Source organism: Pezoporus occidentalis, unplaced genomic scaffold (genome assembly GCF_034315485.1).
Source record: "Pezoporus occidentalis ecotype Australia unplaced genomic scaffold, CSIRO_AGI_Poc_V1 ctg31, whole genome shotgun sequence".
Taxonomy (NCBI): domain Eukaryota; kingdom Metazoa; phylum Chordata; class Aves; order Psittaciformes; family Psittacidae; genus Pezoporus; species Pezoporus occidentalis.
Window position 1 is genome coordinate 3,847,649 of NW_026915052.1, and position 144,179 is coordinate 3,991,827.

At 41.5% G+C, this 144,179-nt stretch overlaps 1 protein-coding gene across 15 annotated transcripts; it reads right to left on the minus strand.

Moving 5' to 3' along the window:
• Nucleotides 1-1,223: 1,223 nt before the first annotated feature.
• CDC42BPB (CDC42 binding protein kinase beta) lies at nt 1,224-97,559 on the minus strand. 15 transcript variants are annotated; one of them, XM_062628018.1, is made up of 39 exons: nt 97,379-97,559; nt 69,926-70,017; nt 57,312-57,395; nt 53,715-53,810; nt 47,128-47,276; nt 43,291-43,384; nt 41,243-41,443; nt 39,384-39,632; nt 38,440-38,519; nt 37,521-37,687; nt 37,302-37,421; nt 35,328-35,461; nt 33,828-34,070; nt 32,115-32,225; nt 31,415-31,659; nt 31,139-31,244; nt 30,461-30,585; nt 29,563-29,668; nt 27,603-27,751; nt 26,830-26,924; nt 26,663-26,742; nt 25,224-25,274; nt 24,044-24,133; nt 23,529-23,603; nt 23,023-23,128; nt 20,501-20,637; nt 19,798-19,937; nt 18,149-18,230; nt 14,194-14,410; nt 13,725-13,787; nt 9,718-10,314; nt 7,004-7,101; nt 6,807-6,891; nt 6,541-6,661; nt 6,334-6,451; nt 5,392-5,430; nt 5,155-5,263; nt 4,992-5,062; nt 1,224-2,984 (listed from the first exon to the last, which is right to left on the minus strand). In XM_062628018.1, exons 1-39 carry the CDS (start codon nt 97,554-97,556, stop codon nt 2,853-2,855), a joined length of 5,235 nt encoding a protein of 1,744 aa, XP_062484002.1. In that variant the 5' UTR covers nt 97,557-97,559; the 3' UTR covers nt 1,224-2,852. The 15 variants fall into 15 exon arrangements, 14 of the variants coding, with proteins under 14 accessions (XP_062484002.1, XP_062484001.1, XP_062484000.1 ...); XM_062628017.1 differs by having other exon boundaries at nt 6,541-6,658; nt 23,529-23,618; XM_062628016.1 differs by having other exon boundaries at nt 23,529-23,618.
• Nucleotides 97,560-144,179: the final 46,620 nt, after the last annotated feature.

A 144,179-nucleotide genomic window follows, 5' to 3' on the forward strand; every position in this document is an offset into this window, starting at 1 on the left:
AAACTGCACTGCCAGAGGAACATTCACATCAAATCTTGAGTTTCTGCATTTCTAAAAGTTCTTCTGAGGGCTTAAGGAGGACTCTTTTAGGAAACCAGAATCAGAAGCCTTAAGGGAATAGAAGATTTGCAAAGGGCTGTGGTGAAGGACTTGAGGAATTCTGCTTGGCCAGAGTTGGTGAAAAAAAGAGAAAGGAATAATGTATTCATACTGAGCAATTATTTTTTCTAGAAACGTTCTCCTGCCTAAATGATAACCAAGCCCTGGCATTGCTGTGTGCTATGATTTAATACCCCCATAATTAAAGACCGTTGTCATCCAAAGTCCTCACTGTGCAGAGAAAAATCAGCTCAAGAGCAGCAGAAATGTTTTTTAGAAGTTGAAGGCTGATGAGCATGAATTCACCTGTGAGAAAGCTTCCGACACACAGTCCTCAAACCTCCTGTCAGCTCCCACCCTGTCCCCAGGGCAGAGTGCCGGTGCACTTTCCCCAGGGTACCCTGCCACAGCCTGCTGGCCTTGCCCAGGTAGGTTTGGTCAAGGGACAGCAGGGTCCGCAATACCCACTCCACGCCTTTCCCACTGAGATAACCTGAGGAACAATGGGCAAGACAAACCAAGAAATGATCCAGGAGCACTGAGGTGCTCCATAAGTGATGAGGTTATGGAGATGTAACCTCACATCTCACTAGAGATGTTGGCTCTGTTCTAGCTACAGTGAGCTCTGCAATGCTCACTGCATTGCATGAGGGGGGCTTAAAACAAACCCCTGTACTAGGGGTTGCACCATTCACACTCCAGCCCTTGAAAAGGTCCCAAGTGTTTCTTTGGAAATTACTGCTTTGACAAGTGAGAAGTCTTTATTATCACACTTAAGGTGCCTGAATAGATCCCCCAGCCTCCTCACTATGCTTCAGCCATGAGGAAACAGTCATATAAATAATTTAAAAATCAATTAATAGACTAGTGACTCAATAAAATGACAACTCTAACACAAACCAGGGGCACAAAACTTCAACACTGTATCCCACTGAAAGGACTTCCATCACTCCTGAACATGCTGTTTATGTGCAAAAACACCTTTCTTGTAGCATTGTGATACAGAGCTTCCACAAGTATCTTTTAGCTCACGTAAAGCATCCATGTGAGCAAAGTGAATTTACCATGAAACTAAAGTGAGTGTCAGTGTAGACTGTTTTCAGATGTCAAGACAGACGACTATGAACTTTAAAACCTCCCTCTTCTGCTTTATTGACAGGTAAATTGTTCAAAAATGTTCTCACAATTCAATAATTACAAAGACTTAGACTTACATTAAAAAAGTAAAAACCAGAAAACCCCCAAAGCAGTAGTGTCCAGCTCCATCTGAGCCCCTTTATAAAGAATCTGAGAAAAAGAGCAAGTACTGTCGAACACTTAACATAACAGGATTAAATGTTGACTAGAACACTCAGTTCAAACTAAAGATAAGTGCACGTCCTATACAGTGTTTCAGAAAAGAACATTAGCCATTGGTGTATCATTAGCCCATTTAAACCAAATTTTAAATAAGTGACATCCAACTGTCATAGAATTGGCACAGAAGGCACACTAGTGTGACAATGACAAACTGGATATGCCAGCCGCTGAATTAATTACAAGCTTTTAATGAAACATGGTCACAAATCTTTGATTACTAAATGTATAATACATGGAAGCATGAGATTAAATATACACACAAAACATCACCACTGCACGTGGGCCATAGCAAAATATACAGGAGTGTGTTGTGCATTTTTCTACATGATCAATACTTGATTAATAATCATGGGGTCTTCATGCAGGTGAGGATACAATGAATGAGAAAAGCAGCACCCCCAGTTACATGTCCTTCACGTTCCACTTTGGTAACCAAAAAACCAGACTGATGTTTTAGTGCGATATAGTCCCTTAGATCAAGCAGACTTTGAGGGCAATGTGTCCATGAGAAGGCTTCCAGCTAAACAATGTAGTGTGTCCTTACACCAAAAAACCCATGAGAAACAACTTCTCGGAAGGAGATAGGCAGGATCTAGGAGTAAAATTTTCTTTCCCAGCAGTAATTACAGATATTTTAAAAGCCCTGACTAATGCCTGATTGATGAGGACTAAAAAGCAGGGTATAGGTAAAAGATAACTGGGAGTAAGTCCTATGTACAAGACTAAGAAGTTGGTAGAAAGATAGAAAGACAGTTATGCAGCTGTATATGTAATGGCTAAATGAATTAAAAGGCCACAGAACTATAACCAACTTTTATTTGACTTCCTGGTGATTCTACTAATGTTGGAAACGACCTACAGCTTCCTAGCATTCTCCTTAAGATTTAGGAAAGAAATAGTTATGGGAAAAAGGGAAGAGAGTATTCATCTGAGGATGTAACCAGACCTGCCTGCATTTCCTATTTAGAGGTTCAAATTGTGTCTAAAAGGATTTCCTGCTAACGAGACATTACATCATTCTATAGAAAAATAATATTCCTGATATTGTAGCAACATTATCAGTATCTCTCTCTATTTCTTTTTCAGCATAAGAATAAGACTATTTACTGGTGGCCTTAAATGGTCCTATGCAATAAAACTGTGTCACAGCTGTGCAGAAAGGAATCAACCGTAACTGAGCAGTGAACAATTCTGCGTAAAAAGCTCGATCACTATTTAGTAAAGAATTTTCTTCATTTCAATAGTTTGTTATCTACAATCTGGACATATATTCTTGTACAACACTAGAGATTCAGTGTCAGTCTTGGCACTAGCATCCAAGAAAGCTTTGCCCTGCTCTTGAATACTCCACAGAGTAGTGGATGATTGAAGCCAGAGTAGTGAGAGCAGTAGTGTTATGCATCACAGGTTGACTGGTCCAGTCCGTCTAGCGTAAGCTGATTCCTATGAGGAGAGTTGGGGCTTGGGGGACCACTTGGATTTGAGCTGTTGGAGGGAGTAGAGTGTTTGGTGGAGTCTGAATCAGGCTGTTAACGAGAAACATGGAAAAAAAATATGCTTACTTAAAATCAATTCTTCACACTCCAAAGCTTTCAAAGGCACTCAAAAATTAGTGTGAGCAACACTTATGAAGCAGTGTGTATCAGATTTACTTCATTGCTAAACATTCATGCAAATACTTCCATTATCATCAACAGGCCCTAGTGCAGTCCTGAAGGTGACCTCCTGACATAACAGGAATTATGGCAAAGTAAGTGGAAATTGCTGCACCTCAGGCTCCCCTAGCCACTGCAAAGCTTTCCTGTCTGAAAGTGTCTCTTTGTTCACTGTTACCCTGGATTTACCAGCCTGTGTTTTTTAAACAGTTTTTATAGCCTAGGAGATTTATCTGTCCATATAAACATGTAAACAATTACATTCAAATCATCTTCAATTTGGTGAGAAGGAAGGAAGCAAGCATATGAACCCTTTACAAAACAGCAAAAGCATGTGAAGTGCCTGACAAGAGTGAAGCTTGCCAAGTATCAGCCTGGTGATCTGGAAACAGAATATACTTACTGGAGACACCCTGTGTCAATATCTAATAAAGACAGTCTATCCACAGTTACTTCCCCAGCGTTAGGTTGGTTGCTGAATATTTGCCTTCACAGACTGGTCTCACTTCAACAGGATGGCTGGCAAGTTTCCCACTATTTTGGTGAGTTACAACTCTGAACACTGCACACATTCACAGCTAGTGAAATACTGCACAGGAAAACCTGCTACTATCACAGCAAGTTATTTTCAAGAAAGGGAATGCATATTTAGCAAATAGATTGAAAGGTAATATCCTGCAAGAATGCTGTTCACAAGGTTTTGCATGGCTCAAACAATAATAAGATCATCCGTAACAAGATTATCCTAACACGTTCCAGTTCATGCTGTGATAAAGCCAAAATCCTAAATAAAGCCAAAGGGTGTTATTAGAGCCTCCCTTTTCAAGTTTCAAACTACTATTAAGAAGTCATAAGAAATTGTAGCATCTACTGAAAAAGAAAACATTGTAAAAACCACTACTTGTGCCTACAAACAGCAACTATCATTAGAGCATGGAACTTGGAATTCAGGAAGGATGCTGCAGAAAACCTAAGTCAACTGACACAGTCCATCATCTGGAAGATCAAGACACTTTAAAGAACATTTATATTTAGAAATTCCTATTCTCACACACTTTCAATGGCTTATTCAAGGCAACAAAGGAAGTTGGAGCATAGCTGTGATCAGAACTCTGGACAAGTGCTTTGACTTGGGGTGTACTACGGCATCCTGCAAACATCTGCCTTCAGGAAAACACCCTTCAAAAACCAGAACATTACACGGGCTCCGCATCTGGGTACCAGAAAGCACTAAAGATGCACAGATCCTGATCTAAGGGTTTGCCTCCCAGATTATTATTTGCCTAACACTTCCCTTGCACAGGCAGTGCTTGAGTAAAGCTTAGAAGAATCTACACCCATGATAAATCAAGGAAATAAAAATGACATCTTCTCTCTTGATTCAGCAATGCCAGTTTCGTACAGCCAGGACATTTCTGTTTAGTGGCTACTGGCACATACTTTTACTCTTGCTAAAAGCAGTCTTACTTATTTTAAAATATGGTTCCTACTCAAGTTACAAGACAAAAAGTCTTCCTTAAGGCAGCACAGAAAATTACTTAACTAGTCATATTACTTTGCTATTCTATGCTAATAACCCAGAGAACATTTTTAGGAGCTTTGAGGACACTTCATCAATTAGTCACATTTCCCTTGTCTACAAAGCTTAATCCAAGACATGATACTTCTTAAAATATCACTATAAAAAGATCTTTTCACAGCTTTACTTCTGGGCTGGCATCTCTAACTTCCAGGCTGGAGAAAATATTTGTGGAAGGAAAACATCTCCATAAAGAACAGTTTTTATGAAGTATTTCCTCAGAAATTTAATTTGTTGGAAGAAAAAAAATCTATGGCAACAGGATATCATCAGTTTCCATTTAATAAAAGCTACTTTACCTCTTTGTCAAACTCCTGGTCAGGATCAGACGTACTTCGGGAAGGCACAGCTCCTCCCACATCACTGCCACCTGTAGAGAAAGAAGGAAAAAAGACAGGTTTACACCTCTTGTTGAACCTGTAAATTACAGCTCAGAACTGACAAGCTTGCTTCCAGCCTTACTTGATGAGGGCCATGAAATATAGGTTTTGTTTCTCTGCTGCTGCTGTTGCCGTGAGAGGTTAGCTGTAGATGGACATGGTTTTTCATCCTGTGCAGCAGGTAGAACACTCTGCAGTTGAAATGAAACACCTTGTTAGTTAGCAGCAAAAGTGATCCAATTAGGAGCTGTTACTCATGAAAACTCTACTGTGCTTTTGAAGCTATTACAACCAGTGTTGGTAGAAAAACTGAACTTACTTGACCACATCCACATATTTTCAGTAACAGACACAAACCCTGAGAAAGACAGAGAAAGAACTAAGCCCCACAGCAGCCACCGGAACCTGTCAGCCAGCAAACTCTCTATGAAGGGGCAGGGACTGTACCAACAACTCTGCTTTCCTTCCTCCTCCTGCTGAAAGGACAAATGCATTACACTCTTCTGGGCTAGCTGAGAAAGACAAGAGAAAGCCCGACTAGCAGCTATAAAATGGAAGGTACAGAACATAAAAGTGTACCTTTTTGCCTTCCTCTCTTGGATTTAACACTAAAATAGCTTACAAAATGCTGTATTTGTTAAATACAATATAAAAAAAATGCTATAAAGCACTGCAACTTACATGCATGTTACCTTCACAGCATTAGTTTCCCTCTCCTTGTTTTTGCTCTAGATTTGGCAAAGTGCCACAAGCACACCACTCCAGTTCCTAACAGTTTGTAGCTACTCCTACCCTTGGATAGGGAAGCAGAGGAGGGACAGGAAGAGGAAGAAAGCAGAGGGGAGCCTTGCAGTGAGGAATGGTCACTCTTAAGAAAGGTTTCAGCAGAGACAGAGCTCATGTGATAGACATGCTCAAAGCCTGTTGGAGGTGACAGCAGAGCAGAATGCCATGAGGACGAGGGGGAAGGAAGTTCATTCTATTATTTTAAGAAGACAAGAAGAAGGAAGGAGGAGAGGCTGATTATTTACAAAATTACCAACAAGGTCCTGGCAGTGATACCTGTTTCTTTCAGTGTCTCATTCGTAAGTCAGCTAACAGTATTTCCTTGCATTGCACATTAGCAAGGTTTACCTTTCTCAAAATGACTAAAAGAATTTTGTACAGAGACAATACTTGAACCCCATACAGCTCATCTTCACAGTTTTTCTGAGCAAGAACAAAGGTACATATATCTCTCTCTCTTTAAAATGCATTTTACCAGCGGGAGGTCCATGAGAACCTGCATTCCATCTCCTGGTCCCATATGAGCCACGTGGTTGAAATTCGTTGGGTTAGAAATCATCTTTGACCTTAGCTCAGGGTCTCTAAGCATTTCCCTAGAAGAACAGAGGGATTTTTACTATCAGCATTCCCAGTCTCTGCACATCATCATATCTTAAGTTACATACCACGATTAAATTCTTACCGCCTTTGCTGTAATCGCTCTTCCTCAGGAACCTTAAATACAAATCTTCTTTTGCTCCTAGTTCGAAGCATTTGCTTCTTGCTGTTGTCAGATGTTTCTGGTACACTGAGGACAGCTCCTGCTGTAATATCACAATGCAATCTCATATACATAGTTGACCCAGACACATCCAATAAAAGTTTCATCTCATGCAAAGGCAACATTGCTTAAAATTGTCCTGTTAGCTTCGTATCATCTTCCCATTTCTCCCCTTGCTCAGTACTCACCTGCAAATGCGTTCTTGAAATATATTAGTCTTGGTGGCTCGCAGTTAAGGAGATTGAGCGTGCCATCCATGTTTAATGGTCTGATCTGTTTTGAGGAAGGAGGCAGAGAATTAACTCAAGCCTAGCATACACTGCGAAAAAATATCTCAATTCGGAATTAGTCCAATTAAGTTCTGTATCTAAAGAAAACTACTTACCCTTCGCAGGCCAATAGTCTGGACCCATTCCATAGTGTTAACATCAAATACGTCAACACCATACTCGCTGTACACTGTTACATACGAAGAATTGCAACCTGCATAGATTAAAAAGAAACATAAAACCCTAATGTGGTTTCAGTAGTCCAGAACTGACATACCTTTGGGCAAATTTCAATAGATACATGTTTTCCACTTCATGAAATATACATTTTAAACCACTTTCTCCCAGCCCTGCTTTCAAACAGATATTTTTGTGATAACAGTTTTGCTAACGACAACTCCAGCATCATGGAAAGATTTGAGTTTGACCCTTTCAAGTATTTTTAAACTTCAAATTATGATTTCATGAAATTGCAAAATGGCATCTGAAGTTTTCAGGCGCATACAAATTCGCTACTTGGCAGGAAGTGAGCAGCTAGCTTCTCTATAGATGCAGATTACTTCATTTCGGAAGCAGCAAACTAACTCTACATCTGCTGCAGGGGAAAAGAGAGGGCCACCATCTGTGAGGTGGGTCATGAAGTCATGATGTGGATCTGTTCTCAATTTCCTTCCTCTTTTGCTAACAATTATCTAGCTTTAGATATTCACGTACGGGCTGCTTTCATCAAGTTAACAGAAAAATGTCACAATGCTTAAAGCTCACAACCCATTTTCTCTTTTCAAACTTTTTTTTTTTTTTTAAAGCATAAAAGGCATCAGCAGACAAGTTTATTTTAGGTCCAATGAAAAGCAGAGATCCTCAGAGCTTCATACCAATACACCTTGCTCATGTAAAGACTAGAAATTTATGAGATTTAATGGAGAAAAGAGCTGCTTCAATAAACAAAAGGAAAATAACCCAGTAGGAAATCAAACACACCACAGAATCCTCTTAGAAGAACTGAAGTAAGGTTGTGGTGCTATTTTTGAAATTCATTCACAGAAAGCCTCAGACCTATCGTAAATATATATCCCAGAAATGATTTCTAGTCAAGTATTTATTATACAGGGTCATGGCTGGCTTGGAAGTCCAAATCAAAGGACACTACTGAGCATCAGACAGAAACACCAACTGCTTCTGCCTGGCCAGCTTGTAGCCAAGGTAGCACTTACCAGTCAGAGCTGATGAGCTTGATCAGACCTCAACTGGTTCGTAGAGAGACACGTATGTGTCTGTGCTGGGGCTGCCCACGCTACAGCATTGATACCTGCTGGCTCCACATCTTTGCATTGTGCTGTAATCAAGCCAAGCAGCCCCACAACACCTACACTGACTCTTCACAGAACCAGCACATTAAGCTGGTTTAGCTGCAACGTAGACAGGCCACCCAAGATAAGAGCTGACTGTGTTAGCACAGACCTCAGCCTTTCCTAGCGTGAATGGACTGAATGCCCTAGAAACATTTTCTGCATTGTACCCTAAAACCTCTCCTACAACGTGGTCCTTTACCACAGCAGAAATTGCAATGGGGCAGAACCATTTGCACTCTGATGATCTCCTGATGGAACATTTAAAAACAGCCACCATCACTAGTCACTAACACTAGGAATGAAGAGGGAGGACGAGGCTAATGAAAAGGAAAGCAATAGTTTCCTTTGGCAGCGGAAAAAATTGCTTTTTCTACAAAATCAGCCCTAGGCCAATGCCACTCAGGATTGCACATACAAGAATGCTGTGAAACAGTTTACAGTAAGAACAGCTTCTAGTAATAACAGACAAAACCATTGTCTAGCAAGCCTAGTTTGCTGAAATGCAAAAGAACTAAAGCTGATAAAGGAAAAGGAAACATTAGCTTTAGCTAATGGCGTTTTAAAGTAAATTTGCAGCTACATTGTTTCCTTGGGCCCTTGCTTCAGACTTCTGTACAGAACTAGGTCAGAATAAAGCAAGCAAACAATTACAGTTCAAGACAATTAAAATTAAACAAACTTCCATTAGAGCTACGGCCTGGCCTGATCAATGCGCACCTAACTGCTTACTGTACTATTTAAACAAAAAGCTATTTCTTGCCTTCCATCATTCAAAACATTTTAATTGCTGTTTGAGATCCAAATAGAAATCCCAGGTTTATCATTAACTTCCTTTAACTACTGAACACTTAAAAATGCTCTGCATGTACTTCTGTCCTAACTAGCTGATGAAACAATGCTCCTGAAACAAGCAGAGGGGTTGAAAAATTACCCTCCACCTGCCTATATTATTTTTGGAAACCCTTCCCCTAAAAACAGAACCAAAAGGATAACAAAAATCCCACTGTAAGTTCTGCCAAAAGTTGTATTTTTACCTCCCATTTTGTTATCTTTATGAAACTGGGTTTCGGTGACACTTCTTCAATTTTCTATTGTACTTTGAGTACAGGACACAGAAGACATCCAACAGACAACTAGACAGTTACACTTTCTAGGGGAGCAACAATCTTTACAGAATTTCACAGACCAGTAGCGTTGCACTGTCCTGCATTCAGGACTATTCTCTGCAGTTTTTGATTCCATTATTTGTTCTTCTGTATCCTGTAACAAGACAGAGCTTCTCTTCTTGCAGCATTCACTATCTCAGCCCAGGAGATGGCCAATTCCAAAACTACCATCATGAAGAACTGCGCATCCTGTTAACTCATCAAAACTTAGATGTCAAAAGACAAACCCAAGCAAAATAGAATACAATGCCGATTATTTTTTGACAAGTAAAGCAGCAACAGGGATATGACAACAGAAAAACATATACATACTACAGGCAACAGGAGTTGCAGGCCACATTAGTTCCTGCATGCGTGACCTTCGACCTTGCGAATCGACGTATACTCCCATATGGCTGAAGCAAAGCAGGTATTCCTCATTACTGAGCTCCACAGCACAAAGGGCATCAAAAGACTGCTGTGAGAGGAAGATAAGCGAGGGGTCATTAGGATTTACCAGGTTTATAGATTGTCCATCTCCCTGGATGGTCAACAGGGAGAACCCAGACTGGTAGCCAACACAGAGCTTGTCCTTGAACACTGTCATCCACTGTACAGTTCCTGGAGCCTGAATTTCACCAAATTTTTTGTGGAAAGGTTTAGTTCTGTGAATTTCATAGCAAAAAACCTGTCGCTTGACAGCCACAAACAAACACGTTGAGGAACTCTTCTTTAGCATTCCAGTTGTAATCAATTGGCAGCCTTTAGTTTCTGCAAGCTTAATGTCAAAGTTTCCTTCTGACCCATCCAGAGACGCCCAAGGGTAAAGGTGAACATGATGGTTCCGACCGCAGATGAGGATGATAATTTTCTCTTTGGGTGCAAGCTCTATCTGGTACACCTTCTTGCAGTCAGCAGCTCGGACTATCACTGCAAAGGAAACAAGAGGCGCTTAAGTTAAACAAGAAAACCACCAGGCCTGGAAACACTTCAGTGTTATATACTGATGTCTGAAAATGAATCTAAACAGTGACACAGATAAGAAAGAGTACGTATTATACATATTCAATCCTTTGTTATTAATTCTCAGAGCAAACAATGAAACAAAGCATTCCTGCAACTCATTCTTGTTGATACAAAGTCTCAGCAATGCTTTGCAGGAAAAGACTGCTTAACATCTGGGTGTTGTGGTTTAAACAGAAAATAAACAGAAAATTTTTTACATAACATCTGTACTATCTATACACTGCAAGATGCTGTATCTACTGAAATGGGTCCCACCTTCAGGAAAATATTTGCATCTTCAGTAGATTACAGAAGATGACCAAATTAGCAGAACACAAAGTGAAGAAATACAAAGTATTTAATGATGATAATTGAGTATAAAAAATGCTGTATTGATGGCAAATGTCTTAGCCAAACACAGAAGCAGAATAGTAAGCAGGTGTTAAACACCCATATGGAAAGGAAAAAAATGCTGTGTGATGGGGAAAGAATAAGGAGGAACCAATTTAAGCTGCAGTGAGAGAGGTTTAGGACAGGCGCCAGGAAAAGCCTTCTCACAGTTAAGGACTAGTTAGGCTACCATGGAAGCTGGGGAGTTTTACCTTCTTTAAAACAGGGTTAGAGGCAACTAAGAGGGTTAGGTACAGTATGCTCTGCTTTGGGGATTGTAGGTATACAGGCACTTTCAGGAAAGTACTGAATATTTCATGGGGAACAAACAGAAGACATGAGCCAATTCCAAACTAGGAAACATAATATGCATAAGCCAGTTATATTAAAATGTAACTTTCAGTTTTCTGTTAGTTGAATGTATTAAAAATATTTGTGAACAATAATTTTAAAAAGTAAACTAGAGATTTTATGCATTTTTTTCACCAATAGTTGAATAACCATGCCAAGTTACCAAATTCTGTAAACTTTGGAACAACCTTGGCTGTTCAGATTACAAATCCAAGTGCTTTTGTGGTGTCTCTCCCCCTTGCACAAATAGATGATATGTCTCAAGAAATGTTCTATGAAATAACCAGCTTGGAACTTTGCCACAGATTGTTTTTTTTCCCTAGCTCCAACTTCAGCTTACAGTTTAGTTTACTTGTCAAGAACTAAGTTATGTTCTGACCAAAGACCTTTGATATGAGCAACTAGCAGCTAATTAATACTGAAAATTACAACTGCCATAAAATAAGGGATTACAATTTATAAAAATTCTATTAATATACAGGAACTTGCCATAGAAACCCCCTGCAAAACATTTTATAATTTAAAACCAAAATTGGTAAATCCTTTTAACATTTCCATATGACATGGTGATGCAGATAATCATTCTTTCATGGAATGACCTTTTAAATTCAGTGCACAATTTTCTTTTACGCATGAAGCTGTACTGGAATCTCTGGAATTATTTACATCAGAAGTTATTTTTATACTTAAATACTTAAAGAATGGTGACCACTGGAAGCTTGCTCAAAGGAATGGCATTTATTACTGCTAAAAAGAATTTCAAATACCTGCTGTCTCACTCTGCAGTGCAGATTCTCCCAGAAATGGGCAATGCCTTATTCCAAGCAACAAGCAGCAGTAACATTTTGCTTTCTGGCCCCAAAAATCACACCCCTGACTTCATTTGTTTCTGAAAGTCAAGTAAGTCTTTAAAAACCTCTATTTGCTATTTTATTTTACACTGAAATACAACTTCTAGCATGACTGCAATCCAACTTTTAAATTGCAACAAACTAAATTGCATTGAAAAAGGAAATTCAAGTTCTTCCATTGAAATTGGAATGACAATGACTGAAAACAATCAAAGGGATATTTCAGGAGTGTCTCAGTGATTTTTCCAAATGTGGAAATGGCACTTCTTAATTTCACAAATCTGTATTACTGACCTCAACATCCTCAATTCCCACATAGTTAAAGACCCAGAAAAAAACAAGCTTAAAGGTTATAAATACAGGTGAAGAGAGCACTGGGTATTTTGTTAGAAACACTACTATCAGAAAGCCAAGGTTGTTACCTCTTATACCACAAAAAAAAAAATGGATTTAGAGTGTTGTCTAAATTTAGAGTGCCTCAGGAGTTATGAGAAATTTTAAAAGGTATGTTTGGTGCTTTTAAATTCAGAGAAAAAAAAAAACCCAACCCAACAAATATATCCTAAGGTAATTTGGAAAAGGATAAATGGTAGTAGATGAATGTATTTTAAATCTGCACTGCTTCTTAGAAATACATTACTTAACTTCTACAAATTCATTTTTTTGTTCATTTTTTTGTTCATTTGTTTGTTCAAAATAAAAATATCTTACATTGGAAACAGGCAGCAAAATTAACCAGACTTGTTCTTTGCTTTTCCATGCTTAAAACTGCATTTTGTATGGATTGACCCCAAATATCCCCGTACTCATGTGCTAGCAATCCTTCCGGCCTCCACGCTTTCCCCACCATACCAAGGCATGTCTCCCACTGTTACTTGCATTTGTGCTCAGTGTATCAGGGTAAAGGGAAAAATGCTTCCCTCACTCCCTAGCTGTGATGCCTAATAATACAATAGAGGGATAAGCCTGTGCTGCCCAGTGACTATGCAGCATATGCTTTGCTTTGGTATCTGGGGCACACTGTGAATTTATGGAATGTACATGGTAAGTCCTCTGGAAGACCACGCTAAATGGATTCCATTATTCCCAAAGCAGAGGGCAGAATTCATTAAGAGCAGGAAGGAAAAAGCAGGTTCAGAAGGAAGCATGGGGTCAGGGAGATTAAGAGATAATGGAAAGTGGGCAAGCAAGGCATTTGCTTTGGCCATCATCAGGAAACAGAATGCAAGTGGTTGCGAAATTTCTGGAAGAAACAGACAACAATATGTAGTTGTTTCAATGGGAAGTCTACGAACTCTTGCGTTGGTTGCCCTGGCTGCCTAACTTCTAATTCATGCCAGTGTCGATGATACAGGCTGGAGTAAGTCTGCTTTGATGTCAAGTTTTTCTTGCTCAATTCAAGTTCTATTTAGTAAGTGCCACTGTACATCAACTGCTGCTGCATGGGCTGTGCGTGCTCTGTGTGCTGAAGCATTTTGTTACCTGCTGTGGGAACACGGTTTAGGTGAGAATGTGTCAGAATATGCTCAGTAACTCATCCCTTTAATTTCAGCCAGTCAATTGAATGTAATGATAATGATGAAATTAGTGCTTGTATCTCACATTCATTTTTCCTTCTCATCAATTAACTGAGTACTTAACATACATGAAGGGCTGTTGTATAACCTGTATTATAACAGCATTAGAAGTGATGGAGCTCATTGTTCTCTGCGCAACTACTGCATGCATTATGGCCTAACTTACCATCGCGGGTCACCTCTATCACATATAGCCCTTCTTCTGATCCAATTGCTATTCTATCTTGATCTAAACCAGGAAGGGAAAATAACAACAACAAAACAAGGCTATTAATTCAGCTCCACTTAATCTTCTCTTTAAAACAGACTGTTTGCTTTCAACAGCTGGAAAAACTTCTGGACAAACAGATTTTCAACAGCAAATCAATTTTGCTTAACTTCATGCAGTCTGTCAAATGCATGCTATATATCATATTTCTGTAACAACCTGTTGAACAGCTGAATAGTATTATTTACTCTGAGTGGATGAAGAAATCTGAATATGAATGCAAGACTAGCATCTCCCCACGTTATTAAATTCCTACAAAGGAATTCAGGTGAGGAATTTATTTCAAGGTGTCAGTGCTCTCACTACAGAAACCCATCTAAAAGCTTCAACAACCCTCATGCACTTATGAAAGTTAAAGCAAACATACCTACAATAGCAGCAGCTAAGCTTGCTTTAATAAGAGGCAGTGTACTGTCATAAGCTTCTTGTGGAATATGCACAACCTGGTTTTTCAGTCTGTTTTTGTGGAGGATAGACTGCAACCCTTCTAGGATTCCAACCCACTTTCTCTTCTCATTCTCATTTTCCGTCAGGATGAGTAGAGAACAAGACTTTGAAGGCAAACCTAAGAGAGAAGCTGTCACCTTTTAACAGAGAGAGTTAAATTAATAAGAGTAATAAAAGCTTTTTTTTGTCAGTATTATATACATCACAGAAGTGTGAAAGTAAAATACACTTTTTTCATGACAACGCGATGATGTACCTGAGGGATAAGCAACGCAGCACACAGCTAATACGACCACAGTGCTTCAAAGAACCCCACACAAGCTACAGTGGCTTTGTTTAAAAATACTCAGTCTTGCTTAATTATTCTGAATCCTAACATATGGGCAATGTACGCTACATTCCTTTCCTACAATAATCGGCACATTGCAGTAAAAGGTTCATTCCTGCTCTGAACTGAAATTGCAGTAGCATGCCCTAATTTGTCCTAATTCCTTCCCCCCCCCCATTTTTTAATAACTTATTTTAAATGACTCACATGCTTTCTCAGTCAGATGCATTTAAACACAATGGCATTGCTAGGGTCAGTTCTGCATTTTGATTTTGCTACTTGATTTTCAAAGTATTTGTCCAGGAGGAAGAGCACATTATATGTGCATTAAAAGCTCTAAAGAAAAGCAATGTTTTGAGACTGAAATACTGCATTCTCCCACTTCCCCATTTTAAAAGGAAATCACTGTGGCTTCACCTAATTTTCAGTAAACTGTCCTAAGGATCTCAAATCAGAACATAGTCTGAATAGAAAAACTATCCAAAACCTTTCTGTTGTCCAAAGTATGCGCTTAGTAGTTCTTAACCTAAGTTTTGTGTCCTGTATGAAGAGACTGGAGTGTTTGTGAGATCATGGGAACTGTGCTTTCAGTCACAGACAAACAGGCCATTAGCCATTATCAGTCCTCAGAACAGACTTTTAGAAAAAACAGAAAAAGGCAGCAAAAGCTACAGAAGTGCAGAACTGAAGGCTGTAGCATGGAATAACACACCTTCAGCCTATATGCCTTGATAAGAAAAACACCGTAAAGGTGGATGATACAGTTAAGCAACACACTGTTCCCAGAAGAGTGAACTAAACAATTAACACTCATCTTAAAGATAAAATATATCTGAAAGTAAATTTGGGACGGTATAGTGTCAAAGACAGAACTTCAGAAGTAAAATGAAAGTGAAAAGCAGTAGGAAAAGAACTGAGTAGTTTCCAATTGCTCGTAGTTGTTATTACCCTGTACCAAGCTTTGTTCACCTCTAAGCTGTAACAAAGCATTAGTATTTTAAAGATGGGGGTGTAACGGATAATATTTCTAAATCTGAAAACAAAACCAAACCAAATCTGACTTCAGCTATGGTTTTGCTTCTGATCTACCACTAGACTCCTTGGTCTTTTGAGGGAGGCATCTTAATGCAGGCAAATGTGGAAAAAATAAAATAAAAAAAATCAGAGAAGTTGGTCATAATAGAAATAGCATTATTCATCATACAAGAAATCCAGTATTTGCTATTGAAACTCAAGGCTCCTTAGCTCAAACTGTTAAACTGTGTAAAGACTCCACTACAGATACTCTTGGCAGCCATGTATCAATGGCAGCACTTAAACTACAGTGTTCGATGGCCTAATATCCAGCTTTAAAATCTGGTTACCAAGGAGAGATAGGAGTCTGAGACAAGTTCTTCCTCTTCCTGGTTTCATGGGGGGTTAGAGGTGGCAATATTTTAGTGTTTGGCAGCATTCTCGTATTGCTTTCTGGTGATGGAAGATCAAAAAGAAATGAAAATCTGTCTTTGGTGGCCACCAATATCATAATTGTTACGTGAAATTATACATATGAAAGAAGGATCAGATTTTTACACAGATGATGTAAAGTAACAGTTTTAGCTGTTGTGTAGAAGTCGCTCTATGTCATTATGTTAGCAAGATGCAAAACTAGCAATAAATGAAATGCAGAAAATAAACTCTCTTCTATCAGGTATTACTGGTTTCCAGTTTTAGAAATTCCTTTTTTGAAGGAGAATATAAAACTGAGAAGAGAGGTGGACTTTGGCAGCTTTCTCTGGCCCCTTCAAAAGGTTATCTAAAGGGATACAATCACAAACCAGACTTACAGATAATTCATATCAGATCTCTTTAGTAGGGGATGACCTGATCAAACTGGAGACATTTTGTCATGTTTATCCATGCAAGTATTCTTACATGGGGTTATATTTGACTTTTTTCTTCGATACATTTTCAGTTAAAAACTGCAGGCAGAAATTAGAGCAGCAAGTCAGGCAGGTTATAATGTATGAATGCCTTGTTCTTAAACAAATCAACCACCATTCTGTAGAGCTCATTTTCTCTCCTCAGAAGTTGCTTCCCATAGTATTCTGTGTTTGCTAATTTGCGAAGAAAGCAGGCAGATGGGAATAAAATAACCCATCAAACAAACAAAACCCATTTAGAAAAAAAGTAAGAGGAAAACAAAACTAAAAGTAGCAGTAAACTAAAGGATAGAAATTCACTGCAGAAAATATTTCTACATAAAAGGAGAAAGGACATGGAACTGTTGAAACAAGTCCAGAGAAGGGCCACAAGGATGATCAGGGGACTGGAGCACCTCCCGTATGAAGACAGGCTGAGGAAGCTGGGGCTGTTCAGCCTGGAGAAGAGAAGGCTGCGTGGAGACCTCATAGCAGCCTTCCAGTATCTGAAGGGGGGCTATAGGGATGCTGGAGAGGGACTCTTCATTAGAGACTGCAGTGATAGGACAAGGGGTAACGGGTTAAAACTTAAACAGGGGAAGTTTAGATTGGATATAAGGAGGAAATTCTTTCCTGTTAGGGTGGTGAGGCACTGGAATGGGTTGCCCAGGGAGGTTGTGAATGCTCCATCCCTGGCAGTGTTCAAGACCAGGTTGGACGAGGCCTTGGGTTATATGATTTAGCGTAAGGTGTCCCTGCCCATGGCAGGGGGGTTGGATCTAGATGATCTTAAGGTCCTTTCCAGCCCTAACTATTCTATGATTCTATGAAAAACAAACCCACTGAAGCATTCAAGTAGCCGAGACATCTCCAATGCAAAACCCTAAAGGACCAAAAGATTTGGACTGCATGTGACTGTCAGCTCTTTGGCTTCCATGTTCCACTGACTTGATGACCGAGGATCAGAGACTATGAAAACAGTGAGTCTGTGTATTTAAATGCAAGACATTGTAGATAATGGTTACCGACCTACTCTTCTCTGTATTTTAAAATTTCAGATTAAATATAATCCACATAAAACCTAGAAAAGATGTTCATGTTATTAAAAACGAAAAACAGCATTCAGAGAGAAGATACACTCAAGAGGATATTGTACCTAAGCTAATTATTTTCTATTTTTTTTTTCTATTATACTTCAATATGGAATTAAGGAAACTGAAACTTCTTTTTTTTTTTTTTTTAATATACAAGACAACACATGACAAAACTAGAATCAGTGAGCACAACCCAGCTTCAGACTACTGTGTTACAGCATCAGTTCCTAAAGCAAGAGTCCTCCAAAGCCAAGAAAGAAAAGCCAGGATCTGGTAATATCAATGGAAGAGGAGACTAAAATATTATAATCAAGAAAATAAAAAAAGCCGAGCATTGTATATAAGGAAGTAACAAAAGAAGGAGAACTTTGTTCTTTACAATTCAGTTATAAGAGGAGTATCACATTGCTCCTCTACGCATTTCAGAACCCCATGTAAATTCTTATACTTCTGCGTAACTTAAACATTAAATATGGGTAATGTACTTTGCTGTCAAAGCAAAACACTCATAATTAGCTTGTATTTTCTTTAAAGGTAAATTGATAGCCTTACCCTGAATATGCAAGGGATGTCTTTACGAGTTGCATGTATTACATCCGATGCTAGGACAGAGCTCACACAAAAATCTTCATCTCTAGTAAGAAAGAGAGCAAGAGAATCACATATACGCCCACACTAACATTATTCAACAAAATCTAATTGATATTGCAACTGCTTCAATAGGCTGCAATCTCCTAGCACCGCACAGAGGTCACAACTGCCATCACTGCTTGTTATGCTCTAACAATCCTTGACCTAAACAACTCACAAGCTTTAGTTACATTTCTACAGCATTTAGGATGTGTCAGTTCGTCCACCTGAAGTTAAGCGGGGTGGCTTTATGTAGTTTTGGTTTACCAGCCACATCTAATCTACAATTAGCAGCAAGTATATTGCTCTTCCAGCCCAGCAGACACATTAGAAATGAATAATTCATACCTCAATGTGTAGCAAGAGAAGGGCCTTTGGAAAAAAAGAAAAATCACATAAAAAGCTCTTGGCAACATAATTATAGTTTGTGGGATTCAAATAAGGGTTTTCAAAACAGCTAGATTTTATTCTCTATTACAGTAAAATAAACAGACATCGGAACAACTTTTGCATTTCAGAGTGCTCCACCCCAGAGGGCTTGACTACACAAGCCTTTTTAAACTGAATGTGACCAAGCTGATCACTGTAACTGCCAATTTTAGTGTAAAGATGACACTAATGCCTGAAACCTGCTCATGCTAGAATTCATAGCTGCGGTGGTTAACATCTATTAAAACATCCAAGAATCCTCAGAAGACAGATTCAAAGAGGCAGCTACAATAAGCAGATAAAGCATTGGACAGTTGATACAGTATCTGGCTAAGTTGCTTCAAGCAATGCACTGATGTGAATGCTGCTATTTGCAACACTTCCACACTTCTGCTCCTGCTGTCAGCATGTCAGAGAGAGCTGACACTGACAGAGAATAAATGTGAGAACAGAACAGCACTGGTGCAAGCCCACAGTCCTACTGCCTGGAAAAAATTCAGATCAAGGTGCGTGTGCAAGCAAACTTTATATTTGACAGAGACAGAAGGTGCTGTAACATTAAAAGGTATTACACTTTCTTGATATTTCCATAAATGGAAACAAAAAAACTTATTGGTTACTCTGATCAATGTGAGTCTCAGATCTTTTTGCAGACAGTACTCAGTGGTTCAAGTGGTTCACCATGAAAAAGTAACTTCTGTCAGAAGGCAGTGCCAAAACTACTTTTACTGCCAATTAGTTGGTGTTTTTCTGAAGACTACTTCTGTTTTAATAATGTTCCTGAAATTACTGGGTATGGGATGATCTGTGACTTGAGGTTGAGGTCAGAGTGCGTGGCAGGGAAAAGCAATCTAACAAAGTCTATTTTTTTTTTTCTATGTGTGCATATGGAATTCAAGGAAGAACCATGCTAATAACATTGTAAATATTAGTGATTGTAGTATAAGTGACTATAAAGACACTTCAGTGACTTGCTATTGAGACAACCAATTTAGCCTAACTATTAGCTGCAGTCTGTATACAGAACACACAAGTCTTGTTGGACAGAGCTCTCATGATCTTAGTTTCTCATGTACTATAAATAAATATTTCTGATAGTAAAAAAATACAGAGGGTTTCTACTCTGTCATAATAATACGAACCTGAGATCCAAGACTTGACTTGCAACAACTCCAGGCTGGGTGGATTTTCCTTCAGGCACATCATATAAGAACAGCTTACAGTCACAGACAACTGCATAAGCTCTCTGCCACCCTTTCTTAACTCCTGTAGGCTTTGGGACCTGCGTATAAATAACTGATTGCTTATTAAATGTAAGCACATGTAGTAGGCACAGAAAGCAAGACATTTAGAAAAGCTTATACTTATATCAATGGAATTGAAAGATGTTCTACTTGCCCTTCAAAACAGAGTTAAAAATATCAAGTAATCAAACAATCTTTTTCCTTAAGTTCAACCATTCCCTGTTACAGTTTAATAAATATATTAGGTAGCACTAGGACAAACAATGGGGCTTGTATATTCCATAAATGCCAAAATGGTAGGACAGTTTATCTTTTATATTATGCTTACATCAACGATGACAGCAGTTCTTCCTCAAAACATGCTTCCCCCCCCCCACTTACGAACATTGTAGCTACTAATCTACTAACCTTTAGCTGTTCCAGTAAAACCAACCATTTCTCCCACATTTAAAGCAACGGAGGTTAAATAAGTTGACGGCACACAAAGCCCTAAGGCTTTAGCACAGTTTAGGAGATCTGTTTAAACATACTTAGAGGTTCCAACCTGCATAGCTCTAAGTGGAGTTTAGTATTCTCTTGTCCAAGAACAAAAGACTGTTACCTTTACATAACCTTTATAGGCGGTTCCTATTCCTCTTTGCACATCTACTCCAAGAGGCCTTTTGGCTTGCTCAGGGGGTATAGGACAGACCTGAGGCGCACTATCCTTGCAGGAAACATGGCATGCAAATGAACACACTAAGTACAAAAGAGAAAATGCACAGTGAAACGCCTGTATAAGTCATAACAGAAGATTAACATAGGTTAACCTTACGCTCAGCAAATCAATTAATCACACTGAAACTGGCAGTCAAATATTGCAATAGCCCACTATGCTAAACGACTGAACACACCTAGTCTGAGACTCTCCAAAGTGCTTTTATTGTCTCTTTTAAGCCTATTACTTCTACAAAGGGCAGGAAGTGAATCCAGATTTCAAGGCAACTTATGAAAGCATTTTCCAGAAGGAAAAGGAGTTGGTCAGCCTCACTGGTATTAAGCAGCAACTAACCCAGTCACTGAATTGAAAAACTATTAAAGAAGGAATAAAAATTACAGGGCAGTGATAGGAAAGAAATACAGTAGCTGTTTAATTTGATCCAAGTATGCAAGAATAATGCAAAGAAAAAGTAAAACTAAACTGACAAAAAAAAAGGGGTTAAACTATTAAACACAGGCAATAGAGTTGAAAGCGTTAATAAAGTAAAAACCAGGGGACAAAGACTGAAATACTGTGTGGTGAAAGGGACATAGAGTTTAACTATACTAATTGTTGCATCCTTTCTTACCATTTACACCACAGTGTACTTAGCAAGAGACAGGGGTTTCTAGGTCTCCTGTCTATAAACCGCTTCACACAGAAGCGCTACACAGCAAAAACTCAGCATATCCACCACTTCACATGAGATAGACTACAAGAACTGCAGAATGAATTAACACATGATATCAGGGCATTTGACCCACAGTTTATGGGCCAGATCTTTCCACGGAGACTTTGCTGGTTTGTCCCAGCTATCCTGTTTCTACCAGTAGGCTTGGGAAGGCAGTGCGAGTGGCACAGCGCTGTGCTCTATTCTCTGCTTTCTCCTAGCCATATTCTCAGAATTGGGCATTTGGCAGATACTCTATCCACATGCAGTCCCATAGTTACAAAGGGTCAAAGGATTCCAGTAAACCTGGGAACAGCCTGTTTCTCTGCTAGAGCTACAGACTGGCCTACAAACCCCCTCCTCATGATGCCTGAGGGAACAGCCAGGAGAGAGGGCAGTCCAGAGCAGCCTTTCCAGCTTGTTCTTTGAGCTGTGGTCTGCTCCCAGAAGGACAGGGGTTACCAAAAAGTCATGCATGGAAAGTGCTGCATGTGCTCTCCAAGACCAGATAATAAATTCAGCTCTTTCAGGAGGCATCGTAAGTATTTGTGACTGTGAATATCAAAGCACACAGGTTACCTAAATAGGGAAAATCCACAGGATACAGCCAGTTCCACAGGCCTCTAGAAGTGCAGCTGTATTTTACCATAGTCTCCAGCATTAAAAAGAGGGGGAACTGGGAAAAGCAAGCGTGTGGGAGTAGAACATTGCAAAATTTTGTTCTACTGGAGTCATCTGTATTCTTAGGTCAAAATGATTGTGGTTTCGTTGTGTTTTTTTTTTTCCTGTAGCTATCACTACATGGAGTAGAAGACGCAAACTGGAAAACTAATCATGCAGAGTTTCATCAAAATATGAGAAAAAAACCCCAAACCAAAGCTGACAGCTACACTAAGGGAAAAATGCCATTTCATACTTGCAGGAAGAGATGCAAAACAAGAGTTTAGAACTGTCATCAACAAGAGACAAAAGGAAGCCCCAGGGCAAGTGCTGGCAGAGCATAGGTGCTCCTGGGGAAGAGCTGACACCAGAAGATCTTCCAGGAAAAAAATCCTGAAGGGCAGATGAAGCAATCTGAATATGATATTGAAGGTGTCAGCGGAGAGGGTTTCACTAGCAAGAACTAAGCTGGGCACAGACATACATAAGGTTATTTACACTGTGCTGCCTTCAACAGATTTGTGTGCTCATGTGTCTAATCAAGGTACAGATAAATATTTTCAAATAAAATTCCTCCATATACTCAAACATGGAATTCAATAGTGACACATGCATCACAGAAAGCACCGTAAATAAAACCAATGGACAGTGAGACAGGCTACAGGTCAAAAGCCCCAGCAAATGGTCCTCCCAACATATGGGGTTTAGAATCAGGATAGCACAAAACAGACAGACTCAGATTTCTGCTACCAGAGCATTGCTGTAGTCTTCTCCACTATGGAAGCATAAAGCAGTCCTGCTTCCCCACTTCCAACTCCCAACTCACAATGTAACAACACTAAAGGTAGCAGAATTAATTAGCAATATGAAAGGGAACCATGAGGGCTTATATTCTTTGATTTTAGAAGTCTGATGATGATATAGGAGAAAGGAGAACCAGGTGGCAGCTACACCTCTCATTCTCTCTCCGTGGAAATGGTTGTGCTAGACTACTTTAGAGTTTTGGGACAATTTTTCAGGGACTTGCTGAAAACAAAAAGTTTAACTGACTCACCGTCACAGGCATAACCTTGTCGAACCAATCCCACCATAAGAGAAGTGCAGTGACTACACTGAGTGGGGCTTGTGAACGACTTGATATTGAGCTGATGAGCTTTAGGCTGAAAGATACATTCAGGATAAAAAAAACAATACAATTTTCACTTTCTGTACTTATGTAATAGAAGCAACTCCCTTCACCACCCTCCAGTGTATCAGAGTGTACATTATGAAACCTGGGCTTCTTTCAAGTAAGTGCAGCTTGTAAAAGATGTTGCAAGACAACAATTTTATTTCCAACTGCATAAGACACTTAAGCCCAAACCTACAACCATTTCTTATCATCCCTTCTGACAAATTAAAACCCACCAACTTGCATGTGGAAATGTTTGATTAAAAACACAGACCTAACAAACAAACACATGACAAACCCAAACAGGACAAGAACAAACACAGAGGGCTAATTTATAAATGGCATTTTTTCCTTTGTTCTTTATAATAAGGTTAGCACAGTCCCCCTACCTTTGGTACAGCTAGAGAAATGGATTGAATGGTGGGGGAAGGAGCAGCAGGCATCCTCTGAAGCCGAATTGGTTCCTGAATCACAAAAAACTGTAATTGAGCAAAATGAGGCTTCAAGAATTTGTTTCAAGATTGGGGTGGCAAAGCTTATTGTGGTCTGATTTTTTTCCTTTCTTTTTCTTCAAATTATTAACAATTTTATCATCATTTACATTGCCATTCTGATTTAAGAGAAACAGATTGTGTTTTAAAGCACTCACAGGAAAGCCTGCACACAAAAACACAAGCAGCAATACAGAAAACATACGTAAATGAGTTACACCAACATACACAGAGCCAGCAAAAAGGTTTCATTTGCAGATGTCCTCAAAGCAGTTGCAATTAACACTGACACGTTGTAAATAAGCAACATTCTATCCTTCTTCTTCATAATGAATGCTGCAGCATGTATTTATCATGAACAAGACAGAGACTTTCTAGTGAATTACTCTTCAGGGTAAAAAAACCGCTCTTACTTCTTGTTGTTGCTCTGCAGTTACAACCAAAGTAGATGGTGAAACTTCCGACTTGGGGCCCTGGGTTTCCTGCTCACTAATAGAACTGGTCTGCAAAAGTGACAGCAAGCATGTTTAGATACCACAGATCTGACGAAGTGTTCTCACATCAACAAGATGGAAGCAAAAACCAACACTGATTTCTATGTGCAGTACACATACTTCTAACAACTTTCCACTCTGGAAAAAAACAAATAAAATTTTTCCTCAAAATGAACCCTGCCACCTGATGGAAAAGCTGTAAAACCAGAAGTACTGAAATGCAAAACATAGGCAGCATAAATGCTGCAACAGCCACCTTCTCCCAGCAAGGCTGTGTCTAATCTCTTACACGCAGGTATGGAATGATGTCTGAGAAGCTTGGCAATCAGCCATGGAATAGCTTATTTCTCACGATAGCTTACTACAATAGGATTTTTATAGCACACAGCAGCCAGTAATTCTGCCAAAAGAAAAATTCTTAAAGTAGTGCTACACCATCTTTTAAATAATTGTTTAAAAAAGGTTGGCCTCTGTTATTAAAAAGAATCACATCTCCTTCATCACATTGACTTATATTTCACTAAAATTGATGAACAGCATCCATTACAAGCCTTCTATTAATTTCACACTTAAATTAGCAACTACTATTTGCCAGCACAAGGGGGAAGTATGCTACAATTCCAGAGCTAAAGCAGCTGGGTGTGGAAGTAGGACACTGTATTACTGTACTCTAAGGACATAATGAAAATCATGATTAACAAACATCTGATTAGACATCACATCAATGATGTAATTAGCACTAAAGGCACCAAGTAATGAATCACTCACTTCCCAGCCAGTTTAGACAAGAAGACAGCTCAAGTTCAGCTAGCTCACTAAATATATTCAGATATTTGTTATTTTTTGAGTTATGAATTGATTGGTAGAGCTAGGCCAATTAAGATCAAATTCTACCATTATGTAATATGAACTATTTGAAAATGCTAAGTGTGATTCAGCTTTAGCCATATAGATAATAAAAACATAAAAAAGTAAGCCTGTAAGAGGTTTAGTGGATTAAATTATAGAGAAGTCAAGAAAGCAAAATATCTAGTTTTAGAAGGCCTTTTTTACTACGACAGGTCACAACAAGGAGACAAAACTACTTGCAAAAACTTACTTCTTCCCAAAAGGCTAGCAGAGAAGATGTAGACGAAGAAGAAACAGAATCCTTTGTTGTAACGGATATGAGGGATAAAAATGATCACTTATCACCCACAACAAAACTTCAGACAGGATATTACTAGGCTAGCTAAATAAAATGTTTTGTATGGCCAAATGATATTTATCCAAACTAAATTAACCCAGAGGAGATGACACTGACTACAAGTACACATGAAAAAATATTGTTAACAGAAGTCATCTGGTATCAGCAATTTTAATGTAATTTGTCAGAAAATGTCACCTACATTTCCACGGCAACTATAATTTATTTCAGGATCTGTAAAATGGACTGTTGATTAGTTATGGGCTTGACAGTCAATATGTCACAGTTTTAAGTAGAACTGTCATTTTTTAAAGTAATGTTTTAAAGTAACAAGGGCAGTAGATAATAATTATTATTCAGATAGCAGCATGTATCATGTTTCTCTCTCTTCTCTCCATCTCATCCATACAGTACACCTCGCTGCTTAAGCAATGAAGCCAGCATGGACATTTTGTGACTGAGAAAGAGCACATACATGAAGTGTATGAAAATACCACAGTATGGACATAGTTTTCTTTTCAGCAACAGTGACAATATGAAAAAAGTACACATTTCAGATATAAAATCTAACCAGATCAATGAGGTTTTAACTCAGATCCATAAACATAACAGCTCTTGGTTTTATCCTAAGCTGTCTATACATTTTGCTGGGGGGGGGGGGGGCAAAAATTAAGGGAAAAAAAACCTCCTGGAAAATCTTCAGGGATCAAGAGTTCATGAAGTAAGGAAATGTGATTTCAATGTTGGATTTAACAGCTGCTTCCTCAGGCAATGCACAAACCCTCTAAAGTGAAACGCCCATCTGGACCTGTGATTTGTATTATTAGTTTTCTTAGGATCAGAGGGTGTGTCATGATAAACTTATACCAACATCTGTGGGTGCTCCGGTTCTCTTCCCTGTTCCTACTACTCTAACCACTGCATTAAGATCTGGAGCCAACTATTTTACATATCTGTTTAAACACTCTTTGAACTGTATGAGTACTTTTCTTTGTATTAACTGGCATCTTCCAACTGCAAAGCGTTTAATCCCTTATTTGTAACAGGGTGTGCCAGCCTTTCCAAAAAAACCTGAATATAAATTATTTAACCAAACATTTGAGATTAACCTAAACAAAAAAGCTAGAATGAGAAATAATGAATGTGAACTTCTGGGAGTATTTCCTAAAGAAACCAGCTTCTCTACAAAATGCCAAGCTATCTGACATCTGCTGGGGATTCAATTCTGCATGACACTAATTTGGCTGATATGCCAGATCCAAACGTGCCATATAGTGCCCAAGTGTTATTTTACATAATAAAAATATAATTCAGCTATCATATTTTTATTGATACTTAATGTAATAACTCACTCTGAATGTCAGATCACGTGCAAGAGGAGAAGTGTTGAAATATTCAAAAATGGAATCTTGAAAGTCTGGAAGTTTGAGACCTGAAACCCAAAGCAGAACAGGCTTAGCTAAAAGGCAAAATCACAGGTGGTGTTGGAACTCTGTTAAGTAACAGTAGCTTTAATTACCTGAATCTGTTCTGTATTTTTCTTCCATTTTTTTCTTCAAACCTTCCATCTCTTCCAACAGTTCCCTATTTTTTGCTTCTGATTCCTTTAATTTACTAAAGCAACACAATATGATCAAAACTCAATGTGAAACATCTCAAAGGCAGAAATAGCAGTGCACAGAGTTGATAATTTCTGGCCCTACATCTCTGAGGTTTCATTTAATTCCTGGTCCTACATCCCATTTTGGAAATGAGGAGTGGTGATTTTTTTTTTTTTTTAAATATTCCCATTTTTAAGGCTGATAAATTTTATTTCCCCCCTGAACAGGCACCTCACTACTCTACTAGAGAGTGAAAACTGTACTTTAGACTCTTGCTATCATTGCAGATACCTGCCAAACAAAATTATTCTAAGAGTAGTTTGGCTTTTAATTCTCAAGAATATGCCTATTCTCAGCTTAGTCTAAGAAAAGGTATTGAATTTGCTTTTATGCTTTTTCCCCTCAGGTGCCAGAGGGAGAATGAGATCTGTATCTCATTACCAAGCTATTCACAGCAGTGAAACATTTACTTGAAGAAATCTTGAGGATTCTCATTTGACTATGTACGAAACATGTCTGTAGAACTGGATCTTTTTGGCAAAGTCCAATATCCCAAGCACAATGGGCCATTCTAAGAAAGTTGTTACTGTTCTAATCAGCAGTTTAGAAACTGGTTGAAAAAAACAGTTCTAAATCAAACAGAAAAACAGAACTGTTTTTCAAACCCAAAGAGAACCAAAGACCTTATTACCTTTCAAAAGACATATTTGCATCTTTAACTTTTCGTAGCTCTTCCTGAACTAGTTGTTTGGCACGAATTTCTGCATCAAGGGCTGACTGTAATTCCAGCCTGGCTGACATATCCAACTTCTGACTGCGTCGCACTTTCCAAAGTGGATCCTGTTGCAGTAAGTTACTGAACATTAATGTCAACAGTCTAAAGATATTTCTGTTCTTATTCAAAGACATAAATTAGTTTTTTACACTGCTTCAAAGAATGCCCTTTAAGTTAGTTATGGACAGTATACCTGCTGCATAGAAACTGGTCAACAGACAGGCTTTGTTACACAAAAATGAAGTAATGAGCAATTTTTGTATTGGTTAAACCACTAACACAATATGCTTGAAACCACAATAATGGATGACCAAGCATGGAAGTCAAACTGAGAGAACCCATTGAAAATACTTAGTTTTCATTGTCCAGTCTTGAAAAGAGGCATAAAACTTGCACAGTGACATACCAGGCTTCCAAACAGGAGATCAATGTCAATATTTAATGTAAAACACACCAATCTAAAACATACTAGAAATGGCAAAACCATGAAAAATATGAAACGATCCAGGTCTTGAGATACCCAAGACACACAGAACACTCACCTAAACAATTCTTAGGCTTGCTAAGTAGTGTATGCTATACTTCCGCATACAACACACAATTCTGCCCTCCTACCCCAAAAGCTAATGTTCTGAGCTTTACCAGGCACATTTGCAGTGTGGACTACATTTTTTACATTGCCTCTCTAGTCACACATGAACTTGCAGACATCAGTTGTGAAAAGAAGAGGCATTTTTTATGTTGAGAAATAATTGTCTTAGATCAGGTTCTGCTGAAGTTACAAACCCAGTTGTAATATAAAGAACAGAGAGTGTTATTAATCAGTGCATATTGTTTTATATTGTTCTTTTCTGGCTGTAGCTAAGAAGAAAATGCCAATTGCATTTGTTCTGATCTTTTTGCCTATTAAACTTCTCAATATTATAATAGTCTCTTGATGACGTAGGCAAATGTTAGCTCATAGGAAGTCGTAACTTTTTCTTATTCTCTCCTATTTATAGGTTTGGAAGGGGTGAGTAACTTTTTATCTCTACAAACCAGCAACAAATGGACTTCTTGCACAGCAGACTGTGCTGACTGGCATGGCTAGGGACATGAACTTCCATGCCTAGCTGCAAACGGCTCTCCCTTCCTTATGTAGGACATTTTGTACCTACCAAGGCAAAACAGCGGTTTTGTCTTTGAAACCATACTCTTTTGTGAGAGCTCTTCTATTTTGCAGATTTTGTAGGGAATTCATGTTACTACTGTGTGGGAAAGTTATGGCATAAGGTCTCATTGTTCTGCATGTAAACAAAGCTACATGTTCTCAGTGTGTCGCAAGTTTGTAACAATATCTGCCAGTTAATACATGTTCACAAAAGAAAAACTTTGTTATCTCACAGTGTAATTAACATTATTCCCTTGCATCTTCCATACATTCCTGTATTCCTCTTTAATGGTTTAAGTTATTGCTTCTTCTCACTGTTTAACACAGTACTATTTAACGCAGTTTGTGATGGCAGATATTAGTATGAAACACCTCACCCTGTAATTCACAGAACTATCACAGAATGGTTAGGGTTGGAATAGACCTTAAAGATAACCTATTTCCACCCCCACCGCCACAGGCAGGGTCACCTTTCAACTAGACAGGGCTGCTCAAAGCCCCATAAAACCTGGCCTTGAACACTGCCAGGGATGGGATGCCCTCAACTTCTAACTATCAAATTCTGATCAGATTACCTAGTTGGATTTCACAAGCAATAGGCAAAAACTAGAAAGCAGAGCAGAGGATTTGTTATAAAATAATTCTGATTATGAACAGATAGCTGAAAGTAAAAATACAGCTTCTTAGATGTCCCCAGGACAGCCTGAATGCTTGCTGTTTTCTTACCAGTGTTCGTGACCCCAGACTAGAACTTCTCAATGATTCTAATTCTTCTGTCATCTTGGAAGCCAATGCTTGGAGATAGCCACGAGCATCCTTCTCATCACTTACCCTGTTGTACAATTGCAAACAACCGTTACTTAAAAGTTTCATGGCTCACAGCACCAAATACTGCAGCACGAAATAATCAGTGTCTGCACTGGATTTAGGGACATTAACAGAAATGGACTGAGCAGACAAAACTCTCCCGCAACGAGCAGCTGAATATATCTTAAATTGTCTGCTTCAGATTTTTCTTTTATCTGATTCTCTTGATTGTGGAGTTGCTAGGGAAACTGAAGTTTGCCTTCCACCATCAGCAAGAGTTCTGTGAAGATTCACTGTTATTGTTTAGAACATAATCTGCATATTGCTTGTTCGATTTTTATAAGGGCTACTTTCAAGTCCTTCTTGTTTTACATGCTGAAAATACTTGCACACAGCTTGCTAAAACAGCAAATAACAGAGGGAAGAACTGACCTGTAAATGAAGTGCAAGTGCTTGCCTAGTGCAGCTAGTGACGGCCTATATGTTAATATGGACCATTTAAATCATAATCATCTTCCTGAGTTTATCAAAATATTCCAATGTGGGTGATTTAATGAACACATTAGAGACAAAGCAAGTTGATTCCAAAACCCTCTCCTATGTTCTTAGTAGCATCTGACAATTTCATATGCATTACTACTTTGCAATAGTAGACTAGAAAGCAGAAGAGAGAGGGTTAATCAATACTCAAAAGTACCATGCTTTTGTTGGTCCCAGACACAGAGAAAGGGCCTACATATACTTTTGAAAAAAAAAAAAAAGCCAATCAGTATTTCAGAGGTTGAAAAAGGCCATCTGATCTCTGAACAGCACATACCATTGAATAATCTCTGCAATCTGAGCTTCCCAGTGAGCAACAGACTCCTTCTTTGCTGCTAGGTCTTGGAGCTCATCTTCCAGCTGCCTGTTCTGTGCTGTTAATTTGTCCACAAAGGAGCAGAGCTGAAATAAAAAAATAATTTTACTTTGCAACTTATGTCAGTTTCAGACTGTTTACACATGCATATGTCTACACACCTATAGAATCTGACCAAACGAGACCATCCTGGGCTATCCAGAACAGACCAAAGAGCTGGAAGTAGTTCTTTTTTTGTGGAACTGGAGACTAGCTCCTTAGCACAGAAGAAAATATTGACAGTTCACACAAAACAAAGGAAAAAGAGAAAGCGAGTGCAGCGGTCATTGAGAAGAATGAGGTTTAACTGTAAGCAGGCAGGCAGTCTTTTGTAAATGCTTTGCTCTTTGTGCTGCCTTCATGAAGGAATCAGAAGGTGATGCTCTCTGAGCTGTGGAAATCAATCTCACAACTGAGATGCTAAAGTTACTATTTAGCTAGATCTCTGATGTTTATATGGCAAAAACCAACTTATTTTATTCAGATACTGCCTGAACACTCACAGATCATGTTCTCACCAATGAGAAGATTACTTCAACATCAGAAAGTAAGAAAGTTAAGAATTATATTTTGCTTAAAAATATTCCTTAAAATAATTACCCTCTCATTTTCTGTTGTTAGCTTTTTATTGTCTTCCAAGAGCATAGATCTTTCACGCTCATACTTGTCTTTCATTGTTCCTACTGCTTCCTCCATTTCACTGTGCCTAAGAAGAACAAGAAATAGAAACACACTAACACTGCTGACCCTGTAGACTGGGATTTTCAAACAGGAATAAACAGAGTTAAGGTGAAATACCAGCCCACACAGGTATCTATGCAATGCAATACACAAAAAAAGAAATCCATAATGAATGAAACATGCCCAAAAGCTTACCTCTCTCGCTTTGTTTTCTCTAATTTATCCTTTAATATCATGATCTCTTTCTGCAGTGCAAGCTGATGGCTCTCTGAATCATGTACTTCCTTTTTCACGTTTTTGACTTCCAAGACATGTGATGCTTCTCGTCGGACCAACTCCTCTTCATAAAATAGGATTTTCTTTTCCAGCTCAGACTTAATTTTGGAAAGCTCCTGCTGATGCTCTAGTGTGGCACCTGCTGTCCGGCCTCCCTGCTTCAGCTGCAGAAGATGATAAATCATCAGGAAGAGATTTTAAGAGCTATATTTTGGGAATATGATTTAAAATTAGAACTGTCCAATTGGTGGCACTGGGGAAAATTTTTATTTGGCACTAATTTAAAAAGTGGCTGTATCCAAGCATTAACCCCCTAAGTGACTGCTCCTGCTTCCATGACCCTAATAAGGGATTCAAAAGGGTTGCAGAGATAACAGATTTGGACTACATTGGTTTAATATCTGCTTAGAATCTAAATACACCGGACATTTTCAAGACATTAATGTACAATGAGATATTTGAGTCTTTCAAGCAAGAAAAGAAAAGAAATCCTAACAGGATTTATTAGGTCAGGTTTCTAGTAATGCTGTAGTTTTAAGGCTCCCACAGATATCAACAGTTGAGTAAGCAAAGCTATTTCAGCTCTTTATGCCATGAGTAAACGTCAAAAAACATGAACCTTTAGTGCTTCCAGTTCATTTTCCAGTTGTTTGGAGAAGACCTCACTGTGCTCACGAAGCTTGCGTTCTTTTGATGCTTCTGCTACAACTTCTTCAAGTCGGGCTTCCAGCTGTAATAAGCAATTTTAAGTCATTTCAGTACAAGATAGTGATATCTGTGTCATTCATTTCCTTTTCTCCATATGGAAGAGCAGCAAGTTTTCCTTATTTCTATTTTATGTTACACCACTATAACAATAATCTCAATGTCATAATTGTTTTCCCTTCAGTTATCCAGGCATCCATCTGTCTCATGCAGTAGAGCTATTACTATGTGACTATTTGTACTGATACAAACTACAATATGTGCAGGGATAACTGCATGGCTTCTATTAATGCTAAAAGAAGGAAATGGCACTAGGAAGTCATTGCAGTTGTGAAAGAAGTAAGTCTCCCACATTTACAGGTCAGCTCCAAGCCTATCTACTAAGTCAACCTTTGAGCCCAATAATTGCAAAATACTTCAAACACGAACACTAAACACTTTTACCTTGCAATTAAGGAAAAAATAAACTTGATCATCCATTTATCAACTTCAGGAAGCTTATCAGAAAGACAATTTAGATTTAGTGGCAACTAAGGCAACTGCTGCAATTCAAGTAACAGTGGCACAGTTTTAAAACCTGACAGGAAGAGCAAGATTTGTTTTTCTGTATTCAAAATCAACTAGCAAAGTTGTTTTCAAAAGGTCTGTATTTAGAATTGTGGGCCAAAATAATGAACTTACAGACTATGTTCTGAATAGAAGAATGATACAGTTATTAGGAAAGGGAGAACAGAGGAATTTACAATGACAAGAACAGGAGAATATTTAACTGAATAAGTAACAACATTTGAATGCCCCTGCTGCACTCTGCTGTAGAGACAAGGTTCCACAGCCCTACAAATCAAATATGGTGCCATAGCCCTTCAACCTTCCCACTTAACTACCACTTCTTATTCAAGGATAAGTCTGAGAAAACTTCATATCTTAACTACATTTTCATAGACTGCCCTTCAATTTGCCAGACGTTTTCAAGCAATGTTTATAAAGCAACAAATTTCTCTTCTACACTCAGAAAATACATAAAATTTCATGATTTTTCAGGGATTAAAATACTCCAGGTAAACCACAATAGCTTTTTTTTCTGCCCTCTTCTGGTTATTCACTTCATCTTATGTAAAACTATAAATTGCTTATAATACTAATTGGAAATTAACTTGCTTAAAGATACTACAGACTTTCTCTACAATGACTAACTACAGAGGAAGGAAAACCACACATTTAGTCTGTACCAACACTCCTCCCCCCAGCTGAACAGAAAAATTCAGCTAAAAAAAGTTAAAATACTCCAATGTTAAAGCACCTGAAGACAATTACAAGCTGACTATGAGTCTTCAAGAATCAAAACATAAGGAACTAAGAAGCTGGGCCTATAGTAAGAATGGTTTTCTCCAAAATAAAAATCAGCCTTGGTTCATTTCCCAATACATGAGTAAAACATTTAGAAAAAAAGTCAAGATCTCCTTTGTGAAACGTAGTAAAGTTAAATGGAAGAGGAATTGGGGCAATTTCTTACAAATGGACAAAGTAAATTATTGTTAACAGTCCAAATTTTTCAGTACAATTACATAAGAGATACTGGATAAGCAGCATCTGAAACATGTTACTGTTAGCTATTTTATCAAGCTACCTCTTTTCTGATCTTCTCTGATTTACGGATGTCCTGTCTCATAGCATCAATTTTCTGCATGCTCATTTCCACCTCTTCTTCTTTGTCACGAAGTTGCCGGGACAGCTTCTGCTTTTGAGACCGCAGGTCTCCCATCCTCTCGCTGAGCTCAGAGAACTCCTGCACAGCTAGCTTTCTTTGCTGGTGGGCATCCCTCAGTTCTTTGGACTGTGTCTTTAATCTCTCTGAGGCTTCTACAAGTTGCTGGTTTAAATAAAAAAAAATATAATATAGGGTCACAAACCAGATCCCCTCACCTCTTCCTAGTACAGACTCAGCCCCATCCCAGTACAAATGGCCTGACCCAGTACAAACTGGCAGTTGTAGCCCAAAGCCCCTGAGGATGGCAGGAAGTGTGCTGATGTTTGATGTAATGTTAGTCAAACCTCCGAGGAGCAGGGAGTTCGACTCAATGACCCTTATGGGTCCCCACTTGAGATCTTTTGTGATTTGAACCCCATATATTCTTTCCAAGGAAAAAGGAACTGGACATACATAAGCATCACTTGAAAGCTCAACCACCCCACATCAATTCTAAATATTATTTTTAATTCTTAATTTACACTTTTGTTTGTTTTCTGGCTAAGCAGCTGCACTGACATCCCAAGACAGCAGTTACTCTGCATCTAGTGTGGCAGCTTCAAGAATACCACCTCACTTCTAAATAATGTACCTGTACAACAGTAACCATTTTTAAAGGAATGTTTATGCAGACAGCACACTGAATGCACCCATCAAATACACTGTACCAGCACAGAGATGCTGCTGCAAATCTTGTGAAATTCTTCAGAAAACTGAGAAAGGTTCCTTAGTACAAACAAACTGTGAAGTTCCCATACTTAAAAGTTTAAAATCTGTTTCCCCATTCCCCCTTCAAATCTAGTTTAAAGCTCTTTCACTGAGCCCTTCTAACTCCTGTGTAAAGATCCTTTTCCCACTGAGACAAGTGTACCCCATCTGTCACAAGCAGGACCGGTGTCATGTAAACCAACCCAAAACAGAACAATTCTGCCAGTGACACCAGGCTAGAACCAGCTATTGATCTGCTGGCTCTTCCTGTTTCTTCCCTCTTTATTCCCTGAAACCAGAAGGATAGAGGAGAACACTACTTGTGCTCTTGACCCCTTAACCACTTGTCCCAAAGTCCTGAAGTCTCTCTTGGTTGCCCTCAGACTTCTACTGGAACAGTTAAGAATAATTTACATTTAAACTAAACCCATTCTTTAGGTGCTTGTTCCATCTAGCAGAACATTGTTAAGCAAGATGCCTATCAACTTCCAAAAATGAAGGTGTGCTACTTTGGAAAACTACTGCACTGCTAACGAAATTAACAGGTTCACCGAATTCTCTGTATAGTTTTAAAAAGCAGTATTTGAAACACTAAAATTTCAATGACAACAGAACTGCTCTATATGTACTTTGCAAGACTATTTTTAAATGTATCCATCTTTGAATCAATACCTTATGAAGCTCCTCCTTTTCTTGCCGCAGCACTCTGCACTGCTTTTCTAGTCCTTTCAACCTGTGCATTGAGTCTTCATGTTCTTGTCGAAAAGCCATTGCATCTGCAAGCTGTCCTTCCAGTTTACTTATATCTGTAGATTAGTGCATATTAAAGATAACTGGTCCCAGATTTACACCAATAAAGGAAGCAACATTACTCAAGCAAACTTGCATCACTTTGCTTGGAAAATCAACTTGTTTCCTGTCCTCACCATTCTAGACTAAGGTAATCCTGGCGCACTGACACCTCCAAATAATTTTAATATTCTCAGCCTATTAAAGAAATCCTCTTAAGGCTGTGATCTCTAAGTGAAAAAGCCTTAGCACAGGGCTTTATTTTGGTTTTGAGGAAAGCATCTTCTAGCCCTTGAAAACACTGAAATAAAACTGATTTGCTCTAATATCAGTTCTAGTAATTAGTCTTGTAAATAGTTTTCATTATATAACAAGCAAGGTTGCAGACAGTCATTAGTGCATCCAGCAAGACAGGAAAAGACTATTTCCTAGAGTAAATAAGAACTAAGAGTCTGGGAAGGAAATACCATCCTGCACGAGCAAGGCTGGAGACCTAACTGACCATATCCCTGAGAATTCACTCTCAAAGAAAATGTAACAAATTTGATTTGAAATTATCACCATTGAGTGCAAAGGAACCACTTTTATTATTTCTGCTCAGTCTTAAAGTTGGCAAGAAAACCAACTGCCAATCTCTATCTCCATCTGGTTTTAATTACTCTTTATTTAAACAAATAAATAAATTGCACAAGGAATAACCGTCCCTCTCAAGTTCCACTGATGTCTGTGGCAGAACAGGAAATTGTACCTGAATCCCAATTCAGGGATCCCAAGCACTGCTGTAACGATTAAAGTATTATTCCTTTTCTCACTTCAGCACAAACCTCCTCCCACCCTACACGAACCAATGCCACTTTTTAAAACAGACCTTACTGTTACTTTCTATATTTAAAAGGACACAATGGATGAAAAGCTAGATAAACTTGAACCATTTGCAGAAGTAGCCCCTTAACCTATTTTGACTTAAACCTAACTCCAGCATATACTAGAATAGCCTTTTTTCGAAGGATAATCTGCGTAGGAGAGCTGACTTTTACAATGCATGTACCTAACAAAGTGGGTATATTGCCAAACTGCAGGGAGGAAAAAAACAACCCAGCATAACAAACTCAGCATCTGAACTCACTTATGCTATCCTACAGGCCCCTATAAACCTCTCAGCCAGGTCATTAGGATTCAAAACTACCATTTTGTTTATCACCAATTTCCAATTAACAATTAGATGCTAACAGGAGGTTTGCATGGATAAACTAATAGCATTGTCAGACAACAGATTTTCATCGACATGGATGAGTCAGCCTTCTCTCAGGACAGATGCCAGTATTTGTTTTTCTGCAATGCTCAATGCTTCCTAATTAATGCATGACCAGACAAACACAAAGTGAACAGGAGCTCAGAAATATTTAAATGTGAACTATTATTATACATCTCCACACTTATCCTCTTACGTTACTAAAGAGCAACTCGTCTTTTCTCCCCACTGTCTCTTACACCTGTCTCCAGGTAAAATCCCTCGGAAACAATACTCCCCCAGAAAAAGGAGAAGAGAATAGGATCTGCTGAGATTTTTAGGGAAACAAGGATCACAGAAAATAGTTAACTGAAACCATCCACACAATTCATCATACTCTAGACTCTCCATGATAGTATAATGCTATCAGGCCAAGCAATTGGAAAAAAAAGTGTTCATCTGGAAAAACTGAAATGCCTCTTAGTATTGAATGAGACTGTTACAAACCCTTTGCTTTTTAGCACCTCAAGAACATTAATTCTACTTATTGCACAAAACCAGTGCAAAACATTACTAGGAAGAGCAAAATAAATTGCATCACTATAATTACTTTGACAGAGGCTTACCTGTTAATTTGTTTTTCAACCGTTCAATTTCCTCATTTAATTTTTTAATCTCCTTATCACGGCTTGTATTTACTGTAACACACACTGGACCCTGGAGGTTCTGCATTGTCTGTGTAGATTCTTAAACACAGAAAAAGAAGGACAAGGCTTTCAATAAAATACATTCCCATTCCTCCTAACGAGCAGAATTAAGAATACTAACAGATAGAAATCACCAACCTTGCAGTTTTCTGTTTAAATCCTGCTTTTCTTGCTCTAATTTCCGTATTTTCTTTTCATAGCCTTCTATTTGTGAAGTGCTCTTTAAGTCACGCTGGACATCCGTATCTTTGGTTACAGTGTCAGACTGCATTGCACTCTTTAAAGTGCCTCTATCAGATAAAGAGCTGAAAACAAGTCCCTAAATTAGAACATTTTAATAAATACCCACAGCAGACTATAGCAGTGACATGATGGAATTCCAACAAATATCCACCTTAAATTTACAAGAACAATTAGTGCAGTAATTACTACTGTTGAGACAACTGTCAAGGTAGATAAAGTTGTTACTTCCTAGCTACTGTGTACGCTGCTGTAGAATTAGGATACCTGCATTCAGGACTTTAATAACACAGATGTATATTCCCTTTACAAGGCATAATTTTGCCAAAATTATTGAAAACGTTAACTCTCCCATGCCAAAGGTTATCAAAAGTGAGCAACTTTTTCCATGCTCAGAACCAACTACATTATCTTAGACTACCAGCAGGATTTCAGAGCTAATGAGCTAATCACGAACTGTTCCTGGCAGACATGCAACATTGACAAGACTTACACTCAGCTTCTCAGTGAAGAAACAGCAAGTTTATTGAAGTGACCATATGAATTGGTCACTTTTATTGAATTCACCAATTGAAGTGACACATCTAGTTCCTTAACTTTCATTCATTTCAAATAAAATATTAAATACAAAAGTAACTATTCTTGGCAAGCATGACTAAAATATGTTCAGACACTTGGAAAAAAAGGAAAGGATGAAAGTTTATCCACAGGTATACCTATGGACATCAACCTTTCTACATGTTTAGAAATATGAGAATTTCCTGGCACTAGCTGCCTTTAGGAAACAAGTTTAATGAACAACAAATCCTTTGCTTACCTATCAGTTGTGTATGTAAACCCAACGAATGGTAAATGCAATCCAGAAAAGCCTGTATGAGAACTTGGTGGCACCACTTCCTGCATGAAAATAATGTGCATGAAAATTCAGAAGAGAATCAATAAGAGCTAAAGACATTCGAGTTAGATTCAACAGTTAAAGACAGACAGCTTACAGAAAGACTTTTCCTAGTGTATACCAAGTAACAATTGGCATCTACTCTTCATTGTCGAGACTACCACTGTCTCCGGACGAACTTTATTTCAAATTAGGTCACTTAATACAATGACCTGAATTTAGGAGCCTCTTGAACTGGCACTTGAAAAGGTAGCAGTTCAAAGTACAATGCAACCAGTAAAAGAAAAGCCTAAATTTCAAGTTCCTAATTAAACCTGGCACTAATATGCATGCTATTAGTTTTAGTATGCTGGCTACTGTTAGACACATAATCAAGAGACAAGCCAAAAGCTCTTCATTTCTTGGAATACAAACTGATAAACAAAATGCCACAAAGCCCTCTGGTTCTTGTTGACTCAAATTTGTAAACTACCTCTCAACAGAAATGGAGGAGGGCAACACCTATGTACCCAGTCTGAAAACCAACCTCCTGGTTCTTAAAGGAGTGGAGAAGTAGCCATGTGAGTTTTCTCTCACCTGGACAGCTGTGATCGCAAGCTGCATGGAGAATACATGCATATTTCCGAAGACAGATTTTTTTATTTTATTTTATTTAATAAATCCAAAAACTAGCTCCTTGGAAAGGTTTAAACTAAAAGTACAACTAAGGGTTTTGTTTCTTCTTCCCACCTAAATATGTTTAGCTTGGACTATGTAACAGCAGTCAATTCTGGCAAATGCTACCATTTAGAATCATAGAATGGTTTGGGTTGGAAAGGACCTTAGCTTGCATATTCTCATCAGTAGTATTTAAGAGAAAGACTCACTGGATTTCTTAATACATCATCATCTACATCAAAGTTTGAGGTGTCAGAAGGACTGCTAACATCTGGAATGTAAGGTGCTTCTAGGTTTCGGATGTTATCCCAATTAAGTCCTTCAAAGAACGCATGAGACTTAAAATCCTCTATTCCATTCTGTCCCAGTCTACGCTCCCTACTGCAGATAAGTCGCTGAATAAGATCTTTTGCTTCTTCAGATACATCTGTAACATGCGATGGAAACTGAAATCGTTCCTAGAAAAAAAAAAAAAACAGAAACATTTTTAGAGAAGGAATCCATTCCAGAACCTTCAATGGCAGTTTCAAAAGGAATGTGCTAAATTACACCAACAGCATTCAAACCAAATAGTCAGACGTTGTTCTAGTTCCAGCAAGCAGTGGCAGAGTACAATATTCAATGACAGAATTTTGTCTTAAAATGGATTTTGAGGACAAGTAATCATTTCTCAATTTCCTTAATACAGATCTGTTTGAAACTAACTGCAATTACAGTAACTCTACTGGAAAAAGCAAAGTCTTCTTTTTTTAAAGACATACAGGAATTTTGACACACTACAATACATTAAAGATCATACGGTAAAGGCAGACCCTCACTGATCCCCTGAAGACATTTGATGTCTTCAAATCCTTGAAATTTTATTGATTTAAACTTTTACAAATCCATGACAGTAGTCAATTCTTTACAAAACACTGCTATACTTAAAGATGCATTTTTTTAATTTCTAGGCTAAATACTTTTTTTTTTTGCAAAACATCATCTATTATTAACATAAACAAACAGAAGATCTAAAAACTGTACTTACTACTAACATCTGAAATTATTCTACATAAAAATCAGGAAACCTTTTTCTGTATTTTAGCTTACCAATACTACCACTGTATAGTCAAGATGACCTTTGTGTTTTGTTTTTTGTTTTTTTTCCAGTAAAGGACAATAGCATGTGTGTGTGTGTACATATATATATGGTGTGTGTAAATATATATCTGTGTGTATATATATATATATATATAACATATATATAGCTACATTTGCAACCAGTTAGTTAACTGAAGAAATTAAAGTAAGAGAGATGTTAATATTCATCACACCAAGAGTTTAATCTCTGGCAAAAATTTAATGTCTTATTCATCACTGCTTCACTGTGAGAGCACAGCATTGTAAACACCAGCTAACTGCACTCATCGTGGGGAGAAGAAAATGCAACAACATACCCTGTAACTGCTTCTAGCTGCCTAGGATGACTAGGCATACAAACACATCCTCCTAATAAAGCATTTGAAAGTACATCATGCACTGGTTTACACTTATTCTTTAATATTCAAAATGAACCCAAAAGTTCTGTCGCTTCTCTACCACTTTGACCCTGGACAAAGCCCCGACCTCATGTTCTTCATGCAGTTCATGTTTTTCTACCACTTCCACTCTGGGCAACTTCCCCCAACCTCATCTTCTTCATGCAGCTCATGTCTACACTGGTTGACTTACCTGTTCCCTTTTCTGTACTGTTACCAGTGTTACAGAACATGTGCACAGCTGTGTAAATAATGCATTACTTCATTTCTACTGCAATCCAGAGGAAACTTTCAAGGGGCCTAACAGAAGAGTCGGGTTTAATTTTAGTTTTGTGATGTCTGCTTAATTTTTTTGACATGAAGTTCAGCATTTACAGAAAAAAAACATCAGTTTGAGAAAGAATTCAATTTCCGCAGTTCAGAGAAGCAAAAACCTGAACCAACAAACCTACACAAGATGGTTCTAAAACAACATGAAAAAGCAAAGAACTGTCACTTCAATATCTTTAAGTGATAACAGTTTCTCTGTAAACACTTAGTATAGCTCTTACTTCATGATTCATAATCTTCCCATAGGTTTCCACTAATGACTCTGCATAAAAGGGTGTTTCACCATACAGCATTTCATACATGCAGACTCCCAGTGACCACCAGTCACATTCAGGCCCATATTTTCCCATTCCATCTTCCATTGCTTGCAGTATCTCAGGGGAGATGTAGTCGGGCGTACCCACTGCTACTGATGATTGTACCTTAAAGAAAAGGTAAACACAATTCTCGTAAGTTTTAAGGTTCTCTGAGCAACTTACACAATAGTTCTTTTGATAAACAGAGACACCATGACATGAGTCTGGAAATGGAGGAGATTTATAAATTCACAGCAACAAAATAAAATATTAAGAAAGTAACAAAGACTGCAAAGAGTAAGTTCCAGTCTACTTCTACATAAAAATCTACTGATGTTTTATTCTGAACACAGCAGAAACTCAAAATAATCACAGCCATTAAAAAAGCAGACAGATAAAAGTAGAACATAGTTTGCCTTTGTGTCTAATACTTTAAAATTGCAATTGGCTGCCTGAAGTTGAAATTAAAACTGAGTAAGTAGGGAGTTCAAGTCCTGTGCCTGAATTTTACAGTTTCATTTGAAGATCATAAAACAAGGTCCTCAGGCAAGTAGTCCCCTATTTTTATTATATCAGAAATTAGTTAAACGCTTACTGCATAATATGTAACTGGATGCAACACAGGGGTGATGTGGGAAATTGCCCTGTGCCCAAGTAGTAAGGAAGCCCTGACCATCAGGGCAGTAGCAGAGCATCTCTAATTTTTAGGAATATGTTTTCAGGTTTCATGCAGAGTTATAATGGCTCCTTCCAATTTATTTTGCATTTTAACATGGTAAATCCTTGGCAGGCATTTTATGACTACAGAATGTCAGCAAGAGTCAAGTTTGTGCCAAAATGCATGAATGCTGTTACATGCCATACTTTGGCAGGACTGGCACCTCTGGAAGCACCCTAAATTAGGCAAAACAAACAAAAAAACATCACAAGTGATTTATCTTGTAGGGGTGTATCCAGTATAGTGCACAAAATGGCAGATTACCATAACAGTGCTGTTCCATTTCTAAAAGGCATATAAAACTGCTTAGTAATTGCCAGAATCAGAATCATTTAAGCTGGAAAGGACCTTTAAGATCACACTGAGTCCAACCATTAACCCAGCACTCACAAGTTCACCACTAAACCATGTCACTAAGCACTACATCTACATGTCTTTTAAATATCTCCAGAGGTGCTTCCTCCACCCCTTCCTGTGCAGCCTGTTGCAGTGGTTGACAACCCTTTTGGTGAAGAAGTTTTTCATCATACCCAGTCTCCCCTGGTGCAACTTGAGGCCATTTCTTCCTGTCCTATCATTTCTTACTTGGGAGAAGAGGCTGCATGGGGGCTTCATGCTGTACCCTGTCCCTGAGCTGTCTTCCTGCCCAGGGGGCTTGGTACATGGAGAACACCCAGTCTTACTATTGAAGACTGAGGCAAAGAAGGCAGTAAGTACCTCAGCCTTTTCCTCATACTTTTTCACTATGTTCCCTCTACATCCAATATAGAAGAGACATTTTCCTTAGCCCTCCTTTTGTTGCTAATATAATTTTTTATTGTCTTTTATGGCTGTAGCCAGATTAAGTTCTGGTTGTGCTTAGTTGTGTTCTCATTTTCAATGACACGCACTTCAGGTCTAGCATGGCTTCTAGGTTCCTGGACACCTGTGATTCCAACACAAATAGTATCAAATGTCTATCGTTTTTTAACAAAGGGTCTTTGGACAGTTCATAAAAATCTCAGGAGAACTCAAAAGGCCAGTAGCAAAAGAAGTGAGTGAAAAATATTAACAAGAGATAAGGTTAAAAAGTAGCAAGAAGATGAAGATGTCAAAAATGATTTATAAGTATGTTGGGTTATACTCTTCCCTCAATTTTTAGCATGTCAATAAGCTTACAACCTACGACCTTCCCGATGCACACTGACAACGAATAACAGCTTTAAGTAACTCACTTAAAAATCCCCACTATAATTAAATTTTGCTTCATACATACTGTGCCATCTTCATTCATTTTCAGACAGGACCCAAAGTCTGCCAGTCGTATGTGGCCATTCACGTCCAAAAGAACATTATCTGGCTTTATGTCTCTGTTATAATAGCAAGGAGTGAAAAAAAGATTTAAATATGAAGTATTAGTTCTGCTTGTAAAGATTAATCTTGAATCAGAATAACAAAGATTTTTATGCTGGATACCCACTGATGCAAACTCTTTTTATTGCACTACTTAAAACCCTCTCCTGCACAACTTAGAACTTTGCCTAAAATATTAAAGCCTTGCATTACATCAGATTTTCAAGCTCAAAGTTTATCGAAGTATGGTCAAAAAACCAAGCAGAACAATTACAGTGAGCCATGTTGACAGAAATGGATATGCAGCTTACTTCATCAACATAATTTTATGATTATACTCATAAAATCATAGAATAGTTTGTGTTGGAAGTGACCTTGAAAGGTCATCTAGTACAACTCCTCTGCAATGATCAGGGACAACTTCAGCTAGATCATGCATCACAATACGTTGTTTAAAGGCAAGAAAGATGAAAAAGAAAGGGCAATCTTTTAATCCTGTCATTTTTTTTTTTAATTGTTTTGTTTTTTTTTTTCCTTTTTTTTTTTCTCACCAAAGCTGGTAACTAACTTCTGACTTCTTACCTAGAAAGATTTTTTTAACGATTCTCTGCATTTTGTTCAGCATTTCCATTTGGCCAGTATTTTTCATCTGCTATTCCAGACTTTCTATACACTGCTGCACAGCACATTTGCTTCTATGGATACCTGAAAACCTTTGCATCATATGTACCTGCAGCAGTTACTCTACAAGCCAGTGAATTCCCTCAGCTCTGGGATCAGGAAAATGCCATTTCAAGGGGATACCCTAATATTAGAAAGTCTCCAATATCAAGCAGTGTCTTTCCTATTTTTACATATATATATATATATATGTATATATATCAAGGTATAAAACAATATACAACATGCTAAGGCTACTAAATGCCATGAAACAGAGATTCCCATTTTACTCTAGCTCATTACTTGATATTCTTTTTGATACCAGGAAGGAAGCCAAAAAGGATTTACTGAAGAGCATGTTAACTGAATTTAGTCCACCAATTAATCAAATTTTATTTCACCACTTTGTTCTCAAATTCACGCAAAGTATCAGTAAAAGATCAATCATCCAGACAACTTCATAAAACAGTCCTGATACATACATGTTTTAATTAATAGTCTCAAAAAAGGCCAAAGATTTTATGATATTAAGAGCACCTAGCCAATATGTGGAGAAGAGGGCAAGAAAGGAAGAGAAAAGAGCAAGTGCAGAAACTAAAGTCAACTCAGCTATGCACCAATTCTTCAGGCTAAAAATGAGAACATCCATGTCTTCCAAAATAACATATGCCCATCTCCTTTCCTTTCTTTAGCCAATACATCCAGGATCAACTTCCAGTATGCTAGCATATTATCATGCCAATTTCAAATGTTATTATTATTCTGAGCAAGCCAAGGAAGATAATCAAGCCTATTAATGTGTTGCTTTGTGGCTTTTTTTTAGATATATTTATTCAAATAATATTATCTATTAATAATAAAACCATATGTGCTTTACCTTAAACCCACCAGTCTTGCTGCACCATAAAATCCTGTATTTCCTTTCAAATGGGAAATTCCAAGTACCACTACATGTGTCCAAAAACATAAAAAATGTGCAATAGCTTCAGCTTAATTTTTGAGGAAGAGACTAGAATTACTAGGAAGTAGAGAAAAAAAACCCATATAATCTAATCTACCTTGCTACATATATGTGGAAGTTGACAATGTCTGATTTTTAAGGTGCTAAATTCCACAGCTTCACACTTGAGGAGACTCATGAGAAAAATCATAATAGCTTTAACAAGGGTCCTCATACGTGCAAAAATCCTGCCAATCTGATATTTTTTTTCCAATACAAACTTGACTTAACACTGTTTAATCAAGGGCTAATGCTTTGAGATTAATTACCGAAACTTCACTAATACTGCTGCTCATTAACGGTATTAAGACAAAATATTAAGTTCCACATATTGTCAACATTCCCTTACAGTCCCCTAAGCACAAGTCAAGCTCAGTAACTGCAGAGGACTACTGGAGCTCATATATGACTATACACAGATTTGTTTTATTTTTTTTTAAAGGACACTTCTCACAGTGCCATTCAAAGCATGAGCCAATCTCATCCAGTACATCTCTGCATTTCCGCTTTGCATGCAGATTTCGCTTGCCTAAGGGGACACTGTTGCTGTTCAGGAAAGCTTAATGCCTCTCTCCGAGCTCCACTGTTTCCTATCTATGGCTTAACAGGTCATATAAGCCTTTAAATGGCCCTTGAAATCCTCTCCAGAGCAATCATGCTTCCTCCTAATCCATTCCAGTTGCCAAGCAGTAACTTCTTGGGCATTCATACATCTCCTATTCAAAGTGTATGTTTTGGCCTTGGAGCCATTCATTCCTATTTTCCCAACAGACACTCATTCATCCCTATGCAAAAATGTAGGCTGGTCATTTAGCCAGGCCACCTTCCTCGGAAATTGGTGCAATGACGTCTCTGGTAAACTTCTGAGTCCACAACATTTAATATTCACAGGGGTATTGCAGAGTTTATGCATCTTTTATCTTTTTAGTTTTTGAAACAGTGATCAAAGTCCAAGCAGAACAGTTCAAAGCATTATAGTTTGAGAATTCCCTGTCTTTTTAATGATTTAACTGCAAATAAAAATCACCTCACTTACCTGATGGTTTACACCATAAATTTCTTAAGGGAGACAGTAAAACTGTCCTTAGTTCACAGACTAAGATAAAAGGCATAACGAGGTAAAGGGACCTGGCCAAGTTTACCTGCCAAACCAGATACAATGCCATATATGAAGTCCACTTCTCAGCCAGGACTTTCAGTGGCTTACTATCAAACTACTCATATGGCCATAAGCAGATTTCAGTTAGCTAAAAAACCTCCGAGTTTACTGAAATCAAGATATAAAGTCAGTATATAACAAGACAGCTGCAAGGCTTTCCAGAATTAGTATAATTTTGCTTCCTAACTGACATGTTATACATAGGTGTTAAATCTGAAAAGCAAACAAAAGATTGAAATTCTCACTTGATCAAGACTCTTGCCATAATGAAACAAAATATTTATCAAGTGCCTTCCATGCAGTACTCGCAGCCCCTCTAAAACAGTTTCTCTTGGAGGAAGCAGCATAAAATGTGTACTCTATCTTCCTGACCCATTTCCTCTGACAGACAACAAGGAACATTATATATTCTTAAATACTACAAAACACAACCTAAGTTAGCATGATGGTAGGCACTGATCCGGAATACGCATCCTGTGTTGAAAAACAATTAGACCTGCACATGCCTTCTCATTACAAAACCTTTTCAAAGATGACCTCAGGTAAACAGATGCACTGATATCATCATGGGCTTACTGTGTATAATTTTGCAGAATGTCTAAAGATTTCCAGAGAATTCAAACTGCTTCTAACTTCTAGGTTGGCTCGGACAAAGGCAGATAAATATTCATAAAGTGAATTGAGAATAAGTCAAGAAGCCTGATTAAAAATAGAAGCTTTAGTAAAAGGTTAGTCAGATAAATGTCACTGCTTCTAACATCAATCCATCAAAACTTGGTATTTAAAATGTAATAGCTTATACAGCTATTATATAGCATATAGCAAGTACTCAGAGTAATTTGCCTGTGGCTACTGTGCTCACCTGTATATGAAGCAGTATGATTACGATCAACTTCATATAACTATACATGTATTTTTTGCCCAGTGAGATGGTATCTTACCTGTGGACATAATGAAGCTCATGTATGGAATGTATAGCAAGCACCATTTCACCAATGTAGAACCGAGCCATATCCTCAGGAAGCTTGTCTTCAAACTTACTGAGAAGTGTCAGTAAGTCACCACCAACATAGTAGTCCATCACTAGATACTGAAAAGGAGGAAATAAAGCAGTCAAATACTGAGAGACAGCTGGTAAGGAAACAAAAAACAAAAAAGTTCATGAGTTAACCCCTGAAAAAAAACCAACCCCAAAACCCTTCCACTAACGCTTCCAAAACTTATCACATCACCATCTTCAAATACTCATCTTAGCACATACCGCATCATGGATGCATAACATAGCTGGCAGGAACTTGATAACACTATACATTAGGAGTGCCTGTGACAAGTCAGAAACACTGTCAAGCCAGAGGCACTACAGTGGGAAATTTAAAAATCAAACATCAATGTTCTTCTGCATATATTTCATTGCAAAAATAATCAGCCTCCTAGGCCAATCAGCCATTATCCTATCTATGGAAAGACACAGATAGGGTGACTTGAAATAAAAGGACTTAGACTTGCTATTGGTTTTTCACACCACAAAACAAGAATTACGTTTTAGTTACTTCCTAGCAATATCCACCTAAATCACTTCAACTACAATGATTACCTAGTACTACCAGTCGATCCACTTTGTTCCATACTTCCCAAGATGATTTGATCCGTGATTTTAGAAATAACTTTGCTTATTCTGGAATAAAGCTTTCCAAAACAGTCATCTTATTCTTCTACTCTAGGTAAAGCAACCTACAATCCACTGTCCCTGCCATACATTGATCTTCCACAAGGGAAGCAAATTAAAGAAGATAGGAACTCAAAAAGGAACACCAAGCGCAATACGAATAATTTCCTTGTTATCTTTTGGCTTAAAAGAGTAACTCCAAAAGGCACAGGTTTTTCCATTTTTCTCCACCTTTCTCAAAGTATAGCATAATCTGATTTTTTCATCACTTATGTTAAAATTGATCACTTCGTATTGCACAACCCATCAAGGAATTTTAAACAGGTTGAAACACTGTACAGATGCAACAACTATGTTTGAAAACAAAAGGCTACAGACAGGAACTAGCAATACAATATCCCTTTCAAAAGATTGAAGTATTTTCTCTCAAATTCAAAGCTAAGAGAGCTTACAGAGCTTTCTGTGGGAACTGAAATATCCTCCTGTCAGAGGCAAGGTAATGAACTTCCCTCAGCTCCCACAGTGTTCATAACTCAGCAAGAACTCAGCTGACCCATGAAATGAGGCACTTGGATCAGAGGGAGATGGCGATACCTATTCTATAAGAATGACAAATTTTATTCATCTTCCAATTCACAATGATCTTCCTGCCAGGAGGCAATTCTCCTTTCACATGGGTTTAAAATAAAGACTGCTCTGACACTAAAATCTACAGGAATTGCATTTCTTTCAGGGAAGTGACTACATCAAACAGGGTGAGAGTAGCTGGAAATCAAAGAAAGACAAGACACCAAAATACTCTCATGAATACTCAGAAGCCTGTAACAGGCTCACAGCAGACAAACACACATATGCCCTTTTTTGTGAATCAGACTGGGAATGAAAATTTTTCTGGTAAGTCTCCAGAAAACTAACAGATGTGAATTTGGAAGAGACGTCCCATACACATTTGTTGTATTCGTGGACTGTGTTTCACATACACTCTATCTGCTTCAGCAAAATCACCAGAGGCTTACTTAACCTGTCTTGACTCAAACTGTCTCTATGAAAGCTCTCCAAGAACCAGAAAAAAGCCATGCTAGCATTTCCATGTCATGTCATTTAAGAACTGGCTGTTTAGAAAACACTACCACATGGTGTATGTGCCTCTTAAAAGATTTTAAAACTACAGAAGAAGAACCAGAAAATGAATTCCAGAACATACACATTTTGTAGAACTCTGTTTCTTGCTTAAACGTAAGTTCTGCATCACCGTGAGCTCTACTAATATTAGAGGGCATAAATCCCCTATCACTTTTAGACTCCTCAAGGACAGCTACTACTTTTCTACCCTAACAGCTTACCTTCTCTTTATGTTTCTCATTCTGAACCTTTTATCATGCAGCCAGAGAATGATGGCAACCCTAGGTGCGGGAAGACACCAAGGGTCTCTCTCTGCTTCAGGGTCAGCTTATGTGGTTTTGTATTTATGAATCTTCAACCACCCTGACATCTGTTGGAGGGACGGTACAGCCCAGCAAAAGCAACCCAGGAGGTTCCTCGATTGTGTGGAAGACAACTTCCTTCTGCAAGTAATAGAGGAGCCGACAAGGAGAAGTGCCATGCTTGACCTCATGCTCACCAACAGGGAAGGGCTCGTTGGAAATGTGACGCTCCAGGGCAGCCCTGGATGCAGCGAACACGAGATGGTCAAATTCAAGATCCTCAGGACAGTGAGAAGAGCGTGCAGCAAGCTCAATGCCCTGGACTTCAAGAGAGCAGACTTTGGCCTCTTAAGGAACCTGCTTAGTAAGGTTCCATGGGATATAGCCCTAGAGGGCAGGGGAGCCCAAGACTGATATTCAAGGATCACCTGCTCCAAGCTCAGGAGTGTTGCATCCCAACTAGAAGGAAGTGCAGCAGGAGGGCCAGGAGACCTCCTTGGATGGATAAGGAGCTCCTGAGGAAAATTCAAATGCAGAAAGAGGCTTATAAAAGGTGGAAGCAAGGACAGGTGGCATGGGAAGAACACAGGGATATTGCCCGGCAAGCTAGGGACTAGGTTAGGAAAGCTAAGGCCCAGTTAGAATTAAACTTAGCTAGGGATGTTAAGGATAACAGGAAGGGATTCTACAGGTATGTAGCAAATAAAAAACAGACTAGCGACAACGCAGGCCCCCTCTGGAAGCTCTTGGGAGAACTGGCTACTCTGGATTTGGAGAAGGCTGAGGTTCTGAATGACTTCTTTGCCTCGGTCTTCACTGGCAAAGGCACTGGCAAAACCACCCAAGTCTTGGAAGGCAGATGCAGGGACTGTGAGAATGAAGAGCTTGCGCCCACTGTAGGAGAGGAACTGGTTTGAGACCACCTTAAAAATCAATGTGCACAAGTCCATGGGACCTGATGAGATCCATCTGCGGGTCCTGAAGGAGCTGGCAAATGAAGTTGCTAAGCCACTGGCCATCATATTTGAAAAATCATGGCAGTCAGGTGAAGTTCCCGATGACTGGAAAAAGGGAAATATAACCCCCATTTTCAAGAAGGGGAAAATGGATGACCCTGGGAATTACAGAGCAGTCAGCCTCACCTCCGTGCCTGGCAAAATCTTGGAGCACATTCTCCTGGAAGGCATGCTAAGGCACATGAAAAACAACAAGGTGCTCGGTGACAGCCAGCATGGCTTCACTAAGGGCAAATCCTGCCTGACCAATTTGGTGGCCTTCTATGATGGGGCTACGGATGGACGGGGGTAGAGCAGTTAATGTCATCTACCTGGACCTGTGCAAAGTGTTCGACACTGTCCCACATGACATCCTTGTCTCTAAATTGGAGAGACATCAATTTGATAGGTGGACCGCTCAGTGGATAAAGAACTGGCTGGATGGCTGCATGCAAAGAGTTGTGGTCAATGGCTCAAGGTCCAGCTGGAGACCAGTAACGAGTGGCGTCCCTCAGGGATCGGTGTTGGGACTGGTCTTGTTTAACATCTTTGTCGCTGACATGGACAGTGGGATTGAGTGCGCCCACAGCAAGTTTGCCGATGACACCAAGCTGTGTGGTACAGTTGATACTCTGGAGGTAAGGAATGCCATCCAGAGGGACCTTGACACGCTTGTGAGGTGGGCTGATGCCAACCTTATGAAGTTTTAACTACGACAAGTGCAAGGTCCTACACCTGGGTCGGAGCAATGCCAGGCACAGCTACAGGTTGGGCAGAGAAAAGATTCAGAGCAGCCCTGTGGAGAAGGACTTAGGGGTGTTGGTTGATGAGAAAATGAACATGAGCAGGCAGTGTGCACTTGCAGCCCAGAAGGCCAACCGTATCCTGGGCTGCATCAAAAGGAGCGTGACCAGCAGGTTGAAGGAGGTGATCCTGCCCCTTTACTCTGCTCTTGTGAGACCTCACCTGGAGTATTGTGTGCAGTTCTGGTGTCCTCAACATAAAAAGGACATGGAGCTGTTGGAACAAGTCCAGAGAAGGGCCACGAGGATGATCAGGGGACTGGAGCACCTCCTGTATGAAGACAGGCTGAGGAAGTTGGAGCTGTTCAGCCTGGAGAAGAGAAGGCTGCGTGGAGACCTCAGCAGCCTTCCAGTATCTGAAGGGGGCCTATACGGATGCTGGGGAGGGACTGTTCATTAGGGACTGTAGTGACAGGACAAGGGGTAGTGGGTTAAAACTTAAACAGGGGAAGTTTAGAGTGGATATAAGGAAGAAATTCTTTCCTGTTAGGGTGGTGAGGCACTGGAATGGGTTGCCCAGAGAAGTTGTGAATGCTCCATCTCTGGCAGTGTTCAAGGCCAGGTTGGACAGAGCCTTGGGTGAAACAGTTTAGTGTGAGGTGTCCCTGCCCATGGCAGGGGGGTTTGGAACTAGATGATCTTAAGGTCCTTTCCAACCCTAACTATTCTATGATTCTATGATCACTTGCTATTATGCACAAACATCACTGGGAGTAGATTCCAGAACCTAGTGCTTTCTCTTTCAGATTACTGATGTCCACACCAGGTTGGAGAATCAAGCTCTGATGCCTGTTCTTGTTTTGTTCTCAGCTTTCCATTCCATTCTACTAGGATCAAGATTAACAGCACAGCTAAAAAGTAAATGCAATCTGTCCAGGTTCTATAACATAACAGCACTCTACTGAGATGTGGAAAAACATGGCTATAAACATCTTCAAGCTGAGCAGAGAACTAAAAGAAATCCTTTAGGCCCTGGATGAGTGAACCACTGGTGTGGAAGAGAACCTTCTGTCCAGGTTTTTGGACAAAAGTCACTTCCTGATGTGTTTCACCTTTTTTCATGCATCATTTACAACAGAGTGATTGAGATGCAGAAATACTCCCTCTGTGAGCACCAGACAATTACATGAGATGGATGCTGAGTAACAGACCAAATTAGAAGGCAGCATGCAGAACCAGACCCCAGGCAAGCTGAGAATCTGCTGACTTTGGCTGTCACACAGAGTGGTTGCTTTCTTAGATACTGGGTCTTAAATTAGATGCTAGATATCTAAATTCTGCCATCAAGTGAAACTAAATGTCTTTGGAGGCTTCAGGAAAAGAAATGCATCATACTGCTGTAGCTTGCTTGGAGCAGATTTGTACAGGATGGTATTAGCAACACTAGATTCCTCTTTATTTTGTCACCACTACTGCGTGCTATCTTGTACAGCTAATTTTTTTCTTAGGTAGCTCCATTCTTATAAGCTATTTGGAAATATGTTATATTTAAGTTAGGTTATCCTTACACAAGTCTGAAGGCTGCTTGGTTTTGAAGGAATTTGAAATCATGACCTATCTTCATGAGGCAGTGCGAGATAACTAGCCTTTGGGAAGTTGAAAACCTGTACCTATCACAAAGCATTCAATGGAAATATCCTGTAAATGAGGGTCTAAGACCTGACTACTTATTTGCTTAGATGGGCTTGTTATTCTGAAAATACCTTAAATATGACAGTCAAAATAATGTTTTGTTTCAGCATCTGTGAAAATGTTTGAGTATTTTCTCTTTTCTATGCTTAGTTCCTGAACTCATTAGCAGCCTTTTATCATAACATTTTTCTTATTTGTAATCATGACTTGCTACTGTATCCTATCTAAAAAGCATTGAGAAGGTGAAAACTTTCACATTTCAACTATGCCAGCTGTTACAGAAATAGCTGGCTTGCAAACCCCACCTCAGGTAGCCACATGGAAGCTGTATGGTTCAGTATATTGCAGTACATTGGGGCGTTACTGACTGTGCTCCCGACCAGGACTTCTCTGACTTCTGTGACTAAGGTAAACATAACTTGTATGTTACAGTTCTAGTAAGCCATCATTAAAAAATGTAATGGGAGTTGTTGGTTGTTAAAGTCTCTCTAGCTACTGAGATGACCAATCTGCTCATTTAAAAGTGTATTTAAATACTTTTAAGAAATAGGCTACTTTTTTCTTCTGAGACTTTTAAAATACCAGTATAACAATCTTTAAAATCAAAATTTAAAAAAAATTTGCCATTTTTAAGAAAATCTTGCTTCAAAAGACATTCTGATAATTTAGAATAAAAATAAAAATATTTCTTAATTTTAGAGTTAACACCTCTCAAATTATTTAAATGCAATATTATCCAAAACACTAAACTTAAGCCTGATATATTTTATACAAGGATAGATTAGTTAAAGGTGCTTAACCTCTATATAGTATAGTACTATGTGAATTTCTCACTTTCCTGGAGTTACAGTCAGTCCCTTTGAAGTCTTTCTTCAAGGAGAAAACAAGAATGTTGAAACACTGCTGTGAGGCATGAGGCAGACTGATTTACTGCACTAATATCAAATGTACCAAAAATAAAATTCTTTCATAACCTAAAGCTTTCATTGACAGATGAATCAAACATACCAAATAGTTCTCATCTTGAAAGGCATAGTGCAACGTAGTAATCCACTGACAATCTCCATTCACCAAGACATTTCTCTCCTCTCGGAAGCAAGCTGTCTAAAGGAAGAGAGCGGGGAGAAGCCATTGTCAACATCAACAAGCAGTTTTCACAGGATGAATATATATGGATGTTTTATGGGATTATTTAAAATTACTCAACAGAGGTCTCTATTCATTGGATTTTAGTATGCACAAGTGAGAAGCCAGGGAATCTCTGCAGACTGGGAGTCAAGCATTCAGTCACTCTAATCCTGACTGCAACCTTATAAAGAAACCCTAAAACAACACAACACCTCCCTTCTCCCCCTCCCCAAACTAAAAGAAACCCCCACAACCAACACACAACCCCTTCAAACCATCAAGAAGCCCACAAACCAATTCAAGTCAACACTGAATCTTCGTTCCATACTGTATTTTTAAGAGCCAGAAAAATGTAACTTGTCACTGCAATCTGTATCAGAAAGATAATGGCTCTACAAAGGTAAGACTGGCTCTTCTAAAAAAGACCTTTGCAAAAAGAGATTAATTCTTACATTACAGCTCCAGACACTGGCAACACACTATAGGAAATAAGCAGATTCTATTATTGTCTTACCTTTGTCCAGTATAGTGCATTTAATTTTCAATAATCTTTCCTCTACTTCAAATAGTACATGGCAAAACTTCAGAGAAGGAAGCTCTGTGTAACAGGTTTTCTCAACATCTTTACATAAAACCAACTTTCATAACTTCAAGCAAGCCCTCCTTTATAAAAATATATTAACACTTTTGTTGGATCAGAATCGTCAAGACGCAGGACCCATTCAGACAGCCATTATGAAGATATTCAGCAGCTGCAGACTCAAGCGTTTGAGTTCTAGATAGTAATTTTTTTTTGTTTGTTTGTCAATTGTCACTTGTCCAGATGTCTTCGAAAATGTACTACAGAAGGAATGTGCCTGGGAAGCCTAAGTTTTTTCATATACTGATTGCATCTTGTAAAGGTATCTCAAACAGTTTACCCCCTAAGGAAGCAAAAGTCAGTTTACATTTCTACTGAAAACGACCATACTGTGGCCACGTTATAAAGTTAGCAATTATTGGTGCAGACAAATGTAAACTGTAATTAAATGTTAACTGAGAGTGGTTTAACGGTTTATGAATGCAAGGCCAAAGTATCACTACAAAAGTTTGGCAGCAACAGCAGCTCTAAGTAATCCTATCCTCTGCTCACAGCACCAGAGCACAGCACTTCTCAGTTCTTCTGGCACCACGATGCAAAGAGGCTGCCAACACAGAAAACTAGTTTGTTTATTTTTGAAGACATCAGTTCCTTGATCCAGTTCACTGTGCTACCTCAAATAGCGAGGGAATGTTATGAACACTTCAAAACTAGTAATGCTGCTGAACACTTTGCACCATGAATTCAAAGTATAAAACTCCCCTCCTCTCCTTACTCTAGCTTAAAAGGCCTTGAGACGTGCCTTGAAAAAGTATGACAGGTTACTTCATCAGCCAGTCAGGACTTATTTGCAACTATTAACAGTAATACACTAATGACTATGTATTCTGCCGTCAGAACAACGAATACAAAAGGTCCACCTTATCAACATAAATGGCATGCCTATCTACTTGCAACCCATTTATGGATGTCAGTTGACACTCACTAATCTTTACTGTATTTTAGTGGTTTCTGACCATATGGTTTTTTTCTTGCTGCTAGTACACAAATAAGCAGTATTGAGGTAACTTTTTGCTACATTAAATGAGTCATACAAAACAAACAAACCAGTATAACAACGTGCTTCTTAGACCACTTATACAGTGGATATGAAAACAGAGAGTCTGCTTTTCAGTGGAACTGCCTGCTTAAGAGGCTACTCTATTCTTGCAGGCTTCATTTTAAAAACTAACAAGTTTTACCACATTTGGGAAATTTTAATGCCCAGATGTTTTATGAACTTGATATGCAGGTTATAAAGCTCTGCTTATCCAGAAAAGCCAAATCAAGCCAGCTAACTGAACAGGAAAAGACAATGGGGCATAGCAGAGAAGACAGTTTATTATCCTTTGCAGTTGGGGAAAAATCAGTGGAAAGAGAACTTAACTGGACTGTTACTTGGGAAAACTGTTGCTCACCTCACATTTTTCTTGGTGGATTACCCTCTTCTACCTGTTGTGCCTGCCTGACAGGGTAAGAGGAGTCAGCTGTACACTTTGAAGACAATGTGTAGGCAGCAGTGTTCTCAGAACATCTCTACATGTAAAAGTTTCAGGTATTTAGATAGGTCATTTAATTAAATCACTTTAAAAAGGACTGAAGTAAGCCAGCAATAGCTGCATTTCATTAGAGTCTGAGAAGTCCTACAAGCATTTGGGTTTAAAACAATTCTATACTGACCAATTAATTAACCCAACTGAAATCTGTGTAGAAAGGGCACCGAATTTCTCTCATACAGGGGAAGGCTTAGCACAGAACTGCTGATGCAGCACAGCCAAGAGTGTGAACTCTCCTGACAGCTCAAAGAAATGCCGAATGGCAGTGGCTGCCACCATAAAGCATGGTCTGATGGACAAAGCGTGACTAAATCAGGCAAAGACTGTGGTGAAGAGGGGCTTAACAAGAGGGAGCAGATTTATTCACAGGAAAAGAGCTAGCTGGCAATGACTCACTAAAAGGAAGGGAGGGACTAGGAAGGGTAGGCTGGGGGGGAGGTGGTGTCAGAAGGGGACAGAAGAATGGGACAGGGAAGGGTCAGCATGCTCAGCCCTCAGCAAGCAGCTAGTCTTTGCCCTTAACAGAACTGCTGCAAGTATGGATGCACTGCATGCATTTTCCCTTCAAATCTATTGCTCATTTACCTGCTGACTGTAATATTACACTTGCCATAAGGTTTACCTCATGCAAGAGCAGGTATTCTAGGAATACTTCCTATGGAATACTAAGGAACACTTCCCATGGCATATTCTTAGTAGGTCCTTCCCTAATCTGTTAAATACCCGTTCACATTTACATGATTTGTTGTGACACTGTACAACTCCTTTTACTAAAAATACCCTCCTAAAACAGATCTACCTTCTTAACACATTTTGTTTTAGAGTCTGAAGCTGTGATTCCAAAATATTTACTTATAGTTTCACCAGTTATATACATCTTGTTACAAACTCTAGGATCCAAAGCTCCTTAATGTATGCTTTCTGAATGCAGGAGAAAAAAGACCTTTCCTGATGTTTTTGTATACAGCTGTAAATGTCATAGGAGCATCAATCTCAGCTTTCATGTAGCCTTTAACTTGCCTGTATTATAAACAAAAATCTGGCCAATAAATTCAGGTTAAGAACTAGGGCAGACTGTCTGGTAAATGAATACGCAGTAGTGCTGAGAACAACAGATGCCTGGAAGGGACTGTCAGACTTGATTGCATTAAAACAGCTTAAGAAAAAAAAGAAAAAGAAAAAAGAAAAAAGAATCCAGCTCCTATGTTCACAAAATGATTCCTCCTAATCTTCAAGAGCTTCAATGTAATTTTCCTAATGCCATTTAAAAAATTCTCTGCATTAAAAAAACATATTACTTACCTCTGCCCTTTTAAGCATCTCCCATTTATTCAGAATTTTCATTGCATAAATGCGCTCTGTACACTTCATTTTAACAACTGCAACCTGAAATAATAAGGTATCTTTATTTAACAAAAGCAAGGTTGGAGAAATGCAATATTTAAACAGCTTAATATTCACACAAAAGCACAGTCAGAGAAATGCAGTTTTCAAACAGCTTAATGCTCACAAATTAGTAAGTTACTAAGGAGTCATCAGCAATCAACACATAAACTGCAGCTTGAGTCTTTGCTCCTTCTATATTTCTCCTACATTGCCAGCATGTGCTTGATGCACAGCACACTATGTGTGGTCAAGTGCTTCATGATCAAGTACAGGGCGATGATATAGAAGGAGCATGAAGCTTTTCATATGAAGATGTGCAGTAAAGCTGCATTGTTTGCCAAGAACAAGCGATGCTTGTATGCCATGCCTTCAGCCAATGAGGCAACATTTAAAAGGGCAGCCTAAGAAAACAAGAGATGCTGCTGTTAGGAGAAATACACTACATTTGACTAATTTGTTGTCACATTTCAGGTTTCAGAAACTTGAAAGATATTTGTAAATGAACATGCTTTTTTATGTACTGTATGCAGTTATTTAAAAAGAAGTAAAAACAGTATCCATTTACTTATTCATCATTTTGCTGGAAGCACATTACTATGCACCCTGTGTATTAGACTTGCTTAGACAGGTCTGTTATGAACAGTAGCTGTGCACAGAGCTGTACAGTGGAAGAAGAAAAACAGAATAAAAAAAAAAAACTTCAAGTCTTAGGAATGCAAAGATTTTATTTTGAACAGGACTTGAATTTTCCAAGACCAAAACTAATTCTTCTTGTAGTAAAGCCATCATTTCCACAAAATTTTTCTAGCTGGCTAAAGAAAAGCAGGCATCATGACTAAGAGAGCAACATTTTCACAGGACCATACATGGACTGCTTGAATATTTCTGCTGCTTCTCAGACAGTCTCTATTTCAGAAGCAGAAGACCAATCAGCTTGCATTGCTTCCAACAGAGCTCTGAATAGCAGCAGGAAAACTAACAGAATGACATCAGCTTGCCTCTCCTGTTGCTTAAAATCTCTTTATCTATAAGGGATTCAGGAGCTATAGCAGCTCTAAGATGTTGAGTATAAACCAAGGCTGGAATAGTGTAGAATCAAGCAGAGCAACAGTATACAAAGTCAGAAGTCTTGCGGAGGAAAGAGGTAAATATAAGATCTCTCTGCACCTTCCCAGTAAAGAAATTCCAGATAAGGGGGAAACTGCTCCTCCAGTAACCCAAGAATGGGACATTCGTATTTAGACAGACACCTCTCAGCAGGTACATACCTAACCTCCACCACTCAGTGCATGAAGCTCCACTCAGCAGGTCACATAAAGAAATGAGTGACAACTAGCATACACCTGTACGCAGTCGTGTAACAGAAACCCACCTTAAGAAAAGAACAAGCAGGTACCTTTCACAGGAAAGACGTGAACCTAGCCTTAAATGCAGCTGGGAAAGACACAGCACTAAGAAGAAGCTTCTCTAAGTGATGTAGAATATCCACCAATACATTACATTCCAATGTCTCCTGGCCTACAAACACCTCCTGCAGACACTGTTCATGCTATTGGGGCAGGATAAGTAAGATGAGGTCTCAACCAAACACACGAGGTTCTTTGGCACTTGAAACTGTTTAACGCTGGCCTTTAGAAATGGTCCAAAACATACAGACTTGCTCCTAGCCTTACCATGGCCTTGCAGCTAAAAGCCATTGTAACAACGTCTCTCCATACACTTAATTGTATCATTACCCTGATACAGCTGAAAGCACACTGTAAGTCAAACTGTACCTTAATTGCTTTGTGGAACTGCAAGATGCTGACACTACCCACTATAAACTCAGAACACGACAACTCAGAAAATATCCCCATCTCCACAGAAGGGACAGTCCAGAACTGAGTGCAATTACCTGCTGCAGGCAAACAAAAGCTCTCGGGCAGAAGCAATTTGCAAGTAGAGCTCTGTGAGCCCTGAAGTAGCATTATTCAAGTTCCATTACAACACAACACTAGAACTGCTCTACTGTTTAAATACAAACATAGTGCACAATTCAGAACCCAGATACTCATCTACTGCACTTTATTTAAGGCCATCACTGCCTGAAAGCACTGGAGGATGGATGAAGTTTGAAGCATGCTCCACTGCTGAGGAATGATGCGAGCCTGGCATTGAGGACATGCACAGCTGAGGAGCTGAGCAAATTTTAGAATAGTAGAAAATGAGAACAGGCCTGGAAAAAGAAAAAACTAAAAAGGAAGCCAAGTCTGTAGGACCTATTTAGCAATTCCCCAGTTGCTAGCTATACGAGTGCTATTTATTTTCAACTGAAAGGGACTGCTTAGAAAAGCTTAATTGAAACATTCAGAAGGAAGATGACTGCCTTCTGTAGAAGAAAAAGTAGAATTAATAAAAGGCAAGTTGACTCATATTTTCACATTAAGTGGTTATATGGCACCAGTGAACATACTGCTGCTTTAGCTGTAAGGGTGACAGCAGGACAGCTTCTTGTGTCTGCAGAAAAATTCATACAACCATGCAGCAAAACAGGGAATTGCCCAAGAATTTTATCTCCGAAAAGAAATCTGAAAGGTGCAGGAGTTGCCTCACAAAACCCAAACCTCAGTGATGTATGAGCTAAAACATGAAAGCACAAACTAATTTATGCCTTGATAAACTCAGTAGTAATATAAGCAAGAATACTGTTGTAATATTGCAAGAAATCCTATGGCTGTAGTTCCGTAAAACACCTCAGTGTGTCCTCAAGCTATCTTTCTTTTACTTTCTTCATCAGGTGGCAGTATTTCTAAGTTTACAATTGTCACATAATGCTTTGGCTGCTTCTGACATGCTGCGGTATTGTTTTTTCTTACTGCTGTATTAATTCCCCTTTCTCTGGCATAGCTCAAATTCAACTATAATAATCACCGTGACATGACCGCTTTTGTGAGATCAAACAGAAATCTCTTATATTGCAATTGTGCTAACCATACAAGATATCAGGTTGTAAATATGACGGCTCCTATACTACATACCAATCCACCACATCTACTAACATAAGAAAAAAAAAACAACTCCATGTTGAGAGGCATTCTAAAGGATACAGGTTTGTACACTGCTGCAAATAACTACTTTAAGAACAAAAGCATTGCTTCTATCTTCAAAGTTTAAAAGCCAACTGGCCGAACAAGTGCTTACATTATGCACAGGCTGTAAAAGACCAGGATTTAATTTTGATTAGTTCATTCTTTATTTCTATGCCTATTATAACCTACACTGTAATAGAATTTAAAAGAAAAAAAAAGTATGTTAAGGATAATGAAAAAAATAAATGAAAAAGCACAAGCAGAGGTATAAAATAACTTCTGAGGAACATTTAATAGCCTAAAGTATACCAGGCCTGGACAAGATAACAGCTATGACAGGCACACAAAATGATAAATGTCTTGAAGGTGAATATAGAACAATTATTTGCTGTTTCTCAAAACACAGAAATCAAAAAGCACCAAATAAAATTTTAATTAAGGAAGTATTACTGCCACACAACAGTTCTGGTACTCAGCCACAGGCTGCTGTGGACAGCGAAGTAGTCAGACAGTGTGTAAGTGCATGCTTAATTACCTGAGTAACACACACAGCAGAAGTCTCAGTGACTACTGACCACTGTGGTTAGCGAGCCCCTGAACCCACCGCTGCTGGAAGGGTTCAGCTCTGCTCTGTCTTTGGATTCTCTTCCTGCACCTCTGTACCTGGCCAAAGGGATGGGATGTGGGCTAACTAATCCACACACCTTTGACCCAGAATAACTCTCTCTGATACCTGTGTCAAATTACGAATTTAAACTTACCCAACTTGTATCTCATTATACTATGTTGGAATGGAGAATCAGGAGTTCTGAATACTAAACCATCACAGAGCAGTGTGGTAGAGAGATGTAGGTGCTTCTGTTTTACCAAGTCTTAAAACACTGATGAGGAAAAATGCCAGATGCAGGAGTTTCCTCACCACTACATCCCCCTGCCTGCCCGCCCTTTCTAGGCAAGCCCTTAATAGGTCTAAACTGTTACCAGCTGATTTGATTACTGTCACTGTGACTCATCATGCTCAAGATTCACTACAACAGGGACACTGCAATAAAGATCAAGTGTAGTTTTCTCACAGACTTCAGAAAGCCTGAAGGCTCGTGCCTACATCTCAACCAACTTTAAACATATTTATGTCAAAAAATGTATGATAACTGGGGCTAAAGCATAAGTGAGAGCCAGCTGTGGTAACTACAACCACCACAAGCCACAACACCCTATCAGATTTGTATTATTCCTGCCATCCATTTTTTCCCTGTACTTTTTGCCTCAAAGCTGTTTCACTTGTACTGCAATAAAAAAGAACCAATAGAGCTAAAATGTAATTTTCGGACTTTGGCAAAAGCTAGTATTTTACTTCTTGAATTGGTTTATAGAAGTATTTAGTTGCATTTTGATCTTCAAAAGCCACATGATACTGACATTAGGGCTGCAGTGTGCAAAGCCATCCTAATCTATGTTCCACGTTTCCTCATGCCCTGACGAAACCTACATGGTGAGAATCAGGCACCAAATAAGCCTCTACAAATATGACAGAACTTCCCACCAGTGTACTCTGCCCTTTGAGTGACACAATCAGCATTAGTAAGCAGTAATCAGTATGGCGTGTGAAAGTGCAGAAATCATCTAAATGCAAGCTTGGATATACAGAAAACAATTAAGACAGTTAATAAAAAGACTTCTTGGGAACCATGTTCGCATGGTTTTTAAAAAGACAAACGTGACTCTAGAAGTCATAGGCACATACACACCACTAGGGATGGGCAAACATTAGTGCTTTGTAGAAATACAGACTCACTGGAAACTGCACACAGAGCCACACCTCAGAGAAATACTCTATTTGGAGCAGGTGTGAAGGCAGGCTATTGAGATGATCAAGGAACTAAAGAGCCTCTCATACTACCATAGGAAAAGGAAAAGCTTTACTTGTTTAAAAGAAAAAAAGTGGATATAATTGTTACCTACAAACAAAATTGGAAGGAAGAGCATCAGTTATAAGGATGACAAAAGATAAAAGATCTGCTTAGCCTAATGGACAATAAAATTACACGGATAAAATAGTGTAGAATTACCATGAATTAACCTTTGGCAGGAACTTGGAATGGCTTTAGACATTTGAGCAGAAGCATTAGACAAGCCTTTCAACTGGGAGAAGAGACAAAATGTCATTTCAATTGTAAACAATTTATCCGTAATGTCTTATTACCAGATTCATAATTGAATATAACGGTCATTTCCCTCAGTTAAGTCTTGTTTATGCCACTTTTACTATTTCTGTGTCATGCTATTGATACCTTGGATACTAGCTACTGAAAAACATTGCAAGGACTGCTCCTAATAGTCTTGGATACAAAAAGTCTTTTATATGCTTCTCATTAGTTAACGGTTTTAATACTACATCTTTGAGGAAAAACTGGTCTGGACAGTGCTCTCAGTTTTCCTATGTCTGTTCTACACTTAAAATGAGCAACCAGAGCGTCTTTTCCTAGGGTTCATACAACATGGTACACATTTCCTAAGCAAAAGCTATTTTTTTGAGCACACAGCATGGATCTTCATGATTTGCAAATAAGAAATCACAAGTGCCAGCCGAGAAAGGCTCTGCAAAAGAAGAATAAAGGCCCTGAATAACACCTAAGCTCTTCCTCAGCAGTCGGGGGGGGGGGCCTGCAGAGACAAATGACTGGCCTCGCAGCAGCACTACAATGAACCATGCTTCTCCAGCTCCTTGCAACCTGCCTGTCACCATAGTAACTTGGTGCTGCCGTACAAACAGACACGGAGCTGGGGAGAACCAAGATAGCAACCAGCTCTTTTGAAGCATTTTTCAAAACAAAGCAACTTCTTTCTTCATCATTTTCCACAGCAGAAAATAGTTGCTTCAATTTTATTATTTGGGGGGGGGGGGGGGAATGAACAGCATACTAGAAAAGCAAAGCTAATAAAACATTTCTTCTGCTTCATATTCTGAATACTTTGACTCTTTGAATAGCTGGATGAGGAGTGTCATATGTTGTGTGCAATGAATTCTGTTAATCTACGATGTAGGAAGTCACAGTCCCTGCTGGGTACTTAATACCAATCACCAAAGCTTCTGAATAAAGAGACAGCCTTAATTGCAGTCTGTAGGCTCACTAAGCCCCAGGTTAATTTCTGGAAGAACATAAAAACATTAAACTCAGTACTCTACAGCTGTGATTACCAGTTGGAAAACACACAAACAGCTCTGTGTCTTACTGTTAAGCACAGCTGTCCACAGGAAGCTTAGATTTTGCATATTCACTTTTAAGCCTCACTGCACCCTTAGCCAGTATATTATAGAATCATAGAATGGTTTGGGTTAGAAGGGTCCTTCAAGATCACGTAGTTTCAACCCTCCTGTCATGAGCAGGGACACCTCCCTTTAGACCAGGCTGCTCAAAGCCCTGTCCAACCTGGCCTTAAACACTTCCAGGGATGTGGCATCCAGCTTCTCTGGAAGTGCTTCACCACCCTCAGAGGAAAAAGCTTCTTCTTAACATCTAATCTAAAACTACCATTTTCCAGTTCAAAGTCCCCATTAGGTACTGGAAGGCTGCTAGAAGGACTTCCCAGAGCTGTCTCTTCTCCAGGGTGAAGAACTCCAACTCTCTCAGCCTGTCTTCATAGGAGAGGTGCTCCAGCCCTCTGATCATTTTTATGGCCTCCTCTGGACTTGCTTCAACAGGTCCACATTCTTCTTATGTTGGGGACCTCAGAGCTGAATGCAGTACACCAGATGGTGCAGGCCCTTGCACTTGGTCTGTTGAACTTCACGAGGTTAGCACTGGCCTACCTCTTGAGTGTGTCAAGGTCCTTCTGGATGGCATCCCTTCCCTCCAGCATGTTGACTGTACCACACAGCTTGGTGTCATCGGCAGACTTGCTAAGGGCGTACTCAATCCCATGTCCATGTCACCAACAAAGATCTTAAATAGCACTGGACCCGTTACTGAACCCTGAATAACACCACTCGTCTCTGGTGTCTTTTGACTGCAACTCTTTGAGTGTGACCATCCAGCCAATTCTTTTGCCACCCAGTGGTCCATCCCTCAAATCCATGTCTCTCCAGTTTATTGACAAGGATGTCACGTGGAACAGTGTCAAATGCTTTGCAAAAGTTCAGACTGATGACATCAATTACTCTTTCCCTATCCACCACTGCCACAGCCTCACCGTAAAAGGCCACCAAATTTGTCAGGCACAATTTGCCCTTAGTGAAGGCATGCTGGCTGTCACAAATCACCTCCTGATTTTTCACATGCCTTAGCATAGGTTCCAAGAGGAACCGCTCCATGATCTTGCCAGGCACTGAGGTGAGACTGACCAGCCTGTAGTTCTCTGAATCTTCCTTTTTAACCTTTTTAAAAATGGGGATTATGTTTCCCCTTTTCCAGTCAATGAGAACTTCACTGGACTGCCACCACTTCTTAATTATGATGGACAGTGGTGTAGCTACTTCATCCACCAGTCCCTCAGGACCCATGGGTGCATCTCAGCAGGTCCCATGGACTTGTGCACTTTCAGGTTCCTTAGATGGTCTTGAACCTCATCTTCTACAGCAGGTGGTTCTTCATTCTCCCAGTCCCTGCCTTTGCCTTCTGTGACTTGGTCGGTGTGACTGGAGCTCTTGCTGGTGAAGACCAAGGCAAAAAAAAGTCATTGAATACTTTGGCCTCCTCTTTATGTCCTGGATAATCTCTCTCATTAGGAACCACATAATATATCAGAAACAAGAAGATCAGTCTTGTTCTCTCAACCATTATTTATTTTCTTCTGCAAACACATTTTTAAGTCTTTTGATTCCAAGTGAGACTCTAACTAAGCATCCTGAGTCAAGGTGACACATACGATTACTAAATACTACACACATCAACTCTGTACACAACAGCATTTATATCAAAAGGTATTTCTAATCCATCCAGAGCAGTAATACTTAGGTGGGGCACATTAAGAGTTTTGGTTATTTTTGTGCTAAGCAAGAACAAGCAGTTGCACCCTTCTACTGCAACCACAGTAAGCATTGCTCATTCAAGAGATCCTTGCTAACAAACAAGGGAAGGAAAACAATTGTTTCACAGTCCCATACTGCCAAATTTCCAGGAGGTGTCAGCCACATTATACAATCCAAGTTATCAACCTAGGCACATTCTGACACAGTTCTTTCAACAACTGCTCTTCACTGAAATACATTAATCTACAGCAGCATGCGTAATTGGTCCTTTACACAAAAGAAGAGTGATCTTAAAGACTTACATTTCTAAGGGGTCAGATGAAGCTTGCAAAGGAGCAAGTGCAAGTAGTTAAGAGCCAGACAGTTCTCATACAACAAGATCCTTCTCCTATCTCTTTCACTATACTGCAGCACAAGTACTTCCAGTTCCCTTGGCAGGCAGAAGCAAAAAACCAAGAACACAGAAGGCACTTCTTAGGCCAGCATAAGTTTCTCAGGTAAGTACAATCTCACTAAGCACAGGCTCTCAGGACATTACTTCATTTCAAATAATGGTCCCCAATATTTCTAAACAGAAGAAGTAACTGGGCACATGCGAACTTCAAGCCACAGGTAGTTTAGTGGTTTTTTTTTTTTTGGTTTGGCATGTTTTTTTAAAGGTTTAAAAGCTGGAATTTTCCAGTCTGTGCTCATATTGTTTAAATCTTCTCCTAAAGAATGTGCATTTTCACTAGTTCACTCTATACAACATACTCATTCTTGTCTACAAAGAGACTTCTACATTAATTTTATTAAGAGAAACCAGAATGAAGATAACAGAAAACCATTTAGTTCTGATTTTATTTCAGGGTGCTTTTAAATCATTGGTAGCTTTATTCCTCATGGAGATTGCCCCTCTGTGCGCATGAGCTATCTGCCTATATGACCTGTAAAAAAAAACAAAACAACCCCAAAAAACTGAAAGTAACATTGGGGTGCTCATTAAAATGTTCCACCCAGCTGGGTATACACCCAGGCAAATATATCCTAGGAGAGGGGGAAGAGCCACAAAATAGTTTATGCTTCTTACAGCTAACATTTCAGGTTACATGCTATTCTGTCATGCACTCAAATAACATTTCAAATTTTGAACTTCATAACTATGAAACTTCTGAAAAAAATAAATTATATTCTCAAGGCAGTGACTCCAGAAGTCAGAGCCTTAAACATTGCTGTAAAGGATATTCAGACATTCAGTTTATCCTGCATGCAAAGTGGCTGGCTTAGTTCATTTTTAGGGTCATTTTTTTCTATCGTTTGATTTTTTGTTTTTAACAAGAGCTAATGAATAACCTTATAACTACTAGTATCCCATCAACTAATTTCTAACATAGTTCCTATGTATGTATGAACATCGTATGGAAAAATTACTTACAGCTTCCCCATTCAGTTTTCTTAAGTGTTGCTTTATACAAGTCAGATACCCCAAGTCCCTCAAGAAACTAGATTTTAGTTTCTTATTATGAAATGTCAACCTTTATACAATTGCTATTTTATAATGCTTATAATATTTGGCAGTTGTAGCAATGTAGTATACAGAAGGGTCAAAGGATTCATTCATAGGCAAAAAGCATGAAATACTCTCTGGCAAGTGGGATTAAAAGATAATGAATTTAAAAATCAATGATGCATAATTTAAACAGATAAAAAAGTTTCAAGCCGCTACAATTATAAACTAACATTTTTAAATAGAAATACGAACAAGATAACATGATATTAACAGATAACTAACACCACTGACTTTGTGACCACTCACAGCTCTAACAGAAGGATGAAATTAAGATACTTTCTCATTCCACTTCTGTGAAATTTCATTTCCACTGGGGTGGATGTGATACATGAAATGCTTTAGGTAAGCTCCATGCTTTTCCAAATGGAAGAATATGAAACACATTGTTGATTCAGGCACTCCAGACACTATTAATATGAGTTTCCACACAGAATTTGTATCTGTTATACACCTTAAGACTCTTGATCCAAAGCCAAGAAAGGTCATGGCTTTCCCCCCTAGCACATATAAACTGAAACCTCTTGAAGTTCTTACAAATACTTCATCTGCTGTTGTACTGAGATTTCCAGTTGGTCAATTCCTTGACTGGAGAACATCTACTGGGAAAAGAACAGAGCAAGTACTATAGAAAATGGCCCTTCCTTAAAGTTATACTGTGTGAAGGCATTCCCAACACTGACTCCATCTGAAAGTCACTATAAAGGGTTCCCATTTTTGATAGCTGTAGCATTCACGAGCCTAGCTCTGAAAAAATCCAGAAACCACTTCTAATCCCACCAAAAGACACATTGCCAAAACACTAATCTAGCATTCTTTAGATATCAGTGGTCACAGCCACTACAGCAAGTAATTCGGCACAGCAAGACCAGAACATCAGATTAAAGTAGCCTGTGTTAAGCCTTCACAACTATACTGTGTGGTGTTCAGGACTGTTGCTTCAGACTGTACCTAGGCTGGTCTCCTGGACCTAGCCTAAATGTTCTGAAGCTGTCAGGAGAGTCAAACCCAGTGACTGATCCTTATGTATTCCTTGGGGCCAGGAGCACATTTGGTGCACACCTGGAATGGAGATTCTGGTTTAGTTTCTTCCAAAGGAAATCGAGCTCATGCACAGCAAAATCCTTCTGCAGGAAGTGGGGTCACTGTCTTAAAAAATGTGCTACTGCTTTGAATCAAAACCCTAACGAAGAGGTAGACTGTTACCTACTACTGCCTTGGTTCTCTATGCCTTTTATCTACTCATAAACCTCCCTGCTCAGACCTCTTTTCTGGACTTAATTTGTAGCTTTCAGCCATTCTTTAAGACTTAACTATTTTTTTCCCATTTCTGCTTTTTCCTGACAAACTCTTTGCGGTAACTTTTTGCTCTAAAACCCATATTCAAATAATACACACCAGCTAAAAAAAACCCAAACACTAAAGTGTTTGTTTTTAGCTGATTTACATGCAGTATTTCCCCTACCCTAAGATAACACTTCCTTTTTTTTGGAGGGGGATGTGTGGAGTGGGGAAGGGGAAAGTTGCAACTCACCAAGTTCAACAGCCACTAGAAAGCAAACTTGTGTCTTACATGTCAAGATGTTAGTATTTATCTGGACATTTTATCTAAAATGCTCAAGTTTGTTCAGCAGCTATTCTCACTATGCGACACATCATTAGATGATGGTTCAGATGAAGAAATGTTCTTGAAACACTAATTTCTGTCATAGGTGTCTGCTTTCCTCAAAAGCAGTTTCTGAAACAGCTTAGAATTATGCAGATATAAAGCTATTACTTCACCCACTATCAAGTTCTTATGTACACAGAAATGTCACTGCTTTCTGAACCCACGTTGAGCAGAGTCCTGGCATTTTTCTATCTATACCTTTGTTTCATCATCAAACCCTATGTGAAATATCTTGAAATGTCCAGGGCACACCATGCTTGGAAGGAAAGCCCTGCACTGCAGATATCCTGTTCTTTCTGCAGACACCATCAGAGGAAGACAAGGAAGCCTACCTAGCCTTAGACACTGGCAGCAGAAGTTGTAACCAAGTGCTAATAGGCTGAAGTGAGCCGCTAATGGCTGTCTCTACATTTGACTTTGGTGTGGCACAACTTAAAAGAAGCTCCCTGAAAGAAATCTAAGGAGTGTTCTTCTAGAAATTCTCTGGTTAATAACCTCTTTTGCTAACATCTGTGGCTTTAGTTACATGCACTTAAATGCTGAAAGGGTTGTCTTTAAGGTTCTCCAGAAGTCTCAGGTATCCTATGCCTAGTGGAGAGGACATGCTCATGAATGCCTTTTGCCAGTGGCAAGCCCTATCAGACTTCTGTGTCTGAAGAGACTTACATCAAGCATATTAAGAACTAAAGCTTCAATCCAGGGTCCTGCGACTGGCGAGTTGTCAAAACACAAGGCGTTCCTATCATCCCAGCATGATTCAACTTGCTGCCCCAAAAACAGATCCAGCAGCCTTTGATCTTCAAAGATGACAGGGAACAGCCTTTGAGGCAGCCAAATGCGTCTTTCTGCATTACCAGATTGCTACAAAGACAGGCAGATGGGTGGAGCAGCCTCTGCGTTCCTACCATAGAAGCAGCCCAGTTCTGTGTTAAATTACAGCAGCACAGAAGAGTACATATGGCAAGTGGGAGAAGAGATCCCAAATTCAGCTGTGCAGCTGCTAGGTGGGACCACCCGGGCTATACAGACATTGAAGAGACACTTGTTTTGCTACACTGAAGTAAGAATAATCCAGCCACAGAAATAGCAGATCTGGGCATTAATACCCTTCTTCAAGGGGATCTTTCACTAGTACCTAGCTACATCCCACATTTAGTATTCTAACACATCTGTGTGAATCTTTTGTCTTTAGTATAAGAAGAGGTTAACTGCAGCAAGAAATCATTTGCACAAACAATTACAGTTACATTACTACAACTGAGAGTAAGAATCTCTTACCTCACCAAATGCACCTCTTCCAATCACTTTGATAATTTCAAAGTCATCTCGATGGAGCTGCATTTCCTTTACCAATTTTGTAAATGGTCTTGCTGTTTAAGGAAAAAAATAATCAATTATTAAAGCGAAATAATTTAAGCCAAAATAATGCATAAACTAGAGGTCAAAAGCATTCACTGCATACACAGCACAACAGCAGTTTTTCAAATACTAGTAGAATTATGAAAAGAAAAAAACCCCTACATTATTATTTAAAAAAAAAATAAAAATCAATCCTATATCTGGTTCTGCCTTGCTGCCAGCAAATAGAGAGCAAAGTAGTCTTTCAAAAGGATTTCTCTCCCCCCTTCCCCTTTCTTTAGGGTTTTGTGATTTAGTGAAGGACCATATGAAAGAGAGTTGATTCATTATGGGTAAACCCTAGAGAAAATCTGTCCTATCCTTCAGCCACTGGAATAATTCTCCTCTTAAGCAGAGTTCAGCTTTACTTTTGATTATTTCAGCTAGTACCTTCTAAAGCTTTAACAACCCACTCTCAAGAGGTAACTGTCTCTACTTGATAGCAACAAAACCATTTCCTACAAAATCCATGGCTAATTTAAGATTTTTGCTTTGAACTATCTTTTTTGTTAAGCAGCAATCACTAGATCTCCGTAAGTACTGAGGGGCTGCAACCTAATCGATGTCCAGCAGTTAACTAATCCACATATACTTTGTTTCAATGGTCCCACTGGATTCAGGATATTTCTCGAACTACATGGTTGATAAATTCCACTGTACCTACAGATCTCAATCTTGTCCTCTCCAGTTCCCTTTCAGAATATTTTATTTATTTCTATCATAGGATGAGAATTCTTGTTTATACACATTTATTACAATTCATTACTCTAATTATAAAGACCAAATTAGTAAGAAAAAACAGTGGTGCAAGCTAAACTGCACAAGAGCAAGTGTGGTGCTTATAAAGGGGCAGCTTATGCATCTAACTTAGCACAAAAAAAAGATTGCTCTTCTTCACAAACATTATTAAACTAAAAAGATTCAGTTTTTAAAAACACATATTTTCCCATTTGCAACTGAATAAAACTTCACAGAACTACAACCTGTAATTTAACCCAGACTCCCATTTTACTCACATTATCGTTAAGCTAATGAGTTATAAGCCAAACAGACTTCCTACAAGAGGGGTCATTGCCTTGACAATGTATTTCAGATGTTAACACAAAGAAACCAAATTTTATAAACACACAGTAGATATGGAAGTCTGAACTGGAGATTACAGACTTCAAAATTCATATAACAGCTAATAAAAAGAAGAAATTGGTGTACTGAAGAGTAGGCACACTGCTTCTTTGTATTACTTAGGAGAGGTATTATTGAAAAGGTTTCCCTACAAGTAACACGCTTTTCACTGCATGTTTCTTGTCTGTTCAAAGTACAAAAGTTAAGAGCAAGACTACTGGATTTTCTACTAGATTACTCATTTCAGCTGGGCAGAAATATTGAACGACTGCTACCATTTCACTTCAAAAAATGCCAGAGTCCTAGGTTGGTCCTGTTTTTTCCATTTCAATTGTCAACTGAAGTACTACATGTTAAAATGAATTAGTTCCATAGATGTAAACGAAAAAAGAAAAAAAAAATATTCCCTCCCTAAAAGGAAGTTACCATTTTGACACGTTAATTGTGCACTTAACTCATATTGGCTTTTTGTGTTTAGCAGGTGTTCAGAAAGACTGCACATTCAGTGATCTCTCTCTTGGCAGGCTGAACACCAAACATGAATATTCAAATGTGCAGAAAAATTTTGAATTGGATAGGGCTTTCTCTGAAATGGAAACAAACCCTTGAAGTCTTTGTCAAGGCACCCAAGATTCCTTAAAAGGAAGTAAAATTTGGGAATAAAACCTAATATCCACAGAATCTCATAATCACAGACTTAACAACAGAGGTTATGCAGCAGATCAGAGCTCAGAGGAGGCAACACACCAGTAGTTCATTTAAACTTATATTTACTTTACTGGCATCTTGGAGTAGAACCCTCTTTACACGAGGATGTGACCTACTGCTTTTACGTACTGGATTGAACAATTTTTACCTCTTAGTAAGTTAAATAAAAAAATAATTTCCAATTTGCTTTCCTGCTCCCAAGGCAGGAGGCTGCTGTTCCTCAACCCTCTAGTATCCAGACCAGTAACATCCGCAGAACTGTCAAAAGTGAGTGAGCAGAAACTTGCAACATAAAGTATCAGAGAGCTGTGTTCACTGTGCTTGCTAGAATGATGCTGAGGGATTGATATACCTACAGTGACATACCATAAAGCTGGTAAAAAGCTCCAGCTTCTCCTTTTATATATCACTACTTTATAAAGAGGGAACTCAAAGCCAACTTCTCTCCATATACTGGAATGAATAATTACACTTTACTGATTAGTTTTGATCCCAATGTTAAAAGTAGGACTTACTCTTTGGAATTGATTTAATGCTTAATGAAAGTATTTCATCCTGGCAAACAGAAGCATTAGTTGTATTGGGGGTTTTGTTGGCAGTGATTATTGAATTTTGTTATATATACTGTTGTCAGGGTAACATTAGCTGAGAGTAATTGCAAGACTTTGTTTATTCATGACTGTGAGGCTGTAATGAGAATTTGGAATAGGTGTTCCATGTGCAATATATCTGCATGCATTACTGCTTTTTCTCTCAGGCTGATTCTACATTATTGTACTCACACTTGTTTGGAAAAAGGGTGTTCTCCATAAGGACACATAAGAAAAATCAAAACAAAGTAAACAAAAAAAAACCACAACCCCAAATCAACAAAACCACTAGTTTTAAGGAGCCAAGAAATGTACGCTCTCAAGAGTATAATACAAAACAGGAACAGTCGATGCCTTGGTCAATATTCACAATGGGAAATTAAATGCCAGCATTTATTTCTTCATTGAAACCCGTGGTTTGTTTGAAAGACATAACTCTCTACCTGCAAACAAATTCTATCCTGATCATATTCTCCTCTTCCCTTGATAAATGGGACTAGGATATTTTGTTTGCACAAAAGGAAAACATCTACTTGAATAATTTGAAAACATCATTTGAAATGCAGTCACAGGTAAATAGGTTTGTTAGCTAGTGCAGCTACACTGCAGACAATTTGTATTATGCCACCTGATAAAAGATATTTGAAGACTGTTTCAGAATGATCAAAAGCTGCATCAACTGCCAGCAGAGACTATCTGAGACAGCAGACTAGACACTCCACACTGCTACCCTGGGAATGGGTGCATGCCAGCCTCTGTCAAGGTCAGAAGCATATGTCAAATTTCCTCTCATTTCTGACAGCAAGTCAGGGAAGGATAGCATTGTCAACACCATCCTCAAAAAATAATAGGAGAACTTTTCCCAAGCTAGACTGTGGTTAAAAATAAGAAGTGTTGAAGTATGTCTTGGATTTCTACTTTCTGTTCAGATATTGAACCATTCGATATATGTCAGTAATTTACTATCTGGAATCACAAAACCTAGCACCTTTACAATACAGTGGAAAAAAAACCAAACCCCACTGGGTTTATGATAACTACTGCTTCAGTGGTGGAGTTACCCAACGGCTCCAACTTGAGGACTCCTGCCTGTGCTGTTAGGCACTGAAAGTTTCCAGAAATTCATAGTCACAAAAACCACCGAGTCAAAGTTGCCAAATGCTCAAGAACATCTGATGTTTTGTATCACTGGCAGCTTCAAGTTTTAAATAAATGTGACAACTGCAAGAAAATAATACAGAGAGTTACAATTCAGGCTGAAAGGGAACTCATCCTGTCTCTACTTCTGCGCAAATCACAGTCAGTATTGGTTTCAGACCAGCTTACTCAGGGTTTTCTCCATTCAGATCTCAGTAACTTCCAAGGATGGTAACTCTACAGCCTTCCTGGACAACCTATTCATATACTCAATGACCCTGCACCAAAGAGTTTCACAGTTCTGAAGTGATCTTATAAGTGATTTGGGGTTTAAGTCATTATATAACATCAGGATAACATTCAGGTATATCTACCCAGAAGCTATTTCCAAACTGCCTGGCCATACAGAAATGCATCTGCCACCACTCTCCCTTTATCTACTTATCCCCTTTACAAAACCTTGTGGTAGGAAACTATGTGAATTGCAAAATATTAATGTCAGGGAAACAACAAAATGACAGATAATTGTCTGTGGAGCCCTACTCCCACCAGGCAGATCCAATATTTTATTTAAGATGTTTTCTTTGGAAGAAGAACATGAAAGAACAGTAAGTTTTACCATTTCCCTCAACCATCTCTCTGAACTTACACTGTAGAATCAAGTTAACTTGTTTGCCCTTTGTGCTCCCTTTTCAAAGAAACAGCATTCCTGTGATACTGCTACTAAAACAGTAGGCTGGCAGGTTTAACAAGTTAGTGCTTGTACACATGTCTTGGGAGATCCCCACACCCAGGTAGCCCCAACCTGCTTACTATGGTGATAAATACCTGTTACAACCCACACTTACGTTTTAGAGAAGTACAATCCTCTTGCTACCTAATTGTGAAATTTCCCATGTATTTTGGAAATGTTGATTTTTGTTAATTCTTCCACCCTTTGTTGACTCCAGTCTTAATGTTGCCAATTATACAACCTTGCCTCCATTTTCCTGTGCTGGCCTGTTTCCTTTTACTGTCCAGTCCTGTGAATGCTTTTTTCCAGTCTGGCTTCCTAAGGAAATAAGGTATGTGCAAGCAGACTGGCAGTCCAAATCCATTCCTACTGCCTGGCACCTTTCAATTCCAGTGAAGACCATTAATACCCCCTTTACCAAATTTAACTGAAGCTGTCCAAGTTGCTACAAGTTTTATGAAAAACAAAAATTCCGCCCCCCCCCCGAACCAAAACAAAACCCAACCCAGCAGAGAACAGTATTTAAGTCTTGAAAGACCAGGCTGGAAGGGGCTTTAAGCAACCTGGTCTAGTGGAAGGTGTCCCTACCTATGGCAGGGGTGTTGGAACTAGATGATCTTGAAGGGGCCTTCCAACCCAAACCATGATACAGGAGATTGAAGAAAGGTAGCTTACAGCAGAAAAGGGAAGGCAAGTATGGTAGGAAGGGCAAGGGGTTATTCCACTGAGCCTAGTAAAGGAGGTAGGTCCCAATTCTACTTCACCTAAGTTCTGCTGTTTACAAGCAAAAGGTGACACATTCTGTGTTCCCCGACACATTTTCTGCTGAGCCTTTGACTTCTGCCATGACTTCCCTCCCAGTTTTATAACATACATACACACACTTCAGTTCTTCTGTCTGCCTCTTGCTCAGTGATCTGATTCTTCATCATTCATCAACATCCATTAGTCAAACTCAGTGGTGCAAGACTTTGGTTATCATTATAATGGCACAAGCTCCACCAAGTTAAAAACCTGAGAAGCACAACCTGGTTACATCTTGCAAAGTGCTTCCAGCCCTTGCAGAACAGCCTCTTGATATGGGACACTATTTCACAGACTGCCAGAATCTCCTCGATCCTTTGAGCAAGACCATCCAGTTTTATAGTGCCTGGCTAGTCAGTACTTCATAATTTTAAGATATTATCTTCTAACAGTATTTATCTGAACTGAGATGCCAGCAGAAACAGACTTCTATACACTAATACAAACACTAAGAAAAACTGAATCTTCCTGAGGCTGACTGCCAGCGTTTTTCAAGAGAATAAATGGTAACTATTATTAAATATTTCATTGAAATACTTAATCTGATATACAAATGTTAAAAAAATCCCTCAAATTTTCCTGAAGAAGTAGCACATTTGCAGCCATGATTACAGACTTTGCTTTGTTTTACGAAAGCCTTCTGACAATAGTAAGATAGAGTACCTATCCACTTTCAATCAGATACCTTGCTGGCAAATAACAGAATCATGAGGTTGGAGAAGATTTGGATAATTACATGCAAAATCCTCAAAGGTTAAAAAGGATAAAACCATCATTACTTTCAAGCACAAATCAAGACTGAGTGCTCACAGCTTTTGCACTTTGCTCCATGAGTGGCTTTATCAGTTACAGAACGGATCTTGGCATTTAGAATTTGTATACCAGTCTGTGACAACTGCACAAAAAATCACCATGCTAATGGGTAATGGCATCAGGAAATGTTTTAAAGAAAAATATTGGTCAGTAGTTCTGCTACTGACCCCAGTAGCATCAGTAAATTGGCCAGCAGAAGAGCAAGCATTTACCTTGAAGCATCATCCCTGTTCACTGTTACTCTTCTTGCGTGGCAAGCCCCAAAAGAGAGTACTGCATAGAAGACTCAATATGTAGCAGTATGCTACCATTTGCCAGCTCGTGGATGAATGTAACCACAAACACTTAATAGCAGGCTATCTTCCTGACTAAGCGCATTCACTGCTTTTCATGCTTACAATGAAAGGACACTGAAGATAATACTCAAGATTTGTACAGACAAGTAAGGAGGAACAGGTAGATGGTTCCAAGTAGTCCAAGTGACAAAAAGTGTTGCCAATTTAATTCCTGTCAAAGCCACTGTGCCTCTCTGATCCAAGAACAAACACCAAATGACTTTTAAGACAGTAGCTACAGAAAAATAAGTCAGGTGGGGTTTGTCTTTCTTGTTTTTTTTCTACTGAAGTTGACCTGGGAAGATGGAACTGTTAGTACTAAGTCTGAACAAAAATGTCACTGTAAATAGCATTTCATTGGGAAACACAGAAGTGACTTACCATCCACACTAGCTTGGTGCAGCTTCATTATACACAACATTTTAGCACACAGCTATCAGGACACAGAAAGACTTTTTAAAGCACGATGACACATTCTGAACAAGAAACCCTGCACCTTTATGAGTACTAACGAAGGCATTTCAAAAAACACTCAGCGTCTTGAGATTAAAGTTCTAGCCCAAACCTCAGGAGAATTAAGAAAGCTCCAAGAGAAACTGTGTTCCTGACTGCAGCCTATAGCCCAGTTCTTCATACTCCTTTCGAACTTGTCACATTTTTTGGGAGAGGGAAAGCTGCCATGCCTCTCTTATCTTTTCCTAAGGTTCCCAGCTCTTTCAATGGGCTACACACCAACCACGATTCCCTGCTGGTCTATCAGCCTCTTGAGCCTTACAAACTTCAATACCTTTCTGTTCTGCAGGAGACCAATAAGATCTGTGCGTTGTTTTTTTGAAGACGCTGAAATACTAGATCTTGCTTCTACCTGAATTTCATAAAGTTTTCAAAAGTGGACCTTTCCTTGCTCTTCAGGCTTATTAAGAAAATGCAAAGAAAAGTTTACTATTCCAGAATAAAGAAACCTTTCCACTCTTCAGTAACTGTTGATACTTGATGTCTTAAACTTCATCTTCAGTCCTTTCATTTTCTTCAAGACAATCCTATTCAGCACAAAAGACACATGCACACCAGTGCTCTCTGAATTACAGATTATCCCTGGAACTGTCCGACATCCCAGACATTTGAGACAACTGAATAGTGGAGCTACATGACCACTTTATTCCAGAAAATCCTTTCTGCTGCTGAAAGAGTTCCTCCTTGTTCCTTTCCACCACGCTTCAATCTATTGTCTGGATCATCATCAATGCTCACCTGGTATGCCAAACCAGAGAATGTTTCCAGGAAAAAGCTAATTTGTCTATCCTGTCCCCTCCTGCTGAACCATTCACCCAGTGTGACTCACATGCTGTAGTGACATCGGATCCCCGGCCCAAGGCACGCATCAGGACGAGGCTGAAGAAGGGCAAAATGGCCTTGTTTTTGAATTTTGCAGGTGTTGGAGAGGCCCTTCAAGCCACAGCAAATAGTGACCATGTACTGAAGCGCATCAGTAACTGGAAAAATTCTTTCAAGCTTCTACATGAATCACTAGTTCCAAACAGTAAAATTTCAGTGATTCAATTTCTTTAATTCCATTTAAAAAGTTGTAAATATTGCTAAATCTTACTGCAGGATGAATAATCTAAAAAGCCTAGTTAATATATTTTGTAGAATAGTTTGAGAATTATGAATGCTCAGAAAAGCTCTTTGATTTTGTCACTTTTCAGATAATTTCTAACTAGAGATTAAGAAAAAAATTTTAGCTCACCCAAATTTCAATAACAACACATAAATGAATTTAAATGTCATCAAGCCAGTACCTCTTGCACACCCTGCTAAGAAATAAAATACTCCCAATCTGATAGCCACACTGTGCTGATAAAAGCTTACATACACTTACTTAATTATGAAACCACCACTTACATTAATGTAGGAGCAAAGTTTTAGCTTTCTGACTGCATGCTTTATTTTATCATCAAAGTAAAACTTGGCAAGACAAGCAGCGTAACTGTTTTATCAATTACTTGTAGTAAACACACATCTTTTGTTTTCACCAGATACACACAAGATGTTCTCTCAAGTTACTAAAACCTTAATACATGCATTATGTAACCTAACAGTTCATACTTTACATTGGTTCTATGATGCCACCTCCTTTCTTTTAAAAGTTAGACTTCTATTAATACATTCTTCTTGACAAAGCATCCTACACAAATGCAGAATCACAGATTACAGAATCCCAGGTTGGAAGAGAACTCAATGTCCAACCTTTCCAGGCAAAGCATGACCTATACTAGATGTCCCAGACAAATCTTACAAGCGTCCAGTGTTGGGGAGCCCACCACTTCCGTGGGGAAATTATTTTAGTGGCAGATTGTTCTCATGGTGAAAAATTTTCCTCTTCTGCCCAACTGGAATCTCCAATTCTAAACCAGCAGAAACCCAACCTACAAAGACACATAATGGAGCTATCATCCTTTAGCTCAACAACCTGAATCATCGTCTCTGAAGGGTCAGGAGCTTTGACACCAGTGCAAGGAAGAACGGTAATGGAGCGCAGTTCTTTTTTGGAGGCCATCACCTTAAGTAGCACACACAAGGAGAGATGAAGTGCCCATGCAATGGCCGTCACAGCAGTCCAATTGCTGCAGAGGTGGCTTGTCTTGGTGCTAACACCCAGGCAGCTGCACAGAAAGTTGGGTAAGGGAGCAGAGTGAAACAATTATATTTTTTGTGATGCTTCTGTTCTCAGCCAGATCAACACCATGAACCAGGAAATGTAAGACTAAGGGGATGAGCATGACATCAGCTTACAGTGCTACAGGATGCAGTAAATACTATAAGCTGGTTTTCAATTTCAGGAGTTCAGATAGCAACAGCTACTTTAAGCACAGGTGCGGCACATCTTTCTCTTCGCTTCCTGTTAAATGGCAGCGGGCAGCAGGACATTTTCTCAGACATTACTCCCCCTATTTCAGAACTTCCCTGGAGATCCAGATCTAATTAAAAGGTGAATTAAAAGTCAGAGTTTTGCCATGGGAAAAGGTCATGAAGACATGTAACAAGTAATTACTGTAACCAGGCACAAGAATATTTAGAGTAGCTCAACTTACTCAAAGAAGAGGGCAACTGACTGTCTTTAAATCTGCAGAGAATACTAGTAAGTCCTGTGCTAAGATTTGTTACACATTATAGTGGAAAGCTCAGAGTGGCTTTTTTACTATTATAAATAATCTGACTTCTTCAGCTCCCTTTCTGCACCAGGAACTCTGCATCCACAGCCATTCTGCCTTGATCTGCTCCTTCCAATGCCCTTGGCTAAGAGCAACAAAGAGAGAGACCTTTACAGCAGCACTATTTTCACAGATTCAAAGTGTTAAGTCACTATTAACATAACACAAGGCAAGCGGGGCATTATGAGCATGGTCAGTCACCTGTAATAGAAAAATCCCTGGGATCTGGGGTATTCAGAAGACAAGTGCCTCTCCAGAAGGCAGGATGCTTACTGACACTTACATGCTCAGAAAGGATGTAAAGAGAGTAGAAAGGGAAGAGAAATACATCTCTCAGCTTTCCAAGTGTGACAAAAACTTTACCCAGGTAAAGCAACATTCTTCTCAATTCACTATGCAACTTTTCCATAATGTCTTACTGACTAAGCACATTTCAAAATTTGTCTGTATCTATCCCCAGACTTTTCTTATATTACAGTTTAAATTGAAAAAGGAGAGTATAGATTTTGCAGCAGGGAGAGGAGAGAATAAATCTACTGGAAATCTATGAGGAGTTCCTAAACCTGGCTTTAGACACAGACTTCCAGAAATGGACTCAAACTGTGTGGTACACGGATCATTAGCAGAACACATTTTTTTTTAGAGTGCTCATGGCTCAAAAAAAAGCCAAAACTGTCATTACTAAGAAATAAACCAAGACACCTCCAGAATTCTGTTTTAGAATATTGCCATTTAAGTTACTGTTTTGCTAAACAGCATCAACTAATTATTATGAAGTTTCAAACTGACCAAGATCGTAACACCTGCTATTAAGAATAAAAATCCATCTAAGGCTTGCTTGGAAGCAGGGATTTGGTTGGTTGGTTGGTTGGTTGGCTGTTGCTTTTTTGTTTAAATAGACATTAAATAACACTGAAAGAAAACATTTTTGAATAAATGTTGATTTGGAATATTAAGGCCAGGTTGGACAGAGCCTTGGGTGACATGGTTTAGTGTGAGGCGTCCCTGCCCATGGCAGGGGGTTTGGAACTTGATGATATTAAGGTCCTTTCCAACCCTAACTATTCTGTGATTCTATGATTAGACAAATGACAGTTTATACAAGTTCCGATTTTAAACTGTCCTTTAAATCAAACAGTTGTCCTTAGGGCAGTCAAATCCTGGAACAGTTAAGAGTGAATTTTTAAAATCCAATGATTTAGAGCACTACTGAAGAGATTCAACATCACATGCATATGCAAAGCATATGGAACAAGAATCTAAAAGCGGAATACTGTGTCTTTTCCTAGAGATGTTTCCAGGTCTCCAAGCATTATAAATTCAGCTTTCTCTAGTACAGTTGGGATGGAGTCTGCTGCTCTTCTCTTCCTCTCAACCTTTCTTATTCAGCTTTTTGCTAATTAATGTACAGTACACCGAAAAAGCTCTTTCCCCTTATAGCAATTTTTTATGTATTAAAGAACACACTTTTGCCTTTGTTTAGTATTTTTAGCCCATCACTTCCTAACATCTTTGCAATGATATCTTTCAGAATTCCTTAAATCCAGTTTCTGGATCATGATTTTAGACAACAAGCTCTCAACAGACTGCCACGCCACACGACACACTGTTTAAAGGACACACAATTCCAGACATTCCCAAACCTCTTGCAGGCTCCTGGAAGCTTATATCCTCACATGCCTCCCATTAATGCACACCCCAGCATGATTAACAGTATTCCAAGCTCTCTGGGCTCTAGTTTCTTCCTCTTTCTTGCATATGCTTAAAGCCAGTAGGAAACAAAAATATGTTCATTGTACTTAGCCAACACCAAAATTACTGCCATTAACATATGAAAATTATTTCAATCATTGCAGCCACAGTTGTAAATACCACATACCATTTCAAGGTAGATACATAAAGTGAAGTTCATCCCAACAGGTTTTTATATCAGATGCAGCACCTGACAGAACATTCTGCTTTTAAGCTTGTTGCTTTAAGACAACTGCTCAGTTTCTTACACTCCTCCTTGCTTGAATTTATGAGTAAGATTATCCACATGCCATCTCTATTTAATAAAGTCTACACAGAATCATAGAATCGTTAGGGTTGGAAAGGACCTTAAGATCATCTAGTTCCAACCGCCCTGCCACGGGCAGGGACACCTTACGCCAAATCATACCATCCAAGGCCTCATCCAACCTGGTCTTGAACACTGCCAGAGATGGAGCATTCACAACCTCCTTGGGCAACCTATTCCAGTGCCTCACCACCCTAACAGGAAAGAGCTTCCTCCTTATATCCAATCTAAACTTCCCCTCTTTAAGTTTGAACCCATTACCCCTTCTCCTATCATTACGGTCCCTAATGAAGACTCCCTCCCCAGCATCCCTATAGGCCCCCTTCAGATACTGGAAGGCTGCTATGAGGTGTCCACGCAGCCTTCTCTTCTCCAGGCTGAACAGCCCCAACTTCCTCAGCCTGTTTTCATACATCCAGAATACTTTTGCCCTAGGATTTATTTCCACGCATTTAAGTAGAGAATTCCTTTTCCTTCCTCATTTGCAGCCCACCTAGACAAGAGTGTTGATCTGAAAACAGAAAATCAAGTACCAGGACGTTCAGAACAAGCTTGTAATAGGCTGGCAATCTCAAATCTTCATCGATACCTCAGGCTCTATTCTGTTGGCTTTCAATCTTTTTCTTCACTCATACTCGAAAACAACCAAACATTTGGATGCTCCAATGCAACAGTAGGCTGAACACCTTCATGCCAATACAGATGCAGTTGAAAAAACCTACCAGTGTAGACATGCCTTTACACCTTTCCATTTCCAGAGTAGGAACCAGGAAAGATGAAGTCACTTCCTTACAGAAATCTTCTGAAATGGTACATGGCCTCTGAGGAGACCACAAGCAGAAGGACAAGGCAAATTCTGCCAATCTTCAAGATACTTTAAGCTGTTGCAATGTAACTGTAAAGTAGTACAGATATTGAGGCAACTATTTACACAGAGAAAAGCCAAACAGCTGGCTTTCTTTCACATGATTTTAGCTATACCCTATTCCTTCCTCTTTTTCCACAAAGAATTTAATATTTTCCTTTACTAATTTATCTCCAGTGTCATCTAAGTAAACCTTGGCTACTTTGCCCATTCAGTGATTGGTTTAGCTCTTAAGTAATATTTTCCACTTGCACAGACTCACTTAAAAAAATAAAAACATTCAGTCCCAAACCACAAGCTTTTAAAGACTGTCAAACTTTTCACCCTTGATACTGCAGACCAGACATGATAGTTTCATTTTTGATGCAGGTATTGTGGAGCTGAGGTTCTGTTCCATACACTTCTTTGAAATTTTTTACAGAAAAGTCTGGAAGAGATATGATATTTATTTTCTCCCCTTTACTTTTCATCTCAAGAGTCTCAATATTTATGCCACTTTACATCATCTTCTTCTCTAACCTACATGAAAAAGGTGATCAGAACTGCTTGTTTAGTAAAACATCATTCCATCTTCAGGTTGCCACTGTGAATCCAGCAAGGACATGAATATTACCAAAAATGTTTTAATCTCTTCATAGCTTCATGGCCTTTAAAGTAACAAAAACAATTAATTCTTACACAGGAACAAAAATGTAAAATTACTTAAAATAATCTTGCACAAGAGCTGAGTAGTTTGTGCAGTTGCTGGCAAAGTTTGCCCCGACTAACTGTTCTGGCTTCTTTTCTTCCTTTAAAATACAGCTGGAGTGTTTACAACTGTATTATAAATGAAAATTTAAGAAGGACCACTTTTCTGAAGAACCACTCTGTAAGAAATGCATTTTCAAAGAACCAAGACTGGAGTCTTATTTTTGTTACATGAACATAATTTAACACATCAAAACCCCCAAAGTCTAGTAGGAGTCTTTGAGTTATTACATAAGAAAAACTTTTCTTCAAGTAAATAATTTCCATCTCTCTCTTTCAAAATCTTTTTTAACAGACATTTTAATACATAAACTCAAAGTATAGGTTACCACTTCTGGAAGTACCAGGTAAAGACATCTGGCCTGACCACCATTTGTAGTATATTGATCAATATTTAGGACTTGAAGTGATGTTTTTGCTTTCCCCAACCCTTTCGAATCCATGTACCTGCTTATTTTTTATTCCAATCCTGCAAATTTTAATTCAAATACTATGGCTCCTCAACAATCTATTTCTGGACAAATGGTAGAAGATTGCAAGTTGACAGTGTTGATTTCCTCTTCCATGAATTGTTATGCACAGCTAAATTTATTTCCTTGCCAATTTTTTTTGTTTTTTTTTTTTAAACACAAAAGTGGTAACTAACAGTCTCCATCTAAGCGCCTCAAAAAACGGAGAGCGCAGGTTCTTAAGTGTTACATGGGACATGATGGGGGAAGGAGAGATGAGGGCAAGGAGATTGAAGTAAAGAAGTAGGTCTTGCCGATGCTTCTCTTGCAGAAAGATAATCCGTTATCTTTCACCAGCTGTCACTGATTTCAGAGCTACCCACAGAGCTCTGAAGGTAAATTACTACAGCACATTTTCCAGTAAAGTGTCTGTATTATTCATTCTGCAGCTATCAAGTATACACTTGAAGACAGAGCCATTATTACCAATGTGCACGATGACATATTACAGCCACTGATGCAAAAGATCACTGCAGCAATGAGTGCACAAGTGTGCATTGCTGTTTTAACAACATCACTGCAAAGTGCCTTTTCTAAATATAAATAGGAAATAAGAAGTAAAAAAACCTCTGAGCAATGAAATGAAAGAGGAAATTAAGGAGAGGGAGCTATGTCTTGTATTATGAGAGGAGGGGGATGATATTTCTCTGTAGTTTTATGCAGCAAGACTCAAAGAAAAAAGTTATTGCCATTACTTCACTACCTGTTTTTTCCCCACAAGGTATCTGCACAGTGTGCAGGTACCTCCCAAGAGGGAAGCGATATACTGCAGCTGTGAAAACTCCCACACATCAATCATAAACACAACTGAGGGCTCACAACCACAGCATCCAAAACAGCTATACAACATTTTGAACAAAGTTTCTTCTAAAAAACTAACATACTTTATAAATTGCTCACATACACAATCCTTGCCCCAGATGGGTAATGAACCATTATATTATATAGGAGGGTCAATGAAAGTCTCCACGACTTAGCTGATGGCACGCGTTCTCTGGCAAGGATGTCTACCAGACTTCCAGGCATTTAGAAATCATGAGAACTTTGAAAAAATCTTGTTATGTCCCAGGAATACGCAAGCAACACACTCAAAACCCCAGATATACAAACCCTATTCGTAACTACAACAAACCACTAATAAAGGATTCAGTTCTTGAGTTTTGCCTCATTTGTGCATTGTTATTCTCATCACCGATAGCACTTCCCATGCTATTTTCCATATACCGATATGATTTTGAAACAATATGTTGTGTATTTTGGTTTGCTAAGTGCACTATGATCAAGAGAGTATCAGCATTAAAACCATGTTGCAAATCTAACATCATGAAAGTCATACGGGCTCTTATTTTACAGATGAAACAAAAGAACAGTGACTATGTCACATCAGATCTTTACGACTATGAGGAAGATTTGTTTCACCCTGTTGTTAGCAACTGCTTAGGCAGACTCCTTACAATGTCAGATATAAGGGTATTATAGAAATCCTACTAGATGGAGATCCCTTTCTTATATAAGAATGTATCCAGCAGAAGAGCTAAACCTGTAATTTTTTGTAAAGGATGATTCAGGCTCACAGTCACACAGAGATTGCAGGATCTTCTGAGAGCTCTGTAGAACAAAGCTTTAAAATACCTCAACCACTATCAAGGGTAACAACTAGATATACAGAAATCACACCTGGGAAAAAGCACTAGACATAAAACACAGGTTCAAAGTTCTTGAAACCTGTTCTGGCAATTCTCCTCCAGGAACAAGGAAGCAGGTGCATTTATTAAATACATGGCACAATAACGTGAACAAAATTTAGTTTTCCATCATTTACAAGCCTTAATGTTAAAAGCTTGTCAATACTTATGTTCAGAATCATGGAAAAATGCCAACCAATCAGGGTAAACACCTAAGTTACCAAAAAAAAAAAAAACCCAACAAAAACCCCAAAAGGTAATTTACACAAGTTGTGTCAACTACTTTATCTACAGTAACAAGATTCTGTTTCACGTATTTCTTTTCATTCTGAGAAGTATGAAGAACAACTGGTTCCTATTAAAGGAGCCATGATGTTAAATACATTTACTAATGGAGTGGGGGAAGATAATACTGAATCACTAAATAATTTTAGTTTGGAAGGGACCTCTGGAGACCAGAGTCCAACCTTCAGCTCAAGCTGAGATAACATCAAAGTTCAATCAGGTTACTCAAGGCCTGTTAGGCTGAGGTATATCTCCTAGGACGGAGGGACTATCACCTCCCTGGGTGCCTCTTCCAGTGACTGACTACCTTCAGAAGGAATATTTTTTCCCCCTTACACAAAATCAGAATCCTCCTTGTCACAATCTGTGTTCACTGCCTCGCCTTGACACTGCACCTGAGAAGAGTCTGCCTCTGTGTTCTCCCTATTCATGCAACTGGCAGTTGAAGATCATGATTAGATTCCCCTTCTCCAGGCTCATCAGACCCAGGTATCCCAGGCTTTTCTTGCACACCACATGCTTCAGGCCTCCAGCCAAGTCAGTGGTTCTCTGCTGGACTCACTTGAGTTTTGCAGTGTTTCTTCTGTACTGGGAACACCAGAACTGGACAAAATACTCCAGATATGTCCTCACAAGTGCTGTAAAGAGCAGGATAACCACTTCCCTCAGCCTGCTGGCTATAGTCTTGCTTTTGCAGTGCAGTACAGTAGACAGGCAGCCTCCGTTTCTGCAGTAATGCAGTACTGACTTTAACTAACTGTTTACCAGGATCCCCAAATCTTTTTCTGAAAGGATACTTTCTAGTTGGTCATTCCCTGACTTTTACTGCTCCATAGTGCAAAACCTGACACTTGTCATGCTGAACTTTGTGAGGTTTTTTTAGGACAGGAAATATAACACTGGTATGCAAAAGGTAAAGCATAGAATTTCTGCTGTCCCTGCCCTCAAAAAGCACCTGAAATATTAAATAAAACATTTATAATGTGTAATAGTATCCACAAGAACAGGAAGTTTATGATTAGACTACCTGTAACTCTGATTCTGTCAAAATCAGGGCACTTCTGCTCTAGTTTGAGCCACTTAAATGCTTGCATGCCTTTAACATTTAGGATAATTACTGCAAAGTCCTTTCCTAAGAGCAGTAAATGCTTGTCCATCACTTTTTTCTTTTTAATGAAAAATCCCCCCTTTTTTTCTTTTTTCAAAGTGTCAGGTCTTTTGTCTTTACAATTCAAATCAGGACAGTGGCAACTTCAGGATGCACAAGGACTTATTATTTCTAGGAAGAAAATTACACCAGCTGAAACCAGGACATCATGGATGTAGACCTGCCTGGGTCAAGCCTGACCAGAATAGTCCTGTTGGCACAGCACTACACCCAGCAGTCTAGTAAATCCTGCTGGCCTGCAATAACATACACAGAGTGATAACCACACTTCAGCTGCCTTAATAACCAGCAAATACTTCTAAGGATAAGATAAAGACAGTCTGTGGGCCTGATGCAGCCTTCAGTTCAGTATCCCTGCTGTGTGTTGTCCTGTATTACATTATCTGGAGTACCAGGCCAGCAGAACCACAGTTTCAAAACAGCTGTTTGTATATTGTCATTATTCCCAGCTTAAATATTAATTGTCCAGGAAACCAAAGGCTGAACTTACTGGTAATGGAACTCTTCAGTTACATAACAGAGTAAGTTAACACAGTCAAACTCAACTCCTCTGCACAATACCACGCCACATGACTAAGGCATTTTCTACAACCAGTTAAAGTGCGTCTGTAAGGAAAATGTTTGTGCTTCTTCCCTGTGACACAACAGGCTAACTCATCTGCAACTTCTCAGAAAGTCTGCTCTGGAAACTGAATTGTTGTGAGTTTAGGAAAAATACAGCATTACCCATAAAAGGCAGAAAGATTAAGTATCACAGACTCCTGTCTTCACTCTGGGTTTATAACCCAGCATCTAGTGGTTACTAGCTACCAGTTGTTCCATTAGGACCTTTAGATCACTTTTAGCCATTTGTACACAGCCTCCTGTAACAAGTCATATAGGGTGAGGCTCTGAATCACTAAAGTTTAGTTTCCTTTTTTTCAGGTGACTAACATGGGAGGGTTGTATCCTAAAAGGAACCACAGATAGCAAGTGTGCAGCAAGATCTCCTCCTTGCCCTAAAGAACATCAAAACTAAAAGGAAAGAAAATGCGGAGAGATGTTATATTCCCATTTCACTCAGATGCAGTGCAAATGATCACAGACTAGACAAGGGAATCCCAATCCTTTAATTTAAAATCTTCAATACAAACTTCTTACTCAAGTATACCTAGCTGTAGAAAAAAAATACACTTCTTTGGGTCTACAGTCCAAGAATAGTCAGAACCCTGCACGACAAAGCCTGCAGACATGCACACTAGGTGTCCATCTCTCAGCAGTAACAAGAGACAAGACCATAGCCAGGTAGCTATCATACACAAATGGGGGTGGAGGGAATGGCAACCTAAGTAATCTTAAAGAAAAAAAGATAGATTTAAAGACTAAACACACTTCTTGAAAAGAAAACCCTTGGAAACATATTTCAAAATTTTAACAGGATCTTCATGCCTGAAGTCACCCTCCTGATGTTTCTCCTCTGCCTTAATTACAGTAAAATAAAAGACACTCAGAATACTCTGGCTTTCAGTATTGATAATCCAAGTCACATGGGCAGCAGTAAAGGCAGCAGCACACAGAAAAGCTTCCAGAAGAAGCCAACTTTTGACGAAGGATGTGCAAAATTAACATAACAGAAGTCATGCTGACACAAGAGCAGAAATCTGAAGGTGTGCAAGGCAATGGAGATGACTCCCTCAAGGTACACATGGATTTCTGGAAGAGGAGAGGAATCAGGGACAGAGGAATTCCTCAAAAGTGGGAAAAAGGTTTCAGATGCCTCAGAAGTACTACCATGCACTTACTAGAAACCTCATCCTTCCTCAAAATTTGAGGACAGAGATTTCCCCCACCCCACTTAGCAGAACTCTAAAAGGGAGTTTTAGATATAAAAGTTTTAAATGCCTTCAATTAGAAAGCACAGATTCTTTACCAGAAGGGGTATTTTCTGACCTCCTTTTTTTACAGTACTAGAGGGTTTAAACCAATTTAGAACATGATCTGTTTTTATGTACCTTTCGAGAACTGGACCCAAAGCTTTTCTTTAAGTCTCATTTATCCAGGGAAGGCATACAGTTTAGCTCTTAGGCTAAGGGACCACTCCTTGCAGGGAAATTATAATATATTAAAACCTCCTATACTTCAATAGTGGTTGCTGTATTTAGGGTAAATCTATGCTATCAACCTAAAAAATAGTGAATCTACATCTCATGGATGTGGAATGTGGGATGTACATCCCACAGTTCCCAATAAAAGTACAATATGGCCAGAACAGCTGCAACACTCCTTTAAGACTGACTTCCATATATCTACTGTAAGTGAGTTAAAAACTCATTTCATCTTACTCATTACTTCATCTTTCACTACATTTTTAATGAAAATCAGAAGAGTATAATACAGGTTTAATCTGAATTACAAGCCCAGACAGAATTTTGTATAGAATTCTCTAAAATCCTGAATATGCACATCTTGCTAACCTGGCATAAACACATTTCAAGTAGGACTTCACAAAGCAATTATCCATGTTTATTTTTATGTTGGAAAACAATTATAATTGGTGAAAAGAATCTGGGATATATATATAATTTTGTTGTTTCTGATCCTTTCTCTTTTTGGCCTTTTTGGGAAAGGCAGCTGTAGATATTCAGACCTCAATGGCACTATCTTCAAGCAAACTAAGAACTATACCTCAGCTTTCATTAATGTACCTTGATTAATAAACTCCACATATTTTCAATGATTCAATATTTGGTGAAGACATTCCCACTTTTTTCCAAAGCTCAGACTCCTTTACAGAGGTCTCAGGTTGGGTATCCTGAGTCAAGTTTCAAGCCTTAGGCAACGGTTAAGTAACAACAGGTTTCAGAGTGCTAAGACCCTGATGACATGAATGACAGAAACTAAGATCTCAGGCACTTCAGGATGCCTAAGGCCTCAGCTGGCAATGATGGATGCACACACTTAATCTGAATGCACCCTAAGTATATCTACAGACATGATTACTGAGGTCTATGCAAAATCGGGGCTTAAGAAAACAGTGTGTACATTCCTGTTGAAGAAAGCTACATTCATTACAGTGAACAAATAAGTTTATAAATGAAAGCCTGCATTCTGGCAATCTGCATAAACTGATGAGAAAAATAGAGTGGAATACTTTAGTATTAGGACACAGCTAAAATGAACAGATCACACTGAACCACAGAAATGTATTCAAAGCTATAGACCTAGAATCGAAAAGCTTTTTAAAATGAAATCCTTTGAGAAAAAACAAAAAAATGCTAGAGCTTCAGTAGGATATATTAGTAAGCACAATACAAGCTCTTTGGTAACTACATCAAGAATATGCTGAAATTCTCAAGTGTACCTTATGGAAGACTTAGAAAATGAACCTCAACTCTGTTTGAAGTATTATCAAAGGCAAAAGCATAAAAAGCTTTAACAAGATCCGTCTATTTTTCTAAACAAATTTGCCTGTAGTCCATCCTACTCAGCTTTTCAGACACAGGTAATGAAAAAGATGAATCTATATTCTGTTTTTGATTGTTTAGGTTAAGTACTATAATTTTTCCTTTTTGAAATACCCATCTAAAACCAGCTTGCACAAACTGCCTCAAATTACAAACAAGGGATAAAATACAAGTTTCATAAATTTGAAGAATCTATAGTAGTTTAACACTCCCAACTAATCTCAGCTGCAGATCAACATTTCTAAAACATCAAACATTAATATATAACCATAAAGTAAAAGTAGCTTGCTAAAAAAAGCTAATGAGACAAGTCTCTTCAGTTCTGACTCACAGTTAAAATAACTTGTTTCTAATAGGTGTAGAAGAAACTGACTCACTCACACATATGAATTATTTGCAAAAAAAAAAAGTTAGTTCAGCTTCATTTGATAAAAAAGTTCATTATACTGAATCTGCTGACTAAACCAACATCCAAGTCATTTCCACTGGTAACACGTAACTGTGCCAACGCCTATAAAAATATTAGTTTAAAAGATGTAAATTAAGGAGCTTTTTTTGCAAAATATGACAAATGAAAATTATGTGGATTTCTAAGTGAAACAAGTCAGAAAAAAATGCTAGATTTATGGATGCAGATGAAACCTTACCTCTGTGTTCTACACCTTATCATGTACCATGAGTGAGAAGCTACTAGCAGCACACATTTTTTTTCTACACAACAATAAATTTATGACTTATTTACCTCTTTTAAGTTTTTATACATAAATAAAAATTAAAATCAAAAATATAAGCCACAGCCTTTAACATACCACATAATTCCTCAAGCCCTCACTACTGCTATTCATCAGCAACTTTATCCAGAGGAGGAAAGTGACAATGACTTCCTCCTATGGGACACAAGAAAAGCTTCACCCAGGACATGAGTCATTTTAACAGCACATGCCAATATATCTCACATCCACCAGACCACTTTACTTTCCCACTGTCAAAACATGACTGTGACATTCAGTGCTAATGTTTCACAGCATAAAATTTTACAGAAAAAGTCATTAGAAGATATTGCTTCATTCTAAAAATAACAGATTAGAAGAGATGTACTGTAAAGGGTCCATCATACATACAGCAGCAGGCTTTGAACCTCATGCCCCAACTACAATGCCATCAAAGCAGTTTGGGCTACTTCAACAAGAATTCATCCTAACCTACTTTTCAGAAGAACAAAACCAGTTTACTCAAAACAGAGAATGCAGGAAACTGGGATTTGGTGGCCATGTTCACACTACTCTGCCAGATGACTGTCAAAGACTTTATGAGCAAAGGCGATCCAAGCTACAGTGCCCCATCTCTGACCACAGAAAAGCCTTCAGGGAGCAGGAAAAAGCTCCAGCTGCATCCACACTGCACTGCGCACAAAGAAACCATGGCTGCCGCTGCCACCACCACCACTGGCCTTTCCAGAACCTCTGCAAGACACCCTGCCCCAGTGGGCCCACATCCACACCCTCCTGGCTGCTAGCTCTAGTATAAGGGATTGTAATAGGCTTTGGCAGATAGCGGATGGAAGTAGGAAGAATTCAGGCCAGAACCTGAAATTCATCAGCTGTCTTCATTATCCAACCACACTCACTTCACACGTGTGCCAAACAGGCTTATCAATCACTGTACAGCTTTTGCCTGCACAGAGAAGGACATTATACAAGCTAGCAGAGCCCGACGTCTCTTCCTGGCTTTCTATGTGTATTTCTGTAAGCAGGGGTGGCAGGCGGGAAGCACTAAAGGGAAGGATGAGAGGAATTTAAGCCCTCAAGTCAAAATACACAACATGTTATCATGTGACAGTTTTTCCTGGTGCAACCCGCAAAGGCCAAAGATCCTCATAACCAGCCCTCCAAGTCTGGTAATTCTAAGGTCATCTCAAAAATACTTACGGATAGCTTCTGCCTCCTACAGCAGCACACTCAGCTACACATTGTGCCCTCACCCCTACCTAGTACTTTCTCTAGTACATCAATGCCTGTAGCAGTCAGAGGAGTAGGTCTACCCTGCAGCTAGTTTTCAAGATGCTCTAATGCAGACTGGGAAGACCTTTTCTCAGGTCCACATCTACATGTCTAAGTACAACTGCTTTCAGGCTGAAAGAACAGGCTACACACTCTTCTGCAGAAAGGCCACCTGTAAGGTTCTCCACTCCCTCACTAGATTATTTTTTGTATTTGAAAGGTTACGCTGCCTCTTTAAGCAGAACTAGAAGGAGAAAGTACATCTGGGAACAGACTTGCAAAGTTCACAGAGCTCCCCTCCCTCCAAGGGCAAGATGCAAACCTGAAGCCCCAGCTCTAACCCAACAGTGTGAACCACTGCACCAGCACAACAGCAACCCTTTCTGATGAACTTTACATGCATGATTTTTCCCATCTATGGCCTGTTATGCCAGACTGTCTTTGAGGGCTTGGCAGCAGGTGCCCAGTTGGCCTTCTTGTACTAACCACCTGCAATCTTCTTTCTTTTCCCCAGAGCTTCAGCCCCCTTAAAGTTCCCCCTCTCAGGAGGGATAAAAGCAAACACCCAAACATAAAACAAACAAAACCAACAAACAAACAAACAAAAAACACCAAAAAACCAACCAACCAACAAAAACAAAAAAACAAAAACCAACAAAACAAAACCAGCCAACAAATAAACAGCCACCATCCAAAAGCAGAACACCAGTCCAGCCAGGCAGCAGACCTTGCACAAACTGAGAATGCAGAAGATAAGTCAGCATTCAAACAGATGGCTCATAGCACATCAGGAGAAACAGTCCACAGAAGTATGCCACGCACCTACCTAAAGGTAAAAAACCCCACATTTCAGATCAATCTAAACTACTGACACTGTTTTTGAGGTATTCTCACAGAGAGCACTAGCCAGTACACAGTCCAGGAGTGAGACAACACTGAATGAACTATGTGGGGACATGTGCCATCCTGCCCTCTGTAGCATGCCAAAAGTACAGAACAGGGTCAGAGAAAACAAAGGCTGGAGCAAGAAAGAGAGTCTACGCAGCACCAACAGCATTTTGAATACAAATAAGTCCCATTCCTGTCAGGCTGTTCTCTCAACATGCTTGCCTACTGGCTGCAAACTGTGCCAAGCAGCTGTTCAAAAATGGAGCAGCCAGTTGCACCAGTCCCTACTGACTGGAAGCAGAGGGCAGCGAGCACCAGCCACAGCCAGCTAAGATAACTCCCGAAAAACAAGGTGATGTCAGACAAGCATGAACATGATGCCAGCCAGCAAGGTGACCTGCAAGCAGCCATTCTAGGGCAGCATTATGAAAGATTCAGATTCCTCAGTATGACAGGACAAGGAGCTCCACAGGGAGGAACACCCTGTACCTGAAAGCTGAAGGACAAGCAATGCATGGCTCTGAGCTGCAGCCATGCTGCTCCAGCACTTCGTACTTCTCTCCTTGTCACAGGAAACAGGAACAGCATACCTTTTTTTTGCAGGAAGTGTCTCTTAGGAGGTCCCTCTGCAGTGCATGGACAATACCACCCACAGCACCCAACCCTGGTGTGCACCATAATCCATTGGATAAGCCCAAAGGCCACACAGACTCCTCTGTGCTTGATGATAACGTCAGGTAGTCTTCACTAGTGGCCTAAATCAGCTTCAACAAGGGAGGTACCTCCACAGACTTTCAGTCCCACGTAGACTGTATTAAAGGCTTTCTAGGACCTAGGACTGCCCAGTTCCAGCATTTCCCCAAATGCCAGCTAGGTTGCTCACCTGACAACTCAAAGGACAAGCAAAGATGGTCAAGCAATTTGGCTTCAGAAGCACAAGTGTTGTAGCAGCTCAGTTTCGCTGATGACTTTGAGAAGAATGAGCAAGTACAACCAGAATAAACAGGACTCCTCACTATTTCTCACTCTGGGAGCCGCAGATGTAGCAACAGTTTAAAAGGCACTAAGCACAGATTTGGGAAATTCTTTCTGAACACATAGACATGGGTCTGCTAACTAACAGACTTGGTCTCAATTCCCAGTAAGAATACTGGGCATAATTTCAATAGCTATTATATAAACAATACAGCGATAACCAATTGGGTGAAAACTTATCCAAAAGGATTCATAAATAAAAATAACTAGAGGAAAAGGTCTTTTGACCTCCTCACTTGCAGCTCAGCTAGCTCTTCTCCAATGATAGTTGGCATAAAGGTATGCGTATTATAATTCCAGTACATGGAAAAAATATAGTCTGTTTGAAAGCTCCATTCACCATGGGAAAGCTATGATGGCCGAGGTTAAAATGGCAGATTCTCACAACATTTCTAAAGCAATGGAAGCTGCAAGCCGCCTCAAGGCGAAAGGCCACACCCTACACTCTTCTATGGTTAGCAAATAGGAAGATGATTTTGAAGAAATAAGCCTGTGGCAGGACTGCAAGGAAGCAGCAGCGGGATTGACAGGGCAGAAGCAATGAGATCCAACATTTGGGGGTCACCAGCCTCTGCAGGTGAGGTGTGAGGCTTTTACAGATGTTGAATAGGGAGAAGGTGGTGTGTCACAGGATAAACATGAGGCATAATTTTTGGAATCCCCACTTCCCTTTTCCCACAGTCATCAGCTCCATAATATGAGCAGCATCATTGCTGCTGTCACACCACACAACTCAGCATCTCCTCCGCACCCCACAGCCAGGAAGAAGCTCTGCCTCAACTGCCACACCTGAGCTCTATTTTGGCAATTATGAATGCAAGTCCATTAGCCATGCTGAATCATTTTAAGGGAATTTTATATGTGCGATACCTCACACCCAGTTTTAAATCCAAAATACTAAAGAAATGCTTGTTATGTAGCTCAGTTTAATTTAACCTTAATACCTATGCAGCTTATTTCCATTGTCAGTGATAAGTCTCCATTTTGTCAAAAGGAAATTCCTTCCGTCTCCAGTTGATAAAGAAACACTGATCTTCAAAGTCTATTCCAAATATTTAACTATGCTCTCATGCTTCTACAGACACATAACAGCACAGAAAACTTGTGTACATCAATTCGGAATATCTTCTAACAGAGAATCAGGCTGTAATTAAGACTGCACATCCTGACATGAGGAAGATTAGCGTGTTTGGCATGATATTTTCCTTATTAGCTGGAGGCAGAAACAAGTTCCTTGTCAGTGGAAATATACTGTGAGGGCATTAGGACACAGATAAAAGGTGTCTCGTTGGCATTTGTTTTTAACAGCTTGAAGGAAAGACAGGAACAGAGAACACCAACTATGATTGGTTTTAAAAGGTATTCCTTGTTGATGGAACACAAATACAATAATAAATAGCAGTCCAAATTAGGTCCATCCCCTTACCATCAAGAGCCTGGTTTATAAACTTTTATCCCTACTCTGCAGCACCAGATGGTAGCTCACATACATTTCAATTATTTATTGAATAGGCACTTTGTTATACGAGGGTAAACCCACACTGCAGTAAGAACTACACACTGTTTTTACTGCAAGCTATACTTTTCATCAAGTCAGTAACATTTTCACATTCAGTGAATAAACAGAATTAAAAGGAGCGATTTTATAAACAACTGGACAATCAGTCCCTCCATCACACAGAAAGTGACAACGCAGGGATCAATCAGTAAGACACAACCCCCAGCAGTGCTATAGAAAAAAGCATATCATTTTTTGGGCTGCCTTAAATCCTTTCCTCAACTTCAGTGCTTGAAGTGCCGTCCTAAGTTTGTAGGTGCTCACTCATTTAAGCCGTCAGCTTGGGAACAAGAGTGTAAAACCAGATTACACTTTGTAGAACACATACAAATCTCCCACCACAAAACAAATAATCATGTTCCCCAGGCTGCAGCTTTGCAGGGCAGATGTGATAAAGTGGTTAATTATTCAGTTGGCAATCGCATTACTGACGTCAATAGGAGAGTCCAGGAAGTGAATCCTCTTAGTCTGTTAGTGTATGACAAAGAGTGGTGGTCCCCACAGAAATTAAGGAGAACCAGCTGTCCCTACATGTTAGTGTAGGTCTGTAATGCTAAAGACATACATTTGCATTTACTGAAGTAAATCAGCCCCTCCCTCCCCCTTAGGAAATCCTTTGTTTGGTCGCTGGTTTTCTGGGGGGGCTTGGGGTTGTTTATTTTTTTTTTTTTTTTAAGACGGCTCTTTAAAAGCCTAATTAATTGTACATGCATGGAACAGCTGATAAATGGGACAATATACTTGTGAGCAGTGATCTCTCCTCCCTCCCCTCCAATTCTCAATCCATGAAGAAGTTAAGCCACCTTTATCATACATGTTTATTCATAACTTAGTCAGCCGAATAAACTAGTCGGCCGTCAAGGCCATTTTAACATAAATTAATTTAGGCATGCAGCAGGGAAAGATCTCTCTCCCCAAACGTGTAGTCAATAGTTTCAACTAAACAACACTGGAGAGAAAACTTTTATCCCAAGCATTATTACAAGTATCCGCGTTTTCTTTTGTCAGCACGATCCAGACTACTGGAGGTTTTTCATTATCAGGCTGCTTAACAGTAGGAAACCATTAAACAAAGCTGTTATAAAGGCTGCTTAGAATTGCCCTATCCTTCGGGGGAATGCCCAAGACTGCATGATGAGCGGTAACTGCTGTTTCTTCAAGACATACACACACAACATATGCCCCCTTTATCAGCAACAATCCGGCTCAAGAGCTGTACCTCAAAGCCGGAGCCTGCTGCTCTCCCTCTCCTCCCCACCGCAGGTACTGAGCCTCCGTGGAGCGCTGCATTAGCTTGACATTTCGGGTTAATCCGAGCAGGGTTTCAGGCCAAGGACACTCCGGTGCTGTTCCTGCTGCGGCTGCCAAGCAGTTCGCCTGGGGCCGAGCGGGGCAGGGAGGAGACCTGCCGGGGTCAAGCCCCGGCTGGCGGCGGGACCGTTCCCCAGGGAGGCTTCGCATCCAGGGGCGGCGTCCCCACTCCCCGCCCGGTTCGGCCGCCGATGAGAACGGCGAGGAGCGCACTCCCGGGGCAGCCACCGCCCCTCGCCCGGGGATCCCACACAGCCCCCCGCGATCTGGGCCCCGCCCCCCTCCCCAGCTCCGGCCTGGCCCCGTCTCCCCATCGCCGTCCTTACCCCACTCGAGGAAGTCGGAGATGTATCGGTCGCGGCGCAACGGCGAGTCGCGGCTGCACTCAGCGTAGACGCCGACCAAGAGGTCGAGGAGGGTCTCCACGCTCAGCACGCTGTCGTTTCGCTGCGGCCCGTCTAGCACCAGCTGCTCCAGCCGCTTCAGCCGCACCTTGGCCGACATGGTGCCGCGGCGGCGGGCGCAGGGCACGGCACGGCACGGCCGGGCGGCCGCGAAGCCGGCGGAAAACGGTGCTCAAAGGCCCGTGCGCCGCGCTCAGCCGCGCCGCACCGCCCGCGCCCCGCGCCGCCTCCCGCCCCTCACGGCCACGCCGGGGCCGAGCGGCTCCTTCCACGAGCTCCGCCTCAGGCACGGACGGTCCATGGACCGGACCCGGCCACCGGCTCGCTCCGGCCTCTCCCCGGCGGCGGGGAAGAGCTGCTCCAACTCCCACTCCTCCTTCCCCGGCAGCGACAAACCCAGCGAGCGCGGCCCGGCGCTTCCCACAGCGCAGCCCCGGCCGCACTCGGCCACGCCCACCACGCAGCGCCTCCGCGCGTAGACGTAGGCAAGACCGCGCAAGATTGGGCCGAGCGCCGCGCCGTAGGAGGGTGGGGTAGAGTTGGGTTTCTCTGTTCATGGCCGCGCTTCGGCAGATTCGTTACGGAGGGTGTTGGGAAAGGGGCAGCGCTGTTCACTTCCGCACTTTCGTCTCCCGGTGCCATCCCAACAGCGCTTCGGGTATTAGGGCAGGGACGGCGGTGCTCTAGAGGCCGGGCAACCCCCTCCGAGCCACCCAGGGCAGCAGCGGGCTGTGCCAGGCCATGGCTTCTGTTGGGAAGACAGGGATGACCCCAGAGGCCTGTGTCCCCGCACGCCTTCGCAGTGCACTACTCGTTGACGGCGCCGATGTGGGGCTTGGGAGGCTTCTCCAGGCATGGCTGGAACCGGGCCTTCCCTTTCACCTCTTCAGCCACGATTCCCTGCTCTGCAGCTGGGCTTGCCCCTGTAGATACCCTGGCAACGGGCCCAGAGTTGGCAGGGCCCCATATCAGGAGATGGCGCCAGGAAGGTCTAGCTATCTGAACCTTTCAGAACCTACCTGGTGATAGGGTTTTATTTCAAAGCACCAGCTAGCCTGGGCAAATAGAGCCCTGTATATTAGCAGCAGCTGTCCACACTCCCTGGAAGAAAGGAGCTGAGTGTAAGGCACTCAAGCTTTCTGCAGTGTTTTTTTTTGTGCATTACCACTTACTCTGAGAACTGTTCTCTCTGGAGGCTGCAGCACCTGAAGGCAAGATGCTGAGTAGCTTGAGATGGGAGTTTATGTTTCTAGGAATGCAGCCAGTCAGGTCCTGATGCAAAGCTGAACTGGGAAGGATGCATTTTCCTTACTTGTCTCCCCTGGCAAGTAGCTGGAGTGCTGTGCACTGAAACTCATCACACTGTAAAGAGAGACAGCTGAGTGCTGGTTCTGTCAGGGCTGGGAAACCCTCTGCCTCCGGAGCTGGAGCTAGACAGGCGTTTGCGCCGTGGTAGCTGCAGTTGCCAGGGGTCCTTCACAGTCAGACATACCAGTTGATGAAAGAACTGTATGTTTTCAACCATCACCTTCAGGGCCATTGGCTAGACCAAATTCAACCAGTGCAGCATACATGGAGCTGCCCTTTTCAAAGGGTCAGACCCATAACCGGACAGAGCTAGATGGACTATTGTGTAGCAGAAAGTATTGCTCCCAACGTGACAGAGAGGTCCAGCAGATGATTACAGACATACTTGTTTCTAGAAGCCCCTGCCCTCAGGCATGTCTGACACCAAATACCTGTTAGATCTGAGAGTTATTCAGGTTGTAATAATACTGTGCTGTGCATTTGGACCTACTACCTGGATCAAGAAGGTACAGGCATGTTGAGACGTGTTAATTCAAAAAAAATGCAAGTCAATAGAAGATCCTGTGAATCATACTTTTATACCCTGAACCTGTAATTTTAAAATAAAGATACAGTGTACTAAAATAGTTTATTTTGTTTTTCCTAGATGAGTTCTCTTTGTACTTCCTTCTGCAGGCACCCACTTGAGAAAAATATTTCACAGCAGATATCAAAGTTTTCATTGTTCTCTCTCTGTGTTCCTCCTTGATTACAGTTGTATCACCTGATCTTGAACTGTTTACTATCACAGATATGTTCATTGCAGAATCCTTCACATTTTAACAATCCCTTTTTTTGTTTTGTTTTGGTTTTTTTCTGGTGCTGTTGGGTTTTTTTAAAGGAGAATTTAACATTTTCTACTTACTACCACTTTGAAGACTTATTTTCGGACAGTTGATCAGAGTTGAGTTGACTAGGGAGAGCAGAGTTTTCAAGATCCTGTTACAATATCTATCTTTCCCCTTCTTATCTGTTCCTGCAGATGGTGATTATCACCACCTCCTTCAGCAAGGAAGAGATTATAAAGGAAACCGCAGCTGAATGAAGAAATAGCTGTTTTCTGCCTACCAATCACTGTAATGTTTCCAGTCTCAGTCTGGTTTTCATTAGTAAAATTCAGGGATTTCAAGCGCTATTCCTGGCTTACACCAGTCAGAGGGAAGAATTGACTCTTGTGCTGGGAAAATGACAGATGGGTGACAGATGATATTGAAGCCTGCTTTAACAACTATGGAAGGCTTAGTGTATCAGACCAGCACGTGCAGGATTATTTATGAGCGATACTGCAGGTATTCCAGAATTAGCTGAAAGATTTCAAAAACTCTTGCAAAGATTTAAAAGCTTTGTGTACTGCAAATAATGCTGGGTTTCCACAGCAAGGTTGCAGTTATAAAAACCTGCTGAGCTGAAAACTGACATTCAGGATACATGGTAAAGATGTATGTAAGCTTGGAAATGTAGCTGAATGTATTCTGCTTCTGTTACTCATCTGTGCCAATTCCATATACTAAAAATAAGTGTGATCTGGCTAAAATGAATTAAATGATCCATCTTACCAGTTCCTTTTTCCTGTGGTATATTTCAGTGGAAAAATACAGCCCCCTTTTCTGGGACTGATCTGATTTCAAAAATTCTCTTTTTAATTTTTTTGTGAAAAGAAATATAAGTGAAGGGTTTCTCAAGTACGTATTTTCTGGAATCATTGCAGACCCACAGAACTGAAGGCATTAAGTCCGTATGGCTACTGAAAAGTTTTTTCAGATCCAATCAAGTTAAGATTTTTATTTTTTTTTTTTTTTAGATTTGGCTGTACTCCAAGTGACTTAGTAACTAGTAGAGAGAGAAATTCTGTTACAGAATTTTGATGGCAACAGGAAATAGCTGTGTCACCACTTTATGACTTCAGGAAAATCCACCCACAGATCATTTTGGAATTGAGAAGAACGAAGAAATATAAAGAGCATGGGCAGAAGTTGCAGACATTGCTCATTAACAATGAAGACCCCCATGCTAAAACAAAACAAGAAGTATCTGCTTTGTCATTTTCAGACAGATAATTCTAGAAAAAGAGAGAAAAAGCACCAAGCTGCAGTCTTTTATTTGCTTTTTGTTTTGATTGTTTTTATATTAATAAGCAAAGGAGAGACTTTGAAGAGCTAGAAAATTTAGCTAGAAAGCATAAATGTATTCTTCTCATTAAGGAAATGAGATGAAATATCTAACTGACAGAGAAGTTGGCTAATGTGCAGCAAGGGAGGAGTTTTCTAAGGATTCAGAAAGCAAAATATAATGAAGTTGAAATCAGAGAAAGCTCATAGGAATGAGTTCTAAAAGTAGAATACAAGAAAGAGTTAAACATACCTCAAAGCAGCACAACTGGTTTATATCTTGTTGTTATCCTAGACTTTCCTTCCTGGAATTATGTTTTAGGAAGCTGTCACCTTTCCAGCTCTGTTTGTATTTGGCAATATTCTAAAAAATTCCTTCTTGCCAAAAGCAGTTTAAATCTACAGCTGTGATCCATATTGGGAGCCAAAAATAGTCTATCAGTGGGGGCTGTCTTTGATGACATTGCATCATGTAAGCCTGAGCATTGAGCTAATGTACTTGATATTAAAAGCAACAGCAGCTAAGTCACCATTGGTGTGATGTTAACAATGGCAGGAAGTATATAGAAAATTTCTCAAAGAAGACAAAGTCTCTGCTCTTTTGATAATGAATGCTAGAACCCTTCCTCAGCTTCCAGGGAGGTCTGCCTCAGCTCACTGTTAAAGCACTAGCTGAGCAAGGGAGTTTCACAAATGCTCTCATCTTTGCACGTAATGATGAGTGAAGTGGTAGGAAAGAAAGGGCAGTTGCTCACAGAGAAGCACTGGGAAGGGCTGAGAGTCTGGTCATTTCCAATTTTTACTAAAATGCTTTCTCATAACAATAATTAAAAGGAAAAAAAGCCAGCAAACCCATCCGGCAAGCTACCTTCTGCTAAGTGCTTTCTGCCATTAAGTGCATTTGTCAGCATAGCTTCTGTTTTGCTCTTGTATCTAGCTTTTAATGATGTCATAACCCAACATTTTGGACTGAAGGTAACACAAACTGGGATATGAAAAGATTTTGCACCTGATGTATGCTTTCCTAAAGAGAAAAAAAAAAGCCAAACCCAAACCCAAAACCAAACCTAAGGGAGCAAAAAATCATTAGGTGCATTAGTAGAAACTGTTAGGGATGCTATCACTTCTGACCGGTTTGTTTTGGAGTATTTAGGAAGCAGAGTGCCAACACAGGCAAAGAAACCATGCTAATCCCTCTTCCAGTCTAGATGCAGCAGTTTCCCAAAGACATTGTTGGGGTTTTTTTTTTCCTCAGTATTTTTTCTTTCTACTGTAGTTTTCTTACTCAATAATTTATGCCTATTTAAAGTTCACCTGAAAGAAGGGAACTTGCCTCCCTATTATTGCTTCAGGAAGCTGTTAGTCTTATTGATCAGTACATATCCTGATTACAGACAGTTTAATAGAAGGAGCACATCAAATTAACGGGCTTCCCATTCCATTCATGCTTTGAGAGTAGCATTAACTGAAGTGGGCAGCTGCTTCCATCAAAATCATTGTGATGACACTTATTCTGAGTTTTGGGTTGTTTTTTTTTTTTTTGTCCAGAATTTGTCTGAAGATGACTGAAGTGCAGGGAACTAGGGGTTTAGATGAGGCCATTGTTGTGGACATCTGGAGCAGAATGTCATCACCACATTTAGGCAACACAACAGCTCATTTTCATTTCAGTCCTGATTTCAAGTATCCTAAGAAAAGCAGTAGCTCAATGAAGCAGTCTGCTTAAGCACGTGGCAGTGTTGAAAGAGTGGCAAAACAAAACATACCCCCCCACCACTTAGACTCACGCTACTTCAGGGATCTTCAAAGGAGGTGTGAACAATGGTGCAGAGATGATACTGAAAAAACAAATAGTGGTCAGCAATTATGACATCTTGCAAGTAGCAGTACCGTGTCTTGCTCTCTCTACAGCTGCCATTTTTTCATTTAATAGTGTTGTGTTACTGCAGCTTCACATTTCCCAGACTCAGTCAGATCAATCCTTACAGAAAGCATGAAAAGCATCATGTTGCTAGAGGCAGTTTTTTTGTGCCTAAATTGATGCTAGACCAAGATTATTCAATTCTGGTTTGTGGTCTTTTTTATTTTTTGCTAGATACTCTGGCACTCTGGTTCAGACAAGCTGACAGTCGTACTGTTCATTGTTGAGAATAAGACAAGTTTTAGATAATATGTGCAAAAAATAGATAGAAAATGTGTTCCGTTTTCTTAGCTAATCTGTAGGATTAGTTCTCTTGGGTTGCTGAGGGTGGCAGTGTTATTCATACTGCATTTTAAATTAATACTTTTTTTTATGTCTTGAGAGAAATGACTGGAGATGAAAAATAAAACTTTTCCAGTCCCCTCTCTTGAACCTTTAAAAATCTGTCACTGACTTTAATAGGAGTGTTCCCACGGAGATAAGCACAACTAAGTCTACCTAAAAGGAAGAGAACTAATCTGCTTTGAATTAAATATTTTTGAATTTTAAGTAATGCAACTCTAATACACACTTCATTATTCTATGACAAAGTGCTCTTTGAGTTTCAGAAGCTGTATAATCAAAATAAAAAACAAGTTCTATTGTATTCCCTTCCCTGTGGTTCCCTCCCCACAATGGACAATCCATAGATAATAGTTTTGTGGTAATGAGAAGTTAAAATCAGAAAATACTCCAATCTGATTTTGAGATACAGTACAGAAATAGCATTCAGTAAAAATACAATTGTACACTGCCCTAAAAGAATCAGGAGATGCTGTGTAAAAAATGCTTTTTCTTCTTCAGTTATGATGACCTGGCAAACCATTCTCAGCTGATGGTTCTTTATTATAAATTTCTGAGCACTTCTGAGCAGAGGTGGGACCAAAATGGCTTCAATTTATTCACAGCATCCTGGGACAGTGAAAAAATAACTTCAGCATCAAATATCCTGAAAGGCTGCTCCTGAGAATTCTCACTTTTCTGTTCAATAAAATCTCTTCCAAAGCCAAAGTGATTTTCCCGACAATGTGCAAAGAGGCATTTTGCTCTTACTCATTTGCTCTGAACAAAGATTTCACCCAAGCTGCAGGCTGCTCTTGGCTGCACCATTACACACCAAGAGGCACTCAGTCTGGATTTACACAAATGCTGCCTTTGTCTTGTGCCTTACCCCTTCTCAGCAGAGCTGCACAGAAGCCGTCAGTCTCACGTTATGCCAGCAGTTACCAAGATTTGTAACAACATTGACAGCAATTTGGAAGAGACCTGAGGTTCACAGCACTGCAGGCAAGTGTGACTGCTGCCCCTGCCTGAATCTCCTTCTCCCAGCCACTGCCAGTCCCGCACCCACAGGAAATATTTGATCCCTTCTTCCCACCTCCCTGATAAAGGCTGGCTCCCTGTCACTCTCCATGTCAACCCCCTTCTCTTCAGGACTAGTGATGATGAGCTACTCGTCCTCAGGTAGCAGATACTGCAGGAGTGGGTTGTGGCGTTCAGCTGTACTTTTCAGGAGTCTGTGGAGATCATGCTGTCTTCTGAAATCAACAGGAAGCACAGACAAAAAGCCAGGGAGGAAACTGAAGAGCTGGACATGCACCTGATAATTTAGGGCTGGGGGCTGGATGGTGGCTGATGATGCTCCTGAGAGGGTGTTCAGCCCCCTTAGAAGAAGTGGCAGCAAGCTTCACTCTTCAGCTTCAGCGAAGAAGGAAAGGACAACTGGTGGTCCTGCACAGGTCTCTAGCTCTATAATTACCAGCCCTCAACCACTCCAGGCAATAAAAAGTTATCTACAGTCCCCACTCTTTTTTCTTGTTTTCTTTTTAGCTCTGTACTGTTCTCTCCATATAATGCCTGAATGATCCATGCATTTTAGAGCAACTTTAAGTTATGAAAATTGAATCTGTGATGAGCTGCCTCAGTTGGGATTTCAAATGCTCAGATGAGAGCAAACACAGTGTTATGGGTGTGGGTGCACTTCCTACTAACATGGGGGTAGAGAATGCGCCTGCTAATGTGTGTGAGAGTGTCAAACATGCATTTTATGGCATCACACATATCCTATCAAAGCCCTGTTTTCAGTGACAAAAGACCAGGCAGTGATTATCACATGCTGACAAGAGCCTGTAGTCCCAGGCGAGGAGGTCCTCCAACCACCAAGCACCATGGGAGCAGTGGTAAGGAGGGATTCCCCAATAGCCTTGGGTTCAGAGACCTGCTTCTCCATCATGAGATATAAAGGCAGATGTTTAGTGTAAAAGGAGGCAGCTGCTATGTTTATCAGTTCTGAGTCCGTTAGCTTGATGACTTTTCTGAGTGCAAAAATGAAGACTCTGCAGTGGCCATTCCACAGGCTGAATGCTTAGCCTGGACAACCCAGAAGAGCATGAAGTGATTGCTCTTTCTGAGAGCATCACCTCAACTACTGTGTGCATTCCTGGACCCCACAGTTTAAGAAGGATATTAAGGTCCTTGAGGAAGACTAGAGGAGGGCAACAAAGCAGGTAAATGGGCTGGAAGGAATGTCCTAGGAGGAGCAGTTAAGGACTCTGACCTTGTCTAGTTTTGAGAAAAGGAGGCTGAGGGGTGACCTCATTGCTCTCCACAGCTTCCTGAGGAGGGGAATTGGGGAGGTGCTCATCTCTTCTCCTTGTTATGCAGGGACAGGACATGTGGGAATTGTTTGAAGCTGCATGAGGGGAGGTTCAGACTGGACATCAGGAAGCATGTCTTTACCAAGAGGGTGGTCAAACACTGGAACAGGCTTCCTGGAGAGATGGTCAAGCCTGTCAGTGTTTAAGAGGCATTTGGATAATACCTTAACAACATGCTTGAACTTGTTCAGCCCTCATCTGATCAGGCAGTTGGACTAGTTGATCCTTGTAGGTCCCTCCCAATGGAAATAGCCTAGCCTAGCCTAGCCTAGCCTAAATGGATACTGCTTCTGTTCCTGACGTTAAGCAGGAATGGGGTAAATTGTTATGACTTCATTGGAGTCAATAGCAAATTGAAGAGACTCTTATGTCAGTAATTAAACTCCTCAGGGCTGATCTTCAGCTAATAGAATCCAGCTTCATTGAAATCCACTGTTGTCCAGCTGACCCTGAGGTTTTGATATCAAAGATGCTGGGTCTAGGATAAGGCCTAAATTTAATTTTGTGATGGTCCAGGAACAGGATACATTATTTCAAAGCATCCATCATTACTGCAATTAATCAGTGCCTCTCCTGGGCAAGGCCGTCTCTTTCAATCATTAAAATGCTGCTTGCCAATCTATGATTTGCCCTGCAGATGTGAAAATCTGCACTGATATAATATATGTAAAGCATAAGTGATTTGACTATTTCAGGTTTCATTTAGGTGTGTAGCCTATGGTTGCCTCAGGTAACACCAAGGTACTACTTGATCATGATAACATGATTAAGATGCAAATACACATACCTAATTTAAATACATTTGTACTCTGAACCATCCACCTGGGCGTAGTTTCTGAGAGTAAATGCAAAGTACACACAGCAGGCTTCAGCTGAAGCAGAATCTCAGGAGCAGCTTCCAAAGGTAATCACTTATTGTCATATCAGAGTTGAGGTCACCTTTTTAAAAGTGCTGGGCATCCACATGGTAGGCAAGGTCCTCACTGCTTGTATTACAGAATCACAGGTCACAGAATGGTTGGGGTTAGAAGGGAACTCTGGAGGTCATCTGGTCTATCCCCCCTGCTTAAGCAAGGCCACCTAGAGTCGCTTGCTCAGGACCATGGGCAGTACCTCCAGGGATGTAGACTCCGCATCTCCCTGGGCAGCGTTCTCCCTGTGCCAGAGTTCAGTCATCCTCACAGACAAAAAGTGTTTCTTGATGTTCAGATGGAAGCTCCCATGTTTCCATTTGTGCTTCTTTTCTTGTCATTGGGCACCACTGAAAAGAGCCTAGCTCCATTCTCTTTACACCCTCCCTTCAGGTATTTATACACATTGATAAGATCCCCTCTGAGCCTTCTCTTCTCCAGGCTGAACAGTCCCAGATCTCTCAGCTTTTCCTCATAAGAGAGATGCTCTAGTCCCTTAATCATCTTAATGGCCCTTCACTGGACTCTCTCCTCTGTTTCCATGTCTGCCTTGTACTGGGGAGCCCAAAACTGGATGCAGTGCTCCAGCTGTGGCCTTACCAGTGCTGACTAGAGGGGAAGGATCACCTCCCTCAGCCTGCTGGCATTATTCTTCCTAATGCAGTCCAGGATACTTTTGTCCTTCTTTGACACAAGGACACACTGATGGCTCATGTAACTGTCATATTTTCTGGGGGAAACAGGCTTTGTGCAGGAGGATATCACTCTTGGAGCCAAGCCTCACAGTTAGAGAGCCTACTTAGACACTGTTCAGCAGGACTGATAGGGTCTCTCCTCTGAACATAACTAAGAGTGTACTAAGCTAACCAACAGATCTTATCAGGTCCTTAACTAGACCTGTCCACCCATCTATCTTGCCCCAGAACTATCTGATGTGTTACTACTGAGAAAGCCTCCGTAAGAAGCAGACACCACTGAGCAAGGTGATGTGCAGTTCCTATTGTAGGGTCCTGCTGGACCTCTAGAGAAATATGAGGATGGCATTGGCTGGTGGCACACACAACAACATGAGGCTACAACCCAAGGTCTGAGCCATACTGAGCCCTGGGTGGACACCTACCCCAGGATTTTGACCCTGACATCATGCAGGCAGACTCATGTATCTAAGGTGCCTTGTAGCAACCCCTGGCTTGTCAAGATGCAGCCCTTGACCTGCCAAGATGCAGCCTGATCAGACTGGCCCTCTCCCCTCAAGCTTTACTGGTGTTGCTGTGAGTAGCTATCCTGTCTGTGTGGGACAGGCTGTCATTCTGGCAGTGAACTTGTCAGTGTTAGCTTTACAACTGGACTCAATGATCTTAAAAGTCTTTTCCAATCGAGATCGTTCTATGACTCTATGATTCAATGATTTCAATGCATTTGGCATGTAGTCCTCAGTCTGCAGCACAGGTTAAACCCAGATGTCTTGCAAGTTAACAGTTTGTCCTGTTCTGCCTGCACCTCCTCCTACCTACTGCATTTACCCTTGAGAATAATTCCTGAGGCTCCAGTGAAGGTATGCTTCGTTTTCACTACCTTGAGGCAGAGCTGTGAGCCTCATTCATCACAAAGTAGAAGCTCTAATGGTGTTTTAATGGCTCTTTCTAGTTAGTGTATGACCATGCAGAAGGGCTTTTTTATTCCCATGAGCATACAACCAAGCCTCCAGTAACTTTGCTTGCGGACTCCTTTCCCCATCGTGCTAAAGAAAAGTGGCCAGGTTAAGAAGCTTGGTCCTTCAGACTGCAGGCTGGGCATATGCTTAACATCTCTCCTATAAGAGCCCTGATTTGTAAGAAACTCAAACAGACCTTGGGAAACACCAATTATAATATGTGCAAATGACTTATGATAGAAAAGATCTAGAAACTTGAATGTGGAATGTTTTGATCTTATGCAGTTCAGGCCACCCCCAAAATAGAGCATTGCAACCAGAGGCGTATCACAGCTATGGGAATGTTGAGAGAGCTGGAAGACTGTCTTTTAAAAATGAGCAAACCCAGTGTTTTGTAGCAGAAGCAAGCCAGCTAGACATGCAGTGTGAGCATGTATTATGATGAGCCTGGGTTATTAGCAGTCACTGGTTTGGAAGCCCTTGGTGAATAAATTTGCTGTTTCAGGATAAAAAAGAGACCATGGTGTCTGCTTTGTCAGTAGTCACTGCAGAAGTGAATGATGAAATAACAGGAACAGTCCATAAAGAAGTATTCCAATCATGCTAGTTTTCTCAACTTTGTCATCAGAAATGGGTAAGAGATCTACAGTGCTAAAACAGAATGGTAAAAGAGTCCTTGGGCTATTGATAGTTACAAAGGAATGAGATCAGCTAACTGTGCCACACTTAAAGATATGGCTGTGCAGAACTGGAGATCTGTTAATCTGGAGAACTCTTAATCATGCCAATCATTATTAACATGCTCAGGTTCATCAGCAGCAGTACTAAGGAACCTTTTCCTGGTGGATCTGTGCCCTTTGCACTAACACTCATTCCTCCACTTGTCCTCTACATCATTTCCACAGCAGCATCCTCAGATCTGCTCTGCATCCAGCACTCCAGTCCCATACCTGCCTTTCCCATCCATGCTTCCCCTGCCTCTCTCCTCCAAGCCCTGCAGTATGCCAAAGCATGGCTAATCACAGTATTTCCCATTCCTCTGTTGTTTCCCACCTACCTCTTACGAGCTTTCAACAGAGTGCCGTGAGCATCCTGGCTGTGTTTGTTGCCAGACCTGGTAGGTGAGGCTGGAGGCAGTCTTGCCTTTCTCTGTGGGAGGGCACAAATGCCTCATCTCTCTCCTCTATTAAAACACTCATTTGCGCAGAACTTGCAGGAAGGCAATGTCTTTGCTATTTCTGTGCTTTTGCCAAATTTTGTAGGTATCAGGTTCTCTAGTTACTGATGCGGGGGAACACCAGACATGTAACCAGAAGAGAGGTTGCTAAGGAAATCAGAAACAATCATAACATCAGGCATCTCAGGTGCTCTGACTGTGACTTGTAAGACTGCCAGCATCAGAAATACCTGCATGATGAAGAAGCAGATGAAGAACAGCCATAGATACACCTTGGAGGCATTGAGGAACCCAAATCTTGGTAGAGATGTCACAGAAATGCTAAGAAGAGTTTTAGGGTTTGACTGAGTGTTGGATGACTTACAACAGATGTTGGTATCTGCAAGACATACACAACATGGGGAAGGTGATACAGAAGTAGCTGAGGATTTATGTGCAGCATAATGGATCGTTTGCATTCAAAATCCAGCACAATCTCTTGCAGAGGAATGTGATGCTGCTGAAAGTGGGTACAAAGCTGATAGGATGAAGCAAAAGATATTTCTTGCTGGACATGAGAGAGCAAAGTAGAAATGCATGTGAACTTTTTTCAAAAGTGGCAGTGAAGGAAAGATAGCAAGTGGGAGTGAGTCCTATGAAGAACAAAAATGGGAGCTTTAGTCTAAAGAATTCAATTGCAGAAAGGCAGAGGATCACTTTAATGAGGTCCTTAACAGAGAGGTGAGCAAAGGTGAAGAGTAAGTGGATGTTTTCCAGGCAGCAGAGCTGTTTGCAGCAGAAATTTGGAATAAAAGATGGAAGAGATGCTTGGGAAGCTCAGGACCAACAAGGAAGCAGGGCACAGAATGTGCTTGCTGAATTACTAAAAAACGGGTGGTGGAGATAAGATGAAAGCCTTTAAAAGCTATTTTTATTGGCTTGGAGGTTTGAAACAATAATGGAAGGGTTGACCATGACCTAAATTGCATGCTGAGTTTGGAGAAAGGAGGAAAACAAGAGAGTGAGAATGTCAGAAACTGCTCTTCAAGGCCTGTAAAATATCACTGTGACACTGGGGAGAGACAGACCCCCTGTGCCAGGGAGCTGCTTAGGCTTTACTGAACACAGGACTCAAGACAGCCTGAGATGGTTTTAGTACTGACAGCCCTGGAGGCCTTTCAGCCAGTGCCTTGATTCGAATGAGCAGCTCTCTGGGCTCAGGCTGGACAGACGCAGGGACACACAAGCCCAGCGTTCTCCCCATGGCTGTTGAGGCTGTGTTTTTAATATATATTCCTGTGCCTGTTTCTGGATGGCCTGGGAGTTTCTTCTCCATCTTTCAGCCCTTGTCACTTAGCCTCAAACACTACCCAGCAAACCCATGCTATCCAGAATATCCGAATTCCTGAGCAGGCTCCCCTATATGAAACATGTGTTTACTGCATCTTAAAGATCCCTTAAATGGAAGAGCAGAATAGAAACCTACCATAGCTCCTGAGATTTAATCTAGTCCGAAAGCAGCTTTTACGGAACTGCTGCTTTTGTTTTGTGCTGTATTCACAGCAAAATGCACAGGGAATATGGTGCAGATTCTGCATTCAATACCATCAACAACGGTGTTATTTCTCCCGGTTTTATTGCAGCAAAACTGAATAGGACTCTCAAATACTTCGCAGTGTCTTGCATGACAGTGCTATTTGCAGCTTGGCCCTTCTCCCTGATTTATTGTTTCACATTAGTCACCAACATTAAAGCCCATCTCTCCTTTACTGGCTTCGGGTCAGAGACTGATGCCCTGATTCACTTTGAGGAGCACCCAACTCTATAAACATTCCCACTGACATTCAAGAATCTCCAGTTCAGTTTGCAGTGCAGGTGGTTATGAAACTGTCATTTGCTTCTACATGAAATATAACTGTAAAAAAAATTCCAGCATGTAATTTTCACAGTCACCTTTCAGAGCAGAACTGTATTGCACACAGCCCAGCTCCCTTCCTGCTTATTAAATCTCACTGTTGCCTTAACCTGCAAATATTGGTAACTAATAATTCATATCCCAACCTAGTCATTTAAAAATACAAGACATCAGAGATAATTAAAGTCTTCAAATGCTTGCTGGTTTGCTCATGTCTTAGCCTACTCTCATAAGCTGTTTTTAAGCCAGTTGTCTATCTAACTAGATGCTTTACTGCACTAGCATACCACAGCCAATTGTTAATTAATCTTTAACTTTTCTCTTTATGAAGTGCTTTTCAAAAATCTTGGCACAAAATAACCTCGCTATTTTCTCTCACTATCATCCCACTAACAGCTTTGAAACATTGCAGCAAATTAGTTATGCAAGACTTCTCATCATTTCACATCATCTGTCTCATCATTGTAAATAAGGCACTGAAGCGCTGGTTTACCAAGACCTGTTTCAAATAGATTATTGCATCCTTCAGAAATATTTTCTTCCTAATACATGTTTATGTTGGGCTTCCCGCTCCATTTTACTGCATTTTTCTTTTGGGAATATGGTCTCACTCTCGCAGGATCAGTTCAAGTATTTTTGTACTCTGCAAACTCTATGCTGACTCGCCTTTAATTGCCTCTATGTCCTACACCTTTTTGCTGTGCTGGCTGGCAAATTCAACCAGCTCTGCGTTCCCAAGGTAGAGAAAACCCAACAGATTTCTGCAGCTTCTGTAATCAGTCCCGTCAGCAGAGTTGCTGAAAGGCTGACGAACACCAGCCTTTGTCCTGGCAGCATGTCATTGCTTAAACACACTTTAAAGGTACTGCAACTGCTAGGACATATGGTGCAAAATATGTGCCGGCAAATCGTTTCCAACTGTCATGGTCTTTAAGGCCTCAAGATACCTCGTTTGGCAGCCTAGGCTGGGGCAAGCACATTGCTACATCCTGTGGCATCCTCCTTTACTCTGACTTATATCCACTTGAGCAGAAGGAAAACAGTAGCAGCAGATTGATTGCAATATAGTTGCCATTTCTCAATGCAGAAGGTTTTATTTAAGATTATATTTGCCCTTTATCTTCTGTCTTGCTTGTACCTGTCATGTCAGTAGTTACCGGGTAGGGAAAGGAAAGAAATGCAACCCCAGATAACCCAGCAAACAAACATGATGGGCTAATTTTTACTGAAGAAAGTTTTCCACTTTGCATGATTCAGCAGCAGCTGCCATAAAATCTTTGATTGTTTGGGGTTTGTTTTTTTTTATGATAGTGGAATAAATAAGGACTTATTAATGCTCAGGAAACAAACAAACCAAAACCCAGAGATTTTCTTCAGCTTGCTAATAAACCTGGCAGTTTACTCTCCCAACAAAAGCAATATATCTAGAAAAGCAGCAAGTACAATTAATTCATGCTTGACCTGATGTCAGTATCCAAGGACACAGAGTGATCTGAGCTACGAGGCAACAGCAACTTAATTCTTTCTTTTAGGACACTACAAAGCAAATGAAGTTCCCTGAAATGGCTTTTACACACACGCCACAGCCAGGCCTGCCCAGCAGCCACTCGTGGCACTTGGCAGGCATGCAGCACACATGGGCTTATCCTTCGCTTTGGTGTGAGCGCTCCCATTTAGTTCACTCAAAGCTGGCCAGGCTCCATCATAACCAGTAAACCAGCAATTCCCTTCTCTCCAGGATGCTGGCACCCTGTGCTGGTAAGCAGAGGTGGGCTGCAGCCCACTGCCCACCCAGCTGAGCCAGACTAGCCCAACCGCTGGTGCCTCTCCTGCTTCCCCAGGACTGCAGTGGCTGAAGGAAACTTCTGGTCCCTCTCCAGAGAAGCCTCTGTGAGCATGAGCAGGAGAAGCCAGCCCAGCCACTGCACTCACTGCTGGCTGTCACATGCTGCGCTGCAACAGCAGGTTTGGTGTTGCAGGTAGCAACCTGAGCCCTGGAGAGCTTGAGGCCATGTCCTCATGGGTGCAGACTAGTTCATCCTCCTTCCCTACCCCATGACTTCTACACAGGTGTCTTTTACTTCAGCTTGAGGAGAGCAGCAAAGGAAATCAAATCCAGTATGAGCCCCTGGAAGTGAGAAAGGGTGGGCTAAGCTCCGTGTAACACAGTGACTGCTGCAGCCAGCAAGGGCAGAGCTCAGAGCTCTGCTCCTTCCTCAGGGAGATGCTGTCAACAACTGGTACAGCCAAATGAGCTCATGGCTCCACACCAGTGGAGATCCTTGAGAGCCAGGGTATAACTCAGCAGGCAGTCAGCTTCTTTTTCCAGTCTGAGGTAAGATGGGCATCTGTGGAGAGGTGGTCCGAGTCACTGCATGGCCAACTCACCCTGCAAGGGCTCATGCCTGTGCATGGGAAGGGACGACACGCAGTGGTTGTAGAAATGGAGGAGTGCAGGGCAGCTGTGCCTGGTGGAGCCTGGGCTTGAGCCCAAGCTGCAGCCTCAGTCTCTTGAGATTCTCTCTGTTTGCTGGAGTGAAACAGGCTCCTCTGGGGCTCAGTCAGAGCAGAAATCCAATTTGGATGGCCAGATGTGCTTGAGTTTCTCCTGTCTATGGGCATGGAGGAATCCAGTTTCCTCCAAGTGTGCATGCATATGTGTGTGACACAGTGAGCCAGTCTCAACTGATGCTCGAAGACATCTGAAACATTAATCTGAGCAAAGTCTGGAAGCAGACACAAAAATGTGTAGAAAAAATATAGAAATGCATAGAAAATAGTCAAGAAAGCTACAGATGGGAACAGTTTTGAATTAAGCACCACTTGAAAATGTGATGATTACTTTAGCCACAAAAAAGCTGGCAACTTGGTCTTAGATTGCAACAGTCCCAGTGTTAGAGCACATGAGAGATGCTGCAAGTGAGCACATACCGTGTAGCTGAGTCATGGTGATGGGAAACAGAGAAAAGAGAAAGATGGGCTCAGGTTGTGGTTGGATACTACCAGAGCTCCAGCAGCAAGACCCCTTCCTGCTCACTTCCTGTGTGAGGCTGGATGTACGGGGCTCTGTCCCTGCACTCCTGCCAGCATGGTTATTTGTTGCTTCTCCCTCCATTTCATGGTGAGACCACACTGGGACAGAAGCAGAGGGGGCAGAAACCACTGTCATGTCTCAGGTGGAAAATGAGCAGGGGCGGGGAGATCCTTCAGAAGCACCGTTGCCAGAAGCAATGCATCCTGCATCCCTAGGCTTGGTAGGACGTTTTCATAGAGAAATGAGATGCAAGCACAGGAAAATATCTGTGTTTTCTCCTCCTGGGTGATGGAGAACATTCTACAATTAAACTGAAATAATTCTTTCATAGCAATTGGAGTGACAATTACTGACAATGGCAGGCAGCTGTTGTACTGTGACCATGGCTTATTAAGCTAATCATAATTGTCTCCCTGTTACCTTGTGCTCCTCCCTGTCTGTATGGGGCATCCATCTGTTGTCGCTTGTTCTGTAATTAAACCGGAAGCTCTTTGGGGCAGGGACTATCTTTTCATTATGTCTTCCACAAGGGGGTCCCAATCAGAGCCTCTAGCTGCTACTCCACTGCAAATAAAGTGGCAATAAATAAGGGAAAATACTCTACTTCTCTTTGATTTGAATACCAGTTACAGCTTAGAAAGCATTACTGCTAATGAGACGTGGTCCGTGAGAGGGAAATGCACTCGAGAGAGACATGCACTTTGCTGCTGGCGAAGGCTTTGAGGGTCCATGTGAGATCCAACCCTCCTGTGACTTGCAATGTGCCAGCTCTGGCATCCCATGGGAGGGTGTAGGCTTCCCCTCCAGCATCAGTAGAAGAGACATCTGGGAATCTGCCACAGCTTGCTTACCTCCTGGGCCAGGGCTGGCCACAGCCAGCTGGGGGAACCCAGGACCTGTGACCCTAAGTGCCCATCCCTCACAGCCATACCCTGTGCCAGCCACTGGCTTCTCCTGGAGCTTATGCCGATGGTACCTTCTGTGCTGATATGCATGTGTGTGCATGTGCCTGTGGGCAGGACATGGTGGGGAGGACCTGCCATGGGGCATCCTGCAGCTGGGGAAGCACCAAGCGCAGGTTTGAGCCAAGGAGTCTGGCCCATGGTGTCTTCACCAAGAGCAGCAGTGCTGCTGTGGCTCAGGACAGTGCATGGGCAGTGAGTGGACCCCTGCTCTACTGGGGACACCAGAGCCAGGCAGGGCACTAGGAGCCTTAATATCAGGTCAAAATAGGAGGAAAAAAAACCCTCCAGATGAGGCTTGCAGTGCAACCTCTCAATCCAGGCAGTTAATTGCTCACATCTTCTCTTTCTAAAGAATCTTTCCCAAGTCCCTATAGAAGTATATTTCCTCATCTGCATCAGAGGCAGTAAACAAAAGCCCATACTGCTAGTTCATACTTCACCAGGCGTCAAGCTTCGGATGTGTTTTACCTGAAGCCCTAGGAGGCTGGGAGTTTGCTGCAATTGGCACTTTACTGAAAGCCCTGCGGGGCCAGGACCCCTCTCTTTCTCCCGCACTGCTTTGTGATGCAGCAGGGAGGGGTCCCATATACGGTGGTCGCAGCAGTAGCCTGAGCAGTGTACTCCATGCATGCATCATTTCTGATGCTCCCGCCAGCCCCTGTGGCATCCCCTCCAAAAGCAGGCGCTGCCTTTGGGATCGCTCTGCTCCCTGAAAACCAGATGGAAAAAACTCTCTGCTCCCGTAAGAGGATATTGCCAACCCACCCCAGGAGCGCAGCGCCTGATGTGAATATTAATACTGGAGGTTCGGTGGAAAAAATAACTCGAGAGCCCTCTAGTGACACAGGATCCGAGACGCGCCGGGGCTCGGGTGTGGGGGTGTGTGTGGGGGGGGGTGTGGGGTGCGTCTGTGGGGTCTGCAGACTCGGGGTGCGGGCGTCTGGCTGAGGGGGAGTAGTGGGAGCCTAGGGAGGCTGGTTTGATGGAGTGGCCTTTGGAGGGGTGATGATTTATAGAAGCAGCCTGTGGCATTGCCACTGTAGGCTGCTGGAAACCCCACGGCAGCTGTGCAGCCTGTAAGTGCAAGGTGACCACCAAGAAAGCCCACTGGTAAGATAACATTACTGTCCCTGCCTTGCCTTTTCCCAGCTGTCCTGGCTCAGCAGCAGCAGCTCTGTTACCCCGCTTCTCTGATTCTTCAGCTTGTTCCTGCCTTGAATTCATACTCCCCTGTGACACAACATTTTCCATGGAAACCAGTGATAAAGTCACAGACAGATGTTCCTTGCAGTCCTGTCATGAGCTGCCCTTTGATACCCATGAGACAAAAGAGGCAGCTGGCAGTACCTTACCTTAGCCTGCTCCCCTTGTGCCCCCAGGGCCAAACCCCTCTGACCCCAACACGGGCATCTCTCCCCTCCCTCTGTGCAGTCCTGGCACACAACCAGGGGAAGACATCTCTGTTGCTCCACCTGTTTCCTTCATGGGGACTGTACCTATCCCAGCCAGCTCCCTAGTTTCTATATAGATTTTGCTGTGTCTCTCCATTTACATTATTGCAACTGCAGCAGGCTTGGGTAGGAGCCTACCTGTTCCTTGGCTTCCTGGTGGAAAGCCATTTACTGGGATAAGTCAAGTGAGGAGATGAACAGTTGAGCAAATTGCTGGCATCCTCAGTTGGCAGCCCTTCATTCTGTGTGCTGGCTGGACCAGCGCTGCCGTTGCGAAGATGAGGGAATAAATTCAAATGGGCAGCTTGACTGCCAATATATCTTCCCAATCCAATGTGGTTGCCTAGAATAGAGGGGCTCTCACACGATAATGCAAATTACCATTATAAGTCAAGTAGCAACAATAAATAGCTAGGGTGATAATGCTGATTGTGATTATTGCATTTATTATGGCAAAGCAAGCCAAGAATGAAATGTGGTTGAGCAGACTTATAAACTATCCTTGGCCTAAGGGGGCTGAAGTCCCCACACAGCCCTGTGCAGTAGCAGAATGGGGACATTCAGATTAGCCACACACAGTTCCTCAGGCAAGCTGCAAGTTACGACCTGTTCAGTCAAAGATACTGGGCTGTCTAATGAACTCCAAGTGTTCTGATGGCTTTCCATATTTTATTTTAAAAATGAGCTCAGAATAAGCAAGAGCTGAGTGGATTATTACTTGGCCTTAGTCTGTTGAAGGATGGAGCTTTTAATATGCGTGGCCAGTTTGCAGAGCTTTTTCTTTTCCACTGCTCTTTTGCAAAGCATTTAAATGTATTGATTTGGAACCATAAAGCAAAACCCCAAATGTTAATTCCAGACAAAAAGCCTTTTTTCTCCAGGAACTCTGATTGGGATGATGCAACCAGTAGATGCAATTGATTTATGAAAGAGCACCCTTGCAGCTCTGACCTCTTGAATATTGCAGCTGCCTTGTGATTAGGATTTTTCAAGACCTGACTGCCCATGAGAGGCCAGGATATGACTGTTGTGGCTGGTGGGCTGGGTGTTATCCTGACCAACCCATCCACGGAGACTGCACAGCAGTGCTTTCTGCCCTTCAGCTACTGCCAGCTGCAGCCTGTGCTGCACTGCAGAGGAATAGGCAATCGCTACTGCATGTCTGTGTCCATAAACCGGCTCATAAATCACCCCAGCAGCAGCCCTGAGAGGAGGCAGAAGCCTGTGATAGTATTTATCCATCATTTCCAGCCAGAATCCTCTTTCCAAAGGACCATTTTGCCCACTCTTAAATCCAAATTCAGTGGTCTTTACAGTGCCTTGCTGAGCACAAGCCAGGGTGGGACAGGATTCCCCTTGTCTGCTGCAGACCCTGCTCACTGCAGCAGGAAACCATATCCGTGCCATCTAACCGTGATGGGTATCATAACCACAGCCCTGTGCTGTAACCCCAGTGGGAGCAGGAATCACACTAGCAAGGCTTCTGGCCACTTTCTGCCTGTCAGATGTTACGTATTTCCAGGATATTTCTTCCTCTGTAACAGTTAACGAGTAAGATGAATGAATTGAGCAATAAGATGCCACATTGCTGCCTGTGACTGGACTTCTCCAGCCTGACTTAACTGCAAGTTAAGCTCCTAAGTCAGCAGCCCATGAGTCCCTGGGGAGTTAGTCAGAGTTTCTAGCACTCAGGATTGCTGCAGATGAAGCTGCAATGCCACTCCTGGTTTCATGCAAGCCAGCGTGTGAGCACAAGCCTGGGTGTGGGGACAGTTAGGGCACCCAGCTTGCAGCCACTGGTTCTTCTAAGGAGCCCTGAATTTATAGATTCAACAGTCCAGCTTTGCAGCTTGCCATCAAAGATGTAGGCTGAAATTATTCACTTTCCCCACCTTCTCCTTGTAAATTATTAATAAAAAATAAGTATAAAAAAGAAGATGTATAAAAGTATAAAAAAGAAGTATAAAAAAGAGATGTGTTGCATCATATTGCTATAACACCAAAGCCATGTCATTTTGCCTCGCAGTTAAGAAGCCTTCCTGCAGCTAGACCCTGGGCTCCACCTTGAAATCATGCTCTATGTCTCTCGTCCCTGTGCAGGCAGTATTGATGTCTGATCTGTGGTCTTCTGCTATTTGTGGTTATGCTTCTGCTTCCCCACTCAGCAGCTGCTACAAAGCCCTCCCCAAATCCACCTGCCAACCACAGCGACCCCTCCAAAATTTTCCAACAGAGGTTTTGTGGTGAAGCAGGACAAATGGAGAGGAGTTTAACCACAGGTAACAAAGGGGCTGGCTTTGTTGCTGCCCTCTGCTTTATGGCCATATTGAAGTTCCCTGTCCCATCCTTTGGCATGAAGACCATGAAGGAGGAGGGGACCATCCCGGGGGGGGGGCGGTATTTGCACAGCACCTCATCCTGTATGACCCACCTAGGAGCCCACCAAGATGCAGCAAGGGTGGGTGGAAATGCACACCCAGCAGGTTCAGAGGGACCACCAAGGGGGGTCCAGTGCAGAGGTCTGGGTGTAACCAGTGACTGTGGAGCAAGGAAAGCATGTGTTGTGTCTCCCCTAAGTACCTGCTGGTTGCCTCTCCCAGGCACAGGCTGAAGAGGACTTTGGCCATTTTGTGTAACAGTAAGTTGAAAAAAAAAACCCAGAAAAAAACCCACAAAACAATAACAATAACCTGCCTTTGAAACAGGATCAGTGTTACAGTGGTGAATAGAAGTCTGCAATCATCCCTGTTTGGGGCTCTAGGCACCTGGTGAGGAATGGGTAAACTCTTACCACTCAAATGAGAAGTGGATAAAGTCCATTTGCTTGCCTTCACCTTTGATTTCAATGTGCAAGATCAAAAGACTTCCTGCACTGATGGAAACAGTACAAAAATGGCAAAATTTCCTCAGGATTCTTATGGTCCTGTGGTCTCCCCTACTTCTGCTCTGCCACTTTATCTGCTGATCAAACATCAGAATTTAAAGAGGCTCATCCTGGGATAAGTACTATGTCTTCACTCTTTTCTATTATACATCAAGAGAGTATGTGGTCCTCTGAAATAAAAATGGATCTGATGGCAAAGGAATCAAAAAGCAGAGCCCAGCTCTGGCCGTGGACTTTCTCCAATAGGGAGACCAGCTCCCAGTCCCTCACTGCTGCTCCTGGGCAATAAATAATTCCAGCTGAAGACAAAGAAGGTTGGGAGAGGCAGACACAGATAACATGAGGCTTTATTTAGCAGCACATTCCCAGCTTGAAATGGTTTGAGTGGCCAAACCACTGGCTTGCATTTATCCCTTGGATAAAAGAATTGTTGGGAAGTAGGTTGCAGGCTACCAGACAGGAATGTGTTTCTAGCCCAGGACAACCCATGTGCAATCTGATCTATGCAACCTGAATGAAAAGACACTGGATCAATCAAAGCAAAAATTATTTCCTCTGTCAGCTGTGAACTACCTTGCTTTCTAATAGTGAATATCCATCTTGATGGGGAAACCTACAGGTCTGAAAGACACCATTCAGAAATAGCCTTGTTTTGTTTTCCAAAGACTTGAGACACAAGTCCTAACACACAATCCTTGCTAAATTTTGTGCAAGTGATGTGTAAATACTGATTCTTGTGGAGGAGGAAGAAGTTGTGTTTTCCATGTCATTTACACCCTTTATACCATGAGGCAAAGGAGCTCCATCATCAGCCTGGGGCATGGAAGACCCAGCTATGGCTGGGCATGCTCTTCCCTGCTAAATACATCAGAGATCCCAAAGAAACTTAATTAGTGAGAAGGGCAAGGCAGAAACATCACCAAACGGTATCATTCTTCATACATTTTCTGCACTCAGTGATTTACATTTCTGAATAAAGTGCATCAAGCATATTGGATGGCTCAGAGGCTGTTCTACACCAAAACACTTTCTAGCTCCTTTTTCGCATACTGTCACTAAATCTCATGGAGTATCTCACAAGTGGAAAATGAGGTGGAATTGAAACAAATTGTCCTGAAGGCAGCCGCAGGCTTGTGGATCTTTAACGTGTTGAAGTCTAGCAAGCATCACTTCACTTACAAAATATCCATTTGCCAAAGGTTTATTTTACAAGCTCGATACACTGTTGTTATTATTTGTCTTATTATCAGGCCTTAGATCTGTGCAGAAAATAAGACCTCTTTGAACTTGACAAAGAAATTGTCCTGCATTTTGCAGCTTTAAGCTTGAAATACAGAGATGAGATGAAGGAGGGAAAGGCAGGCACAGGAAAGTTCAGTTACCCACCTGAGCTGATGCAGGAAAGCAGCAGACACTAATTCACATCCCCACAGCTGCAGGTTCATCCTGAGCCTCATGGCAGCTCTGGTGCAGCTTTTGGTGACATGGCTTGTCACTCTTTGTTTGCATCTTAGAATGAGTTATGGCTGGAATACAGAATACAGCTGGGACTGAAACATGGAAATGTAAGAAGGGGAAGAATGAAAGGAAGGAGTGAAGGAGGATAAGCACATTTTCAGGTGACTTGGGGTCACAGGAATGAAAGGAAAGGGGTCGCAGGCAGGTGGCAATGTTGACAGTGACCTGGCAGACAGCGGCGTAGAAGGTGCCGAGAGAGAAGCAAGAGATTTGAAAGGGCTGCCAAGCAGGCACAGGGCCACGGCTAGTGAAAAAGGGGCGAGAGCCAGGGTGAAGTGGGTCAAGAAGGGGCAGAGGATCTGGCAGGCAGGTTGGGAATGAGGAAGAAGGCAACAGCTCTTCAAAAGTGCTGCAAGCTGAAGATTTAGATAAAGATTTAAGCCAGGTTGTGGAGTAGATGGAGGATACTACAGAGACAGGCAGGATCAACCCCACAGACAGAGGGAAGCAGCAGGGGAAGGAAATGCTGCGACACTGGCAAGGACACAGCTACTGCAAACTTTAGCTTGGGGGAGTGCAGGAGAGGGCAGAGGAGTGGATGGCCTTTTACTTTGGGTGAAAACACATCTGCCCCTAAACTGGTGGTAAGGCGCGAAAGCAGCAGCATGAAACGATCAAGTCCCAGTAGCTGGGGCCTTGAGCATAGCTGTGAAGCCGAACACCCCCTGGAAAACTCAAATTACTGTATTTTACCTCGCAACCCAAACGATTTCCCCGGCCGGGTACCGCAGCCCTAGCTGCAGTTTCCTTCCTAAGGACCCGCGGAGCAGCTGGGCTAAGTGACGGTCGGGAGACAGGGAGGGCAGCCGGGGCTGCGCTTTTTGGGGCGGCCCACGAGAGGGAGCCAGGAGTAAAGGAAAGGCGGGAGACGGCTTCGCCGCGGCCCGCGGAGCCCCCGTCCCCCCCGCCCGGCGGGAGTTCGGGCGGGATGCGGGATGCGGGATGCGGTGCTGGCGGGGGCTGTCAGAGGCTAAACGTGATGCAAGTGGCAAAGGTAGACACCTCTTGTGGTCGCCGCCTTTTCTCCTGCTGCACTACGTCAGGTCTTCAGAGAAACGGGAGTTTGCCATTAGAGTCACAGCCCCAAGCCCCTCTGCCATAGCCCAGCTCCCAGCACAAGGCTAACGGGCTGGGGGTGGTCACGTTAGTGGCTCTTAAGCCATCATTTTCCCCCTGCCTGACATGATGTAGGGAGGGTAAGGAGGTGAGTGTGAGAAAACTCCGTGTTGCTGGTATGGATGAAAGCTGCTTTCTCATCACCCACTGAAGTCTTCACCTTTTTGCTCCACTGGGAACTAAATGCAGTTTGGAGTTGCCCAGAGATGATCCTTTGAGCCCTAAGCTCATGAGGAAGGTGAGCACATGCTTGTGTTAAACCTCTGCTTAAGCACTTTTCTGAATCTGGGCTACAGAGCTCAGCACCTTGCAGGGGGAGATCTGGACTCAGAGAAGCTACATCCACTTATTTGGGGATCAGTCCTTGTATTGCTGAAGTTTGTGGGAGATGTGGTGTCAGCCCAGAGAGCAGGGAGGGCAGCAGTACCTGTACACTTCCCTATGAGGGCTGCCAAACACAGCTTGTGCCACAGCAAGGAGGCAGAAGCTCAGCTGACCAGAGTGAAAGAAACTCTTGAGGCTGCACTGGTAACCTGGCACATAGAAACTGCTGTTTTAAAAAGTGGCTATGAAGCAAAAATACAGCCCTTATTGAAAGGCAAATTAGTAGCAAGCTCTCTCCAGCCAGTGTTCAGGGGAAGCAGACAGGGCCTGTGCTGTATTACTCTACTGAAGCTTTCTATCACACTGTGAGAGGCACAGCCAGGGCTGGATAAATAATACATCATAATTTTCAAGTCCCAGAGAGGTGACTTGGAGGTAGTTCAAAAATTCAATGAATTATCAGTTCCTGTTGGATTCTTTATTTCTCTTGCAAAGGATGCTATCAATCTTGATAACTCACCAGCTACCCAAAATAATAATAAGTAAAAGATCATTATGTTGAAATATTTGTTGTAAAGCAACATAGCAATTTGGAAGATTAATTCAGTCCAGAAGGGACTGTTAGCTAGAGATGGGCTGGACACCAATTACTGCTCTCACTCATTACTTCCATGGACAAGGATTGGGAAAACACCTGCAGTGCATGAATAATTCTCCTTGAGTTAATATGCCTTCATTCAGTGCTGATTAACTCTATTTATACCTCATCTGTGGTGATGAGAGCAATGTGATTCATTCCTTTCTTTCTGTAACTCTCTGATAAACTGCATTTATTTGCCACCTCTGACCTCCTCACGTTGCACACTGCCTATTAATCCTTCTCAGCCCAGGCTGCTGCTGCCATCCCAGGCCATTCAGTAGCCATCAAACAGCTGCTTCCCATTTTCTTTCCTTCCTTTAAAAGCACCTGCTACAAAAATGTGGGTCAAGGGAGAAAATAGACTGGAAATTTCACTGTGATGGTGGAGGAAAGGGGATATATTTTATGCACATAACATCTGTCTCTGTGGGGTCATCGTGTTGTGAAGCCTCAAGGTGTTACTGAAGAACTATCAATTGAGTGTGATCTATTTGGGGTATTCAGTCCTGGGTGACTGACAGTTGCAAGGTAAAGCATCCTGGGCATGCCTTGATGCATATGGCACGAGCAATTTGAAATCAAATGTTGCCATTGGTGTTACTGAGGATTAGCCTCTGCCATTACACACACACACACACATGTTTATTTTTCAGGTGTGTTTTAATATTTAATTCTCTAGCTCCTGCTCTGAGTCAGGGCTACAGGGTCCATGACATTGGGCTTGCTCTTCCAAGCAGGCTGATCAAAACATGTTATGGCCAAATACTCTCTCTTGAGGCTGGCAGGATAAAGTCTGCAAAGAGACTTTGAGTGTACAAAATATTCCTGCTTCTCCCCCATCAGCACAGCAGTACCCAAACCAAGCACTAAAACCTGCCTTAAGATAGGATGTAAAGTAAAAGTATCTGACTGCTTGCAAGAAGCAGAGATGCTCTTTTGCTCCTTTGTAAATTGAGTTACATTGCCCAGTGGAAATGCTGACTGGTAAAATCCCTCAAGTTCAGAACAGGAGCACAGACATATAACCTACCCCAGCCTGTGAGCAAACGGGGAAGTTTGACTTTGGTTGTTGGACTCATTTGAGGAATGGCTAGGAGCTGGCATTTTCTTGTAAGCTCCTTTTCATCTCTCTAAGTCCAAGCATCACAGTGCTTGGGTTTCCAGTACAGCAGGCAAACATCTTGAAGCTTTAAAATATTACCCTGAGGTCATTTCAGATCATAAAGTTACAGAATCATGGAGCAATTTAGGTTGGAAGGAACTGTCAGAGATCACTTGGTCCAACCCCATTCAAAGCAAGTCTAACTTCAAGATTAAAATGGTTTATCCAAGGCCTTTCCCAATTGAGCTTTGAAAATCTCTAAGGATGGAGATAGCACAGCTTCTGTGAGTGACATGTTCCAGCATTTGACCACCCTTGCTGTGAAAATTTTTCCCTTTACATATGATATCTTATTTTCACACATCATTTCGTGCCAACCCAGATCCAACACTTAGGATCTGTGGCATTTACCATAATCTAGGCAGGATAAAACTTAGCCTTTCTGCTCAGCCCTGCCCGTGCTCTACCTGCAGCCTGAGTGTGTGCTTTCCTGGTGTGGGACAGGCTGGGTTCCCTGGAGAAGCTGAAATACCTCCTCTGGTACCTCAGCCCCACTGTTACGCTATAAATCTTTTTCCTCTGGCTTTCTGAGAACATGTTCCTCTTTTACATTTTCCTTTGATCATTGTTTCAAAATCTTAAGGGATTCAGCTGCCTGCTCTGTTTATCTTGCTACCCTTTCCTCTCATTCAGGGTCTCCAAACACCTTCCATCAGAATGAGATAAAAGCTTGCACTGAGACTCTGACCCTTTTGTCTAATTCCCCCGTCCACTTGGATCTCTTCACGGGCCTTGTAAGGCTTAAATATCATTGTATGGTCCATGTAGATGCTTCAACTTAGCTCGCTGTCCTCCCTCTCCTTGCATTTCAAACCTCAATTTTATTTCCAACATGTCCAAGATCTTTCCTTTTCTCAGTAGAGAGCTGTGCTCAGTAGCCCACTCTGCTCTGATGGCACTTCAGAGCCAGGTCACCGTGGCCAACCCTGTGGCGAAGAATTTGTTGTAAATGGCCTCCTGCCACTGATGGCTGTGGTTCAGGCAGTGTTTCTCCCAGTGCTTTTTGTCATCATCTGGTACCCATCAAATTATAACCAGAGAGTGGTGAAGACTTGTTGCACATGGCATGTGGGGAGTCTGGCGACAAGAGGGTCAGAGCTGGCAGGGATAGGGTAAATCCACCCTCGTCACCAGTATGGCAGTGATGGGTGTTAGGCTGCAGGGCTTGCTGGCTCAAGAATTAACAGCTTTGTTCACTCCCTGTAGGCTAGAAGGGATGAACTCCCCTTCCTGTTGCACACCACACCCAAATCTGAGAGGACCCCTGAGATGCTAGCTGGCCATGTGGGAAGCATGTGTTCAGGCTTTAATGCCATGGATCAGGATTGTTTTGCCATGAGACACTGCCTTTACCTGCTTTGGAGGCTGGACATCAGAGGAGGATTAATGCCAACAACAACACTCCTTGCTCACTGCTGTGGGCTCCCGGTGCTCCTTTCCCCACTGGTTCCCAGTGCTGGCCTGGGCTGCCTGCTCTCAACATGGTCCAGGTGAGGTCAGCGGGATGTACAGATGCACTCCTGCCAAGCAGCTCAGTGCCTCCTGCTAGTGTGAAACAGACCCAAGTCAGCTAAGGGCATCTTGCATCTGGAGGTGGTTTATGTTTCCAGAAGATCATCAGGATGTCAAAGACTTAAATAAGAAAGAGGAGGGTTCTTAAAATGTGCATTTATAGCCTTGCTGTTGCACTTCTCCATGGCAGAGGGATATTTCAGCTGTAGGTGAGGTTGGATAACCACCAGCAGCACACTGGGTGGCAGGGGGAACACTGATGGACCACCCAGAAAAGGTTTCATCAAGCTGAGGGATGGTTAGATCTGAGAGGCAGCACAACCGTCCACAAATGGATGGACATTGGAGTCAGGCCGTATGGGGATTAATTGCTGCAAGCCCAGAAAATAATCGTAAAGGGATAACACAGCTGTAAAAAGCAACCCTCTTGCCTTCTCACACCTCTCTGCTTGCAGTGTCCTCCTCCCCTCCAGCCCTCCCTGCTCCCCGTGCATGCTGCCTTAAGGCACATCCTGGAGCTGTGTTTAATGGAGAAGTGATTTGTCTCATAACTGCAGCTTTACACAGTGTGCTTCTGTGGGCGTTACAAATTGCTAAGCAGATTTAAAGTGTTTTTTGAGTTGCAAACTGCAGTATTTCTCCACATAGTGATTATTATTCATCTTTTCCAAGACACCGTGGGCCTGATCCTGCAATTTGCACTCCTATTAAAGTCAGTGCTGTGGGAGTACTGCCGGCATACAGACGGCAGGAGTAAGAGCCAATTAATTTAGCTGCAGGGAAGAGCAGGGCAGCAAACAGGATTTTTCCTTTTTTTTTTTTTTTTCCCCTTTTCCTGTGTATGTGTATGACTTCTCTTGGTCCATGGACACTTTCAGAGAGCTATGTCTGGGTGCAGGCTCCTGGCCTGCGCAGCATAGTGTGCATGCAAGCTTCAGGCTTTCTAGGACATGTCCTTCCTCCCTTCCTCCCTTCCTTCCTTCCTTCCTTCCTTCTTTCCTCCCTCCCTCCCTCCCTCCCTCCCCCCTTCTGTTGTTCAGGTGACCAGTGAGCCTTTCTCAATGGAAATGTCACCAAAACTGGTTCATAGCCATCAAAAGTTCTTCTTTAGTCCATCTGATGTTGTCCAACAATACCATGATTGGTTTCAAATAGATGTGCCTGTTGTGCTGTAGAGATAGTGATTCTGGTTCTTCCTCCTGAGCCATGTGGTGGGAAGGAGCCCAGGCACAGAGCCATGTTTGGAAAAGCTGAAGGTCTAAAAATGTGGTGTGGCCTTAAGCCCTGACCCACACTAGCTGCCCTGCAGGGGCTGGTCCCCACCAGGAGCATCCTCCATGGGGATGCTGCAGGGGGCATTTATGTATCTGTTCCTACCCAGCATCAGGGTCTGACCATGGGCCATCTGGAAAAAGCCTCTGACACTCGTTCACTCTCTTCTTCGAGGAAGACAGCTCTGATCTCTTCTGAAGAAGGCGGCAACTCCCTTTCAGCAACTGGCCCTCTGCCTGGATGTGGTGGCACTAGAGTGGTGAGCTACTGCTGCACTTCAAAGAGCATAAACCCCAGGATGGCTGCCATAGCGGCCCAGCCCCTGGGCTGACCCACTGGTTCTTATAGAATCATAGAATAGTTAGGGTTGGAAAGGACCTTAAGATCATCTAGTTCCAACCCCCCTGCCATGGGCAGGGACACTTCACACTAAACCATCTCACCCAAGGCTTCATCCAACCTGACCTTGAACACTGCCAGGGACGGAGCATTCACAGCTTCCTTGGGCAGCCCATTCCAGTGCCTCACCACCCTAACAGGAAAGAGCTTCCTCCTTATATCCAATCTAAACTTCCCCTCTTTAAGTTTGAACCCGTTACCCCTTGTCCTATCACTACGATGCCTAATGAAGAGTCCCTCCCCAGCATCCCTGTAGGCCCCCTTCAGATACTGGAAGGCTGCTATGAGGTCTCCACGCAGCCTTCTCTTCTCCAGGCTGAACAGCCCCAACTTTCTCAGCCTATCTTCATATGGGAGGTGCTCCAGCCCCCTGATCATCCTTGTGGCCCTCCTCTGGACTTGTTCCAACAGTTCCATGTCCTTTTTATGTTGAGGACACCAGAACTGTACACAGTACTGCAAGTGAGGTCTCACGAGAGCAGAGTAGAGGGGTACAGAAAGGTGGCTGCTGCTGCAGGACATGGCAGCAGGGTGCACGGCTGTGCCATGCATTACCTCCCTCCAAGGATGGAGACCTTGCACTGGGCTAGGTTGATGAGTGATGAAGCAACAGTGAGCCTTGTGGCATGAGGTGTTCATGGAAACGTGTGTTGCTAAGCAAAAAGGATATTGTGCTTTGTACCAATTAGAGCATTTATAGCTTGCTGATTGCATGCCTCAAGGAGAGCTGTAACTGAGTCTTGGAGTTGCAAATACATGGTCTTGAGGCCAAGGATAAGTCATCCTGCCAGGAAGAGGGTGTTTGTGTGTCTGGGACAATGGGCCACTTGGTGTCCTTAGCAAGGGCTCCTCAAGTCTGGCTGGGCTTTGGACAAGAGCTTCCACCATGTTGGCAAATCTCTGCCTCCTTGCCCCAGACCCCCACAGCACAGGGTAACGCTTGGGCAAAAGGCAACTTCTCCCCCTTATTTGCTTCTACAACCTCTCTGGGATTTTTTCCGGGACTCACAGAAAGCCATGACAAATCTTCCACCCCCTCCCAGGGTGTCAATTCCAACCAGGAACATCTTAGGAAGTGAAAAACACTCTTGAAAATCAAATTCAAAAAGGTCACGTTTATTTACTTTTCTGCCATGTGCATGTATAACAAAGAACATCGGGAGTGGGGCCATGTTAGTCCTAATTACGGCTCTTTAAATATTTATATAGCTTAATCTGTTCACCTTACTCTTTGGCATGGTCCAACATATCTGTAAGGCTGAACTTTCCAACTCAGCCCCATTTGTATACTTTACAGGCCTCTGGGTAGCTATTACTTTGCTTTATCCAAGAGAGGGAAAATGCATCACACCAGAAAAATAAACCCCATGTATTAAGGGTACAATGTTAAATAAAACCAAGAGGATAGAAACACAGTCTCCTCTCTCAGAGTCATTTATGCAAATTCTTAACTAATGCAATACCAGATTTCAAGAAAATTAGTCACCAGATATGTGCTGAAGAATCAGCTGAGACAACCACACTTATTTTCCTGTGTGACCTCCATCAAACTGAAAATGACACCTCCAGCAGTAACAGACTAGTACATTAACCCCCTCTTTCACCTCTCAGTGCTTCATTACAACGGGTCTATTCAGATGTAATGGGAGTGGCGGAGAGATAGATGAGATGCTCATGGCTATGATGTGGAATTAGCTGTGCAGCCAGTCCCTTCTTTATCCCTCTTCTTTAAGTCCTCCTTCAAATACCTTTCTTTCAACAGACCTAGGAATCCCAAGCTGATTTCCAAAGAACTACTCGTAAACTAGAGGAGTGAAAATCCAAACTAGTGTTAGTTAATATCCTCCAAACGTGGATCATCCCCATTCTGTACACTGATCATATAGGGGCTAGGTCCATGTAGAAATGGTCCCATAATAAGTCTGTGAGGTATTTGGCCAATTATGGGTAGTTCGTAACACCACCACTGAAATGACAATCAAGAGGTACAGAAGACATGGGCAGCTCTGAGGATTTTGGTCACCTTAGCTGTTTGAAGAACCTCTAGTGTAACATACTTCATCCTGAGTACTCTTATGAGCCTGTTATGCAGGCTAAACAACACATCTGTACCTCCAGGTGCTTCCACGAGACCTTCATTAAGGAGATATTACACCAGAGGAACTAAATGTGTTTGCATAAGAAGTGCCTGATGTCCTCATGCTGCTCATTTCCATAGCAAATTTGCTGGCTAGTCTAGGTCTGAAATAATAAATAAATCAGGTAAGGGACCATTCTCTGGCCTTGAAGCCAACTGGCACAGATTAGCCATTTCCAGTCCATAACACATCTGTTTCTGCCTTTCATCTGGTCCCCATGTGCTGCCCCTTTGGCCCTAATATGCTATTACTAGTATTATTTTTTACTTTCTTTTTCTTGTTCACGGTTCAAAGCATCAAAAGTAGTTTTAGTGGAGCAGGGTGATATTTTATTCCTATAAAAATGAGGGTATGGAAAAACTGTGTCACTTTTGTAGCACTGATGAAAGACTGTGAGGATGGTGCTGAACCTGGTGCAGCCTGGCCCTTGCTGCTCATCGTGATCTTCAGTGGATCCTGCCCTCCATGCCATGCCAGGACACCAGACAGCACCAGTCCAGGGAGCAAGACAACAGTTAAAAGGAGGGATGATGGCGCGCACCTCGGGCCTTTCATTTGCCCAAGCAAATGGACCCATAAGAAACACCCATGAGTAGGTGCTTGTTGACTTCCCAACGAGGCTGTTTGGTTTATAGGATTCATGAAGGCACATTTCAAGCTATGTTTGGCTGGAAGCTTTCCAGCCAACTTTCAGGCCAACACCTGCTTTCTCCAGGTCTTGAATGTCTCACATGCAAGATTCAGTTTCAACTGACAAAATCTGAGGCCAGGCTCTGGGGTGCCATCCTCTGGATCCCTAACATCCCCAGGCTGGGGATACTGCAAACTATGGGGTCAGAAAGATGTATTTGGAAAGTCTTTTTCTGGGCTAAGAAGCCTTGAGGTTATGGGTCTTTAGGCCCAAATCTGCTGAAACTCTAGATGGAAAAGAAAAATAGTCAAGAAAAAATGTTATTTTGGGTGAACTAGAACTCCTGATCTTCAACCAGCTCTGGTACCAACATTGCCAATTCTGATAGGTTTCCAAACATTAACCAAGTGATACTGACCTTATTGGGACTGAACTCCTTTGTACCCTTGTGTCCCCACCACAGCTCCAGCAACATCTTGACTACATGCCAGCTCTCTGGTGATATTGTTTTGCTCTTCCCTTCTGTACATGCATCACACAGCTCAGTCATCCAAGACTTGGAGGTTTGCTGCCTACCATGTCCACCCACAGTCAATAGCCATACTCACTGTCCTCACATCCTATTCCTTTGTTACTGGTACGCCTGCACAGCTCATACAATGCAGGATTCAGTGCAGCAGCAACACATTGGTTAAATAATTAAGCACACTGCAAACCCAGTCTATGTATAACAGTAACACATCCCAGACAGAAAAACTCTTTAGAAAAGGTTCTCTAGGTCATTGTTTCACTCAGCTGATTAGGAAGGTGAGCTATCAGCAGTGAGCTCCTGTAACTGAGCTACCAAGGCTGGCCAAAGTGCATGCAGATTTTAGGATGCTGTGAAATGCTTAAGAAGATGGCTGGGAAACTCAGTTAATTTGCAGTGTGCTTATGCTGATCTGTAGGTCATGTGTAAGGGAAATCAGAGCCCATATGGCACAGCACACCCCTGCAAGGCAAAGGTACTCTCCTGGGAGAGAGCTGGCTCTCATTTTCCACTCCTGGAACTGTGAGAAGAGCCGGCTCCTAGGGCTGTCCTGGCATGACCATTGCCTTTTCAGACAAGACCTGTTTGGGGTCTAGGGAGTTTGTACCAGCTACCAAGCACTACCCCATTTGCTCTAATGTCTGTCCTGGGTGTGCAGGCAGCACTGAGCCTTTGTCATAGGTGTCTGTCTCTTGGGAAGCAGCTGGGTAAACAACACCTCCTCCAGAAGGGAACTGAAGAATGGGAAGAAAGGAGGTGAATGGCATTCCTGAAACATAGGAAAAGAAACATTTTATCATGGTTGCTATGGAAACTGGGAATGGACAATAAGCACTTAGAGGTTTTATCATTTCCCTTAGCACTTGTAGCACACAGCCTATATGAAGAGGAGCATTGCCACACACGGGGAGACTGACAGATACCTGAATGGGGAAAATGTGTGAGAGAATCTGTGCCTCGGCTGACTGAACACATCCCAGCAGAGGGGCTGCAGACAGCAGGGAGATGGCACTTCCTGAGGTGCTCCCAAAGAAAGGAAAAAGGGATAGCATGGGCAATACCGAGTCAAACATGTGGGAAGACTGGATTTGGCACAGAGAACCCCCTGCAAGCCAGGGCACATACCATCCTGGGGCTCTCATTACTCTCAGCCCCACTTTGGCACCTTTTTGTGGTCCTGCACATCCTTAACCCAACCAGGCATTTCTTTCACAACCATTACTTTTGTGTATTTCCCCACTGCAGTCTTTGGGGTTTATTCAGCATCTCTTGTATTACTTTACTAACTCCAATTTGTTTAGGTACATTTGACTGAAAAAGGTCATTTAGTTCCAGCTCAACCCCTAAATGACAGATCATGCCCACACTCCATCAGTACATCGAACATGAAGACATTTCCTTGCCTGCACTGAATTCATAGGCCAAAAATCACTCTCTGCCCCTAGCACACTAAACATCCATTATGTTGTGGTCATACTATTTTGGTCATTTTGCAGAGACACTTTCACCATCTGCCAAAAATATTAAATTTCTGCCTCATGCTCCCACTCACATTCTTGCTCCACTGTTTCCTTCAGGATATCTCTCCTCTTATGGATGTGCAGAAAACCTTCAGGCACTTATCACATGAGGCATATCCTGATGAGAAACACCCACCCTTCTCATGAAGTACTACCTCCCTCCTATCTGTCTTCCTCAAGTACATGCCAATGATCATCTGCAACCACTCTGCACAAAGCTAAATAATTCTTCCTTCATACCAAAACCACTAACAGAGAGCTTCCTTGGCCAGGGAAACAGAGTATACACTGAATCCAGATGCCCAGAGAAAGAAGAGGAACCATAATGTTCATAGCCTTTCTAGAATTAAATTGCCATTCTTCATTCCAGAACCCAGATCCTATTTTTGCAATAACACAGCATCACAGACCTTTTCACATTACATTACTGTCAGTGAATATTTTATCGTGATCAGTCAGCCTCTGCAAATGCATGGAAAATACCTTTTCCTGCTGGCAAAGACTAGGCATATGTGTCTATCATTTACAACCTTTTAAAGCCAGCACCAACACTTACACAGTTCTAGGTTTATGATATGACAAAGCAGAAACCTTCCCATTTCCGATTCCCATGACAACATGTGCTATAGCTGATGTCCCAAGCCCAGCTGGTGAGCTCCTGATCAGCAATAAGATGCTGAGGTCATGGTGGCATGGTTGCCCACTTGGATGGGTGCATTCATGGCCCACCTTCTCTTGTAGCTCTGGGTTCTGCTCATATCTCTAATTGGTCTTTGTTATCCAAAAGCTTTGCCACAGGCAGTGGCCATCCAGTTCTGCACTGCTACCTGGGAAACACCAGTTGTTGCTGCCTATGTGAACCCTGAAACAAAAATTTTGTCAAGTAAAACTGCTTTACAAAATTTGCTCTCATCTTCCTACAGCATCATTTCCTACAGTTGTATCACCTCATTTCCCAGAGTCTTAGGAAACCCCAGATGCAAATTCTTCTGCTTGCCCAACTACAAATGCATGTGCATAATCCCACCCATATTAATGAACATCGTAATCATAGCATTTAGCAGGATGTCTTCCATCTGCTGCCCAATAGTAATTTGAAAATGGTGCCAGGAACGTTAATGGATAGCAGGAAAGGATGTGAATCATGGGAGTTTTGGCAGTTTCATACACTTACCTCCCCAGACCAGTATTCCTGTAGTTTTGGAAAGGCATCCTACAATGTACTGCCAGTAAATTTGTAGAGCACAGTATAAAACAAGGAAGCACTGGACCTCAGGACATCTCCTGAGTACTGAGCAAACTGTGTGCACAAGGATTGTTAAGAGAAGGATCTTAGACTGTCAAACCAAGGAGTGTGGACCAGGGAATTAGATACAGCTTTCCGATATATATATACATATATATATATATAGACACATATATATACACGTGCAGAAAAATACCATCTCTGTATAGACATGGGCAAAGCTCTGAAAAAGCCATTAACTTTTCTAGTTGGCCCAAAGATGTCCTTTGAAATTTTAGAGAAAGATGTGAATACTAGTATACTAGTAGGGAGAAACACTAGGAGGGAGAAAACTGCAACCTGTCTTCCCAGTTGATAGCTGGGATTAAATCTGGAATAGTTGTTTTCCCCTATTGAGCTATATGACTATATTGTGATAGGTATACCATTTGAATCTACTCTTTCACAGTGGGGAGAAACATAGTTCAATTGACTTTCAGTGAGAGTAAGGCCTCTCTCTGGCTATATTAATATACCTACTGGCATACAGCAAACATGATTTGAAGCAAAGGTCTGCAGAGAATTAATGTTCCAGATAAAACTTGTTTTTTATCCTGATGCAGCACCAGGATGAATGGACTGTTGTTAAGTTGAATTCTTTTCTTGTTACCAAGTAGGTCTCCCAGCAGCACTTCTAAAGATAAGGGGATCAGATCTCCAAATTCAGGGTGAAAGTTGATCACTAACTCATGATGGAAATTATTCTCTTGCTTTTCAAGTAGTGGCTATTACTACAGGCTATTGTGTTAGCTTGGAGACACGAAATAACCTATTTTCTTTATCCCTAATACCAAGATTGCTGCCATCGCATTAATATGCCCTTCTTATCTTTTCTTGCTTTTCTTCATTTGGTATGTAACTTTACACTTTGCTTTGCTTGGCGCTTTGCTGTGTAACTTATATCCCAAGAATAGCACAAGTGACGGTGGGTTATATTTATTTGGTAGCAGGTCTGGCAGCTGATCGTCTTCCAGATTGTCCATACACAATATGTAGCTGGCTGGCATATAGCAATTCCTACCCTGCAAATCTGAGGTCTCCTCCTTTATCGCATTGCTTTACAACAGAGATAAGTGTGTCCTGCAAACACATTTATGTTCATCTGAATCTTTTTATGGCTTTGCTTTGACTATGTTCCTTCCTTTTTCATGTTTGCTTTCCACAATTATCCTAGAAAACACATTTTCTGGTAGGAATACTCACCAAGTGTGAATTTAGCGTGAAAACACATTTCAAACTTATAATAACAACCACTTACATCAAAAAATAATTCCAGAAAGTTACACTCACCCACTTGGGAAAAGAAACATATCACATCATCAGAATATCAACATCTTCCAAGGAACTGGCCACAGTGAGAGATTAGCCACAGAGCACAGATTATTCCAATAAATTACTTAGCAAGTAAGTCTGAACAATAGGTCCATATGTAAATGTTGTGATTGCTTCTCAGATAATCATGAAGAGAAATTGTTTAGCTATGTGTCAGATGAATTATGCAGCCGAATACTTGGAAAATAAGTGAGATGCAAGACATTTGTTCCTAAAGGAGTCCTTTTAATCAATTAATCTTGTTACCAAGTTGGCTTCTGACACAGGAAAAATGGAAAGAGAATGAAGCAGAACTGTTTCTTCCTGAAGAGCACTGATTATATGCCAGCAATATCCTTGTTTTAAATCTGGAAAACAAATCTTTGAATGTTAGTAACTTTCATGTATCTTCCTCCAAGTTTGTAAAGTTCTTCCTAGCATCCAGATGTTTCATCTCAAAACTGCTGCAGAGATGCTCAAGGTCGTAGTTAACATGATTCTCAAAGAGATTCGAGGAATTAGCAAAAAAGGTTCTTCATGCAGCTGCTTGTCTCTTCTGTTGGATCACAAACTATTTCCCTCTTCTTCCTAAGCTATATCACAGCACCCCACTAAGGAAAAGATTAATACATCTAGTGACTCTCTCTTTCAAAACCACATTAAAATGCTTCTCCAAGAAAAGCAGCCTGCATGCCCCTTGAGCAATGAAGTCTGCCACCTGTTAGGTTTGCTCTTTATAGTCATTTAGAGGATATTAAATCTTCTTTTGTATGCAAGGAGTTAGGTGGTAGAGGGACTTAACTTTCTATTTAAGAAAAAATAAAACCAACCTGTTCAGAAAGTCATTGTGTCCAGAGAAGAATATTAGAGAGGCATTAAGTAGAAACACAAAAGACAAGCTAGCATCAGCTCCTTTGAAAGCTGTAAATCATTGTGACTCCTTGGGTGGTTGGTAAATTCATTGTTAGCTGAGTAATCTTTCATTAGAACCTAAGTTTCTAAACATATTTTAAACCAAAATCATCTAAAATGAGAAACCAGGAAGATCTAATGTTGTCAAGGGGGACTCATGGAAAAAGTGTATTCAAACAGAGCCTTTAAAGAAACACATAACTTTCCATTTACATAGCTAAATTGCTTATCTTTGGAAAATATGGGCTTTTTCAAACTGTTCTCTTTGGTCATGGAGGAAGTGTTAAAAGTAGCTGGTTCCTAAAGGAAAAAAGGCCTTGAGAAAAGGTCTTTTGTTTACCTTGGGGACTTAAGTGGCCCTCTAACCTGGAGATTTATGGAACAGGCTAACATTTCCAAATCTGTTGTTTCAGCAGATGCCAGGACTGTTTGCCCAGGTGGAGTGCCCCTTTTGTGAAGTGGAGACTGTTTGCAGACTCTTCCAGCTGGAGGGATCAGGTAAATCCAAACAGTAAATGAAGAGCTAGTGGATCTATGGGCATGCTAGAAGTTCAGGAGACTTGTGCGAGGTCTGATAATATAAAGCAAAAGATATCCCAGGCACAGCTGCAGGTTGGGTAAAGAAGAGATTCAGAGCAGCCCTGTGGAGAAGGACTTGGGGGGCTTGGTTGGTGAGAAAATGAACATGAGCCAGCTTCAGTGTGCGCTCGCAGCCCAGAAAGCCAACTGTGTCCTGGGCTGCATCAAAAGGACCGTGAACCAGCAGGTCGAAGGAGGTGATCCTGCCCTTCTACTCTGCTCTCGTGAGACCTCACCTGGAGTATTGTGTGCAGTTCTGGTGTCCTCAACATAAAAAGGACATGGAACTGTTGGAACAAGTCCAGAGGAGGGCCATGAGGATGATCAGGGGACTGGAGCACCTCCCGTATGAAGACAGGCTGAGAAAGTTAGGGCTGTTCAGCCTGGAGAAGAGAAGGCTGCGTGGAGACCTCATAGCAGCCTTCCAGTATCTGAAGGGGGCCTATAGGGATGCTGGGGAGGGACTCTTCATTAGGCATCGTAGTGATAGGACAAGGGGTAACGGGTTAAAACTTAAAGAGGGGAAGTTTAGATTGGATATAAGGAAGAAGTTCTTTCCTGTTAGGGTGGTGAGGCACTGGAATGGGCTGCCCAAAGAAGTTGTGAATGCTCCATCCCTGGTGGTGTTCAAGGCCGGGCTGGACAGAGCCTTGGGTGAGATGGTTTAGTGTGAGGTGTCCCTGCCCACGGCAGGCCACAGTTTGCTTTTACTTGGAGGGGTGTCCAGTTCACTTGGAACCGACTGCCCCAGGGGTGGAAACACAGCCCTACCATTTGCCATGGACTGATCCAGACTGCACTGGAACATGGGCAAGCTCCAGAACACCTGCAATACATTGATGACATTATCGTGTGGGGCGATACAGCGGAAGAAGTCTTTGAGAAAGGGAGGAAAATAATCCAAATCCTGCTGAAAGCCGGTTTTGCCATAAAACGGAGTAAGGTCAAGGGACCTGCACAGGAGATTCAATTTTTGGGAATAAAATGGCAAGATGGACGTAGACAGATCCCCACAGATGTGATCAACAAGATAACAGCAATGTCTCCACCAACTAATAAGAAAGAAACGTAAGCTTTCTTGGGTGCAGTGGGGTTCTGGAGAATGCACATCCCAAATTACAGTTCGATTGTAAGCCCTCTCTATCATGTGACCCGGAAGAAGAATGATTTTAAATGGGGCCCTGAGCAGCAACAAGCCTTTGAGCAAATTAAACGCGAGATAGTTCATGCAGTAGCCCTTGGACCAGTCCGGACCGGGCCAGATGTAAAAAATGTACTGTACACTGCAGCTGGGGAGAACGGTCCTACCTGGAGCCTCTGGCAGAAAGCTCCAGGGGAGACTCGAGGCCGACCCCTCGGCTTTTGGAGTCAGGGATACAAAGGATCTGAGGCCAGCTATACCCCAACTGAGAAAGAGATACTGGCAGCCTATGAAGGGGTTCGAGCTGCTTCGGAAGTGATTGGCACTGAAGCACAGCTCCTCCTGGCACCCCGGTTGCCCGTGCTGGGCTGGATGTTCAAAGGCAGGGTCTCCTCTACACATCATGCAACTGATGCTACATGGAGTAAATGGGCTGCACTAATTACACAACGAACTCGAATAGGAAATCCCAGTCATCCAGGCATTCTAGAAGTCATCATGGACTGGCCAGAGGGCAAAGATTTTGGAATGTCACCAAAGGAGGAGGTGGTGCGCGCTGAAGAGGCCCCACCATATAATAAACTGTCAAAAAGTGAAAAGCAGTATGCCTTGTTTACTGATGGCTCTTGCCGTATTGTGGGAAAGCATCGGAGATGGAAGGCAGCTGTATGGAGTCCTGGACGACAAGTTGCAGAAACTGCTGATGGAGAGTGTGAATCAAGTCAGTTTGCTGAGGTGAAAGCCATCCAGCTGGCCCTGGACATTGCTGAACGAGAAAAGTGGCCAGTACTTTACCTCTATACTGACTCATGGATGGTGGCAAATGCCCTGTGGGGGTGGTTGAAGCAATGGAAGCAGAGCAACTGGCAACGCAGAGGTAAACCCATCTGGGCTGCTGCACTGTGGAAAGATATTGCTGCCAGGGTGCAGAACCTGGTGGTGAAGGTACGTCATGTAGATGCCCATGTACCCAGGAGTCGAGCCACTGAGGAACACCAGAACAACCAACAAGTGGATAAAGCGGCTAAGATTGAAGTGGCTCAGATGGACTTAGATTGGCAACATAAAGGTGAATTATTTTTGGCCCGGTGGGCCCATGGCACTTCAGGCCATCAGGGCAGAGATGCAACATACAGATGGGCCCGTGATCGAGGGGTGGACTTAACAATGGACACTATTGCCCAGGTTATTCATGAGTGTGAAACATGTGCTGCAATTAAACAAGCCAAGCGGTTAAAGCCTCTTTGGTATGGAGGACGATGGTTGAAGTATAAGTATGGGGAGGCCTGGCAGATTGACTATATCACACTGCCACCAACCCGCCCAGGCCATGTGCTTACCATGGTGGAAGCAACCACCGGGTGGGTGGAAACATACGCTGTGCCCCATGCCACTGCCCAGAACACTATCCTGGGCCTTGAGAAACAGATTTTGTGGCGACACGGCACCCCAGAGAGAATTGAGTCAGACAATGGGACTCATTTCCAGAATAACCTTATAGATATTTGGGCCAAAGAGCATGGCATTGAGTGGGTATATCACATCCCCTACCATGCACCAGCCTCTGGGAAAATCGAACGGTACAATGGGCTGTTAAAAACTACACTGAGAGCAATGGGTGGGGGAACTTTCAAGCATTGGGATACACACTTACCAAAGGCCACCTGGTTGGTCAACACCAGAGGATCTGCCAACAGGGCTGGCCCAGCCCAGTCAGAACTTTTACATATTGTAGAGGGGGACAAAGTTCCCGTGGTGCATATGAAGAATTTGCTGGGGAAGACAGTCTGGGTAATTCCTGCTTCAGGTAAAGGCAAACCCACTCGTGGGATTGCTTTTGCTCAGGGACCTGGATATACTCGGTGGGTAATGCGGGAAGATGGGGAAGTCCGATGTATACCTCAAGGGGATTTGATTTTAGGGGAAAACAGCCAGTGAACTCAATTGTATGCTGTTGCCTGCTGTGTAATGCTTTTATAGCCCATCAACTAGATGTCTCCAGGTCACCAGCGACTGGCCCTGACTTCCCTCCAGCCATCATCCCAACAGAGAATGAACTTTGAACATTATGGACCGAATGGACTCGGCAGCATTATAGGGATTGGTCCATGCACTAAGAAAATGATCTTTTCCTCTTGGTCTGTATGTATATGGATGTATATATGTGGGAGAGCGATGGTGTATTGAAAATGTGGGATCTGAGCACGACGTGAATGGTATGGAATAAGGGGTGGATAATGTCCTGGGTTCAGCAGTAGCAGTCATGTTTTTCCTTTGTGTTAGCTGGTGCAGTGCTGTGTTTTGACTTCCAGCCTGGGAACAGTGTTGGTGAAGCCGATGTTTTCGGTTGTTGCTAAGTGATGTTTACCCTGACCAAGGACTTTGTGAGGCTCATGCTCTGCCAGGGAGGAGGGGAAGCTGTGAGGAAGCAGAGATGGGGCGCCTGACCCGGGCTAGCCAGGGAGGTATTCCATACCACAGCACGTCATGGCCGGGGTGGGGGGTGACTGGGAGTTACCCGGACGGACATGGGCTTCCGGGTGGAACTGGTTTTCTTGGCCGGTGGTATTGTATTCTCTTCCCTTGTTATTTTCCCTTATCATTGTTGTAGTTGATAGTAGCGGTGGTGATTTGTGTTGTACATTGGTTGCTGGACTGTTCTTGTCTCAACCCGTAGGAGTTGCACTCTTTCGATCCTCCTCCCCGTTCCTCCGGGAGCGGGGAAGGGGAGAGCCCCGGTGGGGGGGGGACACAGACCTCGATTGTTGTCAGCTCGGCACCACTCACTGGGAGTGAGTGAACAAGTTACCTGACTGGGTTTAAACCACGACATGGTCTTAAGGTCCTTTCCAATCCTAACTATTCTATGATTCTACGATTCTATGATTCTGATTCTATATACAGCGATTGATGGCACGTTATTGATGGATTGCAAAGACATAGACTAGCAGCTTACAAAACAGGCTTTACAACCCTAGAAGCTTTAAGCAGAACCATAAACCTACGTTAGGTTCAGGTTAATTTTATTTTAATGCTGGTAACTGTGGCTGTTTTAAACATCCTGTCTCTAAGTGAGGATTCAAGAAAAAGAAAAGTTGCGAACATTAAGCTACACGGTGTCACCATGATATGCAAAAGAGCCCTGAAAATTGAAATCCTCTGTAGCACCCGCACTGGTGAACCGCCCAGTGCCACACAGGGCAGCTCTGAGCTAGGTTCTGTAGTGTGGGGAAAAGTAGTAGCAATTAGGAGGGCTATTTCATGCCATCTCATAGACTAATGCTGCAAACTCCTCCAGACTTACAGGACACAGCTGGCCCAGCTGCCTACCTGGGACTACGTAAGTCACCTCAGAGCTCAGGGCTCAAATAAGTCAGAAACTTTCTAAAATGGGAATTCAGCTGTTCTTCAGTTGTGGAAAAGGTACAAGAAGCCCTCAGAAAAAAACTCTACATCCATTTGAAGTGCTGACCCAGCACAGGGCAGCACCTACACCACAAAGCAGATCCATTTAAGCCAGCCGGAAGAAACAGATGCAAATTGGAGGAGTCCTCTGGCTCACATCGCTACCTGTAAGGAAAAATAACCCTGTAACTAGCAGCAGCAGATCTCCAAACCCCTCCACTACTCCTCTGGATTCACATACAGTCAGATTCCTACCAGACTCATGTGTCAGCAGGTCATAAAAAGTTTTGAGTTGTCTTTTCTTTTTCCGGCATTCTGGAAGAAGTTGTACTAACAATGAGCCACTGCTTGACAGCTCTGAATCCCAAGCTGTTGGGATACAGTGTGACTTCCAACATATTGCTTCCAGCCCCCACCACCCACAGGGAATGGCCTGGCAGGGGAAGCAGCACAGCCTGTTAGGAGGAGCCTCTAACAAAGAGATCCGTTATTCCCTGCTCTCAGCTAAAGGGCAGAACCTACATCAGCCAGTGCAAGGAGGACAGTTCAGCTTCTGGCAGGCCAGGAGATCAGAAGAGTGGTGATAATTTCATACATTTTTTTTTTTTGTGCACTGTGTGGCCCAAGTTAAAGGATGCAGAAGGAAAGATACCACATGCAGAAAGGATGGAGGATTTCTTTTGTCTTGAGCTACAGCTTCAAACCCATGCAGCAAAGCTAACCCTAGAGGGCTGAAGAAGGAGGAAAAGCATTAAACACCACCAACAGCTGTCAATGGACCTGGCTTTGCTCCAAGATCTGTCAGAGCTGAGATTGATTGGGATATATGGTATCCTGGAAACAGTTGGTACATTCGGCTGGTTATAAAGTCATTTGAATTGTCTCACTACCACCATAGCAACCATAGTCACAACCACAGCCTCCAGGAGGGAATCCAGGCTGTTGGAGGACAGTCCTGTGCCTATAGACCACATCTGATGGTACTGCAGTGATACGTGATCCAGTGCCAGAAGGGACCAAATTCGGAGTAGGAAGAAAAGCCAGTACTGTAATACATAGCAACTCACTATTGTCGCTAACATTAAGCATAATGATTTAAATGAACCTTTGGCGTTATACAGGGAGGCCCCTGTTATGTCAATCGCTACACGTCTTATCCCATGAATAACACCTGCAGTGTTGCACACCCATGTGTGGGCTGTGCAGGGCCACAGTCCTTGCACAGTGGCTAAGCCAGCCTGTCTGTCCCTGTTTCTGATGTTACTCTGCAACAGAGGCAAAAGAAATTGGCTTCTTTCATCTATAGCATTTATGGTTTTGGTAAGACACACTGTTGTATATACACTGTGTGGATGGGCAGTCGCCTGTATCAGTGCTCAGCTGGTGCAATGGCTTGTTAAGGCATGAGAGAAAAACAGCATATACGCCATGAGGAATCAAGGTGATAGCTGGGTGGCGTGGTTTAGTGTGAGGTGTCCCTGCCCATGGCAGGGGAGTTGGAACTAGATGATCTTAAGGTCATTTTCAACCCTAACTATTCTATGATTTTATGATCTCTTGCACAGAGCTCTATGGGAAGATACAGAAGATGGACAAGTATGTGTGCAAGCACTGCTGCAAGCATCCGCCCTGTGGAAATGGCACATCTAACCTGGGTACCTTTGACCATAATAACAAGTCAGATTTTGGCAGGGGCTCAGGATAGGGATTTCTCTGATACAGCAGTGGTGGCAATGAGGGCTTGTATGTGATTCCCTCCTGAGAAACTAGAGATGGCCACATACAGCTGGTGTCACCCAGGGCCTCAGCGCCATCACATCTCACTGAGCCTCCTGACCATGGGGTTTTATCTTGACTTAGTGTTCAGGATGAGTGCTCTTCTCACACCAGTCTTACTGCAGATCTGAAAATGCAAACCCCTTCTCTTGGAGCCAAGAATTATTTCCATGGTGTTTATTTAATAAAGGCACCTATCCAATACCTGGGGTCTCCTGGCACAATTAATTACGAATTAAATTCAGTCTCTTCAGTGTTATTCCTGCAAACTGGTTTGATTCAGTTTGCAAGAGTAACGCTGGCTGACTTGACACTGTTCATCATCTAGAGAGCCTTTGCTCTCCAGCACATTTGAGAAACTGCAGTGGGCTTCAGAAACCACAATATGGGGCTTCCAGGAGCCCACATGAAGGATATCCCATCCACATCTTCTGCTTTCCCAAGTGGCGTCTGGTCAACTTGCCCATGGAAGGAAGTGAATTCCCTGCTTGAAGCCTCAAAGGTTGCAAACAGAACTCCAAAGCATCCCTGGAGAGCACCAGGAAGATGTTGGTGGCTTCGTCTGAACATTTTCAGTAGCTGCCATGGACACATTTTGAGGCAGAGGCATGGACCATATCACAAGTGCTCCTGTGAGAGAAGAAGAGTCGCATTTCCTCATCAGATACAGCCAGTGGAGGTACTGCTAAATGAGGACCATCAAACAGTGTGTGCAGATTTCTTATGATCCAAAGGGACCTCAACCACCTCCTCTTATTGTCCACATCATTGCTCATTATCCCTGCTGCTCTGTCTGGGTAGTGTCCTAGCCAGCTGCTCTACAGTCAGTCTCAGCTAGCAGCTGCCTGTTGCCCAGTGACACCCAAAGAAAGGAAGAGAGCCCTCAACCAGTGCCCAGCCCTCAAAGGCCCCGACATGTTGCTTGGGAGGAAGGACAGAGAGGCTCTGAGCTTACCTGTTACCTGAAAGCCCCTCATGAAGAGGCACAACCACCCACTTCCACATCATGATCTCTGCAAGAAGCAGGAGCAAAGCCCCACCACATTGCAGGGCACTGTGCGGGCTGAAGGCAGGCAGCACATCCCACAGCACCCACAGGGCTTGGTTCAGCCCGTGTGCCGCAGAGGCATATGTGCCGCTCAGGACTATACAGATCCTGTGGTGGAGACAGGAGCTTGTTCTTTTCTTCCTTGTGGCCACAAACAAAAATAAATAGTTGTTTCTGCCAAACTCAAAACAGATTTAAACCATCTTTTTTTTTTCCCAGCAGCAGTCAACCGCTGCCCCATCTCTCCTCCTTGCTTTTTGCAGCTTCTGGTGAAGCAACTTGGGAAAAAGTGCAGGCAGGAACCTGCCTGTGGGTTGTGGAGAGCAGAAGCAGAGGGAAAGTTCTCTTGGTGGTACTGCACTGTCCCCACCAGCCTCCCCACAAGATTTTGGTGCTATTAGACATAGTGGGCAGCCACAGCAGCAGCAGTTCACCTGTTTCACTCAGTGGGGCAGATTGCCCA

Coding starts and splice junctions, on each gene's coding strand:
- CDC42BPB (XM_062628016.1), bottom strand. CDS start 97,556: ATGTCGGCCAAGGTGCGGCTGAAGCGGCTGGAGCAGCTGGTGCTAGAC. Junction 35,462..37,301: donor GTTGAAAAACAAATTAACAG/GTAAGCCTCTGT, acceptor ACTAATCTACAG/ATATAAGTAAACTGGAAGGA. Junction 30,586..31,138: donor TAACAACAGAAAATGAGAGG/GTAATTATTTTA, acceptor TTTTTATTTCAG/CTCTGCTCCTTTGTGGACAA.